At 35.8% G+C, this 112,551-nt stretch overlaps 8 protein-coding genes and 11 pseudogenes across 12 annotated transcripts; 4 read left to right on the forward strand and 15 right to left on the reverse strand.

Annotated features, from left to right (window-relative positions):
* Window positions 1-593: 593 nt before the first annotated feature.
* On the reverse strand, window positions 594-1,700 carry LOC132178319 (serine/threonine-protein kinase BLUS1 pseudogene; annotated as a pseudogene).
* A 2,232-nt stretch (window positions 1,701-3,932) lies between these two features.
* On the reverse strand, window positions 3,933-5,144 carry LOC132178320 (serine/threonine-protein kinase BLUS1 pseudogene; annotated as a pseudogene).
* Window positions 5,145-7,604: 2,460 nt separating this feature from the next.
* LOC132178323 (serine/threonine-protein kinase BLUS1 pseudogene) lies at window positions 7,605-8,747 on the reverse strand (annotated as a pseudogene).
* A 1,079-nt stretch (window positions 8,748-9,826) lies between these two features.
* Window positions 9,827-10,929, reverse strand: LOC132178324 (serine/threonine-protein kinase BLUS1 pseudogene; annotated as a pseudogene).
* Window positions 10,930-15,687: 4,758 nt separating this feature from the next.
* LOC132178325 (serine/threonine-protein kinase BLUS1-like) lies at window positions 15,688-16,897 on the reverse strand. The gene is made up of 2 exons (XM_059590773.2): window positions 16,795-16,897; window positions 15,688-16,743 (listed from the first exon to the last, which is right to left on the reverse strand). Exon 2 carries the CDS (start codon window positions 16,693-16,695, stop codon window positions 15,688-15,690), a length of 1,008 nt encoding a protein of 335 aa, XP_059446756.2. The 5' UTR covers window positions 16,696-16,743; window positions 16,795-16,897.
* Window positions 16,898-17,731: 834 nt separating this feature from the next.
* Window positions 17,732-19,084, reverse strand: LOC132178326 (serine/threonine-protein kinase BLUS1 pseudogene; annotated as a pseudogene).
* A 534-nt stretch (window positions 19,085-19,618) lies between these two features.
* Window positions 19,619-28,506, forward strand: LOC132179835 (carboxyl-terminal-processing peptidase 2, chloroplastic-like). Its single transcript, XM_088515977.1, has 13 exons — window positions 19,619-19,760; window positions 21,434-21,794; window positions 21,882-22,031; window positions 23,336-23,418; window positions 23,575-23,783; window positions 24,828-24,896; window positions 25,331-25,449; window positions 25,895-25,970; window positions 26,046-26,087; window positions 26,826-26,934; window positions 27,700-27,797; window positions 27,886-27,979; window positions 28,128-28,506. The coding sequence occupies exons 1-13, from the start codon at window positions 19,653-19,655 to the stop codon at window positions 28,251-28,253; spliced, it is 1,644 nt and encodes a 547-aa protein (XP_088372103.1). The 5' UTR covers window positions 19,619-19,652; the 3' UTR covers window positions 28,254-28,506.
* Window positions 28,507-29,520: 1,014 nt separating this feature from the next.
* On the reverse strand, window positions 29,521-31,772 carry LOC132179207 (uncharacterized). The gene is made up of 2 exons (XM_088515997.1): window positions 31,344-31,772; window positions 29,521-30,075 (listed from the first exon to the last, which is right to left on the reverse strand). The coding sequence occupies exons 1-2, from the start codon at window positions 31,707-31,709 to the stop codon at window positions 29,551-29,553; spliced, it is 891 nt and encodes a 296-aa protein (XP_088372123.1). The 5' UTR covers window positions 31,710-31,772; the 3' UTR covers window positions 29,521-29,550.
* Window positions 31,773-32,417: 645 nt separating this feature from the next.
* LOC148586521 (small acidic protein 1-like) lies at window positions 32,418-32,907 on the forward strand. Its single transcript, XM_088516034.1, has one exon. It carries the CDS (start codon window positions 32,531-32,533, stop codon window positions 32,708-32,710), a length of 180 nt encoding a protein of 59 aa, XP_088372160.1. The 5' UTR covers window positions 32,418-32,530; the 3' UTR covers window positions 32,711-32,907.
* A 2,806-nt stretch (window positions 32,908-35,713) lies between these two features.
* Window positions 35,714-36,397, reverse strand: LOC148586522 (wall-associated receptor kinase-like 9 pseudogene; annotated as a pseudogene).
* Window positions 36,398-37,323: 926 nt separating this feature from the next.
* On the reverse strand, window positions 37,324-41,913 carry LOC148586523 (wall-associated receptor kinase-like 10). Its single transcript, XM_088515350.1, is given in 4 exon segments — window positions 37,324-38,636; window positions 39,850-40,002; window positions 40,944-41,029; window positions 41,084-41,913. Coding segments are annotated over 4 exon segments (2,253 nt in total). The 5' UTR covers window positions 41,908-41,913; the 3' UTR covers window positions 37,324-37,446.
* Window positions 41,914-50,346: 8,433 nt separating this feature from the next.
* On the reverse strand, window positions 50,347-53,542 carry LOC148586524 (uncharacterized; annotated as a pseudogene).
* A 2,287-nt stretch (window positions 53,543-55,829) lies between these two features.
* Window positions 55,830-81,184, reverse strand: LOC132177365 (uncharacterized). 3 transcript variants are annotated; one of them, XM_088515846.1, is made up of 16 exons: window positions 81,109-81,184; window positions 80,845-80,915; window positions 79,818-79,887; window positions 78,163-78,244; window positions 77,695-77,759; window positions 67,822-68,874; window positions 67,518-67,580; window positions 67,388-67,434; window positions 66,901-66,946; window positions 66,710-66,791; window positions 65,974-66,085; window positions 63,476-63,557; window positions 60,215-60,346; window positions 59,594-59,674; window positions 56,491-56,615; window positions 55,830-56,217 (listed from the first exon to the last, which is right to left on the reverse strand). In XM_088515846.1, exons 1-15 carry the CDS (start codon window positions 81,118-81,120, stop codon window positions 56,493-56,495), a joined length of 2,121 nt encoding a protein of 706 aa, XP_088371972.1. In that variant the 5' UTR covers window positions 81,121-81,184; the 3' UTR covers window positions 55,830-56,217; window positions 56,491-56,492. The 3 variants fall into 3 exon arrangements, with proteins under 3 accessions (XP_088371972.1, XP_088371971.1, XP_088371973.1); XM_088515845.1 differs by having other exon boundaries at window positions 60,215-60,361; XM_088515847.1 differs by lacking the exons at window positions 79,818-79,887; window positions 80,845-80,915; window positions 81,109-81,184 and having other exon boundaries at window positions 60,215-60,361; window positions 77,663-77,759; window positions 78,163-78,195.
* Window positions 81,119-83,143, forward strand: LOC148586525 (carboxyl-terminal-processing peptidase 2, chloroplastic-like; annotated as a pseudogene).
* Window positions 83,144-88,356: 5,213 nt separating this feature from the next.
* Window positions 88,357-90,858, reverse strand: LOC148586526 (uncharacterized; annotated as a pseudogene). Its single transcript, XR_015911967.1, has 2 exons — window positions 90,427-90,858; window positions 88,357-89,320 (listed from the first exon to the last, which is right to left on the reverse strand). The product of XR_015911967.1 is annotated as an uncharacterized LOC148586526 (transcript).
* A 632-nt stretch (window positions 90,859-91,490) lies between these two features.
* LOC148586527 (small acidic protein 1-like) lies at window positions 91,491-91,952 on the forward strand. Its single transcript, XM_088516003.1, has one exon. The coding sequence runs from the start codon at window positions 91,619-91,621 to the stop codon at window positions 91,796-91,798; it is 180 nt and encodes a 59-aa protein (XP_088372129.1). The 5' UTR covers window positions 91,491-91,618; the 3' UTR covers window positions 91,799-91,952.
* A 2,849-nt stretch (window positions 91,953-94,801) lies between these two features.
* Window positions 94,802-95,485, reverse strand: LOC132171236 (wall-associated receptor kinase-like 22 pseudogene; annotated as a pseudogene).
* Window positions 95,486-96,541: 1,056 nt separating this feature from the next.
* Window positions 96,542-101,066, reverse strand: LOC148586528 (wall-associated receptor kinase-like 22). 2 transcript variants are annotated; one of them, XM_088515804.1, is made up of 4 exons: window positions 100,213-101,066; window positions 100,076-100,155; window positions 98,940-99,092; window positions 96,542-97,731 (listed from the first exon to the last, which is right to left on the reverse strand). In XM_088515804.1, the coding sequence occupies exons 1-4, from the start codon at window positions 101,064-101,066 to the stop codon at window positions 96,542-96,544; spliced, it is 2,277 nt and encodes a 758-aa protein (XP_088371930.1). The 2 variants fall into 2 exon arrangements, with proteins under 2 accessions (XP_088371930.1, XP_088371931.1); XM_088515805.1 differs by lacking the exons at window positions 98,940-99,092; window positions 100,076-100,155; window positions 100,213-101,066 and adding an exon at window positions 98,691-98,704 and having other exon boundaries at window positions 96,542-97,733.
* An 8,194-nt stretch (window positions 101,067-109,260) lies between these two features.
* Window positions 109,261-110,527, reverse strand: LOC132178331 (wall-associated receptor kinase-like 1 pseudogene; annotated as a pseudogene).
* Between the last annotated feature and the right edge of the window lie 2,024 nt (window positions 110,528-112,551).

The following is a 112,551-nucleotide window of genomic DNA, read 5'->3' on the forward strand; positions in this document are numbered from 1 at the left end:
TCTTATTAGAAATACTCAATGCTATATAAATGTCCTAGCTAGCTAGCTAGCTAGAGATCTTCCAAATCCATCTCCAACTTCTTTAAGTTCCACTCTTATCAGGCCACAAGACATTGATATTTATTAATGCTATAGTACTACTCAATATTTTTGTTAACACAATTTCTTTAATTAGTCATTGAAGTTCAAATATAAATCCAACATTAGTTACAGGTACTATTTATCCAAGGCAATTGCATGGTTGTTATGGTAGGATGGTGACGCCCAGATATTCCGGGCTTTTGGAATGAAATCAATACTCAATTGCTTAATTGTTTCCAATAAAATTCGGAAAACAAATATAAAAAATCTTCAAAACCAGTCATGGTTAATCCACAGAATTAAAGGCAGCAGTAAAAGAAAGACACAAAATTAGTTTTCAGCTGCCTGCCTTAATAAAATATAATTGTTCATCCAGAAAGTAATATGAAGACTGATCAGAAACGGAAACTTGTTTTATTAGAATCAAATGATCGATCTATTGTGACACATTCATGCACAGAGCAAATTAATTATTTTCAGGTCTCTCTTATTAGAATAGAAATACACAATCTTCAATCAGCAGCAGTAGCACCATCGCCATGTGCCGCCTTTTCCACAACCTGACCCGGTGAACTCGGAATTAACTCGCCAGACTCACCCAACTCACCTCCCTCGTCTTCAATTATTATGGATTCACCGCCAAACCAAACTTTTTGCACAACTGAATCGTCGGTGGACTCGGTTGGGTACACTGGAACGAGTTCACTACCCTCAGCATCATCATCATCATCGCCATTATTGTTATTGGTCGTAAACCGCGCAAGTAGATTAATCTTGGTTTCCTTGAACCTTTCTTCAACACTAGGCAGCCCCCGCAAGACATTCTTTATAAGAAAAGACGAACCCTTGCATTTCTTGAAGAAGGAATGCTTTAACAATGTCTTTGCCGAGGGCCTCTTTGTTGGATCTCGATGGAGACACGAATCCACCATGTCATTGAAAGCCTTGGATAACTTGTTGAGGTTTGAAGGAGGGAGGTGATCATCAGACAAAGGAGGGCATCCGTGGGCCAATTCTAATGCAGTGATTCCAAAGGACCAGATATCACACTTCAAGCCGTAACCATATTTTTGCAACTGTGACATACCATAAGTGCCCGGAGCATTAGTGAACATCAAAGAGGATGATGCAAGCTTAACGGATCCATTTGAGTCAATGAGGATTTTACCGGGCTTGATGTCTCTGTGAAGGCGTCCTTGGCTGTGAAGAAAAGACAAGCCGGTGAGGGTTTGTTTGAGAATTATGGCGATGCATGGCTCGGAGAAGCCGTGTGGGAAAGAAGAAGATATTATGGATCGTACAGAACCAGCGGACATGAATGGCATCACCACGAAAATGCGACGTCCATCATTTTCGAAGAAATAGTGAGGGGTGAGGATGTTTGGGTGGAAGAAATAGGACATGGTCAGGACTTGACGTTCCACATTTTCTATATCCTCCGGGGATTGATCAAGATCAATGGCTTTGATTGCCACCAACATGGAGTTCCTGGGCAAGCACAATATTACCTTGTACACAACACCGGTACAACCGACACCAATTTCATCAAGAAATTTGTACGACTCGGGGAAGGTTGTGTCCGATGGGTCTTCTTCAAGAAATTCTTCTTTGCGAGCCATGAAACTAAACGTACACCTTGATCTTGGATTTGTTTGACTGGGTTTGATTCTTCGATGAAAAGAGTGAGGAAAAAGAAAGTAGGGATTTTATTTAGCTGTTTTCTTGTGAGAGTTGAAAAGGAGAAACAGTTAAGACACGGCTAGCGCGCGTGGTTAATTATATGCTTTGAGCGGAAGACGATGCATGCAAGCGCTCCAAAAAGAACATTTTTTCTCTTAAAAGCAAGCGTGGGTTCGAGCATTTTTCTTTTTTAAAAATGTCGCCAAAACTAATAAAAGTTTGATTATTATTAATTAATAACTGTCATTCGTGTACATGCCTAGTTGACCGTGGGCTGAGGTATATATGAATAAAAAATGCCCGCAAAAAGATAAGAAATAATTAGCAAAAGAGCTTAATGGATCGAGTTAGCGAAAATTACTATAACGCTTAAATTAGTTAGTATAGTGTATGAGAGAAAATTGAACGGAAAAGGTTTTTAGGAGAGAGAGCGTAAAGTTATACTTACTTCCACTTCTTTATATAATTTTTTCACACTCATATGTAGTTTTTAAAACGGTTGTACCTGCACTTGTGAGGTTTGTGTCAATTTGTTTAGGTTTTGGACTAAAAGTAGTGTCATAATATGTATATTAATTTACTCTTGTTTGACTTTCTTGGTATTTCTTTCCCCAACAATTGGTATCAGAGCCTAAAGAGCGTTGTTTCTCTAGGAGTACCCATGATGTTCTTGTGTGTGACATTCTTGTGTGAGGGAGAGTTTGGTCCGTGTGGAAAAGACTCACAAGTGAGGGGAGAGTTTGGTCAATATAAAAAAGACTCAAAAGTGAGGGGAGATTTGCTGTACATGCATTGAACCCAAGCCCATTATTAGCTCAGGCTTTTGGTTTAGAAGTGATGTTTTAATATGTATATCAACTTACTCTTGTTAGACTCCCTTGGTGTTTCTCTCCAAAAAAAAATAAAAAAAAAAAAAAAAAAATCATTGAATATGAGATGGATCTTTATTAGATTTTACTTTAATGATGATTTTAAAAGCCACATATATATAAAAAAATGAGTGTAAAAAAGTGGGAGTAAGTTTGCATTACTCAAAATAAAAACAAGAGGGCCGGGGTGAGATGCGAGGGCAGTTGATCAATAAGTTTAAATTTTTCCTTAATTATGAAGTAATTTATTTTTTTGTAGGAGTTTGTAGGGCCAGGCACGACCCGCCCTGGCCTTAATTAACGTGGCTTCGCCATTGATGCTTGCCATGTGGTGGACTTAGAATTGTTCAATTATTTTCCATGTATGGAAAATAATTGATTAAAAAAAAAAATAGAATTAATGGGGAAAAGAGAACAAGTATCAGAATCTAAATCTAAACCATAAGCATTAACAACAAATGCCACGTGGCAACAAAACCACGTGGAAACACCAAGGGAGATCAATGACTATATATGCATGATTCAAACAAATATAAAAGAACTTCAAAACCAGTCATAATTGAAAATTATATACCCACCACACATGTAAAAGCAACATTTTTGCACCAAAAGAAAGACACAATTTTTTTCATTAGAATCAAATGATCACCACAAGACCATATACAAAGCACATTATTTAGCTTTCTCTTATTGGAAATACACAATGCTATATAAATGTCCTAGCTTGCACAATCAGCTAGAGATCTTCCGATCCAAATCCATCTCCAACTTCTTTAGGTTCCACTCTTTCTCATACTCCAACTCAACCTTCTGCCTCTCTATATCCTTAGCCATCTCCTCCCCCTCCTCACGTAACTGAAAAATTAGATTCTCCACGCTTACCATTTGCACATAAAAATGACATGTGTCTATTTTTTTAATAATATGTGAGATGCACATGAGTTTTTAATAAAATTTATTCTAACTTTGTTTATGCTATTAAAAAAAATATGTACATCTCACATGTTCAACGGACATATGTCACTTTTATAGACTAGATTGAAGGAAATTTATCTAACCAAATTTGAAGAAAAACTTTGTCTGGGGCACTCTAACTTCTCTAATTTTGTATGCTTTAGTGTAATCGTTTTATGTACTTCTCATGATTTCTCGCTCGATCCAATTATCTTGTCGTACTTTATATTAATTAGAGGGACTAGTCTTGACCAAAGTTAGATAATTGTAAATTTTAATAAACTGAAACAAAAAACGAGATTAAAATTTTGAACTGAAACAATCTTCAATCAGCAGAATTATAATTAATTAGCGTCGGCCACTACAACTGGCATATGAACCAGAAATTTGGCGCTCGAGTAAATTTAACTCCATCTCCAACTCCAACGTCCTCTTTCTCTCATTCTCCAACTCAACCCTCTGCCTCTCAATAACCTGAGCCATCTGCTCCTCATTGCTCACCTCCCCACCTTCCTCCCCAAGCCACTGAACAATCATAGTGCTCACCGTTGACCATCGCTCATCCAATCTCCTCTTCAACGCCACCAGACGCTCCAACGTGACTTCAGTTAATATAGATTCATCGCCAAACCGAAATTTTTTCACAACTGATGAGTCACCACCCTCAGCGCCATTGTTATTGGTCGTCAACCGCGAAATTACCTTAACCTTCTTTTCCTTGAAAATTTGTTCAAGACTAGGCAGCCCCTGCAAGACATTCTTTACAAGAAAATCCGAACCCTTGCAATTCTTGAAGAAGGAATGCTTCAACAATGTCTCTGCCGAGGGCCTCTTTGATGGATCTTGATGGAGACACGAAGCCACCATGTCATTGAAAGCCTTGGATAACTTCTTGAGCTTTGAAGAAGAGCGTCCGGATCCGTGGGCCAATTCTAATGCAGTGACTCCAAAGCACCAGATATCAAACTTCAAGCCGTAACCATATTTTTGCGCCGGTGACATACCATTAGTGCCCGGAGCATCAGTGAACATCAAAGAGGATGACGCAAGCTTGACGGATCCATCTGAGTCAATGAGGATTTTACGGGGGTTGATGTCTCTGTGAAGGAGTCCTTGGCTGTGAAGAAAAGACAAGCCGGTGAGGGTTTGTTTGAGAAGCATGGCGATGCATGGCTCGGATAAGCCGTGTGGGAAAGAAGAAGATATTATGGATCCTACAGAACCAGAGGACATTAATGGCATCGCCACCAAAAGGTGACGTCCGGTAACATGTGTGAAGGAGTCACAGTAAGGGGTGAGGATGTTGGGGTGGGAAAGAAAGGACATGGTCCGGACTTGACGTTCAACATTAACTATATGCGCCGGCCGGGATCGATCAAGATCCACGGCTTTCATTGCCACCAACATGGAGTTCTTTGGAAAGCACATTACCTTGTACACAACACCGGTAAAACCGATACCAATTTCATCAAGAAAGATGTACGTCTTGGACTTGGAGAAGGTTGTGGCCGATGGGGTTTGGGCCTTTTCATTCTGATCTTCTTCTTCTTCGTGAGCCATGCATGAAACTAATCACCTGAACTTGGATTTGTTTTACTGCATTGGTTTGATTCTTCGTTGAAAAGAAACTGTTATGAAAAGAAGAAAAGAACGAGGAAAAAGAAAGTAGGGATTTTATTTAGCAGTTTTCTTGTGAGAGTTGAAAAGGAGAAACTGTTTAGACAGAGCGCGCGTGGTTATATGCTTTGAGCGGAAGACGATGCATGAAAGCGCTCCAAAAAGAACATTTTTCTCTTAAAAGCAAGCATGGGTACTAGCATTTTTCTTTTTAAAAAATGTAGCCAAAACTAATAAAAGTTTGATTATTATTGATTAAAAACCGTCATTCGTGTACATCCCTAGTTGACCGTGTGCTGAGGTACGAATCAAAAATTTATGCAAAGCAATAAGAAATTAGCAAAAGAACTTACACGAGTCAGCCGGCGAGAAATAACTATGATGTTTGAATTAGTATAGTGTATGAGAGAAAATTGAATGGAAAAAGGTTTTTAGGAGAGAGAGCGTAATGCTATATTGACTTCCATTTATTTACACAATTTTTTCACAATACTCATAGGTGGTTTTTGAAACAGTTGTACGTGCACTTGTGAGGTTTGTGTCCCACCACATTGTTAAAGTGTAAAGAAAAAGAGTACGTAATTTACCCTTGTTTGACTCTCTTGGTATTTCTCTTCCCAACAATTGGTATTAGAGCCTAAAAAGCGTTGTTTCTCTTGAAGAACGTGTGACACTTTTTTTTTTTTTTGCCTAATCAAATAAGGGAAACTGGGTTACATGGGATCAAACAACAACAAAAAGGTGGGCACCCTAACAATAAAGCCCAAACGAAAACTGCAGCACAAATACAGAGGAAGATACAAGAAAAAGTCCAAAAAGACCAAATAGTAAGCAATGGTTTTATTCACGGTTCAAGAGAAACCATAAACAAGCCAAGCCTATTGAAAGGCCACACAAGGCAGTGCAGATAAGCAAAATAACTCAGTGAAGAGTTCTATGCAGTAAAGGCAATAGTCACGGTTAAATAATTGTTGCAGAGATAGCATTGCAGAAAACCGTAAAGGAGCTGTTGAAGGACGACCACCGAAAACAAAAAACTCTCACACAAGATCGATCCACATCGGGACAAGGAGATTGTTACCCACAGGAAATATGAAAAACAGTACAACCAAACAAAAAGAAAATACAATACAGGAAAACAACGGTAAAACAACAACATGGGTGAGTAGATCGGGTTTTTTTGAAACCCGATCTATATGGTCAGTTGAAGGCGTGGCTGATGACGATGGGCTGAGCAGCGAGGATAGGGGACGATGGGCTGGACGACGCTGTGTGGTCGGCAGAAGGTGTGGCTGATCGGTGACGGTAGTGAGGAACGGCGACGGGCGGTGCTGTTGCACAAGAAAACGACAAAAAATATAGAAAACCCAAACAAATTGGCAAGGAAACAAGAGAAAAACGGAGGAGAGGGGGGGAGAGAGAGAGGAAATTGCCTTTTCCTTCTCCTCAAAAGGGCCGCACAAGGCGGAGGAGAGGGCCTCACTAGGGAGGCGGCTGGGAAAGAACCCTAGGGTTTTCCAAAGCTTCTCTCTCTAAAACAAGAGAGATAAGGGATTTATGAAAGAATGAAATTCCGTGTGACACTCTTGTATGAGGGAGAGTTTGGTAATGTGAAAAAGATTCACAAGTGAGGGGAGATTTGTTGTACATGCATTGAACCTAAGCTTATTATTAGCTTAGGCTTTTGGTCTAGAAGTGGTGTTCCAGTACGTATATTAACTTACTCTTGCTAGACTCCTTTAGTATTTCTCTCCCCAACAAAAACCATCATTAAATATGAGATGGATTTTATTAGATTTTTTTTAATCTATTATTGATTTGAAAAGCCACGTATAAGTGTAAAAAAATGGGTGTAAAACGGTGGGAATAAGTTAGCATTACTCAAAGTAAATACAAGAGGCTAGGGGTGGGATGTGAGGGCCGTTGACCAATAAGTTCAAATTTTTCCTTATGAAGTAACATTTTTTTTTTTTTAAGGAGTTTGTAGGGCCACGACCCACCCTGACCTGTGGTGGGCTTAGAATTGATTAAGAAAATAGAATTAATGGGGGAAAACAAAAACAAGTATAGAATCTAAATCTCAACCGTAAGCATTAACAACAAAAGGCACCTTTAATATTACACTAGCAACAAAACCAGCTTAATTTCACAGTGACATGGAAGTTTCATATCTTAAAGGAATTAGATCAATGACTATATATGCATGATCAAAACAAATATAAAAGAACTTCAAAACCAGTCATAATTGAAAATTATATATCCACCACAGGCATGTAAAAGCAACATTTTTGCACCAAAAGAAAGACACAAATTTTTATTAGAATCAAATGATCACCAAAAGGCTATACAAAGCACATGATTTAGCTTTCTCTTATTAGAAATACACAATGCTCGATCAATCAGCTAGAGATCTTCCAAATCCATCTCCAACTTCTTTAAGTTCCACTCTTTCTCGTACTCCAACTCAACCCTCTGCCTCTCTATAACCTTAGCCTTCTCCTCCTTCTCACGTAACTGAAAAATCAGATTCTCCACTCTTACCATTTGCAGATACAAGCTAAGCTTCAAGTCATCCAGATCCAGATCCTCCATCATCGCTTCCCTTCTTCTATTCTCAGCCTGATCACTATGATCAATTAACTCGCCTGTCTCACCCAACTCACCTCTCTTGTCTTCAATTATTGTAGTGGACTCGGTTGGGAAGACTGGGTCGAGTTCAAACCTTTCCTCGTTGAAGTTCCACCCACTGATAATCCTTCTAGCTGAGTCACTAGGCATCTTCTGCTCCCTCCCCATCTCCAAATCAATCAGATTGCTCACCGTTTCCCTTTGCTCACCCAAGCCCCTCCTCAACGCCACCAGACCCTCCACCATAGCTGAGTCGTCACTAGGCGGCAACCCCTGCAAGACATTCTTAACAAGAAAATCTGAACCCCTGCAATTCTCGAAGAAGGAATGCTTCAACAATGTCTCTGCGGAGGGCCTCTTTGATGGGTCTTGATGGAGGCAAGAAGCCACCATGTCTTTGAAAGCCTCGGAGAAGTTGTTGTGCTTTGAAGGAGGGAGGCGAGACAAAGGAGGGCGTCCGCGGGCCAATTCTAACGCAGTGATTCCAAAGGACCATATATCAACCTTCAAGCTGTAATTACCATTATTTTGCGAGTTAATTACCTCCGGTGCCATCCAATAAGGCGCGCCCGCAACGTCATGAGTGAGCATCAAAGAGGATGATGCAAGCTTGACGGATCCATTTGAGTCAATCAGGATGTTACTTGCCTTGATATCTCCGTGAAGGAAATCTTGGCTGTGAAAATTGGACAAGGCGCTTAGAGTTTGTTTGAGAACAATTGCAATGCATGGCTCGGATAAGCCGTCTGGGAAAGAAGAGGACATTATGGATTGTAAAGAACCAGCGGAATTAATTGGCGTCACCAGCCAAAGATTAGCGTTTTTGGGTCCAACATTTTCCAAATCCGGCCGTGATTGATCAAGATCGGTGGCTTTGATTGCCATGACCATGGAGTTCATGGGCAAGCATATGGCCTTGTAAACATCGTGATCTCTATCTTCATCAGGAATCTTTTTAGGCTCTTCTTCTTCGTGAGCCATGAAACTAACCACGTTGATCTTGGATGGGTTTGTTAGATTTGTTTTACTGGGTTTTATTGTTGAATATGGCGGGCCAATGAGAGCAAGACGATGATATATATATTTATATATTATGAAAAGAAAGGAGGGATGTTAGTGGTTTTCTTGTGAGAGTTGAGAAGGAGAAACTGCTTGAGCGCGCGGTTATATACTTATATATGTTTTGAGCTTTTCTCTGTATTCATTTATGCAGTTATTCAAGATGAACTCTTTTTTATTTTTTATTTTGGTTGGTTTAAGAGCTTATTCTTTAGAAATAAATGAGTGAAAAAAGATATATATTAAAAGATGGAATTGTTAGTTAGAAGGTACTTTAATGAGGTTCCATATCTTAAAAGTAAGATCAATTATGACTACGATTACTCGAGCTCTATCACTTTAAAGTAGCTCATATCCACTCTAGCTAGCTAATTGTCTCAGTCTCTATTCCTAGCTAAGTGTTACTACTATCCCTCTGGTACTCCATTTTTTTGCTTCAGTGTAAACGTACGTCTACTCTTCTCATGATTCCTCCGTCAATGCAATTATCTTGTACTTAATTTATATTGCAGGGACTAGCTTTGAAATAGTTAGATAATTGTAAATTTTAATAATTACAAAAAGTTCTGTCAAACATATTCTTCTTTTTTCAGGCCACCAAATATTGACATTTATTAATGTCAATTTCCTTAATTAATCATTGAAGTTAAAAAACTCCAATTAGCAAAATATTGTTCTTCTATCAAACACCAGAAATCTGAAGCCTGAGAAGTGGGAAATGGAAACTTGTTTTATTAGAATCAAATGATCGATCACCACAACTACAAGACTATTACAATGCAGCTATCTCTATTGTAACACCAGATAGACAAAAATTATCTCCCTCCATAGTCCATACGAAGGCATGCAACAGAGTTGTACTAGAAAGAAAATTTTCAGCTTTCTCTTGTTAGAAAAGAAATACACATTGCTAATTAAATGTCCTTCTAATTCATTCATCACCGCTGCCATCGGCGCCGCCTTTTCTTCTTAACTTGTATCACAGTTTCACCTTCACCGCCAAACAACCTCTTGGCTTGTTTCACAACTGAATCGTCGTCGGTGGACTCGGTTTGGAAGATTGGGTCGAGTTCAAACCTTTCCTCGTTGAAGCTCCACCCACTTATCATCCTTGTCTCTTTTACACTCTGCCTCGCTGATGAGTCACCACCCTCATCATCATCATCATCGCCATGCTTAGCAATCTTGCTTTTCTTGAACCTTTCTTCAACACTAGGCAGCCCCTGCAACACATTCTCTACAAGAAAATCCAAACCCCCGCAATTCTTGAAGAAGGAATGCTTCAATATTGTCTCTGCCGAGGGCCTCATTGATGGATCTTGATGGAGACACGAAGCCACCATGTGTTTGAAAGCCTTGGAGAAATTCTTGTGCTTTGAATGAGGGAGGTGATCATGATGAGACAAAGGAGGGCTTCCGTGGGACAATTCTAACGCAGTGATTCCAAAGGACCATATATGAAACGTGAAGGAGCAATCATCTTCGTCTTCGTTTCTTATCTCCGGCGCCATCCAATAAGACGTTCTTGATTCATCGGACATTGAGGGCCTTCCTAAATCTGCAAGCTTCACGGACCCATTTGAGTCAATGAGGATGTTACTGGCCTTGATGTATATTTGAATGTCTACTTCATTGTAAAGATAGGACACGGCGCTTAGAATTTCTTTAAGAATTATGGCGATGCATGGCTCGGAGAAGCCGTTTGGGAAAGAAGAAGTCATTATGGATTGTAAAGAACCAGCGGACATGAATGGCATCACCACCCAAAGGCGATCATCAACCATGAAAGAACAGAGGGGGTTGAGGACGTTTGGGTGGGAGAAATGGGTCAAAAACGATATTGGGATTGTCACTAAGTGGCGGTACCACGACCCTGATTGACAGGATTGATGGATTTGATTGCCACCACCATGTTCATGGGCTCGCATATGGCCTTGTAAACAACAGAGTTAGAACCACTACCAACTTCATCAAGAATCTTGTACGAGTTTGCGTCCAATGGGTATTGGAGTACCACTTTATGCTCTTCTTCGTGAGCCATGGAATCGCCTACTGATCTTGGATGGGTTTGCTAGAGTTGTTTTGCTGGGTTTAATTCTTGGATAAGGTCGGCTAATGAGAGCAAGACGATGAATCATATATATGTATGCATGTGTGTGTGTGTGTGTGTGTTATGAAGAAAAGGATGAGGAAAAAGAAGGTAAGAGTGCGGTTATATATTTTGACCCGAGAGAGAGAGAGGCCCATATTCACATAAGAGCCTATCCATCATAAAATTGGGCTCAGCCAAGGCCATATCGATCAACAAGTAAATAAAAGGGATAAATATAAAATTGGTCTATCTAGTTGGTCTAATTTACAAATTATTTTATGTGGTATAAAAAACAATTTATAGGTCCCTAGGGTAAATCAAAATAATATTTTACTCTCTAAACTCATTTTTCGTTAAATGACTTAACGGAAACCGTTTCATTGCCACGTCACATCCAATAAAAATGTGACACATGTTTTTTTATTTCTGATTTTAAAAAATGACAGGTAACCTTTTCCATGTCATCTTGAGGCGCCAGCACACTCTCCATGTCAAATTAAATAAACATAATCCCTCTATATCCCCACTTGTGCCGTCGTCATTTTTATCTTCCCCACCGATTCATGGTCCATCTCCAGGCGAGCTGTTGGGTTTTGTAGCACGACTGAAATCGCCGCCAGAGAATCGCTAGAAACATTACGATGGTAAGCCACCTTGCTTAAGAGCTGTTTTACTTCCGGTTTTAAGATTTTTGGCATATTTGATCTTTGAGTTACTCTGAGATTTTTGGGCATCTGGGTTTTTAGAGTAGTGTGTTTTTGGGCAGTCTTTCTATGAAAATTTGGATTTGTTTTTGGGCATTGAAGCCTATTCGAAAATTGTTTATAGGCTTTAGAAACAATCTCTCCCTCTCTCTCTGTGTCGTTTTTTGTTTTGTTTTTGTTTTTGTTCTATGGCAAGCAGTGGTGGAGCCACGTTGGTCTTTGGCGCCCCCAAAGATTTAAAAATTAAAAAAAAAAAAAAAAATTCACTGTCCAATGGCAAGCACAATTGTGCTGTTCACTAGTAGGCACAATGATGAACATCATATATCATTTTTGGAGTAATATCTTTATTTGAAACTTTAAATGTTAGAAGTTTATAGGGCTTAGGTTTATTTACCATAGAATTGACGTGGAGAGTGTGTGCTTGCACCTCAGGATGACATGGAAAAGGTTACCTGTCATTTAAAAAAAAAAAAAAAGTGTTGCATTTTTATTGGATGTGACGTGGCAATAAAACGGTTTTCATTAAGTCATTAACAGAAAATGAGTTCATGGAGTAAAATGTTATTTTGGCATACCCTAGAAATCTATAAATAATTTTTTATACCACAGGGAGTGATTTGTAAATTAGGCCAGCCACGATGGCTAATTTTGCATTTATCCCTAAATAAAAATGCAACACCCTTTCATGGTTGCAAAATGCAAATCCCTCAACTCTCATTATCCCAACAAGTCGTGGAGAAGTTAACCAAATGAATAATACGAGAACAGACATGCACGGCTCGCACCCTTCCTAGTAGTATAATTAGGGTGGTTTGCAGGATTTTTCCGTGCTAAAATCGTGTCAGAATAATGGAAGCCAGAGCCGTAGTTAAATTCACTTATGAGTGTTTATGTTCAATGTTTACTTTGTTTTCCTTTTCAGCATTTGGATTTTGTGCAGTATTGGTGCTAATTGACTATACAAGGATTAATTAGCAGCAAGAACAGCGTAATTAATATGCCTAACAGCATAGTACTTACATGGTAATTGGAGTTAGGTTCTGATATTGTGGAAGGGAGTCGGCACTTGTTCCACAAGGTATAAATCATAGTTTTCTAAAATTTTTTTGTTGAATAGGTTCATACTTATTTATATGGCTGATGAACTTTCGGCTAGGGCTATACAAGCGGTTGGGGTTATAGCTATTAGCCGCAACCGAATAAGGTGGTTATTGAATTTTAATAACCACAACCGCTCCACTTAGATGGTTAGCGATTATTTTATAACTGGCGATTAGCAGTTAGTAAAATCAATAACTGGCGATTTTATAACCATAATTGTAATAATCTGTGAGTTTTTTCTTTATTTTCTCAACAACTACAAGCAGGCAGACTATAAATTAAAAAATAAATAGACAAAAACTCACCCGATCGTAATCATCAGCCATTTAGCCTGTGAGACAAAGAGAGAGAGAGAGAGAGACGATGAGAGAGAGGAGAGACAGAGGCGACGAGAAAGAGGAGATACAGAGAGTCCGAGAGAGAGGGACGGCATCGCATGAGACTTGAGTAGTGATCAGAGAGAGTCTGAAACTAAGAGAATATGATGAAACCTTAATCTGTATAAATCAGGCTGAGTGAGTGAGTGCTTGTTTTCCTCCAAAATGACGCCATTTTGGAGAAAAACACCAAAAGGGCGTCATTTTGATGTTATATTTTAAATATAAAATATATATTTATATTATTATATATTAAGGGTGGGCGGTTAGTGGTTATAACCGCTTTTCCTTACCCCTAAAACCACTAACCGCCCCTCCCTAGGCGGTTATCGATTTTTGAACTTTTCTTTTCTTGCCAAGGTACATATAGTTTTGACATATACAAGAAAATGTTGTTAGAAAGGGCCTGTCTATCTTCGAAATTGATGGTTGTGCAACCTTTTATGTTTAATGTTAATCCAGCAAGTTTTTATTCAGTCAATGTATCTATTGTTTGTGTAGTCTCCTAGCCTGTTGCATGCATGATATATGAGAGATCTCACCATGGCCTAAACTTTGGCCTTCATGGACACTGACCTACTATGTATACCTTTAGAGTTGCGAGCACTAAGTTGAGTACACAAACCTTTAAGCTGTTGCTATTAATTCCTGATAATTCATATGGTTCAACTAACAACCTGGTTACTTGGTCCCAGAAAGGAAAATAGAAGAAAGACAATAGTTATAGTTACTTTGACTCACCTTTAGGGAAATGTGAAATGTTGAATTCAATTGCTAGTTCTACCGGTTGTAGTATATGGTTGCGTTAATTAATGGGTTTAAGAGAAGATGAAAGAATTCTCTTGAAAAAATTTGACTGATCGTGTCTGTTCTCACAGTTTGCCGGCCACTCACTTAATTCTTACCGGAAAACACATGAAATTGAATCCTTAAAACTTCAGGGAAAAATCTTCTCTTTTTTATTACTGTTCTCGTTTCTCTCTTACAATTTTTTTTGGAAAAATTAGATCTCTCCCTCCATTTACAGATTTTCAGCATTTATACTTCCTTTCCTCGAGTTTCACACCACAACAGCTTTGGAGATCGACACGTGTCGCTTGGGGATTGGGGACTGACCGACAGAGCGGTTCGCTTGACTTCGGTATGGTTGCGCCGAACCTTTCTCGACGAATCCTCTTTGTAGAGATCATGTGCGGCTTAAGTTTTGGCGAAGGCATCAGGGCTCGCTATAGAGGCACAAACCCGGCGACCCGGCGTACGAGCCTCGCAGATTGTGCCACGATCGACGATCTGGGACCGTGGGTCTTCACATCTCCAATCTGTAGGGTCATTTATGCCGGGGATTGGGCTTTCGGGTCGTATGTGGGCTGGGCCTGTTCCAGCATGGGACTCTTTGGGTTCGGTGGGCTTTCTCCTGTGCCGGACCCTGATCCAACAGTGTCCATTATTAAATTTTGGTAGATGGTTTTGTAGCAGTTGTTTCTTTAGCCTCACCCTTAGGTCAATGTGATTATTGAATTCAATTGCTAGTTGCATAAGTTGCAAGATATGATTCGGTTAAATGGGTTTGACTGTTTGGTTAAAATTGCTAAAATCCCTCAAATGCTAGCAAAAAAAAAAAAAAAAAGACCCTAAATTTTTTTAATAAGAAAAAAATACCCTTATAAATTCGGAAAAAAATGAACAAATAAAAAATTAGTCTATATGGTTAGCCTAAATTACAAATCGCTCCTGCGGTATAAAATATAATTTAGAGGCCAAAATAACAATTTAGTATCCATATTAATAATAATATAAATATACCCCATGGGCTAGGGTGGAGCCTCTGAGTAGGCCACCCCCTCCCACAAACCTCATCTAAAATAACTTTTTAGTTTTATATTTTTCTTCGGATGCAGAAGTGGTCGACATGAGCACATTTGGTAGATATAAGATGCTGGAATTTTTGCAACATATGTGGATAAATATTTTTCTTCGTGCTCCATCACTACTGCACAAAAAGAGGAAATGGGGAAATGGAAGAAGAGGCTAATTAAGGATTATACAATTATCATGCCACCAAATCAAGTTTACTGTATATATGCAAAAGCTTATTATGATATCAGACCCTCAGGGGAAACAGAGACTGATAGAGCAGGCTAATATATATATTTCCATACAGACCTCCCAGGAAGCATTGAATTTAGCACAAAGAGAAAGGCACAAAATTTTCAGCTGCCATATAATTAAAACAGTAGTGCAATGCTAAATATTGTTCTTCAATCGGCACCATCATTATTACTATCAAACACCCGAAATCACGGCAACTTGTTTTATTAGAATCAAATGATCTCTCTATCCTAATTCATATACAAATTAAGAAGCACATTATCCAACTCCATACAAAGGCAACAGTAGTGTTTTACCAAGACAATTACAGAAAATTTTCAGCTCTCTCTTATTGGAAGAAAGAAATATACAAATGCTAAATGTCCTTCTTCTTCAATCATCCGACTTACCTCCCATCCCATGTCTTCGATTAATTATAGTTTCACCCTTGAATCGTCGTCGGTGGACTCGGTTTGGAAGACTGGGTCGATTTCAAACCTTTCCTCATTGAAACTCCACCCACTGATCATCCTTGTCTCTTTTATACTCTGCCTCGCTGATGAGTCACCACCCTCATGCTTGTTAATCTTGCTTTCCTTGAACCTTTCTTCAACACTAGGCAGCCCCTGCAACACATTCTCTACAAGAAAATCCAAACCACCGCAATTCTCGAAGAAGGAATGGTTCAACAATGTCTCTGCCGAGGGCCTCTTTGATGGATCTTGATGGAGACACGAAGCCACCATGTCTTTGAAAGCCTTGGAGAAATTCTTGTGGTTTGAAGGAGGGAGATGATGATGAGACAAAGGAGGGCGTCCGTGGGCCAATTCTAATGCAGTGATTCCAAAGGACCATATATCAGCCTTTAAGACGTAACCATTGATTTGCAAGTTTCTTACCTCCGGCGCCACCCAATAAGACGTTCTTGATATGTCGGACATTGAGGGCATTTCAAAATCTGCAAGCTTCACGGACCCATTTGAGTCAATGAGGATGTTACGGGGCTTGATGTATTTGTGAACGTCTGCCTTCTTGTCAAGATAGGACAGGGCGCTTAGAATTTCTTTGAGAATTACTGCGATGCATGGCTCGGAGAAGCCGTTTGGGAAAGAAGAAGACATTATGGATTGTAAAGAACCGGCGGACATGAATGGCATCACCACCCAAAGGCGATCATCAACTGTGAAGGAACAGAGAGGGTTGAGGATGTTTGGGTGGGAGTGGGACAAAAGCGATATTGGCTTTGATAATAGCCAGTGCAACCAGAATGATTGACCAGGATCGACGGCTTTGATTGCCACCACCATGGGGTACATGGGCATGCATATGGCCTTGTAAACAATAGAGCTAGCACCACTACCAACTTCATCAAGAATCTCGTACGATTTTGAGTCCAATGGGTATTGGAGTACCTCTTTAGGCTCTTCTTTTTCGTGAGCCATGGAATCGCCTACTGATCTTGGATGGGTTTGTTAGATTTGTTTTGCTGGGTTTAATTCTTGGATAAGGCGGGCTAATGAGAGCAAGACGATCGATGATATATGAAAAGGATGAGGAATAAGAAAGTAGGATTTGAGGGGATTTCTTGTGAGAGTTGAGAAGGAGAAACTCTAAAGAGGGCGCGGTTATATATTTTGAGCAGAGAGAGAGGCCCACATTCACATAAGTGCCCATCCATCATAAAATTGGGCTCTGATTCTGTCAGCCTATGCCATATCAACAAGTTAAAATCCCTCAACTGTCATTATCCCAACAAGTCGTGGAGAAGCTAGCCAGCAGCTGGAACATCATGTTAGGTGCAACATATAGAATGATCACAAATTTGACGAACATATGCTAATTTAGGAAAGAAAAATGCTCCACTGATCCCCTGAGGTTTCATATCTTAAAGTAAGATCAACTATGACTATGATTACTCGAGCTCTATCTCTACAAAGTACCTCATATCCATCATCCATGCTAGCTAGCTTGTCTCAGTTTCTCTCTCTCTATATATATATGCCTAGCTAGGTGTTAGTACTATCCCTCTGGTACTCTTCTCATGATTCCTCACTCAATGCAATTAACTTCTACTTTATATATTCTTCTTTTTTCAGGCCACCGTACCAAATATTGACATTTATTAATGTTAAATTAATCATTGAAGTTAAAACACTTCAATGCAAAATATTGTTCTTCAATCGGCATCATGATCATTACTATCAAACACCAGAAATTGATATGAAGAGTACTGAAAAACGGAAACTTTCTTTTATTAGAATCAAATGATCACCACGTACAAGAAAAGCTATTACCATATATGCAATGCATTGCAACTCTCGATTGTGACACCACAGAGACAATAGGGCCATTCATGTATAAAGCAAATTATCTCACTCCATACTAAGACATAAAACAGAGTTGTACCAAAAGAAAGAAAGAAAAATTTTCAGCTCTCTTATTAGAAATACCCAATGCCTAATTAATTGTCCTTAATTTCTAATTCAACCGCTGCCATTTGCACTTCCAAGGAGTCTTACGACCTGTCTTGTCTTCAATGATTACAGTTTCACCATCATCGCCAAACAACCTCTTAACTTGTTTCACAACTGAATCGTCGGTGGACTCGGTTTGGAAGACTGGGTCGAGTTCAAACCTTTCCTCATTGAAACTCCACCCACTGATCGTCCCTGTCTCTTTTACACTCTGCCTCGCTGATGAGTCACCACCCTCATCATCACCATCGCCATTCTTGCTTTCGTTAAACCTTTCTTCCACACTAGGCAGCCCCTGCAACACATTCTCTACAAGAAAATCCGAACCCCCGGAATTCTCGAAGAACGAATGGTTCAACAATGCCTCTGCCGAGGGCCTCTTTGGTGGGTCTTGATGGAGACAAGAAGCCACCATGTCTCTGAAAGCCTTGGAGAACTGCTCGTGCTTCTCATTCTTGGGCCCATTTGACAGAGGAGGGCGTCCGTAGGCCAATTCCAATGCAGTGATCCCAAAGGCCCATATATCAACCTTTACTCCGTAACCAATTTGCGAGTTCAATAACTCCGGGGCCATCCAATAAGGCGTGGCCGCAGCATTGGACGATGACGACATTCCAAAGTGGTCTGTGAGCTTCACGGACCCATTTGAGTCGATGAGTATGTTACTGGGCTTGATGCCTTTGTGAAACTCTCCTTCTTTGTGAAGATAGGACAAGGCGCTTAGAGTTTCTTTGAGAATTATGGCGATGCATGGCTCGGATAGGCCATGTGGGAAGGAAGAAGATATTATGGATTGTAAAGAACCGGCGGACATGAATGGCATCACCACCCAAAGGAGTTGATTAACTATGAGGGTACAGTGAGCGTTGAGGATGTTTGGGTGGGACAAAAGCTTTTCCTTTGGTTGCCACCACCATGATCGATCAAGATCGACGGTTTTGATTGCCACCACCGTGGAGTCCATGGCAAAGCATTTGGCCTTGTAAACAACAGAGCTAACACCATTACCAATTTCATCAAGAATCTCGTACGAGGTTGATGAGTCCAATGGGTATTGGACCTCTTTAGGCTCTTCTTCTTTTTTTGTTAGCTCTTGCTCTTCTTCTATTTTTGTAGGCTCTTGCTCTTCTTCTTTTTTTGTTGGCTCTTGCTCTTCTTCTATTTTTGCAGGCTCTTGCTCTTCTTCTACTTTTGCAGGCTCTTGCTTTTCTTCTACTTTTGTAGGCTCTTGCTCTTCTTCTACTTTTGCAGGCTCTTGCCTTTCTTCTACTTTTGTAGGCTCTTGCTTTTCTTCTACTTTTGTAGGTTCTTGCTCTTCTTCTATTTTTGTAGGCTCTTGCTGTTCTTCGTGAGCCATGGAATCACGTAACTGATGATCTTGGATGGGTTTGTTAGATTTGTTTTACTGGGTTTATTTCTTGGCTAAGGCGGGCTATTGAGAGCAAGAAGAAGAAGATGATGATGATATATATATATATATATATATATATATATATATATATATATATATATATATGAAGAAAAAGAAAGTAGGATTTCAGCGGTCTTCATGCGAGAGTTCAGAAGGAGAATCTGTTAGATGGCGCGGTTATATGCGAGAGCTCCAACTGCTTTTTTGTGTATATCTGATCTTTGTAAAAACAACGGACAGTTGAGATTTAACTGTTACTAGTTTTTATGCCAAACGACATCGTGTAGGGCTTTGAAAATACGGTAAATAACCCACATTCACGTAAGAGCCCATCTGCCATAAAATTGGATTGGGGAGTAATTTTGGGCTCTGATCCTGAACCATTTTGCGTCTTGATGGACTTTTCAGGCCCAATTGGGAATAACGATAGAGCTTCAAAAAGCTATCGCCAACGATAAGGAACCGAAAACGAAGAAGAGCTCTGGTTCTTCGCGGGGCTCTCCGAGGCCTGTCAATGGCGGTCCTCGCAAGCTCTTCCACTGCTTCTTTATCCCCTCATTTTGCTATCTCTAACATCGTCTACAAGAACCCTTACTGGTCCTCCAAGGCCTCCACTCCTCAGGTACTCTTTCCCACTCTGTTTCAAATTCCAGTTTCCACTTCTCATTTGGTTTCCAAGAGAACTGATGAAGAGAGAAAATAAAATCGGTTTTTTGATTTCATGTTTTGTTTCGTTTCGTTGGCGTGGATTGTGGAGTTAATGTTCGAGAGATGATGTGATTGTGTGGATTGGTGTAGTGCTTGTGATGTCATGTGTGGTGTGCCCAACTTTTGGCTTTGTTTATGGGCTAAGTCTTATGGATGTTTGGCTAAGTTGAAGTTGTTGTCAGCTTGAATTGGGTCTAATTTGATTAACTCTGCTGGATGAAGCATGGTATTCTAAGACGTAAGAGCTTGAGTGAAGCAACAACCTGATTAAGCGTGTTTTTTGAATTGAAAGTAGCTTAAGAGTTAAAGTCATAAATGAAGCATTGACCTTGATAACGTACATTTCATGGAAGAAAAAAAGGAACAAGAAAAAGGACTTTTTTGAATATATATATATATATTGTGGAGAAATTTGGTGAACTGGAATGTAATTTGATTCAAGTTCGGTGTATTTTCTTGGAGGGGAGCTGGCTTTTAGGATTTCTCTTATTTTATCTTGAGCACACCACTTTTATATTGGAGCAACAATTGCCACTGCCTACCCTATTGTTTACTAAGAACAATGGAGGACTTAATGAGTTTCGAATTGAATACTGATTGTTCTTCAATTCTGGATGGTTATTGTGTAATTCTCATTCGGAGGTCTATTTCTCATAAATGTGAGTGAATTCTGACCAAGCCTCTGTTACAAAGAATTGTACTCACCACTTGTACATTTCTTCTTGGGTGCTGAAATATATCTATAGTCCTTCAGCTGCTAATGCACGAGTAAGCCTAGGGGATGGGAGGGGAACTAGCATGTAACTATAGTTCTACTTGATAGGCCTACCTATTGTTGTTTTGGATGCTGTGCTGTCAGGAAAACATTGTGCTGTTGATGCCAATGAGCTCTAGCTCGAAAGGCAACTCCTCTTCCACAAGAAAGGGTGGAGGGTGAGTTGTGGATTCAAGACCCATTGGGTATGTGTATAATCTACCAATGAGAAAAGAAAATTTTATGTACAACGAGCATGCTCCAATTTCCAAGAACTGAATTTGCCTCCACCAGCGCTGCTGGTGGATTGGCCTAGTCATTTTCTTTTTCTTAGAAAGTACACTGGTGTGGCATAGTTAAAAGGATGAATCTGATTCTGATGAGCACATCTTGCAGAATTGAAAATTTGGATAAATAGAATTAAAACTTTTTGCTCTGCAATGGAACATAAGCACTCATAGGTGAGTCATGTGCTTCACTACTAAATTTTTTGATTGGAAGAATTATTTTGGCCTCATATTTTACTGCACCTGAGGCACAGCTTGGATTGTTCACTCCCTGTGACTCGCATTGCCCAGAAAGATTACTGGTCAATGGATCCTTACTGTAATGTTACATTATAGTACTGTTTACATTGTTAATGTTATGTTATAGAACTGTATGCCTTCTTTTTTTTTTTTTCTTCCTATTTTGCCTTATACTCTATGTTGGTACAAGGCCTCAGAAACTCAGTGTATCCTGAGAGATACTGCTGTATGGATGTGTGCATGTGAAAAATTTTAATGTAGTCAAGAGCTCGAAATATATTACAATTTCACTTGGACTCTTTTCAGATGCTGCCATGGAAATCTTCGCCCACAAGGATTGTAGAAGCTCGATTGTGGAGTCCCTTAATGAGTAGAAGGACAAATGCCACCAATGTGCTAAGAAATAGGGGTAATACTGATGGAGCTTCGAAACATAATTTATTGGTTCAGTCGATGAGGTTCAATAAAATTTTATCTTTGAAATGTGATTTTCTTTCAATAACTCATGGACGCCTTCTCAAATTTGGGACTTACTCTGGTGGTCTTCCAAAAGTGATTTACTGTTTGGAAAAATTTAGACAGCATGTCTCTATTCCTTCTGTCTGTGTGATCGCTGGAATGATGCTGGTCATGTCAGTTTCTGTTTCTGTTAGCAGAAGTCCATCCTGTAAGTATTTTCAAGGAATTTACATAATATTCAACGGATGGATCCTTTACTTTATATTTCATCCTAATACTTATTGTCATTGTGCAGGGGCTCTCACTGAAGAGAATCTCCTATTCTTGGAGGCATGGAGAACAATTGATCGTGCATATGTTGACAAAAATTTTAATGGACAAAGTTGGTTTCGATACAGAGAAAATGCACTGCGCAATGAACCAATGAATACACGAGAACAGACATGTACGGCTTCACCCTTTCTAGTAGTATAATTAGGGTAGTTTGCGGGATTTTTCCATGCTAAAATCGTGTTAGAATAAGGGAAGCCAAAACCATAGTTAAATTCACTTATGTGTGTTTATTTTTCAATGTTGACTTTGATTTCCTTTTTAGTATTTGGATATTGTGCAGTATTGGTGCTAATTGACTATACAAGTATTACCAGCGAGAACAGCATAATATGCCTAACAGTATGGTACTTGCATGGTAATTGGAGTTAGGTTCTGAATATGTAGAAGGGAGTCAGCCCTTGTTCCACAAGGGATAAATCATAGTTTTCTAAAATATTTTTGTTGAATAGGTTCATGCTTATTTATATGGCTGTTGTACTTTTGGCTATTTAAATGGTTAGACATGAGTGTCCATCCACTCATGGCTGTTGTCAATACTTGAGTAATGTAGACAGGCAGTGGACTTCTCTTTTCTTGCCAAGGTACATATAGTTGTGACATATACAAGAAAATGTTGTAAGAAAGGGCCTGTCTCTCTTTGAAATTGATGGTTGTGCTACCTTTTATGTTCAATGTTAATCCAGCAAGTTTTTATTCTGTCAATGTATCTATTGATTGTGTAGTCTCCTGTTGCATGCATGATGAGAGATCTCACCATGGCCTAAACTTTGGCCTTAATGGACACTGACCTACTATGTATACCTTTAAAATTGCGAGCACTAAGTTGAGTACATAAATCTTTAAGATGTTGCTATTCCTGATAATTCATATAGTTCAACTAATAACCTGGTTGCTTGGTCCCAGAAAGGAAAATAGAAGAAAGACAATAGTTATCGTTTCTTTGACTCACCTTTAGGGAAATGTGAAATGTTGAATTCAATTTCTAGTTCTACTGGTTGTAGTATATGGTTGTGTTAAATGGGTTTAAGAGAAGATGAAAGAATTCTCTTGAAAAAATGTGACTGATCGTGTACATTATTAAATTTTGGTAGATGGTTTTGTAGCAGTTGTTTCTTCTACCTCTCCTTTAGGTCAATGTGATTGTTGAATTCAATTGCTAGTTCCACAAGTTGCAAGATATGATTCGGTTAAATGGGTTTGAGAGAAGATGATGAATTCTCTTGAAAAAATGTGATTGGTCATGTACATTGTTGCAATGTGGTAGATAGTTTTGTGATAAACCTGTGTTTGATTGTTGCATTTCAATGCGGGTAACATTTAAGCCTGTTCTATGATTTAATTGCCACTAGGTAAGAGTAGTGTTTGTGTCTTCCCTATGTACTGCCTCTCTAAATCCTATGGTGTATCTGCATTTAGATATGGCGATAAAGAAGATGCTTGCCACACTGGATGATCCTTTTACTCGTTTTCTGGAGCCTGAGAAGTTCAAGAGTTTGCGGGTATGATGTTGTTTTCTTCATGCCATCCCATTTTTTGGCTTGAGTGACAGACTCCCATGTACAAAATTTAAGCGAACTGTCGGACTGTATACTTCAGTGGGGTTTGGATACAGATAGTAATTCTCCCTAAATCTGTTATATCTTCTTTGAAGGCAGTCTGGAACTCAAGGTGCTCTTACAGGTGTAGGGCTGTCAATTGGCTACCCTAGTCAATTGGATGGACCAGCTGCTGGACTTCTTGTTATTTCAGCTGCTCCGGGAGGTCCTGCAAATAGGGCTAGCATTTTAACTGGGGATGTCATTGTAGCAATTGATGATACAAGTACAGAAACCATGGGCATATATGATGCAGCAGAGCGGTTGCAGTGAGTTTCTTACATTTCAAACCTCTTACCCTGTCAAATCTGTTCTTGGTGTTTCAATAAATAACATAGGCTCTATTAAAGGAAATGCAATGCGACCTTGGTGTTGCAACTGATCAAGGAAGTCCCTTTATTTGGTTAACACACTGCCATGCACAAAAAGAGAAAAAGTAGACAGAATATTTCATGGTGTTTTCTTGTGCTTTACTGTTTGGTTGCTTCTCCTTGATGTGGTTTGCAAATTGAAATGTACCAGGTGACAGTTCAAAAGTGGCCTAAATTTCATGTCATATTGTCCAGAATGGCAATATTGATAAATGCCCATAAGGTGCCTGGATATTAGTTTTGGAGTACTTTCAAAATGAATATTCAAATTCCAAATGATTAACTCCTTTGAACAAGGTATTCTGTGTAGTTTATGCGACATCTCACTGTGTGTCTACAATTATTAACAGATTAGGTCCCATTTTTTGCTTAGAAAATATTATGTGTCCTTTAACTTTCTGGAAGCTGTAAAGAATTAAGTACCTCCAGTTTGTTTTAAATCTTGAATCATCAATCTATTCTTGATTTTCAAAAACATTATTTGATCAGATCCATAGTGGTTGATAATTGTAACTGATTTGAGATTATCTTGTATATTGGGCTACAGGATAGCCTTGATTCATTCTAGAAATCACCAAGTGGTGAAATTTCAGATTCAAATGCATAGGTGTGGATAAATCTAAACATCTACTTCAGGTTGTTTTTATTAATTAAAAAATGAAAATATGGAAGTTTCATTATTAAGGGTTGAGACCGTCATTATGCTACTAACAAACTCAGACAGCTAAAAATCTGGCAACTTACTTGCACACACTTTAAATGAAGATATTTGTGATGATTATTTTACATCTTGTTTCACCATATTAGTGTTGTTAGTGCATAAGTAAACACGATTTTTGTTTTAATAGAAGTTCTTTTAGAAGCTTAACTTTTCTTTTCCTCCAAGTTTTTCACCTTTTCATTTATTCACTGGTCTGCCCGAATGTTTTGATTAAATTGCAGGGGACCTGAAGGAACTTCGGTGGAATTGACCATTCGTAGTGGACCTGAAATAAAGCAAGTAGCTTTGACGTAAGTTCACTCCCCCCCCCCCCCCCCCCCCCCTCTCTCTCTCTCTCTCTCTCGGATTCATTTAATTTAATGAATAAAGGAAAATTTGTTTTGTTTGTGGGGGAAATTAACTCTGTATATCACATAATAGTTTTAAAAGATGTATATATTGTTACTTTACTTCATTAATCTAATTCACTTTGATATGGAAATTTATATCATCATAATTTTTTTCAAAAATGCTGTTGGGCTGCCTGGGAAGAACATTTGGAATCAAACCTATGGTTTAACCAAACCCCTCCCCACCTATTGGCCCCTACTGCTGAGGTGGTGAGCTTATTAATTGTCATTTGAGCTGGAAAAGATCTGCAATTTTCTTTGTGCATTTTTTTAATCGTTTTTTTTTTTTTTCACCAAATAAAAAGGATGTTGAATAACCAACTACTGCCTTCCAGGAGGGAGAAAGTTTCACTGAATCCTGTGAAATCAAGACTATGCAAAGTGCCTGGTTCAGGGAAAGATTCTCCTAGCATTGGTTATATCAAATTAACATCTTTCAACCAAAATGCATCTGGTAAGTAAAACTATTTGTTATTCAAAGTTTCACTTCAATCAGTTGCTACTCAGATAACAAATATCTTCATGCATAGGAGCTTAGTTTCTTAATTCTCGTTTAGATACTGAAATCTTCAAAACCTTTTTTCCTAAGAAAATTATCAATCTTGTCTCATTTTGGTTGGCCACAAAATTTTTGTTGCAGACTTCTAAAGCTAGGGTCAAATTTTCTGTTGAATAATGAGCCAAGATAACAGATTCACTCACGGACACAGATAACATACTTAAGGGCAGTACTGCAGATAGTTAAATTTCAAGTTGCATTGTAATTGTGTGGGATCAAATGTCTTTCTAGTTGTGTAAAATTCTTTGGAGTTATTTGACTATATGTACTATTTATATTCTTTTTAGATTTCAAATTATAAATTCCTGCAATTTATCCTGAAAGCTTGCATCCCTTGTAGGCGCTGTCAAGGAAGCTGTTGATTCTTTAAAGAGTAGTAGTGTTAATGCCTTTGTGTTGGACCTTCGAGATAATAGGTGATTAGCTTTAAACGCTCCCCACTTTTAGCAATGCTTTTTGGCAGGCTTTCTTAAAGCTTAAATTTGATGCAGTGGTGGTCTTTTCCCAGAAGGAATCGAGACTGCCAAGATTTGGTAAGCTATACCTGAGGATTAATGGTAAAGAATTTCCATTTGTATTGCACGTGCTCAATTTCCTTCTGGTGCCTTATCCACATCAATTGGTATTATTTTGCTGACGCTAATGGGGGACAAGAACGATGAGAAGTTTGGCTGCACAGTTAATGGTGTCCTGGCTAACTCATGTATTTCATATTTATTGAGTTTTCGGTTACAATTTTTTCTCGTAAAACTAAATTATTGTTTTCACTGGATTGTAGTCATGCTGCATAGATTTTACTCCATTAGTAAGCTAATTTCCTTTGGTTACGTCTCAAACACTATACATAGGATCTCATTTGGGCAAACAAATAAAAGGTTTGGACTTCATATGAGTCTATACACATGGATCGCATCCTTGACAATGCAATAAACAAACATTTACATATATGAGTTCCACAGTATATCCACACTGAATGTATGGTTGTTTTTCTCTTTTGTTCAAAAGATAGGACTTCTTGCATGCAGTTGGTGCATCATAACTGTGCAACTTTTTCGATTACCACTTAGTAGTATGTGTTACTTATTTAAAAGATTTGAGAAGCGATTATTTTCTGTGAAGTTCAAACTTCGGTGGATCACTGTACTGTAATTACATCTTTAGGAGCACCTTTTGCTATCTGGTTCTTAGTCCTCAGTAAATGAAGTCGGTACTTCATTTCATCTGTCCCAATTTATTCATAACAAGTTCTCATATTACCTACTGCCGTTCAGGTTGGACAAAGGTGTGATTGTGTATATCTGTGACAGTCGTGGTGTTCGAGATATATATGACACAGATGGAAGCAGTGCAATAGCAGCTTCAGAACCCTTAGCCGTGCTGGTAAACTTTTGTCTATCAACAATACAACTGTGTCATGATAATCCTTAATTTTGAGAGATATATTGGCAAATGTCTGCATATGCTATACACTTATGGAATTTCAGAGTCATGGTACCAAGGTTTGCTTATATTCTCAATTTCTTCTCTGTGTTCATTGCTCAGTAGTGGGCTACTATTTATTTTTTTTTCTTTTTCTTTCTTTCTGTCTTTCTTTCCTTTTTTTAAGAAAGAAAAAAAAATCTGAAATATTATGTCTAATGGGAAAATACACTTAGTCCCTTCAAACTTACATCCCTTTGGCACTCATACGTCCAAACTTTAAAAAGTGACATTCGACCGCTTCTAACTATCACTCCTTTCTATACGTGGCTTTTTTGGATAAACTCTCCCAAAATGCCCCCTTCACTGAAGTAGCTTTGCCAATAGACAATTCCAATGCTGAGGTCAAACCTAGAATTTTACGAAGACAAGACCACACAATCCATCAACCAAAATAAAAACCCATTGTCCAAACTAAAAGCCTTATCTACATATCACACTTCCCAGCAGTAGGTTTCCAATTTCCATACTTTACTATAGAATCTCGTCATACATTTCCATGACTGTAATTAATTTCTGGATTTGTTCTAGTCCCTTATTTTCAATTTTCCTTTTGTATCATTTGGGTATGTGCGTTTGTGGGTTGGAACTTTATCTTCTAAGCATTTAATCATCCAATTTATTGTGAAAAAAGGCTGATAATACCCTCTACTAAGCTTCCATTAGGTGAACAAAGGAACTGCCAGTGCAAGTGAAATTTTAGCCGGTGCGCTGAAAGACAACAAACGTGCTGTGTTGTTTGGAGAACCCACATATGGGAAAGGGTAATGACTTTTACTTCAGACGCAAAATGTGAATACGATCATAAATTCCTGACGAGGCTGACATGAGTTATCTATTCCCCCTCTGCAGCAAGATTCAGTCGGTTTTTGAGCTATCTGATGGCTCTGGCTTGGCTGTTACTGTAGCTCGTTATGAGACACCTGCTCACACAGATATTGATAAGGTCTGTTACTGCCACTCTCACTCTCTCTCTCTCTCTCTCTCATATCTATGGTTCCTTCAACTTGTCTCTTTACAGGTTGGTGTAATTCCTGACCATCTCTCTCTCTCTCTCTCTCTCTCTATGCTTCCTTCAACTTGTCTATTTACAGGTTGGTGTAATTCCTGACCATCCTTTACCCATCTCATTTCCCAAGGACGAGGAGGGATTTTGTAGCTGCCTCCAGGACCCTGCATCTGCTTGCTATGTGAACAGAGTCCAGCTATTTGCGAGATGACAGAATATTTGGATATTACCATTGCACATTGCTTTGGGGAACATGATGGAATTCTTTGTAAAATGTACTTTTAACTCAAGTTGGGAGGGTTCATTCAATTATAAAGTGTAAATTTAACAAGGGTAGAAAAGGAAAAGCCGTCTTTGTTTGGTGATAATCTAAGGAAAAGAAAGAATAGCTAGTCAATATTGAGGAATGTTTATTTCCATGGCTACCAATCTGTTGGAACTGACGTGGTTCTTTTCATTTTAAATGAGAGTCAGTTCCATATTGATTCTTTTTTTTTTTTTGGTTGATTATCGTATTACGCAATCTTCTCATTCTTGAGATAATGGAAAAATGTACACGATTGAATAGTGTGGCACCGAGCTAAAATACATAAGCAATTAATGAAAATGGTGCATATCTAATATCTAATTTCTAATAGCAGAAACTAAAAGAATGTAAACTCTAGAGTGGCTAAAGTTGTGAAAAGTAGCATTTAAGGGTGGCTAACACTGTGATAAGTGTCCTCAAGAGGTAGCTCAATCGGCTAGACCACGCTTAATGAAGTGGAAGTCACTAGTTCAAATCCCCCTCTCCCTCTTATGCGGACATGCCAAAAAAAAAAAAAAACCCACTGTGATAAGTGGCACAGCTTTTCATAGGATGACACAAATTGTATTCTAGTTTTTATTATTGAAAATTTAGCTGCCTTGATGATTAAATGAAAAGTTTAATTAGAGTGCTTTATATAATGAATGATTGTGATATGCGGATTGAATTTATTAATGGGTAATATGAGCAAAGTTATGTATTACTTTAGGGGGCTAAATAGAATTTTCCTAAAAAAAAAAAAAAAAAAAAAACAGAGAAACAAAAGCTATGAATATATGTAAGCTATATATATATATGAAGTGCTTGAGCAACTCTAATTTACCTTTGTTCTACCACCACTTTTTCTTTTTAAAGTAAATGTCAAATTCTACACCATGTACGGAACCAAATTGTAACGGATCATAGGAGATTATAGTTGGACTATCTGCAATGAGATTAACAAAAGAACCTTCAGAGAAGGCCCCATCACCTCACAGGAACAGATTGGCTCGATCACCAAAACCCATCATTAGGATGTTAGATATGCAAATTGGCTCCAATGAATTTTGATTTCTTGACCTTCGCTTAACTGATTCAACTTGGAAGCAGATAAGTAAGAAGAGGAACCAATTCGCCCCTAAATTTAGTGACTCAATCTCAGTACTTGCAGGCAAAACCAATCAAATCCATGCTCGAGTGCAAGGATGCTTAGTAGGAATCACTACAGCATCTTAGTCCAAGAACCCAAAAATGGGAAAACAGCAATCAACAATCTCAAGAGCAGAGGTGTGTCATTTTTTCTCTCCCTGCGACTCAACTTTCCCTTCTGCGTTGTTGTCTGCCGTGACCCTCCAGACATTCGGTATGCTCTCCGTGCAAATCCAGATCTATCTAGGTCATCCCAACCACCAAAATTTGGTGCATCTTGGTCACCATTAGAAACCGGACCATCATTTCCTGCTACCCACGATTGATATCCCATCTTTCCCTTTCTGGTTTCTCGACTTTCATCTTGTTCTTCTGCATCAGTTTCAACACTACTCACAGTGCTGGCAGATGGTTTCCTCCTCATCCTCGACTTGCGTTTTGGCCTGCTTCGTTTCCTCCCCCACAACTTCTCAAATGCCAGAGACAAGACTGACTGACCAAGGGGAAGCACTAATGCCATAAGAACAGCTTTTGGGCCTGAAGCTAGCAGCCAAGATAAGATAATGGGTGGAAGTGTCCAGCCATAGGATCTGAACACCTGCACTGACCAAAAAGCCAATTTATTGAAATGTTAAACCCATCGGACGAAGTAAAGCCTGAAGCAGGAGTGAACCAATACAAATTTTGCTCTCAGAAAATATTATTGCAGGGTGAATATCTGTCTTGGACAATGGTAACTAAATTTTAGTCATTGAGATGTCATAATAGATCCTTGTTGAGAGTTCATTCTATCAAAATGCTTATATACTGGAAAGCAACAATATTACATACTTCACTTGTGGAAAAATAAATTGCATAAATGATATTAATAACAAATGGGAAGTACAAGAAGAACTATAACCTAGAGGTGTAGTAAAAAAGACTGTCCATTTGATTAACAAGGGATTCATCATTGACTAAATTTCAATCTGCAGAATAAATGAAGTACTAGTCAGGTAGTCTGCTGCACAAAAGCTATACAGAGAAAAATAAACCCAAAGCACCTAAAAGGCATCATTAAAATAAGCTAAGCTGGTGTTATCAAAGGCAATAGACAGCACCAAAGTAAAGGACAAAGTATTGCTCGACAATCCAGACAACTGCTTGTGTAGGTGAAACAAGGCACTGATTCTTCAACATAACCAAGAAAAATGTAGGAATTTAAGTAGGCAGCAAACTTCTTTAAGACCTAATAATCATAGTGTTCTGTAAATTTCTCTTCATTAAACAAGTTGATAAATCCACCGGCTAGTTTTAAAAACCTCTCTCGTTAATAAATATGTTTTCCCTTCAACAAATTGTGAGAATGGTGGCTGAGGTATCCAATGAAATAGAACAAAAACCAAAGTTCTCTCTTAACCAAGGCACTTGATAGTTTGCCTCAGCTGAGGCAATCCCCACCACGATGCCTTGCATTGCTGAGTGCCCTCAGCTAACAATTGCACAGAAGATCAACTCCACCAATCTTATCATACATTTGAGAATATAACCGACATATAAAGCATACTCAATATCAAAATATTTAGCGCATTCGAGTACCCAAATCTTGTAGTAGAAAAGATAATAGCTGCCCCAGTAATGTCCTAAATCTATGTCCCAGCGTTTTGCTAAACACTACTAGAGAAGCTAAATTGAAGGGTAAGAACTTGCAATTTAAGCTTCACAGTAGCCTCTATATTTTGAATGTCAAAAAGGGTACCCACGCATATAGAGAATCAACGAGAAGCTCACACGAAAATGACCCATTCATTCTCTTAAATAACGAAACCGAGCTAAAACAATCAGCTTTTTATTGAATAAGAGATGGGTTTAATATCAAAATTGTACCTTGAAAATCCAGAAACTGTCAAAGACTTCCTCGAAGATCCCACCAGACCCTTCCTCCATCTCCGGCGAGGAAGAAGACTCGTCGGACCACCACCGCCTCTTCTCCTTCTTCTTTCTGCCTCTGCTTCCTCCAAAGCCAAATTCAGAATCTTGGTCTTCTCCTTCGTTTTTGTCATCCTCGAAGTTGAATCCCTGTGAGGAGCGGGCGGTTTCGGCATTGGAGTTCCAGGGACGGTACCTGGTAGAGAACGAGCGGCGAGAATGAGAGGCCGGATAAGGGGTTTTGGGTCGCGTTGGATGGCGATAAGGAGGTCGAGGATGCGTGAAGATGGAGCAAGGGTGGTGTGTGAGGAGCTGGGCTTCCATTTGGCCACGTCCTTTAGTCTCTTCTCCTCCATTCAACTTCCATCATTTTTGGAGTATGGACTAGTTTCCTTTACTAGTCCCGAAGAGTAGCAGGAAAATATTGGCTAAAAATAAAATAAATAAATAATTTTTTTTTGACATAATAAATAAATGATAGATCAACCACATTAATTCTTGTGTTTTATTTTATTTATCCCTTTTATTTTCCTTTAGCGTTAGTAATTAAGCCTACAGAAACAAGACCAAACGAATCACACCACAAATGCTCAATAGATAATCTTGGGTAACCCCTCCCTTGATCTGTTTTCTTTTTCATTGGCATGACTAATTTTTGTGAAAATCTATGATAAAAATATTAGTATTAGTCGTCTTGAGTCCTATTAATGTTCTGATAGAGTTAAGCCACGCTATAGTTTAGTTGGATTTGAGAAAGTGCCTTGCCGTCTGCAGTTCTCATCGTCTATACCTTTTTGGTATGACTTCTAGTAAGCAAATATACTTTGGTTACATTCAGGGAATACATATAGTTAGTCTCTCGGCCTTCCTTTTTATTTAGAAAAAAATATATGTTTTCATCTAAAACATTACAATTTATATAATCTCACCCTCATAACACACAAACGGTGGCGATTAACACACACACACCAACAAAAAAAAAAAAAAACCAGTGGCGGTTGCTTTTAATACGTTCAAGAAACGACCACGTCTCTTCGACATACAAACGGCACCGTTTAGCGAATCGCCTCTTAAGCCCTAAAAGTCTTGAATCGTATCCACCAGATAAGGAGGACCTGAGACAGAGAGAGACATAGACGAGGCCGATGCCCATGGATTTCTTCGGAGACATGGACGACCAGCCGTCGACGATGGCGATGGACGTTGACGACGTGGACCCTCTCGAGATCTACGGCGAAGGCGTAATCTCTGTCGACAACAAGGTCGCCGACGCCGATTTCTTCAACTCCTTCGAGGACGACTTCGACGACTCCGACATTAACTGAACCTTTTCATCATCATCATGTATGCCCTTATTTTCTAGGTTTTTTTTTGTCTCCGTTAGAATCCTCCTGTGTTAAACGTGGAACGTGCATATTAGGAACGATATGTTTGACTGGTTGGATCTTTTCTTATATGGTTGAACTAGAAATTATATGAGGTTTCGACCATGCTGAATGATTGATTGGCTCTTTTTTGTGGCTTTTATGGTTTTAGATTTTTTTTTCCCAGAATTAAGCTCTGGTTAGTTGAGTGAGGGATTATGAATATAAATTAGCATATGTGTGGTTGATCGGCTCCTTCTTATTGTCGCACTTTGGTGTTTATTAGGTATATGTAAAGAGGATTGTCGTCAGTTTGGTTGCTGGGAAAAGGAAAAGAAAATTCACTCCGGAATCGGTACTGTTTTCCTTTTATATTGTTTTTGGATGTGCATTATGATTTCGAATAGAGTAAAAGTGAAGTCGTAAGGATAGATGATTGTATTTTTGGCTTAGTTGAGTGAGGGATTATGAATATAAATTAGTTTTTATTTTTACGTTTATCAATCCTCTGTTTTGCTTGGAAATATTAATTTCAGCATTGGTTTTGGCCCTAGTATGCTGTTGAGCTGAGGAGAATTCTCTTCGTCTTTGAAGCACACCTTTCTCTGCGTTTTGGTTGATCTTTGAGTTGGTTAATTATCAACTTAAGTAAACCTGTCTCTAAGCATCTAACTGGTGTGGGAACTGTCTCAGATATCTGTCACATTATAAAATGCACATGGATATACACATTTGATAATGTTTCTCAAGATAATTATCTCTTTACTCAAATGCTACTTCCTCCCTCTGTAGCAAGGTGGAGGGTGAGTCATGAGTTCAAGTCCCACCGAGTGCTTGTGTATCTTACCAATTATTAGAAGAAAAAAACATTTGTGTCGTCTTCTTTTCTATGTAATTGGCAATTCAATTTAGGTGTTGGTGGTCATGGTTGAATTTTAGTGATTGCTGCTCAAATTGGAAGGCTTGGTTATGGATTTTCTTTGTGGAGCTTAGTTGTAATTTCCAAAGATTATGTCGAGAAAAGTTATAGGTGTTTGGTATGGATTTGCTGTAGGTGTTTGATATATGTAGGGTTCATTCTGTTGTGATGATGGGATGAAATACTGCAGGAAATAAGGAGAATATCCAGAAAACCTCTCTATCTAGGTTTAAGCATGATTGTGGTTGTACTTTGAACGTTTTGGTCCGTATGGAAGGACCGGTGAAATTATTTAAGTGGTGTGTGATGTATTTAACCAAAGGTGAGGACCTCATGTCCTAGAGCATGGGATCTGTAATTCTTGTGTTATTTAGATTGCAGTTTGATTCTTGTGTTGTTTAGATTGCAATTGGTAGGGCAGGTTGTTGGTATGTTGTAATGGACGAGTAATGTTTGAAATTACATATTTATTTCATACCTATCTCACAATATTGACATGGCACTTTGAACCAATTCTTAGATTTATTTTTTACAAGTGATCCAAGGGTTTATTGGAACCGCCATGTCAGTATTGTAAAATAATTGTATGATAGAAATGGGTGTGCATCTATTTATATTAAGTCACATAAGAGTGGTCCAAGACACTAGATTGTTAGAAGCTAGTTTTGTTGAATGAAGGGGAACACATGATGTCTGGACATGTTTACCTGGTTACTTAGAGATGTTGATCTACTTTGCATCAGACTTGGTTCTAAATTGGGTGAGTTTCGGATGGCGGTGGGAGTAAGAGTGCTTGCCAATTTTGTGTGACGATATATACAAGAAGAAAAAGAGAGAGCAAGTTCAAGTAATTATCATTGCCGTGTAAATGGGCTTTGGACGCCTACACTTAAGAAACTTCTGTTTTTAATTCAATATATTTATTTTTTTATTTTTTATTTTTGAAAAAAGTAAAATTTTGTTGGAGTTCTGCTACAAGTACCGTACAATTTACTACAAGTCTTGTACAAATTAAATATTTTGTTGGAGTTTTACTAAATTTATGTACAATGATCGGTTGTTTGTGTACCCATAAAGATGGTAACTAACTTAGGATAGTGAAATTGGGGTCTAATAATGGTTATGGTACCAAATAAAGCGATGTAGCCTACAACATTACATTAAACAAATACTGATTGAGAAGATAATAATGGTTGGGCCGTCTACATATGAGTTTGACATTGTTGATGTTAGAACATCCTCCCATGGCTCGTACATTTATGCTCAAACATATTCAATCTCTTCACAGTTTGGCCGAAGGTTAGAAGCTTTTTGCAGCATTTGAACTGCCTTCAACTCTATTACAACTTCTTTCACTGTAGGTCGTTTCTTCCCATTTAAGTTAGCACATTTTCGCAAGGTGCATGACTGCAATGATATCTTCTTTCTTGCCTTCTTTCAAAACTCGACTACTAAGAATTTCAAACAAATTGTTCTCTTCCAACGATTGAATGAAATATGTTGCTAGACTTTGGACTTCTTGTGTCTTTGTCGAAGAGATCGCTTTTTTGTCAATTAACTGCTCAACAAACTTTTATGTTTTTTTACTTGTATATATGTGTGTATAGGTAATACATCAAGTTAATTAATTTGGAAACACTACAAGTAGCACTTCAAATTACCTCCAATTAATTACCATAGCTAATTCATTTTGGGAGCATTACATGTGTACCCCTTTTAATGGGGGGGTGCTCCTGGCCCAAAATGGTAGCATGTATTCCAATAAGGTGTCGCATTAATGACCATGAGAGTGTATAGTTTCCACATGAAAAATATCATTGATTTGCTTGTCTTATAAATGTGGTTGTGATATGCGAGTCCGTTCTAGGGTGACTATTCAATGTATCACCAACAACAAAATTAGATCCTTGAACATGGAGCTTTCTGCTATCTTATACTATCATTAGAATTGGATATGGTTAATCCATGTTCTTAGATGATTTTTGAAATTACAACGTAAACAAAAAATTATTTAGCCTATAAAATGGCATCAAACAAATACTGATTCATGTAGGTTGATAAGGTAATAATGGTTGGACATCTCCGGATGAGGTTGACATTGTTGATTTGGGTTCAGCATCCGATGGCTCGTACATTTCTGCTCGATCATATTCAAGCTCTTCATAGTTTTGTTGAAGGTTATGAGCTTTTTGTCGCATTTGTACTATCTCCAACTCCTTTGTGACTTCTGTCATCGTAGGCCGTTTCTTCCTGTTTAAGTACAAGCACCTTTTTGCAAGGTTCGCGACCGCAATGATCTCTTCTTTTTTACCTTCCTTCAAAACTCGACTATCAAGAATATCAAACAAATTGTTCTCCTCCACGGATTGAATGAAATATGTGGCTAAACTTTTGGATTCTTGCATCCTTGTTGAAGAGATTGCTTTTTCACCAGTTAACAACTCAACAAGGACAACGCCGAAACTATAAACATCACTCTTTTCTGTAAATTGGCTTGACTGGAAATACTCAGGGTCCAAATATCCAAAAGTGCCATGCACTAGTGTGGTTAAGTGAGTTTGATCAACAATGATGGATCTTGAAGTCCCAAAGCCAGCTACTTTAGCTCTGTATTTTTCATCTAAGAGTATGTTTGTAGACATAATATCTCGATGATAAATGGGCGAGGAATCTGCTGAGTGTAAGTAAGAGAGAGCTTCTACTACTTCAGTTGCAATTCGCAAGCGCATATCCCATATTAGTGGAAACTCCTCAATTTGTCCATTAACATATTGGAAAGCGTTCCGTTAGGAATGTATTCATAAACTAGAAGAATGCATAAAGCGTTCCGTTAAGTTTTACTTTTAAAGAGTTCTAAAAATGTTTTCACTTCGTCACCAAATCCGTGTATCATTTATTTTTGTGTTTATATTGGGTTAATAACAACTTGGGGTCTAAATCATAATTTTCAAACCCAAATGAAGTGTATTTTCTAATTCAATAATATGTTCACTTGTCCTGTCGTTACTCAGTTCTATCACTTGATTGAAATGTTTCACCAAGACTGAAATTCCTCTTCTGTTATGTATCAAGCAGTATCATTAAAAATGTCAAACACACTAAAGTGCAAGGGCCTGATAAAGCCACAACACGCGAAGCTCAAATGCATGAGCTTACCTGATCAAAATCAAGTAAAGTGCCCATATTTCGAAATACAAATTTAGTCATTTTTATTTTGATTGAGTTATTAATATGAGTTATTGTTATTAACAAAAAAAAATAATATTAAAATAAAAAATAAAATATTAATTAAAATAATACATTAATAATTTAATAATATAAAAATTAATAATTTAATAATATAATATTTTTTTTTTAAAAAAAAAGTTTAAGTTATATAAAAAAATGAGTAAAAAATAAAAAATAAAAAGAAGGTAGACCAAAAAACTTTTCTTTGATTTGAACTAACTCAACCAAAAATACTTCAATTCTCAAATTAAAAGAGAATAGAAGAAATCATACTTTCATACAATATCTTAATTGAATTATATGTAATGATCAATTAGATCTATTAGATAGGCATACAATCCTACAAGATCTTGGTCTTTGAATACTCGGTAGCATTCAAATTTTTCTTCTCCCTTCATTTTGAAAAACTACAGTAATTGGTTGTCTATATATGAAACCCTGAGCCTGAGGATGGGTAACTCAGATAGGATAGTAAAATTGGAGTCTAATAATGCTTATGGTACCAAATAAAGCAATGTAGCTTATAACATTACATTAAACAAATATTGATTCATACAGACTGAGAAGATAATAATGGTTGGACGTTTATAGATGAGGTTGACATTGTTGATGAAGGAGCAGCATCCCATGGCTTGTACATTTCTACTCGGACACATTCAAGCTCTTCATAGTTTTGTTGAAGGTTAGGAGCTTTTCACAATGTTTAAACTGCCTCCAACTCCTTTGTGACTTCTTTCATTGTAGGTCTTTTCTTCCCATTTAAGTTCAAGCACCTTTTTGCAAGGTTCGCGACCGCAATGATCTCTTCTTTTTTACCTTCCTTCAAAACTTGACTATCAACAATATCAAACAAATTGTTCTCCTCCATAGATTGAATGAAATATGTGGCTAAACTTCTAGATTCTTGTGTCCTTGTTGAAGAGATTGCTTTTTCTCCAGTTACCAATTCAGCAAGGACAACACCAAAACTATAAACATCACTTTTTTCTGTAAACTGACTTGACTGAAAATACTCAGGGTCCAAGTATCCAAAAGTGCCATGCACTAGTGTTGTTAAGTGAGTTTGATCAACAGCTATGGTTCTTGACGTCCCAAAATCAGCTACTTTAGCTCTATATTTATCATCTAAGAGTATATTTGTAGACTTAATATCTCGATGGTAAATGGGCGTAGAAGCTGCTGAGTGCAAGTAGAAGAGAGCTCCTGCAACTTCTGTTGCAATTCGTAAGCGCATATCCCATGTTAGTGGAAACTCCTCAACTTGGCCATTGACATATTGGAAAAGAGTTCCGTTAGGAACATATTCATAAACTAGCAGAGGGACTTCTGTCTCCAAACAACACCCAATTAACTTAACCACATTCCTGTGGTTAATTTGTGAAAGAATGACAACTTCATTAATAAATTCTCCGAGTTTTCCTTCGTCAATTACCTTGGACTTTTTCACAGCAACGATTCTTCCATCTGCTAACATACCTTTATAAACAGTGCCTTGTCCTCCCTGGCCAAGTATTCTATTCACATTAAAACGATCAGTGGCCTTCTCCAGATCTTTTGAATTAAACAATTTGGTGTTTTCAACATTGGCTTCATGTGAAGATAATTGTTGTTGTAACAATAAACCACCATTTCGTTTGAAGAACTTGTTCTTTTGTTTAATTCTCCTCCTTTTCTTTACCACTTTGTAGGACCACCAACCACCAATAAGTAGAACCATCGATCCAAGGCTGCTGCAAATACCTGCTTAACACAATGTCATAGAGAAATATTATTCATTGCAGTAAAATGTTATAGTAATAGTTTTGATTGATAATATTGACTTAAAATAGAAAGACATATAGAGATATTCTCTTAATACTAGAAATTAGTATGAAAAACTCTCATGTGACAAAAAGTATGTTAATATATTTTGACTATTAAAGTATTCAAAAAGAGGAGATGGTAAAATTCAAAAAGAGGAGATGGTAAAAGTGGGCTATTGGCTGAGGAAGATGATTAAAAATAAAAAATAAAAGAGCATGAAAGTTTAAAGGTTTGCATTAGAATCCCTTACCTGCATTTTTTAAGATTGAAACCATTATTTTAAATGAAAGGTCATGATTTTGTAATGTCATCAATTTTGAATTTTTTGTTTTTTAAAAAAAAACTTATAGGAATTGATTTCTTTAACCAACACCTAAAGAGGTTGTGTGCACCACCCCTTAATATTTTTGGAGTGATATGCTATCCCAAAGAGGTGGTCAACCACCCTCATATGAGCCTTGTAAATTGGCCCAACCACTCCCTCAAGACTTGAGGGGGTGAGTGACAAACCACGCTTCCAAGGTTTAAGGGAGTTGGTTGGCTTCTGATCATGAGTTTTTGGGGTGATTTGGCCACCCCGAAACCCTTTAGGTGGTGGTCAACCACTTTCTTTGAGTGGCTAGTTAAAGAATCTAATTCTTGCAATTTTTTTTTTTTTTTTTTGCCTCAAAATGATTGCTTGGCAAAATCTGAGTGTCCATTTAAACCATTTTAAGAAGCATGCAGGATCTTGCAATTTTTGAGAATTTCGAGAAATTCTGATCCAAAAGGTGCCAATATATCTCAAAGATAATAGTAAGTGAATCTTAGGGATATATTTATTTAAAATTGATTGCATAGAAAATGCACGATAAAATATATTAAAAAAAAAAAGAAAAAAAAATAAGAAAAGAAAAGAAAAGAAGAAGTGATTTGATTCTCTACACGCTTGGAAATACTTCAAAGATTGGAATATAAGCACTTTACAAGGAGTATAACCGAGTGGCATAAGTCTTAGAAACGTAATGGTCATGATGAGCCTATTTTGATCCTTTTATTTTTTTTCAAAATATGTGCTCAATTTTTTATTTTTATTTTTTCTCAAAACATGATTTAAAATTAGCAAAAAAAAAAAAAAAAAAAAAAAAAGGAAAAAAAAAAGTAAACATACCTATCGTGGCCGCTTTTCCTTTACGCGGAGGAGACTTGGTGGAGTCACTCGTCCTACAAGCGTAATACCCATAACCATTTTCACAGTACTGGACACTCCCAGTGGCTGTATTGTAAAGGGAACAAGGCTTCGAGCGCTCGCATTCGTTAATATCTTACATGTACGGAGACAAACAATGTAAGTATCTAATAAATCAAAAGCAAAATTCATAGTTATTAATTATTAAATCCTCAATTATTTAAAAAGAATTTAAAAAATAAGAAATTTAATTATTTAAATTAATATTATAACATTTTTGTGGGTAACAAATTCCTACTTATCAATAAGAAAAGTCTAACAATATCATTGATTATTCCAAAAGTCTAAATTGATAAAAATAAGAAATTTAATCATATAACATGTGCCTAGATGTGTGGCTATTTACTACGTACGGACCATGCTCTTCTCAATTTCACGATCATGATTTAAAATCGATGAATCTAATGGTTTACATGATTTCACATTATTTAAATTTGTAAAAGATGTGTTAACATTGACTATATATAGGGTTAAATGGCATCAACTTTAAATTATTATTTTTTCTAATTAAATCAATTTCATTTAAAATTGAGAGAATCATATTCTATTAGCACAAGCTAGGATAACAAGTGGTTGGAAAAAGCAAGGTCTTGTTTTTAAAAGGGACCATCCACCCATGGTAATAGGTTAATATGTAGTTCTTCCATCTAGCTAGTTCTTATCAATAAATTTTGTACTTATCTGAAAGAAGAAAAAAAATTAAAAAAGAAAAAGGAAAAAGAAAAAAAAAAAAAAAGTATGAAGCTTCCCTTTGTCTAATTAAATTTCAAAATGATCTATCAAAATGAAATTTTATTATATCATCAAAATTATCAATATTATTTTTTCCCAGGTTCATATCGGTGGCCACACGTGTAATTCAACACTACATAGGTTTATACTTGTGGTCTGCGCACAAGGCACATGTATGTACAAGTGTTAATTCAAAGAACCAGCCAATTAAATAACACAAATAAAAACGAAAAAGAAAAGAAGAATTAAAGAGATGGATAGAATAGTACTAGAAAGAAGTTTACCTTGGCATCCATCAAGAAGATAGGGATTTCCTTCAAAGCCATTTTCGCAAGAACATGTATAAGTGGAGTTTGGAGTCCAGTTATCCCTCAACGAAGAAGTATAATTGTAAGTAATATTAGAACAATTGTAGCTTGGGAACGTATTATTATAAGCGGTGGAGGCGGAGGCATTAATATAGGATATTGGAAGTGAGTGGAATGATGCTTCAGGAATCTTCCATTCCAACACCACAGGAACGTGTGACATAACGGAGCTTCTATTAATTGAACGTTTCTGAAACCACTTTTCTTCTACCAAGAATGCAGACTTGCATTCTATGAGGTACATGTTTTTATTTGTTGACCCCATACTTATGTTGAAGGCATCGAGATATGAAGGAATTGTGGTTTGGCAGCAGTTGATGCCGTTGCAACTACTTGCATTTACCACTTCACTGAAAGTATCATAGCCACAAATTGATAGGCAACCAACCGTAAGAATTGAAGAACTACGAAATTTACCATTATCAGTAGTATTTGGACCATATACGTACACCATTGAGGCAAAGTTGTCGCAGCCGGTGGCGATGAATCTGTTCTGGGACTGGGAGAAGATGAACGGGCTTGTTGCTAACTTCGTATCTAATTTGCTCCATGAACTATTATCTCCTTCTCCTTCAGCAACACACATAACAAGTGTAGGATAGTTGACGCGAACTGTGCCTCCTAATAATGAAATGTTGAGCACCTCCAAGTCGAGCTTCTTCAAAACAGGTTTGGGAGACGCCCAAGAGTTGTTATAATTGCAAACTACTTCAAACCACTCATCAACGTAGCAACCTGCAGCTCCCATTCCAAAAGGAAATGGGATATCGCTAACATTCCCGCAGCTTCTTTGACATGAACTACTATTACTTGCTAAATCCACTGCTTGTACAAATATTGCATCAATTGAAAACAATAGCAAAATGATCTGAAATACCATTTGCACCCCTATCTCTCTCTTTCTTTCTTTCTAGGATATTGATGAATTGGCGTGTGAATGAAGCAGCTAAGCCCAAGCCCCTGCTTTTTATAATTAACGCCATGCAATATTATCGTCCTTTTCTATAAGTCGCCAAGAAATTGTATGGAAGTTACCAACAAGACTTCGACCAAGTCGTCTTAATTAATTTATTACAAAAAAAAAAAGAAAAACAAACATAGTCGTCAGTACGCTAGCTTCTGACTTGTCTTCTGCATGTTAACTTTTCAGTGTTCTCCACATAGTCTAGTTCTTTGTTTGCTTTCATTGTCTTTTTCGAGTCAAGTCATTTTCTGATCTAGAAAGGAATGATAAGGACTTTGGAAAAGTCCCAAAACATGCCTAATATGAGACTTTTATGCATTTCAATCTACATTTAATTGTTTTCCAAAGAATATTCATGCGGCTTCAAACTTACATAGAACGTAAGGCTCATATTTAAAAAATGGAGTATTTTAAGAGGTAAACATTTAAAAAAAAAAAAAAATGGAGTATTGCCGCAAGAATGAGAAATATGGACCGAGTATTTTACTTTTAAATACAACATTAATTCCCAAACATAAAAAAATGACTATAAGATATGGACCGAGTATACAACAATAATTAAAGCAAACACATCTTCCTTCAACGCTTCAACACCTCTGAATGAGATGTGCTACCAACCACAAATGGCCGACTCAGTTCTTTTCAATATTCTCTCAAATTTTCAACTTACCTCTTAAATTATGAAAAATTATCAATGATGAAAATACTTTTAATAAAATAAAAAAAAAAATAAAAAAAAAATAAAATAAAAAGTGGTTAAATTTAAAAATATAAAAAAATTTCGTTTTCTTTTAAATTAAAAATTATTGTTTTTTTTTTTTTTTTTTGAATTTATAGAACTATTTTTGTCTTCTTGAGAAATCAGTTCTCGTGAATATCGATCTTTCAAACTTTAAAATAGGACAATGTACTTTTTGAATTACAAAAAATTGTTAATTAATGTTTCCCCACGATGAAATTACCCTTAATAAAATAAAACCAATTTTTTTTTTTTTTTTTAAAAAAAATTAAAACTAAAAATTATGAGAAAAAAAGGGGTAGCCAAATTTTAAAATATGAAAGAAAAAACAATAAAAAAAATTCATTTTTTTTTTAAATTTTGAATTTATAAGAATATTTTTATCTTATTAAAAAATTTGTAGAGTAATTTTTTTTTTTTTTTTTTTGGTAGTCTTGAGGAGATAATGACATATTTTTTTTTATAGTTTAGAGAATATATTATTTCAATTAAAGGTTTAGAATAGACATTGTCATTTCAGTAATAACTTGAACATAATAGGTGAACATTTTCCTTTATAATATATCAAAATTTATTTGTTAATGAAATACTTTCTTATTCATATAATTAATACCACACGGCTATGAGCCACCCATTTTTGAGCTTTGGAAATTGGTTCAGCGAGATGACAAGAAGATTTAAGAAGGGAAATATGTGCCACCAATTTTGGAATGTTGACGAGGTCAACATTTTAAAAGTCACATTACAGTTGAGAGGACACCAGAAGAACATTAAAAAAACATTTAACATTTTCCTATATATATATATATATATATATATATATATAGGAAATCTCTCCCTCTCACTGATAAACACTAGCCCATGGTGCCTTTTTTTTTTTAAATGGCGGAGTATTCTTCTAAGGCAGTGTTATTTTGTGTACCCGATGTTGGGTAAATTCAGGATTAATGCAAAGCGCTTCCATCACATGGATCAAGTAAAACTTTTACTTTTGCCATAGAGTATAACTTCAAGAAATTGTTTAAACTCAAGAGGATTCTATACTATAAAGATGGTTAAAGATATAAAAATTCTATCATTTCTCGCCAACCTCCTCCAAAGCATCTAATTGTTACAAAAAAGACCATGTCAACTTTTTCCGTCTCTTTGGACGGACGGAAACCCAATCACATGCAAAACATGTGATTTTTTCAGTCAAAAATACCCTTAGGGTAATGTAAAAATAAAAAATAAAAAAAAATAAAAAAAAAAATCTTAAAAAAGGTTAAATAGAAAATAAAAATAAATTTTAAAAAATAAACAGTAAACAAAAACAAAAAAATAAAACAAATCAAAAGTCATGTGCGACACATGTGCTGGGTTTCCGTCTAAAGAGGCAGAAAAAGTTGACTGATAATCTTTTCGCCATATGTAGTTAGATACTTTTTGAACATTAGACGCTACAATAGAAAATGATGTATACTTTGAAAGATTAAAGCATATTTTTTCCAAAAGAAAAAAATCACGCATTTACACGTTAGTATGTTACGAACATCACGATATTCCAACATTTCATTCAATTTTTCCACAAACTCATCAATAGTTTGTCCCCAGCAATTATTGAAAAGAAAGGACTGTTCTAATTTTTCCACAAGCTCATCAATAGCATGTTCCCAGCATTTAGTAAAAAGAAGGACCATTCTAATTGGACTGAGCCAAGTTGACTTCCAAGTCTCCCCTCAAGTTTTGGGGATTATGATTCTTTGCATTTATTTTAAACAAACGGTAGATTTTCAAATTACATAATTTAGATCATTTTTAAGTATTAACACGCTTTGAAAACGTCACCTATTAAAAATGTAGCATGTTATTATGAAGGTAGCTAAAAAAAATTCTTGGATCTTGGATTTATATACATACCTTGGCCAAGGAGTACGACATCGTAAATACCTCTTTGGAAAACATGCTTTGGCCAAAGAAGACGATCAGATTTAAGGTTGAAGAGACTAGATCTACAAACTAGATTTAAAGTAACTTGTCAAAAACAAAAATTTGAGGAGTCTACAGAGAAGACACTGAGTACTGTTACCGTGAAAAGGGAGAAGAGAGATCTAGATCTAGATCTTTTTTCATTTTTAAATTATTCTTAGTGTTGTCTAGGAGAAAAGAGAAATGAATTAAGGCCATCTCTCTCTCTAGATTACCACTACTGTCAAGCCACTAAAATAAAAAGTTTTATTGAAATTTGATATAATGAATTTTTATATTTGAAAGTTCACTTTAGCACACTTAATTTTTTTTTTTTTAAAAAAATTTTTTCTCTCATTTCTCTCTCTCCCCCCACAAAGTAAAGATAAAAAATAATAAAAACAATATTTTTTTTAACAATTTAAATAGAAAGTTGAATAAATATGTATGTTGAAGATTGTGCATAAAATATTAAAGTTTTATTTTGAGTAGCTAAAATAATTATCATTGCTGAAGATGCTATAAATCTAAAATAAATAAATAAATGTATAAAATAACAATCATTTTTGGCTTAATATACAATTTAAATCTCCTATTTAATGTACTACGTAATATAATTCAATAATAAAAAAAGTCTTTTAGTTTTCCCATGATGTGTTTTGGTATATTTTTTTAGGGAAAATGTATAATAAATTTCTGAGTTAACCCTTCAAAATTTAAATCTCCCTAAGGTTTTTTTTTTTGAAAATTTAATCCCTAAGTCAATGGAAATGACAATAAAATCTTTGGCGTTAAAATTTTTTAGGGAAAAATATAAAAAAGCCCCACAAACTACCAGCCGTTTTCGATTTAGCCCCCTAATGTTCCAAAAGTGATAAAGTAGCCCCCCAAACTACCAAATTATTGCATTTTGGCCACTCCGTTAGTCAAAACCGTCAGTTTGGACGGAAACTGCAAAACGACGTCGTTTGTTACGGGTAAGTTACTACAATGCCCTTTTGAGAAAAATATAAAAAAGCCCCCCAAACTACCAACCGTTTTCATTTTAGCCCCCTAATGTTCAGAAAGTGATAAAGTAGCCCCCTAACTACCAAACAGTTGCAATTTGGCTACTCCGTTAGTCATTACTGTCAAATATGATGGAAAATTCAAAACTACGTCGTTTTGACAATGGTAAGTTACTAAAATGCGCTTTTAGAAAAAAAAAATCATATTAAAACAAGCACGCTAAATGGCGCCGTTTTGCTTGAAATTAGGGTTTCCTTACACTTACCAAAACGACGCCGTTTTGATAAGTATTAGGAATAAAAAGAAAAAACCTTAGACACCACGCAGAAAAAACCCCCAACCCCAGTTTATCTCTCTCCCCCAAACCGCCGACCACCACATCGTTCTATCTCCGGCAACCTTCTCCCTCAAGTGAAAAAAACGCAACGCCCCTCTCTCTCTTTCTCTCAAAACGACTGCCCCTGCCACCACCATCCATCACCGCCGGCCACACCATCCACTAGCTACGAAGCGCCACCGAAAAATTCTTACCCATTGTAGAAATCAAACAAAAAAATCACGTTCGTAGATAAACAACACCGATCCGACAGCTATACCATGAAATACAATAAAAAGATTGAGGTATGGGTAAGATTTACAGGCTGTCGGAGATAGACGACGTGGTGGCCGGCGGTTTTGGGGAGAAAGATAAACTGGGGTTGGGGGTTTTTTCATGGGTCACCTGCGTGGGGTCTAGGGTTTTTTCTTTTAATTCCTAACACTTACCAAAGTGGCATCATTTTGGTAAGTGTAAGGAAACCCTAATTTCAAGCAAAACGGCGCCGTTTTGCTTGCTTGTTTTAATATGATATTTTTTTTCCAAAAATGGCATTTTGGTAACTTACCATTGCCAAAACGATGTAGTTTTAAATTTTTCATCATATTTGACGGTAATGAATAACGGAGTGGCCAAATTGCAATTGTTTGGTAGTTTGGGGGCTAGTTTATCACTTTCTGAATATTAGGGGGCTAAAATGAAAACGACTGGTAGTTTGGGGGGCTTTTTTATATTTTTCCCAAAAGGGCATTGTAGTAACTTACCTGTAACAAACGACGTCGTTTTGCAGTTTCCGTCCAAACTGACGGTTTTGACTAATGGAGTGGCCAAAATGCAATAGTTTGGTAGTTTAGGGGGCTACTTTATCACTTTTGGAACATTAGGGGACTAAATCGAAAACGGCTGGTAGTTTGGGGGGTTTTTTTATATTTTTCCCAATTTTTTAATAGAAGTTAGGTAACTCAAAATGCATTGTTTTACCCAATTAAAATATTAATTTTTTATTAATTTAATTTAAAAAATTAAATCTAAAAACAAAAAAGCCATTAATGGTGCACAAGGATTTAATCATCGTGCACGAGGATTTAATCAGGTGGCATTAAATCCTCAAATTAGATTATCTTGGATCTTGGATAATCTAATTTGATTATCGTCAAATTTAATTACAATCGAATCAATTAGATTTAATTATCATCAAATTTGATTACGAAAAATTACAATTAATCACAATCAAATCACCTAATATATTCTAACAACATAATGGTTAAATTGCTCAGAAAAAAAGTGGCAAAGAAAAATCAAATCCTCTTTCACATGTTTTATTGAAAACAAGAAGCAGAGCACGATTTTATGGTCAACCAGTTTGAGTCTGAAAAGTAATAATGCATGCCTACCGTCTGCTTTACGGTAGGGTGCATTGATTAAAGTCTGATTCGTCAAACATTCCAGAGCTAGGGTGCATTGTAGCCATGCAACCTATAAACCTTAATTTCCACCATTCACATTGGTAACCCAAAATTTTGCAACGTACACCGCAAGAATATATATGCTTTTAATGTTGCTATTGGAGGGGTCTTGATCAGGAGGTTTAATCTATAAAAGAAATTGGATGAATGGCCTAGATCATCATCAACTTAATTGGCTACTTTAATTGTCTTTGTCAAACTTGCAATAAATTAGTCGAAATCACTCGAAAATGAAAGTTAGCGTGTGGGGCTTCATCTTATTAATTCGGCTTTGTCACAAAATTTTAAGGGTGGTATCCTCATGAGGCCTTTTAGTAATTGATTGTTACGGATATATAATATAAGACGTACACGCCCAAAAAGTAACAATTGTGGAGCATCCATATATATGGGATCATTTTCATGGTAATTTATGAGAGTTCAATCATGGCTGTTACATTCATGCACATCAAGCACAAATTAGTCAAGACAAAGACGTACAACTTGGTCTTGTTGGCAACTTCCATACAATTTCTTGGCGACTTTTAGAAAGAAGATAATGGCGTTATAAAAAGCGGGCCCCGGGGGCTTGGGCTTTGCTGCTTCACTCACACGCCAATTCATCAACATCCTAGAAAGAAAGAAAGAGAGATGATGGTGCAACTTCAAATGGTATTTCAGATAATTTATGAGAGCTCAATCATGATTGCTACGTTCATGCGCAACAAGCATAAACTAGTCCAGACAAAGACGTACAACTTGGTCTTGTTGGCAACTTCCATACAATTTCTTGGCGACTTTTAGAAGGAAGATAATGACGTTATAAAAAGCGGGCCCCGAGGGCTTGGGCTTTGCTGCTTCACTCACACGCCAATTCATCAACATCCAAGAAAGAAAGAAAGAGAGAGATGATGGTGCAACTGCAAATGGTATTTCAGATAATTTATGAGAGCTCAATCATGATTGCTACGTTCATGCGCAACAAACACAAACTAGTCCAGACAAAGACGTACAACTTGGTCTTGTTGGCAACTTCCATACAATTTCTTGGCGACTTTTAGAAAGAAGATAATGGCGTTATAAAAAGCGGGCCCCGGGGGCTTGGGCTTTGTTGCTTCACTCACACGCCAATTCATCAACATCCTAGAAAGAAAGAAAGAGAGAGATGATGGTGCAATTGCAAATGGTATTTCATATAATTTATGAGAGCTCAATCATGATTGCTACGTTCATGCGCAACAAGCATAAACTAGTCCAGTCAAAGACGTACAACTTGGTCTTGTTGGCAACTTCCATACAATTTCTTGGCGACTTTTAGAAGGAAGATAATGGCGTTATAAAAAGCGGGCCCCGAGGGCTTGGGCTTTGCTGCTTCACTCACACACCAATTCATCAACATCCTAGAAAGAAAGAAAGAGAGAGATGATGGTGCAACTGCAAATGGTATTTTAGATAATTTTGCTATTGTTTTCAATTGATGCAATATTTGTACAAGCAGCTGCGGGTTTAGCAATTAATGGTTCATGTGAAGCAAGTTGTGGGGGTGTTAACATCATAATAGGATCCTTTTTAGTCCAAAATGGACTTTGGACTGGAGAATATCTAGTTCATGGCTAAAATTTCTTCTTAGAAATCTTAAAGCCACAAATAGGGCATCTGTCCACTAACCAAAAATAATAATAAAATATTATTTTAGATTTAAATAAAAATAAAAAATAAAATTATAAAATATTAAGGGGTAATGGGGTGGCCAGACCACCCTAGTTGAGGGATGGGGTGGCTGCCCTTGGCGGTGGTCCGGCTACCCCCAAGGGCCAAATCTTACAAAAAAAAAAAAAAAAAAAAAAAAAAAAATCATTTGGACCTTGGGAGTGGTCAAATCTAAAAAAATAAAAAATAAAAAATAAAATTTGTTTGGACCTTAGGGGTGGTCCGGCCATCCCCGAGGGCCAAACGGAATTTTTTTTTTTTTTTTTTTTTAGATTTGGCCCTTGGGGGTGGCCGGACCACCCCCAAGGGCCATGGGGTGGCCGAAGCCACCCCAGCCCCCAACTGGGGTGGTGCGGCCACTTCTTAATATTTTATAATTTTGTTTTTTATTTTTATTTAAATCTAAAATAATATTTTATTATTATTTTTGGTTAGTGAACATGTGTCATATTTGTGGCTTTAGGATTTTTAAAAAGAAATTCTAGCCATGAACTTGATATTCTTCGGTTCATTTTGGACTGGAGAGGATCCTATTCCGTTAACATCAATACCCTTTTGGAATGGGAGATGGTTACTTCGTTGATCCATGGTTTGAAGTAGTTTGCAATAATAGCAACTCTTGGGCCTCTCCCGAGCCTGTTTTGAAGAAGCTTGACCTCGAGGTGCTCAACATTTCATTAGAAACTTATACTTCAGGAAGCAGTACAGTTCTCGTCAATTATCCGAGTAACAAGAGTAAAATGTAGCTATTTGGTCTTTTATTCGATGAATGTAAGTTATAAACTAAACCACCTAAATCATTGTTTTTTTCTTTCTTTATCCAATACATTATCCTTTAAAACTGTCCATATATATGGAAATTTTTCAAAATGCAGTCCGACGTTTCTGATCCTAATGAATATGACCACTATGCTTATTATTAAAGTTTGTTAAATATAGGAAATGAACCAGAAGAAAGATGTCTCTTTTGAATTAGGATATGATTTGAATATGTTATATTAATATGCATGTTTGGATTGTGTAGATATTAAAGTTGAGGTGGGGTAGCTGAGATATGTTTGGATCCCCTGATAAGTGTCAAGAAAGAAAAGAGTAAAAGGAAAGATCAAAAACAAGAATATAAAAAGAAACAGTACTAGGATGTTAATTAATAACTGGTGGAATAGAATCCATTTTGATCATATTGTCGTTCAGAGAGTTAAAGTTATGATATCCAACAATTGTCCCAATGTAATGACATCTAGTGGCTCTGACAGAGGAGACCTACGCGTTGATAGCTTGTGAGAGACTTGTTGCATTGTCGGCCTGGACTGCTGACTGGCATTTAGACAAGCAAATGCTATCTTTGCAATGGAGAGCACTTCCTCGGTTACTCGACCCCTTGGAGGTGAGAGGTGTTGGTCCAACACTTCCTTCAGTGTGATTTGATGGGAAACTGTCCATGATGATGATGATGATGACGATATGGAGGAGATGAAGCTGCCTGGATGCCTTCCCATTATCACTTCCAATGCTACCATCCCAAAGCTGTAAACATCGCACTTCTCGTTCACTTCCGTCGTGTAAGCAAGCTCTGCAAAGAAGATATTAGCAAATGGTATATATAGATATGATATTGTCCACTTTTGGTCAAGCCCGCACGGTTTTATTATTGGGTTTATCCCAAAATGCTTCATATCATTTAGAGAGAGCATACTTTATGAGTGAGTAGCGACTAGTGAGGACAAAGCTTACCTGGAGCCGAATACCCGAGGGTGCCTGCATATGATGTGCAATTGGATGAGTTAGGCTTTAAAATCCTTGCTGTGCCGAAGTCAGAGACGTGGGCTTCATTGTCCATATCCAGCAGTCGTGGTGCAGAGACGTGGGCTTTATTGCTTGATATGTCTCGATGAATAACAGGAGGTGAGCAGTCGTGGTGCATGTAGGATAAAGCTCTGGCAACACCTCTTACAACTTTCACCCTCCTAATCCAGTCCAATTCCATTGCCTTAACCTCACTGCTCAATATCTTTCTCAAGCTTCCCCCTTTCAAGAACTCATACACCAAATATGAGTATCTTGCATGAGAACAAAACCCGTAAAGCTTTACAATATTCCGGTGTCTTACTTCTGTTAAAGCAGTAATCTCACTGGTAAAGGCTTTTAGGTTAGCCACTATGCCATCCTCTGATTGGTGAAGTTTCTTCACAGCAACAACTTAACCGTTTGGCAGCTCAGCTCTATAAACTCTTCCACATCCCCCCTCTCCAATGCTATATCTTGAGTTGAATGCCTCTGTCGCTTCAACAATGCTTTGATGTGCTATTTTCCCATCATAGCTCCATATCACAAACATATTTTCATTTTCTGCATCCCTTGGCTCATCATCTATCTTTCTCACTTTTTTGAAACCAACACAGTATATTCCTGCAATGATATATAAAATAAATAGGGTGCCCAAAAGAGAGACTGTAATCAAAATCGCGGCTCGGAGGCTCATCTTTCCACCAGGTCTTTTGCTCAACAAAGAGGGGCAAGCCTGCAAACCAGTGTTGTTGCCACACAAGTCTCTGTTCTGTTCTAGTGCTGCTATTTGTGCCCTGCTGAAAGCTTTGTTGTTAGGAAGAGGGCCCTCCAAATTATTGTATGATATGTCCACAGATGTCAAGCTTAACATTTCATTAAAAGTGGATGGGATTGAGGCAGACAGAAAGTTGTGGGACAGGTTTAACAATGCTAAGTAGTGTAAATATCCAAGCTCCCATGGAAGCTTTCCTGAGAGCAAATTGTGGCTAAGATCAAGATTGTTGAGACTGCGTATATTGGCAATCTGTGGGGTGATACTTCCCCAAAACCTGTTGATGCTCAAATTCAATTCTGTGAGTTTTGAGCACTGTGCTAATTGTTTGGGAATTGATTCGCTTAGATTGTTTGCTGCCAAGTTAAGTTGACCAAGACTGGAGAGCTTTCCAATTCCGTGGGAATATTGCCTGAAAGTTTATTATTATTCAATTTAAGAAGGAATAATAAATTCAAGGCCCCAAATTCCTTTGGAATGTTTCCTACTAGGTGATTTTCGGATAGGTCAAGCACTTCTAGTTTATTTGCTTTACCAAGATCATGCGGTATTGTACCTGAAATTCTATTGTTTGAGATCCTCAAGCTTGTTAGGCTTTTGGATTGCCGCCAGTTGTTCGAAAGTTCACCATAAAGCTTGTTATAACTCAGATTGATGTATTTCAGTCTTGGATATATGCCGAAATCTTTCGACAGGTTCCCTTCAAGCTAATTTCTGTGCATTTGAACTCTGACCAAGTTGGTACAGTTTTCTAAACTCTTTGGAATAGGACCGTAGAAGTTGTTTTCATGTACAGCCAATTGTTCAAGTGCCCCATTGGCGCATATATTTTGTGGTAAATAGCCAGACAAGAAGTTATCAGCCACTAGAAAACCTACCAAAGATGTAAGATTATACATTTCTGTAGGAATGGAGCCACTGAGTTTGTTCATAAACAACACTAAGTAAGCCAGGGAGGTAAGTTTTCCCATTTCTGGAGGGATATGGCCAGATAGATGATTCACACACAGGAACAACGTTGTAAGGTTGTTCAAGTTTCCTAGTACTGGAGGGATGTGGCCAGAAAATTGATTGACACTCAGATCCAACAGTGCGAGCCTGGTCAAATTGCCTACTTCTGGAGGTATGCGGCCAGATAGATGATTATTAAAACTCAGATTCATAACTACGAGCTTTGTCAAGTTTCCTATAGAAGCAGGGATTGAACCTAGGAGATTGTTTTTTTCCAAATGTAGCTCCATTAGAGAAACAAGATTTCCCATTTCCTGAGGTATAGATCCATTTATTTCATTCTCATGCAAATAAAGGTATTGAAGACTCATCAGCAGACACATCTCAGATGGAATATTTCCAGAGAGACGATTGAGACTCAAGTCTAGGTAAGTGAGCTTGGAAAGATTACTGATATTGGGTGGAATGGTTCCATAAAAAGAGTTGTTAGAAAGCTCGAGGCTAACAAGGTCGGGGAAGGATAAGAAGTTGAGACATTGAAGCGTACCTCTCAAACCACTACTTGTGATGTTTATATGCGTGACACTTCCAGGCTCATTGCATGTGATTCCATCCCACTTGCAGGGGTTATTAGATGAAGAAGCGGAAGAATTGTGGGAAGGAAGAAGGGTCCAGGAAGGGAGGAGCATTTGAGTTGAATTGTCAAGACTGTCTTTCCATCTCAGAAGTGCCTCTGCTTCTTCTTTTCTCTGAGTCACAGAGGAAGAAGCTAATGCAGAAGAAACATGGCTAAAAGAGATGAAGATGATGATGGATAACAAGACCCTGAGTGGAGTGAGCAGGTTAGAGAGTGGTTGCTTAGGCAAAACTGACATGACTTTAGCTGTGGGTTGAGATTGGTTTGCTGATGAAAAGGCTTGCTCCCTGCACTGCTCAGGGTACTTATAGACAAGAAAATTCGTACACAGTTTATCGTATGCATATATTCAGGGGTGTTTGGCAACCGGGATGCGCCCACCTAGTTACTGTGCCCTCTCGGTAATGGTGCCTTCCAACACATGACTCATCAAACCCAATTTTTAAAATGACCTTTTTACCCATTTATTTGTTTTTCCAGTGCACACTCTTCTTCTACACGCAAGTCTTCTCCTTCTGCAAGCCCTCCACGCCATTTCCCTTCCAAAGCCTCTTCCTATTTCTCAAGGTTCACTTTGTCCAGGTTAATATTTCTCTTTCTTTTTATTTTCCTTTTTCTCTCCCTCTCTGGATATTTATTTTAGAAAACCTTTCCCTTTCCCGCTCTCCCTCCCTCGCTCACCCTCTCTGTCACTCCGGCCAATGGACACCGGACACCGGCGTCGCTTACCCCTCTCTCACCCCAGCGTAAGGTTCCGGCAACCCTATCTATCACTCCACCGGTATTGAAGAAGGCTCTCTTTCTCTCCTCCACCGGTGGTTTGTGTCTCTCTCCAAAATTGCAGATGCAAACTTCCACCGTGGTTTCTTTTCTGTCTCTCTCCAAAATTGCAGATGCAAACTTTTTATGTGGGTTGCTTTAGTTTTTCATTTCCTTGTAAGTTTGTGTAACTTTGGTACGTGTGTGTGAATTCAATAAAAAATTTGTGTATACAGAGAGAGTCTGGGAATAGTCTTTATACACAAATTGTTTATTTTTCTTGTCTATCACACAAAAGCTGGCCAGATTAGAACATTTCTTGGGACAGCTTGTTGAAAAATACCCACAGAGCAAAACAAAAAAGAAAAGCGTTTTGTTCCTGAACCTTCTGCTGGTTCAAAAGTAACGCCATTTTTCTTGGAGTTTTTGTTTTGGCTTTGAAGGATCTTCATGTTTCAAGGAAAAAAAAAATCAAAAAGTGAAGGATGGAGCGCAGGGGGATGCCTGTTTCGGTGATTTGGGCATTCTCAGGAAAAAAAAAAAAAAAAAGTGGCCAGAGAAAGATAAGGGTAATATAGTCAAAGTGTGTAAAATATTAATGTTAAAAGTTCAAAGTTTGATGGTCAAAAGGTCAAAAGGTGAACAGGGTCTAGGACATCCCTTTGCCAAACGAAGCCGAACCATTCTCCTTGGCTATTTCCGGGGCGGTTGTTGGTACATCTATTTTGGAATCAATCCGTTCACACATGGGCACAGATCAAATCTGTAAATGGTATTGAAATTGCATGATGGGTGTTCATTGTATTTTCTTCATAGACAAAGTGCACCACTAAATGGTTGCCATTTAACTTATCACTGGAGTGAGAATTTCCTCTGTATTTGATGATTCCATTACAAGATTGATGGCCGTGGGTCCATTAAATTGGAATTTGATGATGCCAATTTGAACCACACAGTTTCCTCTCTACAGTAGTCAATACAATAGAGTTGAAAATCATCGAGTGTTGTGTGTGGGTTGGTTATCCTATCTTAATCAATAGAGACGTTTGTATTGACTTGTAGAAAAAGAAAAAGGAGAATATGCTCCTCCCTTTCAAGGGTGGAAAAGGGAGGTTGAGGAGCAGGTACGTATACGTGGGTATACGTAACTTAGAATTATTAAATGTTCTCATATATGATCAGCATCCTCGTTTTCATAGATAGTGGCTAAATTTTAAATGTCAATTTTCCAAATTCCAAATGTAGAAATATAGATAAACAAGAATATAGGTAATTAACTGGAAAGAGAGCTATTATGGTTAAAAAGAATTTGCATAGTAATATTGTTAAAAATAGCATATAATTGTTGAAACTCGGAAGAAAAAAAATATATATAATATATGATTAACATACTGCAGCTGCTACAAGTAGAACGCCTTAAATCCTCAGCTCTCTTTGGTAATAAAAACAAGTTGAGATTATGCCACATCCATACTCAATTATGTAAGGATATAATAGGGTTTAGGGTTTTGATTAGAAAAAAAAAATGTAAGGATATAATAGTGGAGATATAATAATAGTGGGTTCAGTGGTATAACTAAATAATAATTCGGCCTAATTGTAATACGTTTTCTGTTAGAAGTTGGAAATGTGTAACTGAATGTTGGCCGTATAAATATAAGCAGCCCAGTTGATTAGAGGGTATGAAAGAAGTTAGGTCATTCTTGTAGTTCCAATTCTGGAGACTGAGTTGTTCTCGAGTTTAGCTATTCCTTGTTCATCATATCTCATCAATAGAGATTTACATATCCAATTACCAATTGCAATCCAATCTTTCATATTCAACCATTATTTCAATTACAAATTTATATCAATTTCCATCTATATCTCAAATTACATTGAAATATGTTACAATAATTTATTACAAATAAGGGGTATAGTACTAGTAGATTGGATTAAATCTCTATTGCATGTGTTTGATAACATCTCAATTATACTCTGTACATATCTGATAGAAGATACATGTATAACCATGCTGCAGGCCTTGGGGACATCACAAGCTTCTTAGCTGATTTACAAACTATTGGGGACATCACAAGCTTCTTAGCTGATTTACAAACTATCTTGTTGGTCGGATTGCAACTTCGTGGCAGTTTGGTAATTGGATTTAACATTCTGAAGGAGAAAAAGAAAAAGAAATTCAAACCATTTAAATTCAATCACCAATAATGATCTATAGGCTGAAAGTATGAAAAAAGAAAAAAAGAAAAAAAGAAACACAATAGTTGCATACAATTTGAAGAAATATGATCTATCAATCTAATGAATCAACAATTTCTCAACAGAACTGATCCAATTTGCTATAACTACCTTAGCAACCTTGAATAGAACCAGAAGAACAATAAAGTACATGTGAAGCATATAATTACTTAGACAGATGAAACATACCTCTAGCAATGTGATGTAAAAAAATCCTCCATATGCTGCATAAGTGCAGTCCCATCTCTAATTGAACGGTATATATTTATTTCAGTTTGTAAAATCTTTTCAATAAGTTCCTTCTCGCCCTTCATCTGTATAAAACGCTCTCAATCAGAATTTGGTTCAGAAATCAAAATGGTGCGACTGGAAATATGAACTCATAAAATAAGATTTTCAGCAGTATAGAAATTGTTGCTAAAGAATATATATAGCTAATGTAATGAATCAATAGGTAAAACTCACTGAATCTCTCATGTCAGCTCAACTCAGCCTCCCTAGATATTAGACTTCGTGTGCTGATCACAATAACATACTCAAAAGAATTTTAATTGCAGTGGCATTGAACCATGAATTCAGATGTACTTAACATTAGTAATTCCTATTCAATGAATTCCTTTCTTTTTTATCAACCAAAAGGCATAATGAAAACTCAGGTCTAAAAAGTCATTCTTCAGGCCTTGATCTCTGAAACACTAGTATCACTCATTACAACTGTTTGAAAGAAAAGAATTTATTTAACAAAGTCCAACTCAATTTTAGAAGTAAGAAAAGGCTTGGATTAAATGCTAACCCTAGTTTCATTTTTTGATATGTTAAAAAAAATCAAAATGAAACTATAGTTAGCATTTAAAGGTCCCAGACACGACCATTTTGTAAAGTACTTGGTTTAACTGCTTTTGGTAAACAATAGAAGATCTTCTTCTTCTTCTTTTTTCTTTTTTTTTTTTTTTTTTTTTTTCGGTAGGTTAGTAAACAACAGATACAGAATTAGAATTTCAAGTTTACATCTGTGTGCCAATAAATACAGTTCGGAAGAAAACCAAGTCCCCACAAGGTACCCAATAAATACATCATTTTATGCAGAAATCAAATGGTCATTCGTAAATTAGGCTTCAATTTTGAGCCACTCTTTGCAGATGAATTTTTCGAAACTATTAGATTGACAGTGGTTTAAAGTGACCTAAACATTAGTTCATATTAACATGAACTTTGATGAGTTCATATTAACATGAACTTATAATCACTCTTTTGACTCCACACATAAGTTAAAATGCACACATGCCTCTTATAACCAGAAATTTGGGATTTTCGTTGCCTCGTCCTCCTAATGGAAGTTGGCGAGGACATAAGATCTCAATCTTTTCTCATTCTTTCTAATTGCACAATTGATATGAAAGTAGCATAGAAATCAAGACCATGACTTCTGATATTATGCCCATTCATGTCAATCTAATAAGAAATGTGTTCTATTAGACTTTTATATGGACATTCTCAGTTATAGAAGTGTGCTTTCTCTTTAGCCTTTCATTCCAACTGTGGCAAAAGCAACAGCAGTCACAACAAAATACTTTAGCCTTCTGCCTCACGATCATGGTAGTCAAACTCTTTATTGGATCTCTAATAAATAAGGAACATACTACACTGCATTTGAAAACCATTTCAACTGGATGTCATCTTTGGGCAGCAGTACTTCCTTACTTTATAAGAAAAACAAAAGGAATGTACAGATAAGGTGGCCGGTTCTCCGTTCAACAACCAACTCAACCAGCTTGTTCATAAATAAATTTATTGTAGTTAAAGAAGTACCATAAATATACTAATACAATATAATATAGTTTATAGGCCATTAGTTTGTTGTATGGAATTAATAATCTAAATCTTATAAGTAGATCTAGAAAGTACAAGATTTGTTGTTTCTCCTCTTACCCAATTCCCTAGGTATTTTGTAGAAAAAAAATGGGTCTTGTCCCACATCGGCCAATGAGCGGGAGATGGTTGAGTTTATAAGCACCACATGCCATCTTCCAGTTAGCAATTGCCTGGATGGGATACCTTGGTGGGTTCTGCATATGAACCATTCTCTCATATTCAACTTTGTTAGTGTCATTTCTCCCCTTACCCAATTCCCTTGGTATCGTGTAGAGAAAAATGGGGCTTGTTCCACATTGGCCAAGGAGTGGGAAATGGATGAGTTTATAAGCACCACAGGTCCGCTTCCAGTCATCAATTGCTTGGATGGGATATTTTTGTGGGTCCTGCTTACGAACCATTTTCTCCTATTCAGTTCTATTAGTGCCATTCTCCCCTTACCCAATTATGTTGGTATTGCATAGAAAAAAATAGAACTTGTTCCACATCAGCCAAGGAGCGGGAGATGGATGAGTTTATAAGCACCATGGGTCCTCTTCCAGTCAGCAGTTGCCTCGATGAGGTACCTTTGTGGGTTATACTTATGAACCATTCTCCTATTCAGCTCCGTTAATTCCAGTTATCTCTTACCCAATTCCCTTGGTATGGCTTAGAAAAAAAAAAGTACAAGATTTGTTGAGTATTTCAAGACCAAAAAAATGCCAAATTTATATTTTAAAAAGTTGATAGATTTGATAAAATTAGATGGTTGCACTCTGTTCTTTTGCCAGTTCAATCTTGTTAAACCAGTAAACTGTTCCTGTTCAATTCAATTCAATATGATTTTTTTTTTTTTTTTAATAAGTAATCAAAATATATCATTACAAGCATAAGGCGCCCTCAAGTACAAATGAAGTATACAAGAGAAAGCAGCTAGCTAAAAGGAGCAAAAAGAACAAAGAAAATCAATATAACTAATTGTTAAAGGATAAACATAAGCAGCTGATTCAACTGATAGAGCAGTTTTGAGGGGTGAATTGGAACAGAAGGGAGACCAATTCATGGTTCAACAGGTTAACCAGTCAATACGGTCATTGTTTAGCATGCTCCATTTGTATTCCTTTTTCTTTTTCTTTTTTTTTGGGGGGGGGGGGGGGGGGGGGGGGCGATTGAGGGGTTAAGTTTAATCTGTATTTTAGTTGTGCCTAATTGATGTCAAGGTGACGCTAGCAAAAATATATTAATAATACTGTCACCAACTTGCTGCAAAAATGTTGGTAGATATCATGATATGTCAGTAGACATATAGTGCATTCAAAAACATTAATATATACATACCTTATATACGTACAGCATATAATTCGTTGATGGATATTAAAGAACCAGACATGCAGAACATGATAAGTACACTGGAAAAGAGAATAAATAAGAAGAAACGTACAACTTCACTGACAATAACATCTGGCGTGGACTCTCCTAGTACATCAACCTGGTAACTATCGCCTGAAAGCTCCATGTTTTCCTGGATAGCATGTACTACACTAATTAGCTAATAATGCAAGCCACTAGTTAGCTAATTAGCTGCGTTATTTTTCTGGGTAGCATGTGCCAATTAGCTACTAATTAGTATCTGTTTTGTATCATTCAGCTATCACGCTGACTTTTGTATAATGGGAAACCAATTTACAGCATAGATACTGCCAAGTACTCATTTGGTAAAAACCAATTTTTATTAAATGCTAAAATAATAACCATTGCTGACCGAGTAAACAAGGCCAGTTGAGTTATTCTCAAAAATGACATTTATATATTTGTTGCTGACAGAGTTTCCTGGAATCAAATCAATTAGTTAGTCAATGTTTCAAGCTTATACATCAACAAACTAGTGAGGACACCATTTATTTTATTCCATCCATAAGAATAAAGTTAAAACACAAATAGCAAATACCAAAATTATCCATGAAGATAACAAATTATAGAGCTTCTTGTGTTTTCTATACATTATAAAACTCTAAAGAAAAATAATAATTGGGCAGTATATAGACGAAAACAAACTACCTACCGCTACCAGGGCTTCTGTTAGATCTCCAGCTGCTAGATAAACAGGTTGAGCTACATGGCAATAAACCATCAAGCGGGGGACTGTTGGTATAATATCTCTGTGGTTTATGACTCGCCAGCTATCTTTAACTTTCTGCAAATGTAAGTACTGAAGGTTGTGTAAGCATTCACCAAAAATGTAATAACAGACAAATATAAGAGGCAGATGCATAAAGAGCATCACAATATTCTTGCCAAGAAAAAAACAAAAAAATAATACAGTGTTTTGCGTGTGTGTATCTCTGATGTAGATCAACTAAGCAACAACTTCATGGATACGTTTGAGCAGAAGAAGGGTGTCTAGGGAGGGGTACATGTGATTTAACAAGTACCCAAGAGTTGGATTGATACTCGATTGAGGGCTGCTTGAGCAAGACCGTTCGTTCGATCGAGAGGAAGAGATGCTACTGGTAGAAATGCTCGAGAAGTTTGATCGATGGTTCGATTGATTGAAAATGCGATCTTTTGTTCGATTGATCCTTGATCAAACTTGCGATAAGGGTAGTTTTGCACTTCTTTTTTCAGGGTTGTGAACCTACTTCTATTTAAGCTTAATAAGGATGGCCTGGCAGACCATAAGTTGTATTTCTCAGTTTTCTCAATAAGAAACACTAAAAGAGTGATTTTTCTTCAATTTTCCTACACTTCCTTGATTTTATTAGGATTTGTGGAAGAGTTATGAGTTTGTGTGCTTGTACATTCTGCTTTCCACTTTGTCACGCTGCATCAGTGTCGTATTTTTGCATGAGGAACTAATTGAGCCATTTTACTAGTCAACTCAGTGACTAGTTTGCTCGACATTCATAAACCAGAACTTAAGAGACTGGATCCAGAGCTCCAAACAGCTTTTGAAAATCTAAATGAATGACTAGTTGCTCTAGCATATAATAAGTCTCCTCAGCATGCAACAAAAATAATAAAATCCAAAGCCAGAGATCTGAACCAAACTCTGTCAAAATTACAGGACAAGAAATTAATGGAAGAGTATGAAAGAGTGATCATTGCAGAGAAGATGAAGCAATTTTCTGCACTGTAACGTACTGAAACCCTACTCGAATAAAGAACCAAAGGTGAATGTTGAACTAAGAAGGAAATAGAAAAATATATAAAAGGGTGAGAAGATAATGAAATGAAAAATAAACAGATCAACTAATGTTTTTAATAGTCACATAATATCAGCAACATGGAAGATGGAAGTGAAAAGAGAATAGAAAAATAAAGAACTAGAGGAATCTCAAAGCCCTTGACCATAGTGTCATATATCTGCAGTATTATAATATGGGTTACCACCCTTACAAGATGCAACAAACATGTTACATATTACATTACTAACTAGTAAAATCACCAATGAAAAAGCAGAAAAGGGTTGTATGAACTATAGCTCTCATGCTTTCCATCAGAAGATAATCTCATGATATAGGCCAGCTTGCCCTTCAGTTCATGCCGAATTTAGTTCGAAAGATGCAGACCAAGAACTAATTTTCTGCTTGCATCTTGCCATACATATTTCCCTGTTATTATTAGTTGTTCCAAGCCGGAATACTGTTCATATTATTGTAGCATGATATTGATCACACAACTGTAGCTTTTGGTAACTGTGGCATTTGGTTTAACCAGGGTAATTTTTTGCTTTTCATTTTGCTTTAAGTTATAATATAGGACTGAGATTAAGCCTGGTAAAAGGTTTGGGATTAACTTATATTGGGGTTTTATAAGTTCCGATATAATAAGTTGTAGCCTTTGGGGAAGCAGACTTTGATGCAGTACAACCGAATTAAGAAGAAGAACAGAGGAAGGGGAGAAAAGAAAGGGGACTGAGTCGCACAGTTCAAAGAGAATGAGAGTTTGGCAGTCTCCCCACCAAATAAGAGGAAGAAGAGGAGTCACACCTCAAAAGATCAAAATCTATTTTCATCAAATTCCAATTTGTCTCCATTGGGGTACAAAAGCACACATATATAGACTCAATGACTAAACCCTAACCCTAATATAACTTTGGGCAAAACCCATTTATTGAATTACAAAAAATAAAAATAAAAACACCCTTAACTATTTTTTTTTTTTTTTACTTGTCCACACAAGGTAAAGGGAGTAGGAGATTTGAACTAGTGACCTCCGCTTCATGAGGCGTGGTACACAGCCGACTGAGCTACCCCTTGGGAACAATACCCTTAACTATTAAAGAATTAAGTAAAACATAAATTAAAAGCTAATAACCTAAAGAATAAAAGAAGCATCTCTCATCCTGCATCATTTTCCCTTGCTTCAACAAAACTAGACCTCGATTTTTTTTGAAATGTGGAAAATAGGAACATAAAATTTTGGGTTGAAGCCCAACTTCTCAGGACTTAAAAAAGGGTAGAATAAACTGAAGCGTTCAAACTCCCTTTTTTGGTTTTAAAAAACATAATTCATTTTCATCAAATTTAAATTTATATAAACTCATTGTCTAAACCCTAACCCAAATTTGACTATGGGCAAAACTCATTTATTGAAACATAAACTCAATACTAATAACCTAAATAAAACTGAAAGACCCAATTATTCATCTCTCATCCTGCATCAGACTTGTTACTGAATTTCTTTTTAAATTACATTGAAGTTCTTCCCTTTGGCCGAACATTTGGGGTTTTCTTGGCTGATTATTATGGCCTTGCAATCAGGCTTGCTCTGTCTTCCTTCTTATAGTTATGTAACAGATCTTTTCAGCAAGTAGTCTGGAAGTGGGGGAAGGAAGAAGTGGAAGGTTTGTGCAGATGATGCTACGTGCGGAAGACAGGGAGAGGAAGAGAACACGTGGCTGAAGACTGTTGTTAAATAGCTATACAGCTGGCATCCTTATGTCTAACGGTCTGGATTCTGTATATGGGTTGGTTGAGATTTGGTTAAGTGACGTGGGGTTTTCTTAGTTAGTTGGTTGTAACGGTCCAGTAGTAATTGTCTACATCTGGGCTCATTTTAGTGGTTTTACTTTTATAAAAGGCGAAGGCTTATTAATGAGAACTATTCAGACGTTTTGGCTCTCAACTGTTCTTAGAAGTAGTTAAAATCTCTTAGCTAGTTTCCTTAGTTTCGTTAACTCTGTAGAAGTAGAATGTAACAAGTTAATTTTCTACACACTTGCTGCATCACCTCAGCACAAACAATGGAGCCATAGAGTAAAATTCTATGAAAAAGCAAAAAATTGCGAGAAAAATTTGAAGATAATATCAATTTTTATCACCTCGTTATAAAGTTCTGCAAATTTTTTGTTACCAACTCTAGGAGATCCAAAGTTATACATAGTCACAAAGATTGCCCCACGCCTGATACACAAAAAAGAAGAAAATAGATAATCAAGTTTCACTGCCATTACTCTCAAACACATTTCACTAAAAAGTACAAAGAAACAAGTTTCTAAATCTACAAAGATCTAGTAACTTCTATCAAATTCTAATCATAAACAAAATGTATTATTAGCCTTCTAAAGTTCGTAAGTATTATTTCAGACAAACCTGAAATGTCAACAGATTTAATTTCCTGATACGACAACCAATTAACATTTACTGGGGATGATAACAATCATTTTTTGAAGAACTTAACACTATCAACTTTCTAGAAGGCAAGCTGCACTTATTAAATACATAGGCAGAGTTCTGGCATTTTTCTACATTTGCAACAATGTGATAACACTCTCTATCTTCCAGCATCGTGAGTATGTACCAGGCTTTACAATCCATGACAATTAGTAAGTGATGCTTCCTAATGTTGACACAGTTTTTTCACTTTTCATAAAAATCTTTGGAGACATGGATTTCAAAAGATAATACAAATTCAGATATAATTATTCGTGCAGAAATATTATCAGAACAAAATAACCACCTTTATGACAGACATGATACTTTAATAAAACTGGAAACCATCCAAGGCGTCTAACCAAGAAAAAGATCTCTCGGCAGAACCAAGAAAGCCAGCTGTCCAAAGGGAGATCTCCCAGACAATGTCAAATAAGCCGATACTTGGGTCAATAACGTAAACAGCACCAAAAAACTAAGGGGTTAAAGTGGCCAATACAACAAGCATACCAGAGATCTATGCCTTGTGCACACAAGTGATTGTTTGTAATGGGAGCAGGGCCTAGAAAGTCGGTGGAGGCTCAGCTTTAGATCTAAGTAGTCCTCTATGACAGGATCCTCAAAATATTCTCATAATAGTTTCCATAATCATAATGATTGCATATTATTGCATTCTCTTTTTTTTAAAGCATTATTATGTAATAATTGCATGATTGCAAGCTTCTCACTAGGTATGTAATTCTGTAATAATTACCTTTCTAGAATAAGTTGCAATCCTCTCTATAAAATGATGTAGATGCTGTATGGCAGTTCAACCAGTGAAAACATCAACATTTGGAGGTTGATCCCCTCAAAGTGATTAATGGGAGAGAAAGAATTGACCGAAGCTTTAAAAATAGTGAGAGGACGGTGACGAAGTTAAAGGCCCTCTTATTCAATACCCTTTTTTCAGTGGATGGTTGCCCATGATTGTTTTCATATTTCTAGTTTTTATAACTTTTTTTTAATCTTTTTTTCTCTTTCTGGTTAGGTTTTTCTCTTGTATACTTCTTGTGTACTTGAGTGCATCCTTTTGGTTTTTAATGAATAAGATAAGAATCATTTGTCTTTGTGAACATAAGTAATATTATACAAAATGAGTCGATAATAATAAAATAAAACATTTACTTAAGAGAGACTTATATAAAGACCACCCACGATACACACCAAAGAAGTGTTGGGTGAAGACAAGCTTGGTTGGGTTCTTTCCAAGAGATGCTTCTTCGATGTTTGATCTTTCTACAATGTTTTTCTTCCCCATGCTAGTATTCCATTTCCTTGGAGGAGTACTTGGTGGAATAAGGTTCCCATTAGAGTGTCAATATTTGCTTCGTCAAACGCTTTAGGGAAAATCCTCACCGTGAATAACATAAGAAAGCGACATGTCATAGTGGTTAATTGGTGTTGTATGTACAAGAGAGATGGAGAGTTAGTGGACCACTTTTTGCTACATTTGAGATTGCTACTGCTCTATGGAATACTATTTTCGGTCGTGTAGGGCTAGCTTGAGTTATGCCTAGAAGAGTGGTTGACCTTTTCACTTGCTGGAAAAGGCAATTGGGTAATATTCAGAATGCTACAGTGTGAAAGATGATTTCGTCTTGCCTAATGTGGTGTCTTTGGAGGAAAAGAAATGACCGAAGTTTTGAAGCCAGTGAGTGGACAGTGGTGAAATTAAATGCTTTTCTTCAAGATACTTACCACTGGGCAGCTGCCTTTGACTTTGATATTTCTAGTTTTCATGTTTTTCTTGATCCTTTTTCTTCTTCTGGTTAATTGTTTCTCTTGTATATTTCTTGTGTACTTGGGTTGCGCAATTATGCTTCTTATTGAAATTGCGTTTACTTATCAAAAAAAAATTTCTTCTAACCATCCCAATCAATTAAACTTTTTAAACTAAGAAGCTACCAAAACTAGAAGTTAGACAATTTGTTAGAAAAACCAGAGCTTACACGGGAAGGTTGGATTAAGTTTAAGGAAACATCAAACCTTTCATAAGCTTCGTTCAAAGCTTTTTACAGTAATTCTTGCCTACATAAATTTTGCATGTAAAACACACTCGCTTCATATTTAATGTAATCAAGGATTAAGAAAAATGACTTCATAAGTAGAAAGAAAAAGAACTTACTTAGCTAACTGACTAGAGGAAAGCTCAAGAGCAAGAAGGGTGGCTAATGCACCACCTAAACTATGACCAGTCACATACACATGCCATTTGAGCAACGGCTCAGCAAGATCATCTCTGTCACACAAATAAAAAAGGGCATGCTGACATAATTTGGCATGTTAAAAAATAGCCACAATGCATGACAAGAGTGTCTAAGTTATCCAACATAGCCTGAGGAAATATCTATATATCATACTGCTACAGGTCTAGCCAAAACAGGAATAGCCTATCCATCTATAAAAAGGATAATCTAAAATTAGTCATAAGAAAAAATTTTACTTTTTTTTTTTTCTTTTCCTTTCTATGCCAGGCAATAGTTAGTTCTCAGTTGTCAACAATAGTAGTTGAAGATGGTGATCAAGCTAAGAGCTACATGTTCAAACCAAAAACTAATTTGGGGAAAATATGAATAAAAAAACACACATATTGTTTGAAAATATAACATTTTTCTAATATCCAAGATATTATGGCTTATATTAGATCAGAAGCTACTTGAAGCATTTCATTGATTTAAAACTATTGAAATATGTCAAACATGTCATGTAAATGAAACTTCAAGAGAACATTTCTGACATAAACGTGAAGTTGAGTAACCTATCAAATTTTTACAATATAAACCATTTAACATATTTCTCTCATGCAACATAAAGATGTTAGCTTTACGCTCAGAATAAAGTTGAATAAGAGAACAACTTACATATACAACCAATTGCAAGTTTAATTAGAGAAATTATCCTTGTCCTGACCGAATCATATGCACTTAGAAAACCACTGTGAACCTGAAATAATTAAACCACCATCACTTATACCAAAGTAAACAACAGTCGTAAACACTTGGTGCATCTGATGAATAATTAACACAATTCAATCTACCATTCGTTTACATACTTGAATTTCTTGCTTGAAGTCTCCACCTATCCTTTCAGGATTTAGCCTGCATATGTGATATAAGAATCAGCGTAAGAAAACATAGATAATAGGTGATACTTTTCATGGAATTACCTCAACAACAAAAAAAATTGTCAGATAAATCAATCAGAAGCCTCAGTGCTAGGGTAACATTATTACAAAAAAAAAAAAATGTTTGTTAGATATGACAAAAAAAAAAAAAAAAAAAGATGATTCTGGTAGGAATTGAAGAAGCACAACAAGATGTGTTTTCTGCTCTAAATATTACAAGTATTATTCAGCTAATGACAATACTGCAATGGGCAATCTCTCAATTGCAGCCCACATTCACCAATAATGTAGTAAGGGCACTGTTTTCAAGAAATGCAGACAATAAAACTAGATACATTGACAGAAAAAGGCTCTTAAAAGGAACAAAATTAACAAACCACTTAACAATTTGTAGCCTGGGTAGATAATATATTACCCAGCAGGAACAAGCATCAGATCAGTTCTCAAGTCCTTCCATCGTGCCTGGAAAAATAAGTAAATGAGCAATTTGAACTGAGAGCCAAATAACCCAACTCCACTGAGGAGAACAACGGGATATAACCTACTTGTTCTGTTCCTCTGAAAGCGACTACTAATCTTCTCCTTGCAGAATCACGCCAAATAGCAACCTGCAACCCCTATATTTTAGTGATTTACAATATACATTTCTTAAATTCAAATGATGAAATTTCACCACATATTAGGGTTGAAGTAACATTACTTTCAGTGTACTTTGGGGCGCCTTACGCTTTTAATAAAGTCCATTGATTACTTATCAAAAAAAAGGGTTGAGGTAACATATTCCATTCTATTGAGTTCAGAGAAATATTACAAGAAAAGTGAACTCCCTGCTGAGGAATAAAAGCTCACCTGTGTGTCTGTGGATGCATTGTCTAAGAAACATATTTTCTCAAACTCGGACTTAATAAAACTAGGATGGCCCAGTGAAGTGGCAAGCATTGCCCAAGCTTCCATGGCACTTTCTGCAGTTAAAAAAAGTGCTTTCATCTCCTCAGCTCTCCTTTCATCCACCACTGGCCCATTGCTTGAGCTGGAAAGCTTCTCACTTTCGGAATATCCTACTTCATTATTATCTTCCAGTTTGGTAAAAGCCTCTTCTTTTGTTTCACTCTTTCCTTGAGGACGTCCATCCTTCTTTAATTGAGAAACTGTTGCGTTAAGAAGCATTAATGCCCCTAAAACAGAATCAGTTTGCCTCATTATATCCTGTGTCAATTTTTTAATATCTGGTATTGAAGACTGAATTGCGCTAATGCCAAGTGAGCCAATTTTTTTATCAATCTCACTATCTGGATCTTCTGAAGTTGCAAGCCCTGATTCAATATAACCTGCTTCGGCAATTTTTTGTGACTGTAAGCCAATTCTACTTAATAAGTCAAATCCATCCCACTTTAGTGTCTCAGGAACAGAGATACCAAGTTTCTGAACAACATTTTGATTGATAACATGAGCAAAGTCCCTCCAAAAAAGTTTATCTGAATGCACCGAATTGCCAACTGGAGTCACTGGTTCCAAGGCATCTCCATTCTCCATACCACCATTATCTGCACGAAAATCCTCTAATTTGCTCTCTTCGTTGTAGCCTGTGCCGTTAAAAGATCCTTCTGAATCTTTATCCATTTGTGAAGCCATGTCTGACACGATAGAATCATTTACCTTCCCCAGTCCTCCTGAGTCATACTTGTCAATACTTGAAAACTGACCCTTCCAAAGCTTTGCATCATTGAATGCCTTCAATTGCGCAAAAGCATATTTTACGAACTGACTTGCTTGTACAGACTCAGAGCCCACAACCATTTTCAGAGCAGACTCAAAACCTTGTTTCCGAAGAAATTCCAGAACAAAAGGGACCTTCCACCATTTTTTATCCTCATCAATTTCATCGAAAGTTTTGTACTTAACCTGAAACCTCACCATTATCAAGGATAAGCTAGAGAAATATTAAGTAAAGCTTACGGGGTCACAAAAACAGCAGATGAAGGCTAAAGAGTAAGATCAACGAAGAAGATCCTCATTCAGCATTTAATTATATGGTAAGTAAAACAATTGTTTTGATAAGACTGAGCTTGAAGAAGTTCCAAAAATGTTTGGAAATCTCCTCCTGCGTGGGGTTTTCTTTGGCGGAGTTTTTCGGGCCAAGTCCCACAGTGCAGGTTAATTCTCATCCCTCACCTGAAGTGTTGGTTGCTTCATCATCGGCTCTAGTTGTAAAGGAAGATGGGATGGAAGGAGTTTTTCCCATCCCTTTGGGTGGTTGCTCCTCCGTCACTCCAGCTGCTGACAAGGGTGAGGATTTCAGGTTGACTGGTTTGATCCAATCTCAGAAGTGGCTGGAAGGCTTTGGTCCGTCTTCGGTGATAGTTGTGTGGAATCTAGGAGACGATTTTTGGGATTGGGAGGACGGAGACTTCCCTTACCCTTTGGGTGCTTTTCCCCCCGCCATGCCCTTGGATTGGGATTTGGATTGTGATAAGGATGTTTGTCCTATGGTGGGGGTCTCGTGTGAGGGGTTTAAGGATTCGACTTTGGCGCCCCTATCAGCCATTGAAGAGAAGTAAAGAGCGCGCATTCTAAGACAGTCGAAGGGAGCTAATGAACTTAGAATGCTCCACTAACTATGACATTGCATGCACATTCTCTTGGTGTGGGAAAAGCAAGGCTCACATGCTTGCGTGGGCTGATTCAACTTAAGCTTATTCATCCACAACAACCAAGAATATGCCTGGAAATCTATCCTCCAATGCAGCATAAACACAGCAATTATCGTACCAGAATTGAACCACTATCACCAACCCCCCCCCCCCCCCCCCCCCCATCTTGAAACAAACAAATCGAGAAAATAGGTCCCACTCCTGATGTTCTCCCACAAATTCATACCATAGGGTCCTCTTACCTCTTCCGAAGTCCACTCACCCAAGATTTTCCCATATTTCGCAACTGTGACCCACCTCCAAACCATTTCCCTAGCAATGCTTGATTAAAGGGTTGTTGGCTGGATTTTCCAGCAAGACACACTCCAAGGGCAGTATATTAAACAAGGAAAACACAAGAGAATAAGAAGATCAACTTGCTGCAGAAATTCTGCAGAAAATGACCAAAAAAGGCAAGAGAAAAAACAGGGGAAAAACAGGGAGAGGAAGAACAATTTTCTGCAAGGGACTTGGCTCTTTCTTCTATTTTTCTTCTTCTTCTTACGTTACAAAATTCTGAAGCTACACACTACAAAAAGACAAGAGAAACCTTTTACAAAAATAAGTTCTTGAACCACACGTGACTTCACAACAAACACACATTTTCACCTACTACAAACTAGAGTTTAATAAACACAACCAAAGATAAAAGTTGACAAGTCAAAGCACATTAGTTTGTAACATTCTCCCCCTTAATGTGCTGTTTTTGAACTCCCAATGCTTCTCTCAGTTGCTGGAATTTCTCCTTTGGCAATGCTTTGGTGAAAATGTCAGCTACTTGCTCCTCTGACTTGCAAAACCTTAGCTCCACTTCACCTTCTTCAATTGCTTCTCTAATAAAATGATGCTTGATTGCAATATGTCTGGTCCTGCTATGGTAAACTGGATTCTTTGCCATTGCTATGGCTGATTTGTTGTCACAATGCAAGTGTACAGCCTCTTCTTGCCTCTCACCAATATCTTCAAGTATTCTTCTCAACCAAATTGCTTGAGATGTGGCTAATGCTGCTGAAACATATTCAGCTTCTGCTGAAGATTGAGCAACTGATTGTTGCTTCTTTAAGGACCAAGAAAACACACCTGATCCAAGTGAAAAAGCATAACCTGAGGTGCTTTTCATATCATCAACACAGCCACCCCAATCACTATCACAAAAGCCAAGCAACTTCACCATGGAATTTCTGCAATACCTTATTCCATAACTTGTGGTGCCTTGAATGTATCTAAGCACCCTTTTTGCTGCTGCAAAATGAAAATGGCTTGGAGAATGCATGAACCTTGATAGCAAGCTTGCAGCAAACATAACATCAGGCCTTGTAGCGGTGAGATATAGCAAGTTTCCAACCAAACTTCTATAGAGAGTAGCATCCACCTTTTTTCCTCCATCTTCTTTCTTTAATTTTTCATTTAATGCAAGTGGTGTAGCCATTGGTTTGCAACCAACCATTCTGAATTTTCTCAAAAATTTTTCAGCATACATTCTTTGTGAAATGAACACCTCTTCTTTGTCTTGATAAACTTCAATACCAAGAAAATAATGTAGCAGCCCCATATCACTCATCTCATACTTGTTCACCATATCTTTCTTGAATTCTTCAATCATTTTAGCATTGCTTCCGGTTAATATCAAATCATCAACATATAATGCAACAATAAGCAAATCAACATTACCTTGATGCTTTACATACAAGGTTGGCTCACTCTTGCTCCTTTTGAAACCACTTTCATTGAAGTAATTGTCAATATGGCTATACCATGCTCTAGGAGCTTGTTTTAGCCCATACAAAGCTTTTCTTAGCTTATACACTTTCTCTTCTTCACCTTGGATTATAAATCCTTGAGGTTGTTCAACATACACCTCTTCTTTCAACTCTCCATTCAAGAAGGCTGATTTGACATCAAGTTGGTACAATAACCAACCCTTTTGTGCTGCTAAAGAAATTAAAGCTCTCACTGTATCCAAGCGAGCTACTGGAGCAAAAGTTTCATGAAAGTCAACTCCGGGCTGCTGTGAGTACCCTTTTGCAACTAGCCTTGCTTTGTTTCTTTGAACCGACCCATCTACATTATACTTCACTTTGTAAATCCATTTCACACCAATGATTTCTTTGTCTTGAGGCCTTTCAACCAACTTCCATGTTCTGTTTTTTTCAATAACTTCAATTTCATCTTCCATAGCTTTTCTCCAACTCTCTTCTTTCATTGCTTCTTCAAAGTTTTCAGGTTCAACAACACAAAAGTTGCACCTTGCATAAATATCATCCAAATTCCTCAATCTCATTGGACTTGAGCTTGGAGAAGTTGAGCTTGAGCTTGGAGATGATGGTGAGCTTGGTGATGGAGTCGAACTTGATGATGGGTGAGTGCTATCATCATTACTTGCACTTCCTTGGGCTGGACTTTGCTGTAAAACAGTCACCGGAACCAATTGTTCTTCAACTTGGCCTTCCTCCCAATTCCATTTAGCTTTCTCATCAAATAAGATATCTCGGCTGATGATTACTTTGTTGGTTTTCAAGTTGTACAGCCTATAGCCCTTTGACATTGAGCTATAGCCAACAAATATACACTTCTCACTTGTCTCATCCAGCTTGTATCTTTTCTCCTTTGGAATTTGAGCATAGCAAATACAACCAAACACTTTGAGATGCTTGATTGATGGCTTTCTTCCACTCCAAGCTTCAAATGGTGTTTTATCCCACACGGCCTTGGTTGGACATCTATTCAACAAATAAACAGCTGTGTATACAGCTTCAGCCCAAAATGCTTTTGGTAAGCCTTTTTCATGCAACATAGACTTGGCCATCTCCATGACAGTTTGATTTTTCCTCTCGGATACCCCATTTTGTTGTGGAGTATAAGAAACTGTCAACTGCCTCTCCACACCTTCATCTTCACAGAATTTATGAAATTGATTTGAAGTATATTCCTTCCCTCTATCACTTCTCAAGACTTTAATAAAACAACCACTTTGCTTTTCAACAAGGCATTTAAACTTTTTAAAGATGTTAAACACTTCAGATTTTTGTCTCATGAAATAAACCCAAGTCATGTGACTATAATCATCAATAAAAAGAATGAAATACCTGTTTTGAGAATGAGAAGGAGTTTGCATAGGCCCACAAACGTCAGTATGCACCAACTCTAGCATCTTCTTAGCCCTCCATGCTACTCCTTTGGAAAATGGTTGTCGATGATGCTTCCCAAGAGCACAACCTTCACAAACTTCATTCTTTTCATTAATAATAGGAAGCCCTTGCACCATATTTTTCTGATGTAGTAGCTTGAGACTTTGAAAATTCAGATGACCAAATCTTTTATGCCACAACCATGATTCATCAATTACACTAGCTTTTAAAGCCATGTTTTTTGCATATTTGAAAGTGAGTGGAAAGCTTCTATTTGGAGCCATTTTAACTTCAGCCACAACCAATTTTTCTCTTCCTTCATCATAAACTGTACAAGTACGGCCTTCAAAATGAAGAACATAATCATGCTCCATAAGTTGTCCAATGCTAAGCAAGTTTTGATCAAGCTCCGGACCAAATAAAACTTCACGAATTTTCTTCAGCCCTCTCTTGGTTTCAACTCCAACATTGCCTTTCCCTTTAACATCTACCACAGCACCATTTCCCATCTTCACTTTAGAATGGAATGAAGTGTCTATGTCAAGGAAAATTTCCTTCTCCGGTGTCATATGATTGCTACAACCACTATCTAAGAACCATGTATCATTTTTCTTCTCGGAAACATGTTGACAAGCATAGAACAAGTTCCCTTCACTTTCTTTCTCCTCGGTGAAATTAGCTTGTTGATTATTCTTCAAGAATCTACAATCCTTTTGCATGTGGCCAAACTTTTTGCAATTAAAACATTGAGGCTTTCCTTTGAACCAACAATCTTTTTCAACATGACTGCTCTTCTTGCAAATATTACATCTTTGTGAAGAGCCTTCCACACTTGGTTTTCTTTCATAGCTACCTCTACCTCTTCCTCTTGGACTTCTTCCTCTTCCTCTTGCTCTAAAACTTCTACCTCCTCTAGTTGAGTCCCCTTCACCTTGTTCATGACTTAATGCTCTCTTTTCATAATTTTTTGAATTAACAGTGAGCTTAGATTGAAATGCACTCTCTATTGACTTTTCGGAGTGTCGTTCCAACCTTTGCTCATGAGCTTTCAATGAACCCAACAACTCTTGGACACCTAAACTAGAGAGGTCTTTTGTTTCTTCAATTACAGCCACCATAGGATCAAATTTTTCATGCAAGCTTATCAATATTTTTTCCACAATTCTACTATCAATCATATTTTCACCATAAGCTTTCATTTGATTTACCAACTCCAAAAATCTAGTGGAATAATCTTTCACACTTTCATTTTCTTTCATTCTCATATTTTCAAAATCTCTTCTAAGAGTTTGGAGTTTGATGGCTCTTACCTTTTTATCTCCTTGAAATTCTTCTTGGAGAATATCCCAAGCCTCCTTAGCTCTTGTTGCTCCCATAATTCTTGGAAAAATAGTTTCTGAAACTCCCCTTTGAATCATCCCAAGAGCTCCTGCATCTTTGCTTTTGTTCTCCTTCAATTCCTTTTTTTGAGCTTCAGTCAAGGTTGATGTAGATTCAGGTATTTCATATCCTGATTCTACCATCTCCCATAAATCTATGGAGACAAACAAGGTCTTCATCTTTATAGACCAGAAATCATAGTTTTCACCAGAGAAAATTGGTACCTGGACATTGCTCCAATTCATGCTTGTGCTGGCCATGTATTCTCCTTCAACTTATCCTCCTCTTTCTCTTCAAATTTCTGCCCAAAACTCTTCTTAGAACCAAGCTCTGATACCAAATTCTGTTGGCTGGATTTTCCAGCAAGACACACTCCAAGGGCAGTATATTAAACAAGGAAAACACAAGAGAATAAGAAGATCAACTTGCTGCAGAAATTCTGCAGAAAATGACCAAAAAAGGCAAGAGAAAAAACAGGGGAAAAACAGGGAGAGGAAGAACAATTTTCTGCAAGGGACTTGGCTCTTTCTTCTATTTTTCTTCTTCTTCTTACGTTACAAAATTCTGAAGCTACACACTACAAAAAGACAAGAGAAACCTTTTACAAAAGTAAGTTCTTGAACCACACGTGGCTTCACAACAAACACACATTTTCACCTACTACAAATTAGAGTTTAATAAACACAACCAAAGATAAAAGTTGACAAGTCAAAGCACATTAGTTTGTAACAAGGGTTTCAGTTTGTGAATAGCCAATCCAACAGCCTTTATCTGAGACCATTTCACATTCTAATCAACTAAATGATATTTAATTCATCTACTAATAAAAAAAAAATTGATATTTAATTCATCCCTAATGCCTACAACAAGAAATCCCTTTTGTAACTTCTCCAAACTCTTGGCTACTTAAACAGGAATATTTATAAAAAATAAAAATAAAAAAATATAAAATATAAAGGAAAAAATATAAAAAAAAAAACCCTTTCAAATTACCAGCCATTTTCGATTTAGCCCCTTAATATTTTAAAAGTGATAAAATAGTTCCCCAAACTACCAAACAATTACAATTTGGCCACTCTGTTAGTCATTACCATCAAATAGGATAAAAAATTCAAAACTACGTCATTTTGGTAAGTTAAGTTACTAAAATGCCATTTTGAGAAAAAAAATATATATATTTTTAAAACAAGCAAACAAAACGGCGCCGTTTTGCTTTAAATTAGGTTTCCTTATCCTTCCCGCCCTTTTGGTTAGTGGTAGGAATTAAAACAAAAATCCCCTACCACACCGCCCAGCAGCTATTCTCCCTCGTGACAACCTGCAATTTTTTTAGGGTTCTCTTACTCAACCCATTAAACTCAAACTGCCCAACCTCCATGCGAAAGCATAAAACCTTCTCATTGCCCCCTAAAAAATTTGCAGTTTGTCGTGAGGGGATTGCTCTCTGTTTTCTCTATGGGGGTTGGGGAGAGAGGGGATTGCTCTCTGTTTTCTCTCTCTCTTTTCTCACATTTCGCTTTCTTTCTTTCTTTCTTTTCCTCCTTTTTCTTTCTCCTGCTTTGGGGTTCTTTTTGTTTTCCGGCTTTCTTTTCATCTCAAACAGGTCACACCTCCTAAATTCTCCATCTATGGCTTTCCCACTTGCTCAATGCTCTGTTTTGTGATGTTTCATTGCAGAGCACCCCAATGGCCATGGCCATTGGTAACAAAAACGGTGTCGTTGTTAGTAATGAAGTGAATATGAATCAGAAATGAAATGGGTTTCTTTCTTTAATCCTCTTCTTGGCCTCCTGCATATTTAGAAATAATATAAAGAAAATGGTTTTTGTGGTGTGAGCATGCATGCCCACAAAGAAAATTATTTACACAAATAATTTGTGTAACTAATGGGTTGGGTAAGGGAACCCTAAAAAAATTGCAGGTTGTCGAGAGGGAGAAGAGCTGTTGGGCGGTGGGGTAGGGGATTTTTGTTTTAATTCCTACCACTAACCAAAACGGTTAGGGTAAGGGAACCCTAATTTCAAGCAAAACGGCGCGGTTTTTCCTGGTTGTTTTTTTTTTAAAAATAATAATAATAAAAAAAAAAAAATCATAAAAAGGCATTTTAGTAACTCACCCGTAACAAAACGACATTATTTTGCATTTTTCATCCAAATTGACGGTGTTGACTAACGGAGTGGCCAAAATGCAACTATTTGGTAGTTTGGGGGCTACATTATCACTTTTGGAACATTAGAGAGCTAAATCGAAAACGGCTAGTAGTTTGGGGGGCTTTTCCAAAAATAAAAAAATAAAACCAGGAAATAAGGATAATGGGCAGAGTGCTTTTGATCAGTGTCACTCTCCCACCTCTTGAAATATACAATTCTATCACTTTGCTAATCTCTTCTCCACCTTCAAATAGTAGCACTCTACGCCTCTTGTGCCTTAAACAACAACCCTATAGGTAATCCCAAGTAAAGACACAAGTAGTTTACCTATGTTATACCACAACACCCCTGGCAATCATCCAATGAGTGAAAGAACTTCTAAGACATGAACAAGCCTGTTTCTTTCAAGAGATCTTGATTCATATCAAATTTGATAGCAGTCAATTTTCTCTCGTAAGACTAGAATAACATATAATTGACATGGTATGCATATTTGTTAGGAGATAAAGCAATTATGAAGTTTTTACCAAGAGCACATTAATATACATAGTTGAATACAACTCTAGCCCAAAAGCCTAAGCTAATAGGCTAAGGTCTACTTTAGGTATATTAAGTACTCTTTTCTTTTATATTTTCTCAATGTGGGACACAACACTCACAAGTGCACTCACAACAATCTCCCCCTCACTTGTTAGTCTCTTCACATTGACTCAACTTCCCATCGCTTGTGAGTCTTTTTACATTTTCAAGAGTATCTCAAGTCAAGAGTTGCGGATGGAGACACAACTCTAAACCCGAGTTGCGGGTGGAGACACAACTTTAAACCCGACGTGTCCAGACACCCGTCTCAGGAAGGTAACCATGGCTCTAATACCATTTGTTGAGAGATAAAGCGGTTACAGAGTTTTTACAAAGAGGACATTAATATACATAGTTGAACGCAACTCTAGCCCAAAAGCCTAATGGGCTAAGGTCCACTTTAGGTATATTAAGCACTATTTTCTTTCATATTTTCTCAATATGAGACATAACACTCACAAGTGCACTCACAACAATATCAAATCAATAGTATGTCTTTCGCACTGTAAGTCAAAAGGCACCATGTCATCCAAATATAACCAAATATTTTAGGTTTATAAGAACTTCTTCAGCTTTTTTTTTTTTTTTTTTTTTTTTTTTTTTTTTTCTCTTTTGCAGTATGGACCCTGATCAAACTAAGTTTGCATTCTCCTAACAATAAGAAAGGTATTTGAAAGTCCTTTGTGCTTTCAATGAGATTGATTTACTTACTAAAAAAAGGGGTATTTGAAAGTCCTTCTGGCCCCTAGAACTGATAACTTACTGTAAATTTTCTTGTGTACCATGGAAACTTACCTCCAGCTGTATCTTTCCACCACCACCAATTCCTTCCAACTCCACTATTATTTCATGTGAATTGCCTAGCAAAGGACATGTTTGTTGTTAGATCGTATTAGAAGGAAATTTTGCAGCCTTGCATCCAACTAACTTGCTGAACATTGGTAAGCTTGTTATCAAAGAAATTGAGTATTTTTGTTCTCGTAACAAAAGAAAAAAAAAAAAAAAGTGTAAATATCTATAATATTTTTTAATTGTACAACAATTTCGGACAAAAATATGACTTGTCTGAAAAAAGAAAGTTTAAATATCTATAATATTTTTAATTGACTGTTCAAGTGACTACACAACTACAATAAGGAACATAACACATTTTCTAAACATTGGGATGCACAATTCCAACCCAATTAATTAAACAATAGGGCGAGATTGACAATATATTAATTCTAGCCATCAACATATGCCAGTGTTAGGTTAGATTCTCACCATCACAGAGGCAATCCAGACTAATGCCCGCATTACCCATGCGCTTATGTGGAGTAACAAGGTTTGCATCCCAAGCTGCAACCTAAATTTTTAACACCAGAAGTTAGAAAACAAGAAGCAAAGTTGTGAAGTAACTACACAGGTAAACTTCAACAACAATATAATCGTAAAATACATTCTTTTGACTACTTAATCAAAGCCTAAACTTATAACTCATGTACACATGACATAGTTTCCCTGTGCGTGTATAATGACATAATGTATTCATCAAATTTATAAGGTGATTCATATTTCTCTAACAAGTACCACAATATGATAATGATAATGATAATGATAATGAGGGTGATTATGACAGTTACGAAATTGCAGAATTTTAATTCATATCCTGTCTCAAGTTGTATGTCTACCTTAGAAAATCCAACTCTTTAACAGGACATTACTTAATACATCGTCTTCAAAATAGAAAGTGTTTTTTTTTTTTTTTGGTTGGGGAGAGCCAAAATAAAAATAAATAAATAAAAATTTGTTGATTACCAAAATTACCTTCCTTCATTTGAACTCAATTAAAGCAAACAGAAAAAGAGTACTTAATAGTTTTCAAAATAAATGGTAAGAGGTAACTCCCCCGTTGTTGATCATGATCAAATTAATGCAGCAAAATTCATATGATCACTGTCTCCTCAAAATTATATATATAAAACTCTGCTCCTCAATTGTGCAGTTCCTATTTTAATTCTACAGCATCTTATAAATTACTTCATCCAAGCAGGATCCTCAAGTTTGACCATCCCATACGCATATAAAGCGAGCAGTGAAGCTGATATTAAGACCCCCATTCTTGATGTTATGAAATATTGGATATCAGATGTAATGAACAGGCCAATAAGTCTCTGTTCAAAGATGACTTCTCAAGAATAGTTGCTCCATTTAAGCTTGAAACTTTTAACGTTATTCTTTTTCCAATGGACTACATATTTCGCGAACCAAACAAAACCTTAGTTTTAATTTTTATTAGGAAACACATCAAGAATGGGTCACTTAAAAGACAGAAACTTTTGTCTAAGGATAACAAATACTAAAATACGTTTCTTTCATCCCTCTGAAGTTTCAAAGATGAACTATAACAAAATAACTCAATGGCATGAAATGAATAACGCAATTGCATCAAATTAAGGATGATATGGGAGATTTTCATCAGGCAAAAACAGGAATTATGTAAAACAATTCTATTACTAGGCTTCAAATATTAAGAAATGCTAAAAGAATGTATGTTTTCTATCACTTTTTATAAGGAAAAATCTTTAGATTTTGTTCCTATATGATGAATTGCTGTAATTTTGTTATTATTTTTCAAGAGAACAGCTTAAAAAAGGAAGAACTGTTACTTACGAAGAATCTTTGATGATTTTGATAACGTAAAACTCATTCCTGTAATTCTGTCATCCTTTTTTCAGACAACCACTTAAAAGAAAGAAACACCCCACTTCTTTTGAGTGCTTACTCTGTCACCTCTAATTTTCACATGTTTAAGACAATCGCTAAAAAGAAAGGGACAAATTATAAGAAAAAGAAGAAGAAAATGGTGGAGAGTTAGATATGCAGTCAAGTGCATTTTATATGGGTAAATAATATTATCAATGAGCACGGATACAAACCTGGAGAAGTTTTGTTGGAGGCTGCTTGATATTAAAAGTGAAGTCTTCATTCCATGTAGGCTCTTTTGTCCTGTAATCATGTAATTGAAGATATAATCAAACGTAAGTAAGCGTTCAATCCAAAGTAATCTTCCACGACTTTCCTACATCTGTTAAATTTGACATTAATGTCCCATGAGTTACAACTCATGAAACATGTATTTCAACTCAAGGCTCTAATTATTACAATATTCTTACACATTCGAAGGAGTGACAAATGTGAAGAGCTAGTTTGATTCTTCTGTCAGTAGTTAAGAATATACTCCCATCTACAAGTTGATTTTACAAAGCCACAAGCGCCCTTACAAATTTCTGATAAGCAATAGCAAATGAGTAAAATATAGAAATTATACAAGCTTCAAAATTCCTCCGGTTCCTTCACCATCACCAAGTGAAAGGGTAAAAATTTATTTTTTTTATAAGTAATAACCAATCTTATTAAAATGAGAGGGTAAAAATATATAGCATTGAAGGAAAGCTTTTTTGACTTATAACTTACAAAAAGGTGTAATGAGGGTTTTCAAAAGATATAAAAATGAACACACATAAATGAGAGAATATAACCGCAAAATCACACTCTCCCTTTAATTTCAGTATGAAATCACAGATATAAAAGGAATCTAAGTAGAATAAATCAACATTAAAAATTAAATAAATAAAAATATAAAATATAAAACCTTTTTGCAACACGTACACTACTGCATAAAACAGCATATAGTGTGAATCATAACTTTCTAAAATCTCACCTCTGTGGCATTTCCCAACATTATCTAGATATTTGTCTAACTTAAATTAGACAAACTCTAGATACTATATATGTTCGAGTGAGAAGCAATATCAGTAAAATCACATATACATACAAAAGATACAAATGCACAACATTTCAACAATATTACCAAAATTTTTTAAGCAAGGAACAGCCATGATCCATGAAGAATTATCTAAAGTTTCTTGTTTTCCAAAAATTCATAAAATATGAATAACTTACCCCCATTTGACCTTGCTTTTGGCAACCTGTCCATCCAATATTTGCATGACCACATATGGATCACTTGTTCCCTCCTCGTCCTTAAACCAACTCAAAGCACCAAATATATGAAGTGTAGGTGACAAAAATGGGTGGTGCTACTCATGGAGGTGAAAAAAAAAAAGTTACAAATATCCTCTATACATGAGAGGTTTTTTTTTTTTTTTTTTTTTGATAGGTAATATCAACTCAAAAGCACAAAGGGGCGCAAAGAAGATAACCTACCCACGGATCCATGGCAGGTAAATCCAAACCCTTCTTTAACTTTATGAACAGTTGGCCATCATATATCTCACGTACAAACAACCTGCATCTTTTCAATTTCCTTCTGGTGCCTTATCCACATCAATTGGTATTATTTTGCTGACGCTAATATAATGGGGGACAAGAACGATGAGAAGTTTGGCTGCACAGTTAATGGTGTCCTGGCTAACTTATGTATTTCATATTTATTGAGTTTTCGGTTACAATTTTTTCTCGTAATCGCATCCTTGACAATGGAATAAACAAACATTTACATATATGAGTTCCACAGTATATCCACACTGTGAATGTATGTTTGTTTTTCTCTTTTAGTCAAAAGATAGGACTTCTTGCATGCAGTTGGTGCATCATAACTCTGCAACTTTTTCAATTACCACTTAGTAGAATGTGTTACTTATTTAAAAGATTTGAGAAGCGATTATTTTCTGTGAAGTTCAAACTTCGGGGGATCACTGGACTGTAATTACATCTTTAGGAGCACCTTTTGCTATCTGGTTCTTAGTCCTCAGTAAATGAAGTCGGTACTTCATTTCATCTGTTCCAATTTATTCATAACAAGTTCTCATATTACCTACTGCCGTTCAGGTTGGACAAAGGTGTGATTGTGTATATCTGTGACAGTCGTGGTGTTCGAGATATATATGACACAGATGGAAGCAGTGCAATAGCAGCTTCAGAACCCTTAGCCGCGCTGGTAAACTTTTGTCTATCAACAATACAACTGTGTCATGATAATCCTTAATTTGAGAGATATATTGGCAAATGTCTGCATATGCTATACACTTACGGAATTTCAGAGTCATGGTACCAAGGTTTGCTTATATTCTCAATTTCTTCTGTGTGTGTTCACTGCTCAGTAGTGGGCTACCATTTATTTTATTTTTATTTTTCTTTCTGTCTTTCTTTCCCTTTTTTAATTAAAAGAAAAAAAAAATCTGAAATATTATGTCTAATGGGAAAATACACTTAGCCCCTCGAACTTACATTCTTTTGGCACTTATACTTTCAAACTTTAAAAAGTGACATTCGACCGCTTCTAACTATAACTCCTTTCTATACGTGGCTTTTTTTGGATAGACTCTCCCAAAATGCCCCCTTTACTGAAGTAGCTTTGCCAATAGACAATTCCAATGCTAAGGTCAAACCTAGAATTTTACGAAGACAAGACCACACAATCCATCAACCAAAATAAAAACCCATTGTCCAGACTAAAAGCCTTATCTACATATCACACTTCCCAGCAGTAGGTTTCCAATTTCCATACTTTTACTATAGAATCTCGTCATGCATTTCCATTACTGTAATTAATTTCTGGATTTTTCTAGTCCCTTATTTTCAATTTTCCATTTGTATCATTTGGGTATGTGCGTTTTTGTGGGTTGGAACTTTATCTTCTAACCATTTAATCATCCAATTTATTGTGAAAAAAGGCTGATAATACCCTCTATTGAGCTTCCATTAGGTGAACAAAGGAACCGCCAGTGCAAGTGAAATTTTAGCCGGTGCGCTGAAAGACAACAAACGTGCTATGTTGTTTGGAAAACCCACATATGAGAAAGGGTAATGACTTTTACTTAATAAGCAAAATGTGAATGTGGTCATAAATTCCTGACGAGGCTGACATAAGTTATTTATCCCCCTCTGCAGCAAGATTCAATCGGTTTTTGAGCTATCTGATGGCTCTGGCTTGGCTGTTACTATAGCTCGTTATGAGACACATGTTCACACAGATATTGATAAGGTCTGTTACTGCCTCTCTCTCTCTCTCTCTCTCTCTATGGTTCCTTCAACTTGTCTCTTTACAGGTTTGTGTAATTCCTGACCATATCTCTCTCTCTCTCTCTATGCTTCCTTCAACTTGTCTATTTACAGGTTGGTGTAATTCCTGACCATCCTTTACCCATCTCATTTCCCAAGTACGAGGAGGGATTTTGTAGCTGCCTCCAGGACCCTGCATTTGCTTGCTATGAACAGAGTCCAGTTATTTGCGAGATGACAGAATATTTGGATATTAACATTGCAAATTGCTTTGGGGAACATAACGGAATTCTTTGTAAAATGTACTTTTAACTCAATTAGGGTGGGTTCATTCAATTATAAAGTATAAATTTAACAAGGGTAGAAAAGGAAAAGCAGTCTTTGTTTGGTGATAATCTAAGGAAAAAAAAAAAAAGAATAGCTAGTCAATATTGAAGAATGCTTATTCCCATGGATATCAATCTGTTGGAACTGTTGTGGTTTTCATATATATATATATAAAAGCCGAGTTTTGACGTAGGGAATGCTTAGAATTGCGACACGTGTCCTCCTAACTCTATTTCCCACATCTCTCTCTCTCTCTCCCTCTATCTCAACTTAAATGTCTTAAACTTTTTTCAGAAAAATGTCTTCAACTAATTCAATGGTTTAAGACATTTAATTAATTGTGCTAACTCTTACTCTCCCATAATTTGTGTTTCAACCGTTTTTGTCTCTCTCTCTCTTTCTCTCTCTCTCTCCCTCTATCTCCTCTTAAATGTCTTAAACTAATTCTATGGTTTAAGATAATTAATTGTGCTAACTCTCACTCTCCCATAATTTGTGTTTCAACCGGTTTTTTTTTTTTTTCTCTCTCTCTCTCTCCCTCTATCTCCATTTAATTGTCTTAAATCTCTTTCCCATAATTTGTGTTTCAATCGTTTTTTTTTTAAAAAATTAATTCTGCTAACTCTCTCCCATAATTTGTGTTTCAACCGTTTTTTTGTCTCTCTCTCTTTCTCTCTCTCTCTCTCTCCCTCTATCTCCACTTAATTGTCTTAAATCTCTCTCTTTCTCCCTCTATCTCAATTTAAATGTCGTAAACTAATTCTATGGTTTAAGACAATTAATTGTGCTAACTTTCATTCTCCCATAATTTGTGTTTCAATCATTTTTTTTTTAAAAAAATTAATTGTGCTAACTCTCTCTCATAATTTGTGTTTCAACCGTTTTTTTTTTTTTTTTCTCTCTCTCTCTCTCCCTCTATCTCCACTTAATTATCTTAAATCTCTCTCATAATTTGTGTTTCAATAGTTTTTTTTTTTAATTAATTGGGAATGCTTAGAATTGCGACACGTGTCCTCCTAACTCTATTTCCCACATCTCTCTCTCTCTCTCCCTCTATCTCAACTTAAATGTCTTAAACTTTTTTCAGAAAAATGTCTTCAACTAATTCAATGGTTTAAGACATTTAATTAATTGTGCTAACTCTTACTCTCCCATAATTTGTGTTTCAACCGTTTTTGTCTCTCTCTCTCTCTCTCTCTCTCTCTCTCCCTCTATCTCCTCTTAAATGTCTTAAACTAATTCTATGGTTTAAGATAATTAATTGTGCTAACTCTCACTCTCCCATAATTTGTGTTTCAACCGGTTTTTTTTTTCTCTCTCTCTCTCTCTCCCTCTATCTCCATTTAATTGTCTTAAATCTCTTTCCCATAATTTGTGTTTCAATCGTTTTTTTTTTTTAAAATTAATTCTGCTAACTCTCTCCCATAATTTGTGTTTCAACCGTTTTTTTGTCTCTCTCTCTTTCTCTCTCTCTCTCTCTCCCTCTATCTCCACTTAATTGTCTTAAATCTCTCTCTTTCTCCCTCTATCTCAATTTAAATGTCGTAAACTAATTCTATGGTTTAAGACAATTAATTGTGCTAACTTTCATTCTCCCATAATTTGTGTTTCAATCATTTTTTTTTAAAAAAAAATTAATTGTGCTAACTCTCTCCCATAATTTGTGTTTCAACCCTTTTTTTTTTTTTTTTCTCTCTCTCTCTCTCCCTCTATCTCCACTTAATTATCTTAAATCTCTCTCATAATTTGTGTTTCAATAGTTTTTTTTTTTAATTAATTGTGCTAACTCTCTCCCATAATTTGTGTTTCAATCGTTTTTTGTCTCTCTCTCTCTCTCTCTTTCTCTATCCTCACTTAATTGTCTTAAATCTCTCTCCCATAATTTTATATCTGAATTCCTTTTTTTTTTTTTTTTTTTTTACTTAATTGTGATAATTCTCACTCTCCCATAATCTCTCTCTCTCTTATAATTTATGTTTCAACCGTTTTTTTTTAATATAATTTTATATTTGAACATTTTCTTCTCTCTCTAAACTAATTATATGGTTTAAGTGTCTTAACTATTTCTCTCTCCCATAATTTTGTCTCTCTCTCTCTCCCATAATTTTCTCCACTTAAATATCTTAAATCTCTCTCTCTCTCTCTCTCTCTCTCTCTCTCTCCCATAATTTATGTTTGAACCAATTTTTTGATTTTTTATTTGTAATGCATTGAGTTGTCTTAATCAAGAATACAAAAGGTTTTCAAATTCTCTATTTCTCTTTCTTTATTTAATTTTCTTTTTATCTTCTCTTGCTTTATGTTTATATCTTAATGTGAGATATATTATTATATATATATATTCATCATCATCATAATGCATTGAATTGTCTTAATGAAGAAAACAAAAAGTTTTCAAATTATCTATTTCTCTCTCTTTATTTGATTTTCTTTTTATCTTCTCTTCCTTTATGTTTATATCTCAATATGAGACAATTAAAATATATGAGTTTTATTTGTAATATATTTAATTGTCTTAATAAAGAAAACAAAAGGTTCCCAAATTCTTTCTTTCTCTCTCTGTTTATTTTTCTTTGTCTCTTCTCTTGCTTTCTATTTATATCTCAATGTTCCTCTGTCAATTTCACACTCAAATCAGGAAAAAGACAAGACTACAAGAGAGAGGTAGAGAGAGTTTCTAATCGTTGTTTCTCAATGATTTCTTTTCTTTATTTTATTTTTTTGCAAGAATAGTTCTTTTAAATTTTCCAATCGTTGTTTCTCAATGATAAATTATATTATTCTCAATGAAGAGTAGAATAGTTATTTTCAATTATATTAGTATTTTCATTTTATTGGTTTTTTTTATCTTTATTTTCGGTGCTTATGTTCTTCCATTTTTGTTTTTGTCCCTTATATTTTTTTCTAATTTTTTTTTTCTTCTCTTACTTTCTATTTATATCTCAATGTTCCTTTTGTAAATTTTACAATCAATTTAGAAAAAAGACAAGAGAGAGAGAGAGAGAGAAAGAGATTTGCATTGCTGCTTCTCAATAAAAAATTATACTATAGTTATTTTTTATATATATATTTTTTTTTCTAGAACAGTTCTTTTCAATTTTTCTATCGTTGTTTCTTAATGAAAAATTATACTACAGTTTTTTTTTTTTTTTAATCTAGAATAGTTATTTTCAATTAGTATTTTTTTTTCCTTTTTTTTTTTATCTTTATTTCTGGTGCTTATGTTCTTCCTTTTTTTTTTTGTCCCTTATTTTTTTCTTCTAATTTATATATTATTTTTGATTCAAATGATTACTTTTCTTTGGTAAATTTTACATTGAACTCAAGAAATAATAATGAGAGAGAGTTTTTTATCGTTATTTTTGGTTGATAATTTTTTAGTTTGTACATGTTGTTGTTCATTGAGTGATTTAATTTTTTTTATCTGTTTACATGCTTAATTAATGGATGACATTGGTTTTTAAGGTTTCATTGGAATCGAGAAACGTATACAGTAGAAAAAGACAATTCTTTCAATTATATTAAAATTTTATTTTTAGTTTTTTATTTTATCTTTATTTAATGTATTTATGTTCTTCCATTGTTATCCCTTAAATTTTCTACTAATTTATATATTATTTATTCAAATTGAATATTTTTCTTTTGTAAATTTCACATTGAATTAGGAAATGATAGTGAAAGAGTTTCCTATCATTATTTTTGGTACGGTGTAGGATGCTTTTTTAGATTATGTCAATGTTCATTGTGTAGATTTTTTCGTCTTTGTTTTCCTGTATGTCTTAAAATTAGTTTCATTTACTTTATATATGTGAAGGATGGCTGTTAAAAAAAAAAAAAAATTGGTTATGTTCTTCCATTTTTTTCCCTTAAATTTTATACTAATTTATATATTATTTTTTCAAATTGATTAGTTTTCTTTTGTAAATTTCACGTTGAATTAAGGGAAATGATAGTGAAAAAAATTCCTATCATTATTTTTGGTACGATGTATAATTAGATTATGTCAATATTCCTGCCAATGTTTTTTATCTCTTTCATTTTTAAAAAGAAAAATTAAACTATCAACATTTTTTTGTTTACAAAATTAGTAAACATAACTGTAATCAAATATCAATATGCTCATATATTTTAGAACACTTCTTTATTTTTGTTAGTGTAATAGAAAAATTTCTCAAAAAAATTGTTTATGAGGAGAAAGTTCAACTCTTGAAAGACAAAAGTTTACCATAATGGATTGTGTAGTGGAGGAGAAGTGGTGTCATTGTTAGAATATAATGATTAATCAATCATTTTGTATAATTGATTAATCTATGTTTTTATTTTGAATTTTTTTTTCCTTTATATTTCATTTTAAACTACATATATGGGAACAAATATTTAATATGTTTCAGTTTATAAGAACTAAAATTTATGAATTTTTAAATTTATTAGATATGTATTGAGTAAAACTATGGTTTAAAAGGATCTTATGAATATTTGTCATTTTTAGTAGCTAATTAGTTAATTAAGAGAATAAAATAAAAATTATTGTTGATAATCTTTTAAAGAATTTTTTAGTAAATTACAAAATAAAAAAATAAAAAAAACCCGGCGCGTAGCACGGGCTCTAAGCTAGTTTTTATTTTAAATGAGAGTCAGTTCCACATTGATTCTTTTTTTTTTTTTTTTTTTAACGTATTACGCAATCTTCTCATTCTTGAGATAATGGAAAAATGTACACGATTGAATAGTGTGGCTCCGAGCTAAAATACATAAGCAATTAATGAAAATGTCACATATCTAATATCTAATTTCTAATAGCAGAAACTAAAAGAATGTAAACTCTAGAATGGCTAAAATTGTGAAAAGTAGCATCTAAGGGTGGCTAACACTGTGATAAGTGGCACAGCTTTTCATAGGATGACACAAATTGTATTCTAGTTTTTATTATTGAAAATTTAGCTGCCTTGATGATTAAATGAAAAGTTTAATGAGAGTGCTTTATATAGTGAATGATTGTGATATGTGGATTGAATTTATTAATGGGTAATATGAGCAAAGTTATGTATTACTTTAGGGGGTTAAATAGAATTTTCCAATAAAATAAAAAAATTAAAAAAAAAATAAAAACAGAGAAACAGAAGAGAAACAAAAGCTATAAATATATGTAAGCTATATATGAAGTGCTTGAGCAACTCTAATTTACCTTTGTTCCACCATCACTTTTTCTTTTTAAAGTAAATGTCAAATTCTACACCATGTACGGAACCAAATTGTAACGGATCATAGGAGATTATGGTTGGACTATCTGCAATGAGATTAACAAAAGAACCTTCAGAGAAAGCCCCATCACCTCACAGGAACAGATTGGCTCGATCACCAAAACCCATCATTAGGATGTTAGATACGCAAATTGGCTCCAATGAATTTTGATTTCTTGACCTTCGCTTAACTGATTCAACTTGGAAGCAGATAAGTAAGAAGAGGAACCAATTGGCCCCTAAATTCAGTGACTCAATCTCAGTACTTGCAGGCAAAACAAATCAAATCCATGCTCGAGTGCAAGGATGCTTAGTAGGAATCACTACAGCATCTTAGTCCAAGAACCCAAAAATGGGAAAACAGCAATCAACAATCTCAAGAGCAGAGGTGTGTCACTTTTTCTCTCCCTGCGACTCAACTTTCCCTTCTCCGTTGTTGTCTGCCGTGACCCTCCAGACATTCGGTATGCTCTCCGTGCAAATCCAGATCTATCTAGGTCATCCCAACCACCAAAATTTGGTGCATCTTGGCCACCATTAGAAACCGGACCATCATTTCCTGCTACCCACGATTGATATCCCATCTTTCCCTTTCTGGTTTCTCAACTTTCATCTTGTTCTTCTGCATCAGTTTCAACACTACTCACAGTGCTGGCAGATGGTTTCCTCCTCATCCTGGACTTGCGTTTTGGCCTGCTTCGTTTCCTCCCCCACAACTTCTCAAATGCCAGAGACACGACTGACTGACCAAGGGGAAGCACTAATGCCATAAGAACAGCTTTTGGGCCTGAAGCTAGCAGCCAAGATAAGATAATGGGTGGAAGTGTCCAGCCATAGGATCTGAACACCTGCACTGACCAAAAACAAATTTATTGAAATGTTAAACCCATCGGACGAAGTAAAGCCTGAAGCAGGAGTGAACCAGTACAAATTTCGCTCTCAGAAAATATTATTGCATGGTGAATACCTGTCTTGGACAATGGTAACTAAATTTTAGTCATTGAAATGTCATAATAGATCCTTGTTGAGAGTTCATTCTATCAAAATGCTTATATACTGGAAAGCAACAATATTACATACTTCACTCGTGGAAAAATATATTGCATAAATGATATTAATAACAAATAGGAAGTACAAGACGAACTAGAAACTAGTGGTGTAGTAAAAAAGACTGTCCATTTGATTAACAAGGGATTCGTCATTGACTAAATTTCAATCAGCAGAATAAATGAAGTACCAGTCAGGTAGTCTGCTGCACAAAAGCTATACAGAGAAAAATAAACCCAAAGCACCTAAAGGGCATCATTAAAATAAGCTAAGCTGGTGTTATCAAAGACAATAGACAGCACCAAGGTAAAGGACAGAGTATTGCTCGACAATCCAGACACCTGCTTGTGTAGGCGAAACAAGGCACTGATTCTTCAACATAACCAAGAAAAATGTAGGAATTTAAATAGGCAGCAAACTTCTTTAAGACCTAATAATCATAGTGTTCTGTAAATTTCTCTTCATTAAACAAGTTGATAAATCCACCGGCCAGTTTTAAAAACCTCTCTCGTTAATAAACATGTTTTCCCTTCAACAAATTGTGAGAATGGTGGCTGAGGTATCCAATGAAATAGAACAAAAGCCAAAGTTCTCTCTTAACCAAGGCACTTGATAGTTTGCCTCAGCTGAGGCAATCCCCACCACGATGCCTTGCATTGCTGAGTGCCCTCAGCTAACAATTGCACAGAAGATCAACTCCACCAATCTTATCACATATTTTAGAATATAACCGACATATAAAGCATACTCAATATCAAAATATTTAGCGCATTCGAGTACCCAAATCTTGTAGTAGAAAAGATAATAGCTGCCCCAGTAATGTCCTAAATCTATGTCCCAGCGTTTTGCTAAACACTACTAGAGAAGCTAAATTGAAGGGTAAGAACTTGCAATATCAAAATTGTACCTTGAAAATCCAGAAACTGTCAAAGACTTCCTCGAAGACCCCACCAGACCCTTCCTCCATCTCCGGCGAGGAAGAAGACTCGTCGGACCACCACCGCCTCTTCTCCTTCTTCTTCTTTCTGCCTCTGCTTCCTCCAAAGCCAAATTCAGGATCTTGGTCTTCTCCTTCGTCTTTGTCATCCTCGAAGTTGAATCCCTGTGAGGAACGGGCGGTTTCGGCATTGGAGTTCCAGGGACGGTACTGGTAGAGAACGAGCGGCGAGAATGAGAGGCCGGATAAGGGGTTTTGGGTCGCGTTGGATAGCGATAAGGAGGTCGAGGATGCGTGAAGATGGAGCAGGGGTGGTGTGTGAGGAGCTGGGCTTCCATTTGGCCACGTCCTTTAGTTTCTTCTCCTCCATTCAACTTCCATCATTTTTGGAGTATGGACTAGTTTCCCTTACTAGTCCCAAAGAGTAGCAGGAAAATGTTAGCTAAAAATAAAATAAATGAATAAATAATTTTTTTTGACATAATAAATAAATGATAGATCAACCACATTAATTCTTGTGTTTTATTTTATTTATCCCTTTTATTTTCCTTTAGCGTTAGTAATTAAGCCTACAGAAACAAGACCAAACGAATCACACCACAAATGCTCAATAGATAATCTTGGGTAACCCCTCCCTTGATCTGTTTTCTTTTTCATTGGCATGACTAATTTTTGTGAAAATCTATGATAAAAATATTAGTATTAGTCGTCTTGAGTCCTATTAATGTTCTGATAGAGTTAAGCCACGCTATAGTTTAGTTGGATTTGAGAAAGTGCCTTGCCGTCTGCAGTTCTCATCGTCTATACTTTTTTGGTGTGACTTCTAGTAAGCAAATATACTTTGGTTACATTCAGGGAATACATATAGTTAGTCTCTCGGCCTTCCTTTTTATTTAGAAAAAAATATATGTTTTCATCTAAAACATTACAATTTATATAATCTCACCCTCATAACACACAAACGGTGGCGATTAACACACACACACCAACAAAAAAAAAAAAAAACCAGTGGCGGTTGCTTTTAATACGTTCAAGAAACGACCACGTCTCTTCGACATACAAACGGCACCGTTTAGCGAATCGCCTCTTAAGCCCTAAAAGTCTTGAATCGTATCCACCAGATAAGGAGGACCTGAGACAGAGAGAGACATAGACGAGGCCGATGCCCATGGATTTCTTCGGAGACATGGACGACCAGCCATCGACGATGGCGATGGACGTTGACGACGTGGACCCTCTCGAGATCTACGGCGAAGGCGTAATCTCTGTCGACAACAAGGTCGCCGACGCCGATTTCTTCAACTCCTTCGAGGACGACTTCGACGACTCCGACATTAACTGAACCTTTTCATCATCATCATGTATGCCCTTATTTTCTAGGTTTTTTTTTGTCTCCGTTAGAATCCTCCTGTGTTAAACGTGGAACGTGCATATTAGGAACGATGTGTTTGACTGGTTGGATCTTTTCTTATATGGTTGAACTAGAAATTATATGAGGTTTCGACCATGCTGAATGATTGATTGGCTCTTTTTTGTGGCTTTTATGGTTTTAGATTTTTTTTTTCCCAGAATTAAGCTCTGGTTAGTTGAGTGAGGGATTATGAATATAAATTAGCATATGTGTGGTTGATCGGCTCCTTCTTATTGTCGCACTTTGGTGTTTATTAGGTATATGTAAAGAGGGTTGTCGTCAGTTTGGTTGCTGGGAAAAGGAAAAGAAAATTCACTCCGGAATCGGTACTGTTTTCCTTTTATATTGTTTTTGGATGTGCATTATGATTTCGAATAGAGTAAAAGTGAAGTCGTAAGGATAGATGGTTGTATTTTTGGCTTAGTTGAGTGAGGGATTATGAATATAAATTAGTTTTTATTTTTACGTTTATCAATCCTCTATTTTGCTTGGAAATATTAATTTCAGCATTGGTTTTGGCCCTAGTATGCTGTTGAGCTGAGGAGAATTCTCTTCGTCTTTGAAGCACACCTTTCTCTGCGTTTTGGTTGATCTTTGAGTCGGTTAATTATCAACTTAAGTAAACCTGTCTCTAAGCATCTAACTGGTGTGGGAACTGTCTCAGATATCTGTCACATTATAAAATGCACATGGATATACACATTTGATAATGTTTCTCAAGATAATTATCTCTTTACTCAAATGCTACTTCCTCCCTCTGTAGCAAGGTGGAGGGTGAGTCATGAGTTCAAGTCCCACCGAGTGCTTGTGTATCTTACCAATTATTAGAAGAAAAAAACATTTGTGTCGTCTTCTTTTCTATGTAATTGGCAATTCAATTTAGGTGTTGGTGGTCATGGTTGAATTTTAGTGATTGCTGCTCAAATTGGAAGGCTTGGTTATGGATTTTCTTTGTGGAGCTTAGTTGTAATTTCCAAAGATTATGTCGAGAAAAGTTATAGGTGTTTGGTATGGATTTGCTGTAGGTGTTTGATATATGTAGGGTTCATTATGTTGTGATGATGGGATGAAATACTGCAGGAAATAAGGAGAATATCCAGAAAACCTCTCTATCTAGGTTTAAGCATGATTGTGGTTGTACTTTGAACGTTTTGGTCCGTATGGAAGGACCGGTGAAATTATTTAAGTGGTGTGTGATGTATTTAACCAAAGGTGAGGACCTCATGTCCTAGAGCATGGGATCTGTAATTCTTGTGTTATTTAGATTGCAGTTTGATTCTTGTGTTGTTTAGATTGCAATTGGTAGGGCAGGTTGTTGGTATGTTGTAATGGACGAGTAATGTTTGAAATTACATATTTATTTCATACCTATCTCACAATATTGACATGGCACTCTGAACCAATTCTTAGATTTATTTTTTACAAGTGATCCAAGGGTTTATTGGAACCGCCATGTCAGTATTGTAAAATAATTGTATGATAGAAATGGGTGTGCATCTATTTATATTAAGTCACATAAGAGTGGTCCAAGACACTAGATTGTTAGAAGCTAGTTTTGTTGAATGAAGGGGAACACATGATGTCTGGACATGTTTACCTGGTTACTTAGAGATGTTGATCTACTTTGCATCAGACTTGGTTCTAAATTGGGTGAGTTTCGGATGGCGGTGGGAGTAAGAGTGCTTGCCAATTTTGTGCGACGATATATACAAGAAGAAAAAGAGAGAGCAAGTTCAAGTAATTATCATTGCCGTGTAAATGGGCTTTGGACGCCTACACTTAAGAAACTTCTGTTTTTAATTCAATATATTTATTTTTTTATTTTTTATTTTTGAAAAAAGTAAAATTTTGTTGGAGTTCTGCTACAAGTACCGTACAATTTACTACAAGTCTTGTACAAATTAAATATTTTGTTGGAGTTTTACTAAATTTATGTACAATGATCGGTTGTTTGTGTACCCATAAAGATGGTAACAAACTTAGGATAGTGAAATTGGGGTCTAATAATGGTTATGGTACCAAATAAAGCGATGTAGCCTACAACATTACATTAAACAAATACTGATTGAGAAGATAATAATGGTTGGGCCGTCTACATATGAGTTTGACATTGTTGATGTTAGAACATCCTCCCATGGCTCGTACATTTATGCTCAAACATATTCAATCTCTTCACAGTTTGGCCGAAGGTTAGAAGCTTTTTGCAGCATTTGAACTGCCTTCAACTCTATTACAACTTCTTTCACTGTAGGTCGTTTCTTCCCATTTAAGTTAGCACATTTTCGCAAGGTGCATGACTGCAATGATATCTTCTTTCTTGCCTTCTTTCAAAACTCGACTACTAAGAATTTCAAACAAATTGTTCTCTTCCAACGATTGAATGAAATATGTTGCTAGACTTTGGACTTCTTGTGTCTTTGTTGAAGAGATCGCTTTTTCGCCAATTAACTGCTCAACAAACTTTTATGTTTTTTTACTTGTATATATGTGTGTATAGGTAATACATCAAGTTAATTAATTTGGAAACACTACAAGTAGCACTTCAAATTACCTCCAATTAATTACCATAGCTAATTCATTTTGGGAGCGTTACATGTGTACCCCTTTTAATGGGGGAGGCTCCTGGCCCAAAATGGTAGCATGTATTCCAATAAGGTGTCGCATTAATGACCATGAGAGTGTATAGTTTCCACATGAAAAATATCATTGATTTGCTTGTCTTATAAATGTGGTTGTGATATGCGAGTCCGTTCTAGGGTGACTATTCAATGTATCACCAACAACAAAATTAGATCCTTGAACATGGAGCTTTCTGCTATCTTATACTATCATTAGAATTGGATATGGTTAATCCATGTTCTTAGATGATTTTTGAAATTACAACGTAAACAGAAAATTATTTAGCCTATAAAATGGCATCAAACAAATACTGATTCATGTAGATTGATAAGGTAATAATGGTTGGACATCTCCGGATGAGGTTGACATTGTTGATTTGGGTTCAGCATCCGATGGCCCGTACATTTCTGCTCGATCATATTCAAGCTCTTCATAGTTTTGTTGAAGGTTATGAGCTTTTTGTCGCATGTGTACTATCTCCAACTCCTTTGTGACTTCTTTCATCGTAAGCCGTTTCTTCCTGTTTAAGTACAAGCACCTTTTTGCAAGGTTCGCGACCGCAATGATCTCTTCTTTTTTACCTTCCTTCAAAACTCGACTATCAAGAATATCAAACAAATTGTTCTCCTCCACGGATTGAATGAAATATGTGGCTAAACTTTTGGATTCTTGCATCCTTGTTGAAGAGATTGCTTTTTCACCAGTTAACAACTCAGCAAGGACAACGCCGAAACTATAAACATCACTCTTTTCTGTAAATTGGCTTGACTGGAAATACTCAGGGTCCAAATATCCAAAAGTGCCATGCACTAGTGTGGTTAAGTGAGTTTGATCAACAATGATGGATCTTGAAGTCCCAAAGCCAGCTACTTTAGCTCTGTATTTTTCATCTAAGAGTATGTTTGTAGACATAATATCTCGATGATAAATGGGCGAGGAATCTGCTGAGTGTAAATAAGAGAGAGCTCCTACTACTTCAGTTGCAATTCGCAAGCGCATATCTCATGTTAGTGGAAACTCCTCAATTTGTCCATTAACATATTGGAAAGCGTTCCGTTAGGAATGTATTCATAAACTAGAAGAATGCATAAAGCGTTCCATTAAGTTTTACTTTTAAAGAGTTCTAAAAATGTTTTCACTTCGTCACCAAATCCGTGTATTATTTATTTTTGTGTTTATATTGGGTTAATAACAACTTGGGGTCTAAATCATAATTTTCAAACCCAAATGAAGTGTATTTTCTAATTCAATAATATGTTCACTTGTCCTGTCGTTACTCAGTTCTATCACTTGATTGAAATGTTTCACCAAGACTGAAATTCCTCTTCTGTTATGTATCAAGCAGTATCATTAAAAATGTCAAACACACTAAAGTGCAAGGGCCTGATAAAGCCACAACACGCGAAGCTCAAATGCATGAGCTTACCTGATCAAAATCAAGTAAAGTGCCCATATTTCGAAATACAAATTTAGTCATTTTTATTTTGATTGAGTTATTAATATGAGTTATTGTTATTAACAAAAAAAAATAATATTAAAATAAAAAATAAAATATTAATTAAAATAATACATTAATAATTTAATAATATAAAAATTAATGATTTAATAATATAATATTTTTTTTTAAAAAAAAAAGTTTAAGTTATATAAAAAAATGAGTAAAAAATAAAAAATAAAAAATAAAAAGAAGGTAGACCAAAAAACTTTTCTTTGATTTGAACTAACTCAACCAAAAATACTTCAATTCTCAAATTAAAAGAGAATAGAAGAAATCATACTTTCATACAATATCTTAATTGAATTATATGTAATGATCAATTAGATCTATTAGACAGGCATACAATCCTACAAGATCTTGGTCTTTGAATACTCGGTAGCATTCAAATTTTTCTTCTCCTTTCATTTTGAAAAACTACAGTAATTGGTTGTCTATATATGAAACCCTGAGGCTGAGGATGGGTAACTCAGATAGGATAGTAAAATTGGAGTCTAATAATGCTTATGGTACCAAATAAAGCAATGTAGATTATAACATTACATTAAACAAATACTGATTCATACAGACTGAGAAGATAATAATGGTTGGACGTTTATAGATGAGGTTGACATTGTTGATGAAGGAGCAGCATCCCATGGCTTGTACATTTCTACTCGGACACATTCAAGCTCTTCATAGTTTTGTTGAAGGTTAGGAGCTTTTCGCAATGTTTGAACTGCCTCCAACTCCTTTGTGACTTCTTTCATTGTAGGTCTTTTCTTCCCATTTAAGTTCAAGCACCTTTTTGCAAGGTTCGCGACCGCAATGATCTCTTCTTTTTTACCTTCCTTCAAAACTTGACTATCAACAATATCAAACAAATTGTTCTCCTCCATAGATTGAATGAAATATGTGGCTAAACTTCTAGATTCTTGTGTCCTTGTTGAAGAGATTGCTTTTTCTCCAGTTACCAATTCAGCAAGGACAACACCGAAACTATAAACATCACTTTTTTCTGTAAACTGACTTGACTGAAAATACTCAGGGTCCAAGTATCCAAAAGTGCCATGCACTAGTGTTGTTAAGTGAGTTTGATCAACAGCTATGGTTCTTGACGTCCCAAAATCAGGTACTTTAGCTCTATATTTATCATCTAAGAGTATATTTGTAGACTTAATATCTCGATGGTAAATGGGCGTAGAAGCTGCTGAGTGTAAGTAGAAGAGAGCTCCTGCAACTTCTGTTGCAATTCGTAAGCGCATATCCCATGTTAGTGGAAACTCCTCAACTTGGCCATTGACATATTGGAAAAGAGTTCCGTTAGGAACATATTCATAAACTAGCAGAGGGACTTCTGTCTCCAAACAACACCCAATTAACTTAACCACATTCCTGTGGTTAATCTGTGAAAGAATGACAACTTCATTAATAAATTCTCCGAGTTTTCCTTCGTCAATTACCTTGGACTTTTTCACAGCAACGATTCTTCCATCTGCTAACATACCTTTATAAACAGTGCCTTGTCCTCCCTGGCCAAGTATTCTATTCACATTAAAACGATCAGTGGCCTTCTCCAGATCTTTTGAATTAAACAATTTGGTGTTTTCAACATTGGCTTCATGTGAAGATAATTGTTGTTGTAACAATAAACCACCATTTCGTTTGAAGAACTTGTTCTTTTGTTTAATCCTCCTCCTTTTCTTTACCACTTTGTAGGACCACCATCCACCAATAAGTAGAACCATCGATCCAAGGCTGCTGCAAATACCTGCTTAACACAATGTCATAGAGAAATATTATTCATTGCAGTAAAATGTTATAGTAATAGTTTTGATTGATAATATTGACTTAAAATAGAAAGACATATAGAGATATTCTCTTAATACTAGAAATTAGTATGAAAAACTCTCATGTGACAAAAAGTATGTTAATATATTTTGACTATTAAAGTATTCAAAAAGAGGAGATGGTAAAATTCAAAAAGAGGAGATGGTAAAAGTGGGCTATTGGCTGAGGAAGATGATTAAAAATAAAAAATAAAAGAGCATGAAAGTTTAAAGGTTTGCATTAGAATCCCTTACCTGCATTTTTTAAGATTGAAACCATTATTTTAAATGAAAGGTCATGATTTTGTAATGTCATCAATTTTGAATTTTTTGTTTTAAAAAAAAAAACTTATAGGAATTGATTTCTTTAACCAACACCTAAAGAGGTTGTGTGCACCACCCCTTAATATTTTTGGAGTGATATGCTATCCCAAAGAGGTGGTCAACCACCCTCATATGAGCCTTGTAAATTGGCCCAACCACTCCCTCAAGACTTGAGGGGGTGAGTGACAAACCACGCTTCCAAGGTTTAAGGGAGTTGGTTGGCTTCTGATCATGAGTTTTTGGGGTGATTTGGCCACCCCGAAACCCTTTAGGTGGTGGTCAACAACTTTCTTTGAGTGGCTAGTTAAAGAATCTAATTCTTGCAATTTTTTTTTTTTTTTTGTCTCAAAATCATTGCTTGGTAAAATCTGAGTGTCCATTTAAACCATTTTAAGAAGCATGCAGGATCTTGCAATTTTTGAGAATTTCGAGAAATTCTGATCCAAAAGGTGCCAATATATCTCAAAGATAATACTAAGTGAATCTTAGGGATATATTTATTTAAAATTGATTGCATAGAAAATGCACGATAAAATATATTAAAAAAAAAGAAAAAAAAAAAAGAAAAGAAAAGAAAAGAAGAAGTGATTTGATTCTCTACACGCTTGGAAATACTTCAAAGATTGGAATATAAGCACTTTACAAGGAGTATAACCGAGTGGCATAAGTCTTAGAAACGTAATGGTCATGATGAGCCTATTTTGATCCTTTTATTTTTTTTTCAAAATATGTGCTCAATTTTTTATTTTTTATTTTTCTCAAAACATGATTTAAAATTAGCAAAAAAAAAAAAAAAAAAAAAAAGGAAAAAAAAAAGTAAACATACCTATCGTGGCCGCTTTTCCTTTACGCGGAGGAGACTTGGTGGAGTCACTCGTCCTACAAGCGTAATACCCATAACCATTTTCACAGTACTGGACACTCCCAGTGGCTGTATTGTAAAGGGAACAAGGCTTCGAGCGCTCGCATTCGTTAATATCTTACATGTACGGAGACAAACAATGTTAGTATCTAATAAATCAAAAGCAAAATTCATAGTTATTAATTATTAAATCCTCAATTATTTAAAAAGAATTTAAAAAATAAGAAATTTAATTATTTAAATTAATATTATAACATTTTTGTGGGTAACAAATTCCTACTTATCAATAAGAAAAGTCTAACAATATCATTGATTATTCCAAAAGTCTAAATTGATAAAAACAAGAAATTTAATCATATAACATGTGCCTAGATGTGTGGCTATTTACTACGTACGGACCATGCTCTTCTCAATTTCACGATCATGATTTAAAATCGATGAATCTAATGGTTTACATGATTTCACATTATTTGAATTTGCAAAAGATGTGTTAACATTGACTATATATAGGGTTAAATGGCATCAACTTTAAATTATTATTTTTTCTAATTAAATCAATTTCATTTAAAATTGAGAGAATCATATTCTATTAGCACAAGTTAGGATAACAAGTGGTTGGAAAAAGCAAGGTCTTGTTTTTAAAAGGGACCATCCACCCATGGTAATAGGTTAATATGTAGTTCTTTCATCTAGCTAGTTCTTATCAATAAATTTTGTACTTATCTGAAAGAAAAAAAAAATTAAAAAAGAAAAAGGAAAAAAAAGAAAGACTTGTAAGAAAATTGATAAAACATAAAATAGGAAGGAAAAAAAAATTAAGTATGAAGCTTCCCTTTGTCTAATTAAATTTCAAAATGATCTATCAAAATGAAATTTTATTATATATATCATCAAAATTATCAATATTATTTTTTCCCAGGTTCATACTGGTGGCCACACGTGTAATTCAACACTACACAGGTTTATACTTGTGGTCTGCGCACAAGGCACATGTATGTACAAGTGTTAATTCATAGAACCAGCCATTTAAATAACACAAATAAAAACGAAAAAGAAAAGAAGAATTAAAGAGATGGATAGAATAGTAGAAAGAAGTTTACCTTGGCATCCATCAAGAAGATAGGGATTTCCTTCAAAGCCATTTTCGCAAGAACATGTATAAGTCAACTTCCGGTAACCACTCGTCGGAGAAAGAGAAAAATATTGAGTAATATTAGAACAAATGTAGCTTGGGAACGTATTATTATAAGCGGTGGAGGCGGAGGCATTACTATAGGATATTGGAAGTGAGTAGAATGATGCTTCGGGAATCCTCCATTCCAACACCACAGGAACGCTCGACATAACAGAGCTCATATTAATTGAACCACGTTCCTGGAACCACTTTTCTTCTATCAGGAATGCAGACTTGCATCCGTGGTTAAAGTCGGAAATTACTAGCCTCATACTTGTCTTGAAGGCATTGAGATATGCAGGAATTGTGGTTTGGCAGCAGCCGATGCCGTTGCAACTACTTGCATTTACCACTTCACTGTAAATACCGGCACAAATTGATATGCACCCACCCATAAGTATTGAATTACTACGAAATGTACCATTATCAATAGTATTTGGACCATTATCAATAATATTTCGACCATCATCGAACGTCATTGAGGCAAAGTTGTCGCAGCCGATGGCGATGAATCTGTTCTGGGACTGGGAGAAGATGAAAGGGCTTGCTGCTAACTCCGTATTATATTTGCTCCATGAACGATTACCACGTCCTTCATCAGCACACATAACAAATGTAGGATAGTTGACGTGAACTGTGCCTCCTAATAATGAAATGTTGAGCACCTCCAAGTCGAGCTTCTTCAAAACAGGTTTGGGAGGGCTAAATGAGTCATTGCAAACTACTTCAAACAACTCATCAACGAAGCAACCTGCAGCTCCTATTCCGAAAGGAAATGGGATATCGTTAACATTCCCACAGCTTCTTTGACATGAACTACTATTACTTGCTAAATCCGCTGCTTGTACAAATATTATTGCATCAATTGAACACAATAGCAAAATGATCTGAAATACCATTTGCACTTGCCCCACCATCTGATCTCTCTTTTTCTTTCTTTGTAGGATATTGATGAATTGGCGCGTGAATGAAGCACAAAAGCCCAAGCCCCTGCTTTTTTTAACGCCAATATTATCGTCCCTTTCTATAAGTCGCCAAGAAATTGTATGGAAGTTGCCAACAAGACTTCGACCAAGTCGTCTTAAATTATTACAAAAAAAAGAAAAAAAGAAAAAAAAAGTCGTCAGTACGCTAGCTTCTGACTTGTCTTCTGCATGTTAACTTTTCCGTGTTCTCCGCATAGACTAGTTCTTTGTTTGCCAAAGAATATTCAGGCGGCTTCAAACTTGCGTAGAACGTAGCGTAGACGGTAGGCATGCATTATTAATTACTTTTCAGACTCAAACTGGTTGACCATAAAATCGTCCTCTGCTTCTTGTTTTGTTGTTTTCAATAAAAAATGTGAAAGAGGATTTTATTTTTCTTTTCCACTTTTTTCTGAGCAGTTTAACCATTATATTGTCAGAATATATTAGAGAATTTGATTTAGAGATTTAATTGTAATTAATTGTAATTTCAAGTAATCAGATTTGATGATAATCAAATCAGATTATCTACCCTCAATTCTCCTATAAATATGAGTACTTTGTATTGTAACAATATCAAGAAATAAGTTTAGCCAATTAAGTTGATGATCGATCTAGGCCATTCATCCAATTTCTTTTACAGATTAAACCTCCTGATCAAGACCCCTCCAACAGCAACATTAAAAGCATATATATTCTTGCGGTGTACGTTGCTAAATTCTGGGATTACCAATGTGAATGGTGGAAATTAAGGTTTATAGGTTGCATGTCTACAATGCACCCTAGCTCTGGAATGTTTGACGAATCAGACTTTAAAAGAAGCAGATTATATATATATATATATATGAATGCATTCATGCATTTGGTGGATGACCATTTAGTTCCATCTCTTGGAATTCTACACATTCATATCATCTTTTAGAATTTTTATAAAATTCATGTAATACATTGATGTAGCATTTTGATTCATGTACTACCCTTTCATATTCACCATTTCATATTCCTCAACCTCCCATTATAATTCTATGTCTATAAAATGGAGTATTGAGTAGTATGTAAAATACACAATAATAGAGAAAAATCAGACATATATAGTTCCTGATAACGTAGTTTCACATATTGCAATTTATTTGTCTTATTTTGTTATTTTCTTTGATTTTACAACACTCAGCACGAAACTCTAACCAATTTTTGTGTTCTTTTGATCTTCAACATCAAAAGCTGTTTGTGAGGTATTCTCAATTCATTGTAAGTTTCTTTAATATTTAGTAATCTTATTATCTATTTTACATTGGGCTTAACAAAATAGCTAAAAGCTAATATTGTAGCAAAAAATGCTCTACATTAAGCTTAACAAACTAAATTATTTAGTAATCTTATTATCTATTTTACATTGGGCTTAACAAAATAGCTAAAAGCTAATATTGTAGCAAAAAATGCTTTACATTAAGCTTAACAAACTAGATAAAGATTTGCTAAGCTACTCCAATACTCAACAAATTTGTTGAACATTGTAGCTTAACAATCTATAATTTATAATGTTTAATTTATTCGGCTTTGTTGCTAAATTTTTAGTGTAGTGCCTTCTAATTGATATTGTTTAAAGCATAACATTTACAATAACCTCACTAAAATAACTTTTTTTTTCGTTAACTTTTCCGTGTTTTCCAGTTAGACTAGAGTGTGCAGCTTCATTTTCGAGTGATTTCCATGGGTTTTTTTGAAAGTTTGATAAACATAAAACAGCCAATTAAGTTGATGATATTGGCCATTCATCCAATTTCAAGATTAGATTATTCAAGATAGAGGTGATTCAGACCCCCTAAAAGTCATTGCATTGATTGACGAAAACATCTAATCTCCAAGTCTTCGGTCTTATAAAAGAAAAAGAATGACCTCGTTTGGTAAAACTTTAGACGATTCCCTCGTCCTATCACCCTATTAAGATGGGAGATTCTTTACTCTATAAATTAACTCAGTGCCATACGAATTCTTCCTTTTTCTTTAATTAATTGCAAAGCCCCATGCCCATAAATGATGTTTTCACTCTTCTAATTTTGCGCCTCCCCCCCCCCCCCCCCCCCCCCCGGGGTTCCTTTTCACTTTTTTCATTATTTTTATCCCCAATATTAGGTAAATTTTTATTTTTTATTTTTAAATAAAACTCATTTCATTTTGTCTCACTCTCACCTCAAAGGATGAAAACCTTTTTTTTTAACCAAAACATTAAAAATTGTCTTTGTCTTCTGTGCATGAACCTAGTAGCCACTAGTAGGGGTGTAAACGAGCCGAGCTTGGGCGAGCTTCCCTTGTTCAAGCTTGGCTCGTTTAAATTTTACTCGAGCTCGAGCTCGAGTCGAGCTCAAGGGCGAGCCAAAAAAATCGAGCTCGAGCTAATAATAAGTCGAGCCGAGCCAGCTCGCGAGCTGGCTCTTATATTTAATATTTTTGTTTTAATTTTTTTTTTTAATTTCAAGTACTCTTAAACGACTTAAGAAGTTAGTTTGCATATGAGTATTTGCTTAGCCTAGCTAGTCGAGTATGGAGCCTGAGTCAATACAGCAAGGCATTTGGTTTCAAAGAGAGAGGATATGCATCATTTTATAGATAAGCAAACTTAGAGATTGATGTTTTCTTAACAATGTGGGACAAGTTAACAGGTTGCATTCAGACTGCATTGGGACAACGCCCCCTACAAAAAAATATTTTTTTAACGTCTCTCTCTCAATCCCCCTCACCAGTCATAACGGATCTTCCACCTGAACTCTCATTTCCCACTCTCTCACTCTCACTCACCAGACATGTAGTGATAGTGTTTGGGTCTGTTTGATTCATCAATAGTTTATGCCTTTTGCAATCTCCCTCAATAGTTTCTGCTTGATTCTTCTTCCTTTCATTTGGATCTGCTCTAATTGAATCGAGGTCTTTTTAATGATTGCTCTCTCTCTTTCATCACGAAGGGTCTAGAATTTTTCATTCTCTAACGCTTAAATATAAATGCAATTTTAAGGTTTTAATAATTATGAGATTTATAATTAATTATCTATTACTTAGTTTATACATATATATACACACACACTCGAGCTTATACGAGCTGTTCACGAGCTTAGCCGAGTCGAGCCGAGCTTGCTTCGTTTAATATTCGAGCCAGGATTTGTGTTCATGAAGTGCTTCATTTAATATTCGAGTCGAGCACGAGCCGAGCTTATGCGAGCCGAGCCCGAGCTTGCTCGCGAGACGCTTCGCTCACTTAACAGCCCTAGCCACTAGCCAGTATTGATCTCCCCTAAATCCCACGCGGATTGTGGACGGTGCACAACTGCGACTTTTTGGTAGCCTCCAATAACTCTGCAAATTTACTCTACATTTTAATTAAAAAATCAATTTTATTTTTTTTATTTTTTTAATTACGTTTTTAAAAATCACATTTTTAAATCGTTGTTTTTAAATCACAATACTTTTTAAAATCGCAAATCCAAATGAACCCTAAATCACCTACATCTAGCTCAATATTTTGCTATTCACTTTTACTATTCTATTTAAATATTATTTTTCAATGATATCTTTATTCTTACTATAATAATCATATCATTCATTGAAAATTTGTCTTTTTCAATGGTCATATTTTTTTAATTTTTTTTTTAACCGTCATATAGAAATAATGAAATAGAGAAAACAAAAAAATTGAGAGGAAAGAGAATGTTCCGTATTTTCTTTATGCATTACTTTTACGCATTTGGTGAGTTGATAGCGCTGTCCACACTCAAAATATTTCAACAACTTGGTGGGCCTAATAAAGAGCATTTTGGACCAATTTGAACATTTTGGCTAGTCGAAATAAACTTTTAGCTATTTTAGCTAACTTGATGATAATGTTTTATATATATCCACAATAGCAATTAGAACATTATTAGCAGCTTCACCAAAATAATTAAAAGTACATTTTTTTTTTTTTTTAACTACTCATTTTTTTAGAACACCCCCAACAACTTCATTATTGTAACAATCAACTTTTACTATTCTATTTAAATATTATTTTTCAAATATTTGTTTATTTTTCTCTAACTATTAATAGATGAGAGAGAAAAAAAAAAACAAAAATGGAATGAGAGAAATTACTTTTTTATTAAATAGATGAGTAAACAATACTCACTATTAAAATGGTGAGTACTCTTCACTTACCAATTTTTTCTCATTAAAATGGTAAGCCTGAAAATGGGAGTTTTTAGCCACTTTTACTGTATTGCCTCACCAAATATAACCCAAAAATGGTTTTGGTGAGGCTACACCAAATTTACTAGCCAAAAATAGCTAAAAAAAAAAAAATCATATTTCTTTATTTTAGTTATTCACTTTTTTTCAAAGCACCCATCAGCCTTAGCATTTTAGTTATACACTTTCATTATTCTATTTAAATATTATTTTTCAAACATTTCTTTACTTTCTCTAGCATTCATATTTTTAAATAATTTTCTTTTCCTAATTGTCATATTTTTGGAAATTTGTCTCATTATAATGTCATATTTTTGAAAAATTTTGTTTTCTTGAGTCATTTTTTTTACTATTTATCTTGTCGTAACAATTATATTTTGTAAAATTTGTCTTTCCTAACATTCATATTTTTCAAAAATATATTCATTTTCCCAACGGTTTCAATATAAATAATACAATTTCTCCTCAAATTTTCATTGAAATATACTATATGTGAAAAAAGAAATAAAAAAATGGAAGAGAGGAGTTTTATTGATTTTTTATTGGTTTGTGAGTAAATAGTGCTCATCAAAGTTGCTTAGCACTGAGAACACTTTTACATTGGACTTAACAAAATAGCTAAAAGCTAACATTGTAGCAAAAAATACTCTACATTAGGCTTAACACAACTATCTAAAAATGGATTTGCTTAGCTGTTTCAGTACTTTAGCAAATTTATTGAACATTGTAACTTAAGAATCTATAATTTATATTGTTTAATTTATTCAGCTTTGTTACTAAATTTTTAATGTGGTGCCTTCTAATTGATATTGTTTAAAGCATAACATTTACAATAACCTCACCAAACTAACTTCTTCTTTTTTTTTTTTTTTTTTTTTAACTTTAACGTGTTTTCCACTTAGACTAGAGTGTGCAGCTTCATTTTCGAGTGATTTCCACAGATTTTTTTGAAAGTTTGATAAACATAAAACAACCAATTATGTTGATGATATTGGCCATTCATCCAATTTCAATATTAAATTATATTCAAGATAGAGGTGATTCAGACCCCCTAAAAGTCATTGCATTAATTGACGAAAAGTCTAATCTCAAGTCTTCGTCAACATCGATCCTATTAAAACAAAAAGAAAAAGAACGACCTCATTTGATAAAACTTTAGACGATTCCCTCATCCTATCAAGATGGTGGATTCTTTACTTTATAAATTAACTCAGTGCCATACTGATTCTTCCTTCCTCTTTTGCAAAGCCCATGCCCATAAATGATGTTTTCACTCTTTTAATTTTGCACCTCCCCGGCGTTCCTTTTCACTTTTTTCATTATTTTTAACCCCAATATTAGGTAGATATTTATTTTTTATTTTGAAATAGAACTCTTTGATTTTATCATATGTTTAGAAATCCTAAAAGAAGAACTATAGTGAACTGCTTCTTCGGATCCTCCACATTTTTTTTTCTATCTGGGCCGGATCTTCTAGAAACTAGTAGAAAAATTATTCTCTCCGAATTTGCTAAAAAGGATGAAATATCCTAAAAGTTAATGAACTTGCATAGCAACTCCTTTCCTTCTCCCTTTTCCGCTTTCCTTATTTTCAATTTTTTTAAAAATCAAATCAACATCTTTTCAGAACTTTTCTTTTTTCTGCATAAAAATCAATATCTTATTTTATTATTATTAAAAAAAATCACAATAAATTTATCTGTGAGCATGTGAAGCTCAACTGCCAAGAAAGTTGGGCGAACAGTTTGTAGGTAGGTCAATGGGAGTTTTTAAGTGGAAAAAATTATTGAGGCTGGTGGACCCGATGTCTTCATAGGGTAAATCCATGTCAATAATCCATGTTACGCGTGCATTGACCTTTTAGGCACGGAAACGCCACCTCCGCTTCTTCGCAATTTCCCTCGGACCTTGATACAGACACACGCCGCGTGCTCTTTTACTTCATTTCGCAAACATCCTCCAAGAAAAAAGATAATTATCCTCGACCACATAAATGGTCATAGACAATAACTAATGACCCTTTACGACCACAAATCCTCGATATTGCCACTTGATGGTCATCGTCAAAAACCGCCTTCATCGTGAGCTACACGTTGTTGCTATTAGCCACGACGACTGTCTTCATGAATATATAGCTCTCATATTAGCGATAATTTAATATATAGTTTCCATATTAGTCACAGAAACAGCTGGCTGTTTCATCACTAATAGCCTATGCACTGCAGTACAACATCTTTAATTAACGAGCTATTTAAAATTTATTTTTAACTAAAATTTAATTAAATTCTAAAAAAAATAATCTCTATCAAGCTTTCTATTCCTCTCTTTATTTTAGCACTTATCAAACCTCTCTCCACATTTAGAAAGCAAATTCTTTCTCCAATACTCTATTTTTGATATTTTTATATTTTTCCTCATACTTTATTTCTCTCATCACTTTTATGGGTTTGTGGGGTGGGGTGCTTTTGAAAATAAAAAATAAATGAAGATAGTATAAATTTTTATTTGAATAAAATAGAGTAAAATTTAGAGAGCTTATTATTTAATGCTTTTGTCTTTTGCATAGCTGTTAGTTAAATTAGAAAATTTGAGTTTTTAGCCAAATTTTAATTAATTAATTAATAAAGAGTTTATTGATAACGCTCTTAGCGTCAATTATTTGTGGTTGCATTTAAGGTCACAAACAATTAATTTTTTTTTAAAAAAAAAACTATTTTAATTAGTAAAGGGAATATTCATATATAAGTTTATAAAATATTTACAATGTTTCACTATTTAATTGATATTTCACAAGATATCATTGTAACGATTACTATATTGCCCAACATAATATATATATATATAGTGGGTTTATCTTGATAAAAAAAATTCAAATGGTAATAAAGTAATTCTATAAGTCTCTCTATCATTCTCCTTCCATAGGCCAATTCCATGTGGCACATGAAATCAGAGGATGAGGAAGAGGTGTCTAAAATTAGTCGGGTTGAGTATGGTAAAAGTGCGAAAGGAAGAATAAGGTGAGAGATATGAGGGGTTTCACAAGATGGAAGGAAGGAGACACATAAAATTTAGGGATACAACTGAAATGAGAAGGGAAGAGTGTTGACAGGGGGCGTAACGCTTGATGAAGGGAAAATGAAGGGCGTGGATGAAAGTAGCATAAAGGAGTTGTCGTAGCTAACAGCAATTAATGTGGCAGCTGGTGGTCAAGGTTGTTTAGACATTCCAAGAATTGTTCTAGCATTACAAGGGTTAAATGAATTAATGGTTGCTCGAATATTTTGACATGTCCACACAATAGAAGATGAAAGTGAATTCGAACTAGTGATCTTTGATTCATTAAGCGTGGTCCACATCTGATTGAGCTACCCCCTTGGAGACGTTGTTCGAGTATTATAGAAAGCCACAAAAGTGGATTGGTGGTATTTGGTAGTAAATCTTTTACGAAGAGAAGAGATGAATACCAAGTTAATAACAACTTGGGGTCAAAATTAGAATTTACAAACCTAAATGAACTTTATTTTCTAACTCAGAAATCTGTTTACATGCATGTCGTGTCGTTCATCTTCTATTATGCATCAAGCAGTATCATTAAAAATGTCTGATAGATCCCACAACAAGAAGCTCAAATGCATGAGCTTACCTTATCAAAATCAAGTAAAGTTCCCATTTCGAAATACACGTGAAGTCATTTTTGTTCTTTGGATCTATTGGATAGGCATAGGCATACCATCCTGCAAGATCTTGATCTTTGAATCCTCAGTAGCTAGCATTCATATATTTCATCTCCCTTCATTTTGAAAAATTTACTAGAATAATTGGGTGTCTATATATGGAACCCTGAGGATGGGTAACTGAGATAGGAGAGTAAAATTTGGGTCTAATAATGCGTATGGTACCAAATAAAGCGATGTAGCCTAGCTATAACATTACATCAAATAAATACTGATTCATACAGATTGAGAAGATAATAATGGTTGGATGTCTCCGGATGAGGTTGACATTGTTGATGATGGAACAACATCCCATGGCTCATACATTGCTGCTCGGACATATTCAAGCTCTTCGTAGTCTTGTTGAAGGTTAGGAGCTTTTTGCAACATTTGAACTGCCTCCAACTCCTTTGCGACTTCTTTCATCGTAGGTCGTTTCTTCCCGTTTAAGTACAAGCACCTTTTTGCAAGGTTCGCGACCACAAGGATCTCTTCTTTTTTACCTTCCTTCAAAACTCGACTATCAAGAATATCAAACAAATTATTCTCCTCCACGGATTGAATGAAATATGTGGCTAAACTTTTGGATTCTTGCGTCCTTGTTGAAGAGATTGCTTTTTCGCCAGTTAACAGCTCAGCAAGGACAACACCGAAACTATAAACATCACTCTTTTCTGTAAATTGGCTTGACTGGAAATACTCAGGGTCCAAATATCCAAAAGTGCCATGCACTAGGGTTGTTAAGTGAGTTTGATCAACAGTGATGGATCTTGAAGTCCCAAAGTCAGCTACTTTAGCTCTGTATTTTTCATCTAAGAGTATGTTTGTAGACTTAATATCCCGATGATAAATGGGCAAGGAAGCTGCTGAGTGTAAGTAAAAGAGAGCTCCTGCTACTTCAGTTGCAATTCGCAAGCGCATATCCCATGTTAGTGGAAACTCCTCAATTTGTCCGTTAACATATTGGAAAAGTGTTCCGTTAGGAATGTATTCATAAACTAGAAGAGGAATTTCGGTCTCCAAACAACAACCAATCAGCTTAACCACATTCCTGTGGTTAATTTGTGAAAGAATGACAACTTCATTAATGAATTCTTTGAGTTTTCCTTCATCAATTACTTTGGACTTTTTCACAGCAACAATTCTTCCATCCGCTAACATACCTTTGTAAACAGTGCCTTGTCCTCCTTTGCCAAGTATTCTATTCACATTAAAACGGTCAGTGGCCTTCTCCAAATCTTTTGAATTAAACAATTTGGTGTTCTCAACATTGGCTTCATGTGAAGATAATTGTTGTTTTAACAATAGACCACCATTTCGTTTGAAGAACATGTTCTTCTGTTTAATCATCCTCCTTTTCTTTATCAATTTGTAGGACCACCATCCACCAACAAGCATAACCAATAACCCAAGACCGCCACTGATAAGACCTGCTTAACACAATGTAACATGCAAGATTGATCATTGCAGTAAAAGGTTATAGCAATAGATTTGATTGAGAACATTGACTTTAGACATATGCTAGAAATTAGCCTGACAAACAGCATGTGACAAAAAATATGTTAATGTATTTTGACTATTGAAGTATTCCGAAAGAAGGAGATGGTAAAAAATGGGCTATTGATGGAGGAAAATGATTAAACACACAAAGGTTTAAAGGTTTGCATTAGACTTCCATACCTACAATTTAAAAAAATATTGAAACAATTATTTTAAATTAACCGTCATCTATTTTGAATATTAAAAAAATAAAGAAAAAAAAAACTTAGAGGAAATGATTTCAAAAAGCATAATATATAGCAATTCGATCTCCTAAAAGAATGTACATCCAAAACAAGTGGGTCCAATTGAAAGAAGGAAAGTGAAAGAAAATCAGTCAAAATATGAGATTTATATTTATATTGTGTGGGTGGTTTGTTGGCTCACTTTTTCAAAAGAAAAATAAAATGAGAAGCCTTCATTAATTTCAATAGTTTGATATGAGTAAACATACCTATCACGAGCATAACTCGAGGTTTCTTACTGTAACACATGTAATCCCCATAAGTATTTACACAGTTTCCATTATTGAAACAACGGTTCTTTGGGTCCTCGCATTCGTTAATATCTGACATGTAACGAGACAAACACGGTTAGTATATATATATATATATATATATATGCACCAAAATTCAAATCTTTCAATTAATATTATGATAATTTTTATGACCTATGTGCTTTTTGTGCCCATTTTAGTCTTTTTTTTTTTTTTAAAAAAAAAAAAAAAAAAAAAAACCTTCTTTGAGTCTCGATTAGGGCTAATTTTAAACAATTCTGAAATAATTTAGGCTGGGGGCTTGTTTTAATTTTTCTTTTTAAATCCTAGTGTTTTGAAAATATACTAATTTTACATTACTTTTGAAAACAATGTAACATAACGTATATCTAATCCTGTAATCCAAAACAACCTCATTTTGATATTAAACACCAAGCATGCATGGACAAAGCAAGGTCTAAGTAACACATTATTAGTTATCATAAAATAAAAAATTAATAAAAGTAATAAATTTAATCATGCAAATTACTATATATTATAACTGGGACATTAACATTCATATGAGGAAACGTGATTTTTGGCTACAAATTAATGAAGTATAAAGCTTTCACTTTGTCAAACTAAATTTCTCACAAATGATCTACCAAAATGAAATTTTATTAGATCATCAAATTTTATCAAAATTGTGTGTTTATTTATTTTTTATTTTCAGGATCATATTGATCATGGCCACACCTGTAAATTTTTCATGGCATAAGGCACGTCTAGGTAGTACTGACGTTGCTGTGATCGATGCATGGTGTTAATTTGAGCACGTTGTGAATCTTATACCTAGCTAATAATATATTCTAACAAATCTAGCCTATGATACAATTATCATACAAGTGTTGCGAATTTAATTCATAGAACTTTATAATTAATTAACACATAAACGAAAAGGAAAATAAGAATTAAAGAGATAAATAAAGTGCTACAAAAACTTTAATTACCTTTACATCCTCCAAGAAGATAGGGATTTCCTTCAAAGCCTCTCCTGCAATAACATGAAACAGTTGAGCTATTTGGGTTACTCGCTGAAGTAGAACTAGTATAACAATCGTACACGGGATCGAGCTTCCGACTATAATTGTGCCAATTGGCCATTGGAAGGGGCATGGTTAATGATGCATTTGGAATCCCCCAATCCAACTCTATAGGAACGTACGTCGACATATTTGAGGCGACGAATATGTTTCCGTACCGGGAGAAGATGAAAGAGCTGTTTTCTAACTTCATATTTTCTGTGAAATTTGAACCATCATTACAAATAGAAAGTGTCGGATAATTGACGATAACTGTACTCCTTGTATAATAAGTTTCTAATGAAATGTTGAGCACCTCCAAGTCGAGCTTCTTCAAAACAGGTTTGGGAGCCCGAGAGTCGTTATTATTGCAAACTACTTCAAACCGTTGATCAAGGTAGCAACCAGCTCCTATT

This window comes from Corylus avellana, chromosome 4, assembly GCF_965113065.1.
Source record: "Corylus avellana chromosome 4, dhCorAvel1.hap1.2, whole genome shotgun sequence".
In the NCBI taxonomy this organism is placed as follows: domain Eukaryota; kingdom Viridiplantae; phylum Streptophyta; class Magnoliopsida; order Fagales; family Betulaceae; genus Corylus; species Corylus avellana.

Coding starts and splice junctions, on each gene's coding strand:
- LOC132177365 (XM_088515845.1), bottom strand. Junction 79,888..80,844: donor AAAAGCAAGGTCAAATGGGG/GTAAGTTATTCA, acceptor ACATGATTACAG/GACAAAAGAGCCTACATGGA. Junction 67,581..67,821: donor ATGCATCCACAGACACACAG/GTGAGCTTTTAT, acceptor TAGGGGTTGCAG/GTTGCTATTTGGCGTGATTC.
- LOC148586527 (XM_088516003.1), top strand. CDS start 91,619: ATGCCCATGGATTTCTTCGGAGACATGGACGACCAGCCATCGACGATG.
- LOC148586521 (XM_088516034.1), top strand. CDS start 32,531: ATGCCCATGGATTTCTTCGGAGACATGGACGACCAGCCGTCGACGATG.
- LOC132179835 (XM_088515977.1), top strand. CDS start 19,653: ATGGCGGTCCTCGCAAGCTCTTCCACTGCTTCTTTATCCCCTCATTTT. Junction 23,784..24,827: donor GATGCAGCAGAGCGGTTGCA/GTGAGTTTCTTA, acceptor ATTAAATTGCAG/GGGACCTGAAGGAACTTCGG. Junction 25,971..26,045: donor TTGGACCTTCGAGATAATAG/GTGATTAGCTTT, acceptor AATTTGATGCAG/TGGTGGTCTTTTCCCAGAAG.
- LOC132179207 (XM_088515997.1), bottom strand. CDS start 31,709: ATGGAAGCCCAGCTCCTCACACACCACCCTTGCTCCATCTTCACGCAT. Junction 30,076..31,343: donor ACAGTTTCTGGATTTTCAAG/GTACAATTTTGA, acceptor TGGTCAGTGCAG/GTGTTCAGATCCTATGGCTG.
- LOC148586528 (XM_088515804.1), bottom strand. CDS start 101,066: ATGGTGGGGCAAGTGCAAATGGTATTTCAGATCATTTTGCTATTGTGT. Junction 100,156..100,212: donor TCCACCGCTTATAATAATAC/GTTCCCAAGCTA, acceptor TTCTCCGACGAG/TGGTTACCGGAAGTTGACTT. Junction 97,732..98,939: donor AGGAAAAGCGGCCACGATAG/GTATGTTTACTT, acceptor TGTGTTAAGCAG/GTATTTGCAGCAGCCTTGGA.
- LOC132178325 (XM_059590773.2), bottom strand. CDS start 16,695: ATGGCTCACGAAAAAGAAGAGCCTAAAGAGGTACTCCAATACCCATTG.